The following is a 102,876-nucleotide window of genomic DNA, read 5'->3' on the forward strand; positions in this document are numbered from 1 at the left end:
TGCCGCGAACTCGCCCTATAGGTTCAGCAGTTCTCTGAGGAACACTGCATACTGTGAATTTTCTCAAGCAAAGCAGATGATAAAAGGGAATCACCTTAATCTGGAGTCCGGACTGTGGGAGAGCGAGCAGGGCCTGAGGATCCTGAACTGCACCAAGACAACTGCAGTGTCGCATGAGACGAGACCTAAACAAACAAGACGCAGAGGCGAGACAGAGGCAGAGGGGAAGAGTTTTATTGTTATACATCCCCGTGTGGAAAGTTTTCTTTCTCCGGCATGACTCAGATTATTTTTTGAGCAAAAAACGCACCAACTTTGAACCGCCGTGTTCCCAATCAGATAAGACTGGTGCAATTGATTGTTTCCTTTCGATCTGCACATGAAAACACGTGCTGCTTTTTTCCCCCCAGCCTGCGATACAGCCAAGGTCAGATTTCCATTAGCCTGCCTTTCACTATGCGCATAAATCATGGAGGTGTATCAGTAATAAGGAAGTTTACCTGTTAAGAGGTCTTTTAAAGGCACTTCAGAAGTCAGGTGGCTTTAGAGAAGTGCCGCCGGCGTATTCCTGTAATTCATGGTCTCGTATTAACTCTCATTTTCCTCACGAGTATGGCTGTTTCTTGTGTGCTACCGCCAACTTTGTGGCAAACAGAATCATTAGAGATAACATTTATCAGATTAGTTACCCAATAGCTTCATCACCAGAGGATGGATTTCCCTCGTTATCACACTACTTCTATTAATTATATCCTACTGCTTATGTGTGATATGAGATTGATATTATCTTAAGAATTTTCCACCACAGTCATATACATCATCAAGTGTCTGTAACCTTGAAACTTTTCCGTCTTGGTTAAATTAGTGTCCATGTGGATGTCTCCCGATGATTCATCCAAAAGGGCCTACTGGTCTGAGGAAATACCGTCTACAGCCCCATAAACTGCAGACACAGAACAACATGTGCTGTTACCCTGCACTTCACACAACAATATTAGTAATCAATTCTCCAGAACTCAGGCAATGAGCGCCTTTATCTCTCGTTCGGCATTTAAGACTTGGTTAATCGTTAAGCAATGCCTTTGTGTCCCCTGGGATGGAGCAAGGACATATCTGACAACCCTCTGTCAGTTTTGTGAGGGTTGATCCAAAGAGTTAGCCAATGACTGGCAGCCATGGTATAACCCCGGGACACTGGGTATAAAGGTAGGCCGTCTGAGACGAACCAAGCTTACATGCAAGGAGCTCAGAGCGGAGATCTCTATAAAGCTAATCCTATCCTAGTCTATATGTCACTAAACAAGGATCGCCCTGCCAGTTGATGCTCTGCTCTTTATTGTTGGATGACAGAAGACTTAAGAACTACATTGGGGTTTTATCCTTGAAAATCTGAGAGTCTCCTCCAGAATTCCTGATGGAGAGATCCAAATCTAACGGAGGGGAGCATGTTAACAATGCTTACGACTCCACTCTGGATGAACCTCCTCACTACGAGGAGACCAGCCGGGCGGTCCGGCCCTCGGTGGTCAGCGCCTTCGGTCATGACACGTTGGACCGAGTGCCCAACATCGACTTCTATCGCAACGCAGGCAGTGTGAGTGGACACCGGGCTGTGCGACCGTCCCTGCAGGAGCTCCACGAAGTGTTTCAGAAGGTGAGCGCATGTTGCTTATGTTCTCTTCGTCTGTTTCTGATTTCCCTTGAATAGTCTGCACACTTTCCTTCCTTCATTAGGCATGTGTGTCCTTCACCTCACCTTCACCACCAAAGTGGGGCTTTTTTTTGCCTGTTTTTGTCCTTGTGTCCCAAATTCAAGTCGCTGACTCTGTCACTGCCGTCTCCGTTCCACTCCTGTGCAACGCAGTCCATTCGCTCAGGTTCAAGACTCCAAAGAGTGCAAAATGAGATATTTTACAGTTGTTTAATCATTCTAACATCATAATGCTCAGCGTCCACAGTTCAGTCATAAATCTCTGCCTAAAAAGGACACTGAAAGTTATTTCTGGACCACAACAGCCATCATCAAACTTGACACACTTAACCGTTTTTAGTGCTTTTTACTAGGCCATTATATTGCCCTGTGTTGCAAAAGAGACTGGGTTATAGGTCATTAGAGTTTTATAGGTTGAACCTAGGTTAGCGCTTCTGAACTGACAAAAACGGGACAGACCTGTCGGAAGCCCTCCGCTGCGGGAAATGAAAGAAATTAGGTGTCGTTCCAGTGTAAGACCGAGTGCAAGACGAAGTGTGAAAGCGTAAGGTCATCTATCACCCAGTCATCAGCAGCTTGACAGAAAGATCTTGAAACATTTCACCAAGAAGCAGTGATCCACAAGAAACTCCAAATTAATCATGGAAGACTAAAAACCGCTGACTCACAGTTTGTTGCTGCGATCCTCACTTTTGTCCAAATCTCTGTCTCTAAGTAAATGACTATAAAACATATCCGAGTGCTCTCCTTAAATCAGATGTCAGGGTGTAGGGAGAGTCTTTCAACAGTCGATTTTCATCTTAATGGGAAAGTTAAAATGAGGTTTTAACATTTCTCTCTTCACTTTACAAGGACAGACACACAGCGGTGTAATGATTCTGCAGATGCTTTTCAAGCTTCACCCAAATCAAAACCGCCACGGCCTCCTCTCACTCTTGCAGGAGAAAGTCAAACACACATCTCTACATTAGAGGACAGAAAACACTTTGCACCGGAAGGCACAATGTTTTACTAATGGTGCTCTTTTGCATCAAATATGAATATATCCCAGTGCGTGATCATGTTTTCTTTCCATTGTATTAACATCTACATTTCCCACCAGAATGGAGAGATCTCTGTGCCAGACACTGTGGAGGATGATGGCGAGGGGAGTAGCGGGACGCCCTGTGACCCCGATCTGGAGTCTGCCGTTCCCAAAGAAGGAGGCGTAAAGTTTGGCTGGATAAGGGGCGTCCTGGTGAGTTATGTTGGGTCATGGCGGGCTCCCTCTGCTCTATAGAAACGGGGTCACTCTACATAGCTGTGGCCTGGGCAGGAGGAGGCTCCATGTGGTTCAATAACACAGCAGGGCCAAGTGGGACTTTTAAGATCAGGATCCAGGAGGGATTCTTATTGTTAGACTTAGATTTAAAAAAGACCCCTAATATTTTGTTAAACCCAGTCGCACATTTCAGTTTGACATCACTGCCTGTCTGTCGCCCACTTTACATTATGAGAACTCATCAGTGATTAAATGTAACTAAGTACATTATTCCATACATTTATTACTTATAACGTGAGGTACTTGTACTTTAATTGAGTATTTCGATTTTCTGCTACTACACACTTCCACTACACTACATTTTGGAGGTAAATATCATGCTGCCTTTACTTGATAACGTCAGTTACTAGTTACTTTGCAGATTGTATCAGAGCCAAATAACAGATTTTTTTTTAAATTGATTCATCTTATTGCCAATGAGATTTAAACAATATAAATAAATACAGAAATAAATAAATTATTTTTTTCCCAAAGCAATATTTTACACAATACTTTTACTCAAGTATGAGTTTGGGGTAGTTTTTACAACAGTGAAAGGTCCACTCTACGGACTTTTTACTCATACATTTAGATTAGAACTTTAGTTAATAGTTACTCTGCAGATTACATGCTGCATCGGAGCCATGTTATTGTATTGGCAATCAGATTAAAAAATACAAATTTCACTGAATCCCATTATCAGAAAAAAATGCTGAATATCAGATTAGATCATTAGTCGACCCATTAATACATGCATGTAAATAATTAGTATTTTACTTACTATTTTCCTTGCACTGAAGTATTTAGATAAATTAGACTTAAATAATTTCCCAGTCTGGGATCAATAAAGTAATTCTGTTCTATTAATATCAGGTAGTATCAGGAAGACTTTTACTCAAGTACTATTTGTATGTGTGACTTTCAAGTCATGTTTTTAACACAATATCTTTATGGTACTATGGTATGTTTTACAACAATGGAAATCATGTCTCAAGCTGAGGACTTTTAAATTGAAATTGTTCTTCTCGTCCACAGGTGAGATGCATGCTGAACATCTGGGGTGTCATGTTGTTCATCCGTCTGTCCTGGATCTTTGGCAACTCAGGCTGGGGTGAGTCGGGGTTGTATTTCCTTTTCTTCCCCTCCAGATTCTGTATGTGCTACAAACAAAGTGAACTTGATTGAGGCAACCCGGCCTGACACATCCTACATGTCTTTTGAGACAGATGAGGGTGCTGCTACCAGTGATTCTGGACAATTAAAGGATTATACAGTCCTCCAGTCATTAGGGAGAGATTGAATTGGGGCAGATTCCACTGAACGAGCCTTTTCTGAGGTCCTTTAATGATCTAAACTTGCTGAAGGACTTTTTTGAGAGCCAAATGAGCAGTGCGTGTGTGTGTGTGTGTGTGTGTGTGTGTGTGTGCGTGCGTGCGTGCGTGTGTATGTGTGTGTGGGTGAGAGAGAGGGGCAGGGAAAAAAGGGGAAATTGTGTAAATGGCTTCATGAGTGTGTTCATTGCTTAAGAACCTATCGATCGGCAGCAGCTTCTGTTCAGGCGGCGTAACTAAATGGTTTTGAGAAGCAGAAAAAGCTGCAGGGAGAGCAGGTAGAGCAGCCGGCTGTAGGTTACAGCCCACAGGCTCCTCTGGGAGTCTGACTCTCTGTCTGTGTTTAAAGGTGACTGTGAGGAGGAGGGTTTCATTTCACAGTCAGAATGCTTCATGACAGATTGCTTAAATATAATGCCTGAGTATGTCATCATTCAAAAACAGATATTTTGAGCTGTTCTGTGTGTGTGTGTGTGTGTGTGTGTGTGTGTGCACGTTGCAGGTCTGGGAATCGTGGTTATTATTCTCAGCTGTGTGGTCACCACCATCACTGGTCTCTCCATGTCTGCAATCTGCACTAACGGTGTGGTCAGAGGAGGTAAGACAAGATACTCATAAACACAGCCACTGCGGCCAGTTTAAACATTATTTATGAATGCATACAGCCTGAGATAACACACACTCGTCCTGACATAAAATCTTTCACCGAGAGAATGGATTGACCCAGAGGACACTCCGTGTAGATAAAGACACAGGGCTTAAATCTGCACCTGAATGTCACCTCTTGAAGCCTTTTCTCTGTTTTACAGCCAGGCTGCTGAACCTGTCCTGACATCAGATCAATGAATCAATGACGGGGTGATTAATCATCCACCATCTGTTCCTTCTGTCATTTTCAGGAGGAGCCTACTACCTGATATCTCGAAGTTTGGGACCAGAGTTTGGCGGGTCGATCGGTCTGATTTTTGCCTTCGCCAACGCGGTGGCTGTAGCCATGTACGTGGTGGGATTCGCTGAGACTGTGGTCGACCTGCTCAAGGTGTGTGATGTCATGATGATCAGGTGGCTGTAGCAGGAAGTGTGGAAATGTCTCAGTCCAGTATATCTAACCCTGATGTTTATCATGTATGCAATTATACAGTGTCATTACAATATTTCCACCTTGTATTGACACTGAAATCACTGTCATATGTATTAAAAACATTTATTTAATAATGTGCTTGCAATGTATTACTGAATAAATCAAATTATATACTCTCTCAATATTTACAAATATACCAGTTATTGACCTTCTTCATAGATTATAGAAATATTACCATCTGTTTTCCAAAAATATATTATCTAGTGAATTATGCTAAATATACTTTAAAGAAGCAGTTTATAAAAACACTGTATGTTTAAAACATTAAAAAAAAAGATCAACACACAGTGTCAGCAGGGTGTGAAGAAACTAAAGTTTTGACATTATGCCAAAGACCTCTACCTACTGTGTTGCAGAGATTTCTGCTTAAGTTAGCATGCTAACCAGCTAGCCTGTCCCGCAATACTACTTTGCACTACAAGAGGTGATAGTCCAATATAATACACACTGTATACGCCGCCAGCACTCTGCTATTTTTCACACAGTCTATTGATTTTTAGTCTAACAATAATAACATAAATTCACAAAATGTCATAAAGCAATAAGGCTTACATCTGTTTTTCCTTAACAAACAGAAAGATACAGCTGTACACCTTTTGAATTAAAGTGTCCGTCTTTTAGAAAAGGTAGGCGGCTGCCTGTAGACTTTCGATCCCCACTGATTGTTAGGTCATCGCAAAACACAGTTACTACTGGATATAAACTAAATTAAGGCAATCAACACAGTCTTGGTTTGACAGTAACCTTTGGTCTGGTTAAAGTAAATCCTCAATTCACAGAGTAAGATAAATATCTTCCAAAATATTCCAGCTCTGAATGCTAGTTACCAAACAGTAGCTAGCTACAGCCAGGTGTAGCGGGCCAGGAGCCGCAGCTGGCTGGGGTTGTGCTGCCTCGCATGCTTTTTAAAAAAAACCTTTTTTTTGAAAATACATTTCAGTAGATATTACCAATGTTTTATCAAAATATACATTCATTCCACTTTGTTATATTAAGCCAATATATTGACAAAATATTGACAAGCACTATCAAATATATGCTGCAATGTATTTTTAATATATTCCGTAAATATCAGTACTTGTTCTATAACTCACCTGTGCCTCTTCCTCTACACTCAGGATAACGCTGCCATCATGGTGGATGAAGTCAATGACATCAGAATCATTGGCTGTATCACAGTGGTGCTGCTGTTGGCCATATCAGTTGCAGGAATGGAATGGGAAGCCAAGGTGAGAACAGTATGCTGGTTGCTCGCCAATCTCTATCCTCGTTGTGGTCCAACCATAATTTTAATCCCTTTAATTCTTTTGTCCCCACAGGCACAGATCATTCTGCTCGTTATCCTGCTGGTGGCCATAGTGAACGTGATTGTGGGAACGTTCATTCCTGTGACAGACTCCAAGAAATCCAGAGGCATCTTCAATTATAACTGTAAGACATTTAAAAGGATCCTCAAAGGAACAGTTCACCCAAAAGTGAAAATTCAGTCATTATCTAGTTTTATTGATGACGAAACAGTTGTGGAAAAAAAGCGTTGCACTTGTTTTAAAACAATAAAATGACTCAAAAATTTAAAAAAAAAAGGCTCCAGAAGTCCTGAGATCCCAAATTGATTTGAAAAAATGTTATTTTACACCCTTTGTAGCCAAAATCTTCAATGTAGCCGCCTGTCTAAAAGCCCACTGAGCGTTGTAAAAAGCATCTTTTCAAAGCAATTTGGGAAACTTGGATAGTGCTGGAAAACATACATGGAGCCACTTTAAGTCCCCATCTACTTCAGTTGTTTAGGAGAATGTTGCGACACACTTTCCTCTTCAGTTTTCATTTTTGAGTGAACAGCTCCTTTAACTAAAAAAAAAAAAAAACTTGAAGATTTGAGTCGTTCACAACCTTACCGTTCACCTAAATTCTCTTTCTCCCCTTCATTTATCTTCCCTCTCTCACTCTCTTTTTCTCAGCGAAAATATTCTTAGAGAATTTTACTCCAGATTTTCGAGAAGGTGAGACCTTCTTTTCAGTGTTCGCCATCTTCTTCCCTGCTGCGACCGGCATCCTGGCTGGAGCCAACATCTCTGGAGACCTGCGGGTAACATTTCATACACTTTATTACTGAAAAGATAAACAAGTAAACCACTGTTGTCAAAACACTTATTCAATTATGGCATCATTTTTGGAAGCTGTTTTTACTAAAATGTATTCAGTGATTAACATTTTTGAATCTTTATCTTTACTACTTAAACTATTTTCTTCTAGAATGTGGTTTGTTTAATCACAGATGTTGTTTTACAGGACCCCCAGGCAGCTATCCCTAAAGGTACCCTGCTGGCCATCCTGATAACGGGTCTCACCTACCTGGGTATCGCCCTGTGTGTCTGTAAGTACAGTAATCCATGACATCTCTTCTGGGTACTTCACTGATTTTGCATTTGTGTTTTTCACAAGAAGACATTTCGTCATATTTCTGTAAGGTTAGACAAAGTGCATCCTCAGCAACGCATCTGTTTTTGTCTCTAACGAATCAGCTGCCACTGTTGTCCGTGATGCCACTGGAAACATTAATGACACTGTTACTCCTGGAGTACCATGCACCGGTCCATCAATAGCAGCTTGTGAGCTCGGCTATAATTTCTCCTCCTGTGCAGAGACAAAATGCAAATTTGGCCTGAGTAACAACGTTCAGGTACACAGCCTCACTCAGTCTCATCCACACGGAAGAAGAGTGTCTCTTTTTCCATCTTTAATGCTCCTCTCTACTCACCTCTGGTTCAGGTGATGACCATGGTGTCTGGCTTTGGTCCCCTGATTATTGCTGGAACCTTCTCAGCCACCCTTTCATCAGCCCTGGCTTCCCTCGTCAGTGCACCCAAAGTTTTCCAGGTCGGTAAGAAATGCACAGCTCTGAGATACAACTGCCGAAAACAAAAACAAAACTTTTTTTTTTTTTTTTAAATGCAAGCTCTGTCTCGCCTCAGGCTCTGTGTCAAGACAACATCTACAAGATCCTGCACTTCTTTGCCAAGGGATACGGCAAAAACAATGAGCCAATCCGTGGCTACGTCCTCACATTCCTTATATCTGTGGCCTTCATTCTCGTTGGTTAGTTCAGCTGTTTATCACGGCATGGCCGTAACATCTTAACAGTTGTACAACAACTAAAACCTTGTATTACCAACAAACAACTGGTGACTGTTTACTGGCTTTATTAGCAGAATATGAGTTTTATCAATTTGCCTGAGGCTTTATTTTTTCCTCCTTAGGTGACCTGGATACCATCGCTCCCATCATCTCAAACTTCTTCCTCGCATCGTATGCTCTCATCAACTTCTCCTGCTTCCATGCATCCTACGCCAAGTCTCCAGGTCGGTCTCTACTCACATGTGGAATTTGCTGTACACGTGAAAATCACAATTTCACAATGTGCAGCAGAGTCTTTCACAACTGATCTAAACTGATTAAAGACACAAATGTAAGATGTCAGCTGAACCTTTTGTAATTGGCTTTGTCTTATATGAATGTGAAATGAAATTTTTTCATTCTCATTTTCATGACATTTTACTTACATTTTCATTCTTATCATGTGAATTTAACATTTGCACTCATTTTCACATGTGAGCAATAAAGAAATGTCACATGTGAACTGAAGTGGCTTTTTTTGTTACCTATGAATGAATATTTCCTCATGTAAATTACATACAGTCATATGTAACTGGCTTTTTACCACATGTGGGAACATACGTAGCTGTCCCTTACAATTCATTTCCCATCACTTGTCCAACAGTGTGCAGTTATGAATGTGGTGTTTCCTCTGTGATGTTGTTTCCCAGGTTGGAGACCAGCGTATAAATACTACAACATGTGGCTGTCCCTGATGGGTGCATTGCTGTGCTGTGTCGTCATGTTTGTCATCAACTGGTGGGCCGCTCTCCTCACATACGGCATTGAAATCCTCCTCTACATCTATGTCACAGTCAAGAAGCCAGGTGAGCTGCGTGGACGTGTTTGGAAGTACGTTCATGATGCCTGAGCGGTTGAACTAACCTGTTAGACCTCTTCTCTTCTCTCCAGATGTCAACTGGGGTTCGTCCACGCAGGCGGTGACGTTTGTGAGTGCAGTCGGTAACGCTCTGTCTCTGTCTGGTGTCGATGATCACGTCAAGAACTTCAGGTAAAATTTCAAAACAAAACAAGTTTTACAAAAAAAAAAAAAAAAGGCCTTAAAGGGACAATTCACCCCAAAATCAAAGACGTATATGTTTCCTCTTAGCTGTTGTGCTATTTACCCATCGAGATTGTTTTAGTATTGGTTGCATCAGTTTGTGGCGCCTGAAGCACTACAAATGATACTTTTGAAAAACTCAACAACTATGTCTCTTTCCAGAAATCATGACCTGGTTACTCAATATAATCAACAGGCCTTTCTGTTTCATATAGGAACTATTTTCTTTCTGTACCTCTGCGCAGAAGGAAGTGAGCATCATTCCATCACTAATGGAAGAGGAGTGCACTCATGATAGTGTGTCAATATTTTTGCATCCTTCTCGGCTGAGCTGTAACATTTACTAGTGTGGTTAGCTCAGTTGACTAACAGACTGAGTGCCATTATAATAAAGAGAAGACACACAATTCTTCAGACGATATCTTCAAAACTCTACAACTCACAACAAAACAATCTAGATGTGTAAAGAGCTCTACAGAGAAGTTTTTGGTTCTTGGGGTGAACTGTCTCTCTAACAGTATGAAATATAAAAACCTGAGACATTTTAAATGTAACATATTCTTGTTTGTTCCTCAGGCCTCAGATCTTAGCACTGACAGGTGGAGCCCGGAACAGACCGGCTCTCCTCGACCTGGCTCACTCCTTCTGTAAGAACTATGGACTGTGTCTCACCTGTGAAGTCTTTGTGGTAAGGTTATATTGTAATTTGCAAATGCACAACGATGGCAATAAGCAAGGCAGGGCAGTTCGTCTTCCCCAAGTCTTTATTTAAAGATCAACCTTCTATTTAAGTCAAGATTTGCACATCAGGCAAATTTAAATCATGCAGAGTGCAGACCTCACGCGCTGTGGATATTTAGGTGAATATCAAGCAGGGATGAGCGAAATGCCAACTGTCTGGACACCTGAGACAAAAGTTTGGGTTCATTTGTGTCCCCTGAATATAAAAAAGGTGCATGTAAGATGTCTCTTACTCTCAAACACACACACACAAATACTCACACACAGCTGTTTGTTTGTGATGTCTTCAGGGCCCGAGATCAGAGGCCTTGGAAGAGATGAACTCCGGCATGGAGAGGAACCAGCTGTGGCTGAGGAAGAACAAACGCAAGGCATTTTACGCTGCTGTGGCCTGTGAGGAGTTCAGGCAAGGTGCAGAGTGCCTGCTGCAGGTCAGTGTGGTCACCATTCACCAAACAGTCCCTCAAAAACAAACCGGCTAACCCAGAAGCACTCGTGTTTAACCTGGGAGTTTTGATCAGAGGGAAACGGCAGTTTTCAACACTGCAGCGAGTATCTATTGCCGTGTTATGACTCTTGAACCTGATCTGGCTGGAACATTGGTGCAGGAGGAAGAAGAGGGGAGAGTTAATGAGGAGCAGGAAAACAGTGTTATGTCTCTGGCTATCGCACGTTGGAGATAAGGCCCCGGTTTATTGTCAGGATTGCTTACTTCAAACGGCACAGCAGATTAAAAGCTATAATTGATTAACACTGCACTGGATGAGTCCCCGCAGACACAGTGAGATCTGCTGAGTGATCCAGTCATAATTCCTGGCAGTAAAACAGCTTCACAGACTTCTGGTCTGAGGACGTTTCGAAACTTTAGGGACATTTTCTTTTTTTCTCTTTTTCAGTTAATGGGCACACCAGGTTTTACAACCGCAGGGTGACATGGTGCCTGTGTTGCTTCAATTATCTGATTTGGGTGAATTTGAATCTTTATGCAGTGCATGTCCTGCTTTTCCCCACAGGCTTCTGGTCTCGGCCGTATGAAGCCGAACACATTAATGATCGGCTTCAAGAGAAACTGGAGGACTGCAGGCACAGAGGGAGTGCAGACTTATGTGGGAATACTGCAGTAAGTCACAAATTAACACATATAAGCACACATGAAAATTATGCACTCATGCAATTAACATAAATTGGAGATCTGTATGTTGAACTGGTGTCCTGAGTCTCTTTTCCCTTTTGACAGCGATGCGTTTGACTTTGAGTACGGGACACTGATTCTGAGGATGGACCATGGACTCGATGTGTCGCACCTTGTCGAGGCAGAAGGTCAGTATGAAAACTTCTGTGTGCTATAAAATACTCCTGTATCAGTGTAGGTTAGGTAGGAGCACAACAACAGGAAGTATGTGGCCTTAAAACTGTAGCATGAAATGAATAAAGCAGCAAAGATTGATACAATGCAGCAAAAAAAATAAATAAATAAGATACAATAATAACAATAATAATGAATGCATTTAACACACATGTATATGAGAGAAATCATTTGTGCCATTTGTAAATGTGTTTTTAAGATATTCAGGTCAACCTGAACTGAACTACCGAGAGAACAGCAAAAGTAGTCGCCTTTTAAAGCTGCGCTGCTGCGGTCAACAAGCCACAGGAACTGATAAGAGAAAATAACGCCGATAAGACGAGATACTCTGTCCTGTAGATTACAGGAGTGTATTAAGGTCAGATAGTTAGGATGCTAAAACAACTACCAGTTTACTGCTGTGCCTCTGCAGAAATCCTCACGATAACAAAGATAATGGGCAGCTGTAGCTCAGGAGGTAGAGCGGGTCATACAGTAGTCGCTGGTTCAAACCTCCCGGCTGCATGACGAAGTACCCTTGAGCGAGATAGTGTCAGTGTCAATAATAGCACAATTAACACCTCTATTGTTAAATTGTAAGAGTCCTTGATATCCAGAACTGTGCTATCTTTCTTAAAGGCCAATAAAAATAATCTTAAAAATGAACAACGTTACTAAGAGCATTATAAAACCCGTATTAACATTCATAAAGTATTGTACTCGCTTTAAAGTCGCTCGTCTGGGGGTGCACTACACTACAAAATGAGTTTCAGAGATTTTGTTTCCTACTTTCTGGTGACTTCTAGAAAATGAAAATAGCAAAATGCTCTTAATTTTAATTCTCAGGAAACAACGCAGAATACTTTGCCCCTCTGGAATAAAGTGCTGTCCAGTCTTCATTCATACATCCGCGTTGCGGCACTGCCCTCAGAGAGTCTGTGCCCGTTTGCTTCTCAATAGTCATTGACGTTGGTGCGACCCCCGAGATCAACCTTCAGAAAATACGATGCAGCAGATTTGACAAAATGCCTGCCACTTCTCTGTAAAAGTTCCCATAGGAGCCTTGATTAGAGTATTAAATGCATGATAAATGACGTATTGTTCTTAATAAAGTAACAAAATGGTTTAGCAATGTCACAATAGTTAACTACTACCAGTAATTTTAAGAAATTTTTTTTATGAACTTCTTAAGCATCTACCAACTGTTACTGTTTAGGCTTCTTAAAAGTACTTATAAATGTTTTATAATCTTATAAACAGTAAGAGCTCATAAGGGCCCCATTACCTATTAACTGAGGCTTATTACAGGGACCTTAATTCAAAGTGTTACTGAGGATCATCATAATGCCACTCATATTCATAGTGATTACATGTTTAATAATAAAGTGGAAATCTGACTCTGTCTTTCAGTGGAGATGCTGAAAGCAGCAAGGGAGCAACAGGCGCTGGAGAGTGAGATGATGCCAAACGGAGGGAAGAAAGGAATGTTCAGGAAGTCCAGGAAATCCTCGACGCATGTGCTCGCCACCAGAGGTACGCTATTTCTCCAGAAGTTATTTCTGTCTGTTTTAATCTTACACGACAGTGTGAAAGCGTGATGAGCATATCCGTCTCCCGCTCCTCCGCACACTCATCTTTCCACTGAGATAACATACATTTAACGAATGAAGCCAATAACACACATCTCTTTTTGGAAACGTCTCCACACTCCCATTGAGATATAATTGAATCAAGCGCTCCCACTAAAGATGACTCTGAGGGTGTAATCCAATAATATGGTCCCTTTCGTTCCAGTTTGGAGAGCATCTCTTAAGAGCAGTCCTTTAACCCAGACAGCAGAGGGTGCTTGCAGCCTCTCACTCGATCTGTCCGTGTCTCTACACCACACACACACACACACACACACACACACACACACACACACACGACTGAGCTGTGTTTTGGCAGGACTGCGATGGTCGTTAGTATGCAATCTGAATCCCACTCACTGGAACATTAAACCTGAGAGATGGCTGTTCCTGCTGATGTAGAGCCAGCTCTTAATGTTGATTTGCGCTAGTTTTCCCATCCAACTTAAATCTCCACACTCGCTCAGTGAATTACATCCCCTCCTACTGTTCCTGTCGCACATCCAGTTCTCATTGCTTCTATCTTTTTCTCTCTTTTTCAGTATCAGTCTGCGCCCCGCCGACCCCGCAAGTTGCCAAGATGAATGAGAAGCTGTTGGAGGCCAGTGCTCAATTCAAGAAGAAACAGCCTAAAGGCACCATTGATGTGTGGTGGCTGTTTGACGATGGAGGTAGGTGTTGGTTCCCTCGGGCGGCCTGCTCCTGTGTACCGCTCTTATAGATTTTAACAGATACGTGCACGGAGACACATAATGTTCTCCTGGATGCTAATGCAGACAAATGAAGAAAACGATACCTGAACATTAAAAGAAACACAATAAAGGAGAAAAAAGATAGCAAACTACAAGTCGTTAATGCAAACAACACTGAACAGTTCCTCTAAATGAGGCCACACACAAAGATAACATTCTTATGAATACTTTTTTTAAGAACAACTTTTTAAAATAAAATCTTGACTTTTGAAATCATGTCTTGTTGAGTCAATGGCCACAAAAATCTTATTAATTGTATTCTGGCCAAAGCTTCATCTGTCCAATACTATGTAATGGAAGAGCTTTAAAGGGACAATACACCCCAAAATAAAAAAATAATAAAGGCTATATTTTTCTTTTACCTGTACTGCTGTTTATCCATCTGGATGTTTTTTTGGGAGATAGAGATGTCTGCCTTCTCTGGATAATAATGGAACTTTCAAATGGACAATTTTTGTAGCCCAAATAATTCACAATAACCATATGAATGCATTTTATATATTCAAATGAAAAAAAAAACATGCCCTCAGTCAAATTAATCTTAACTTTGTTTTTTGTGTGGTTTATCTGGTTTATGTCAAATGAATAACAGTCGCTACACGAGTGCAGGGAGGTGGAGAGAGAGTCTGTGTAACGATAAACGTTTCCACATGACTATTGTCAGTGGAAGTGAATAGTAGCAGCCACACAGCAGCTAGCTAACAGTTAACTGTTACTGCAGCTTTTCCTTCTTTTTATGCTGTGTGGCGTTTGGCAGCCGGTGTTAAGGCGCATTAATAAAGCGAGAACAAATGGAAACATAAAAGATTTAAGAGGCACAAGATTATTTATTATCATATGTCCATTGTTAAAACAATATCAATATTTGGCTTCATGAATATGGTGAGTATTGCCAATACCAGTTATCAGCGACACCCCTAAATGGAACTAGATAGATAACCCAAAGACATTGTTGTGAGCACTTTCATATGGGAACTATTTTCTTTCTGTATCGTCGTGTAGGAGGAAGCATGCGTCCAGCCACTCATCTACGAGACACTAGTAAACTAAACTAGCTTACATACTGAGCTTCCAAAACAGCCTGTCGGCTGTAGTTTGTTAGGAAGAAAAATACTTCCTACATGAAACTGTTCACAACAAGCTCTGTGGATTATCATAAGGAACTAGGTCATGATTTCTGGAGAGAGACACTGCTGCTGAGTTTTTCAAACGCGTTCTTTCTTCGCTTTGATCACCACATGCCACAGGAGATCTTCACAGCCGATATCTGCAAAATTAACACCAAAACAATCTAAATAGATAAAGAGGCACGACAGGTATGAGGAAAGATATGTAATTTGGTTTTGGGGTGAACTGTCCCTTTAATTTTAGACTCCCCAGGTGATGGAAAGATAAACTGACAGGTGCAAAGACAAATGTGAATATATAAATATACAGACTTTGTGTGATAAAAACAACTGGATTGATTGGTTTTTAAATAGAATTGCACCCCTCCTCTCTCAGGTCTTACCCTGCTGCTCCCCTACATCCTCACCACCAGGAAGAAGTGGAAAGACAGTAAATTAAGAATCTTCATCGCAGGACAGCCTGGACGCAGTGATCTGGATAAACAGGAGTGAGTAAAAAAAAAAACAAATTAATGCTTCCATATCAATTACAGCTTAATGGGAGGAAGTTAGATTGAGCAAATTAATTAAAATTCATGAGCCAACACTGAACATCACTTCACAGGAGATGATATTTAGCATTAACTGAAGATAATTACCAACATTTACATGAAAGTTAATCAGTGTGTGATGCGTTTTGCAGGATGAAGTCTCTGCTGCAGAAATTCAGGATTAACTGCACAGACATTAATGTCATTGACGACATCCATATCCCGCCCCGTGCCGACAGGTAACTACATTTTATTTCCAGTGACATTAGCGACAGCAGCCCGGAAGGTGCGACAGTAATAGTAAAATGTAATCACCTAATAGAATCTGCATATTATATGATTCTCAAAAGTGAATATTTTCCACATTCAGCTAATGTTCTTATCTGCTTCCTCCAGCTTGAGGAAGTTGGACGACATGATTGAGCCTTTCCGTCTGCATGAGGAGTCTAAAGACTCTGCTCCCTGGAAAATCACTGATGAAGAGCTGAGCACCTTCGAGGAGAAGGTAAGACCACCAAATTAAGACATTTTATATACAGCGTAGACATGACTACATAATAATTTGGTTTGAGGTCGGTGCATTAAACCAGGGGTCTTTAATGTTTTCCTGGTTAGAGAGGGTGTGTCAGTTTCTGTTTCTTGGTAAGTTAGAAAAAAAACCATTGTGGCTCACAGGAACGTCGGTCCCACTCATGTCATCACTGTTGTGTAAATTACTTTATAAAAGTACCTTTGCTAAGAATATATTAGAATTATCTTGATATGTATTCTCTTCTGGACATTTCACCTACTTGTGAAACTGACAGCTATTCAAAATCTTTTATGCCTCCTGCAATTTGTCTGTTAAATGAAATGCAAGTTGTTGTTGTTGATTTTAATTACTTTATCTATTCATAGATTTTAGATATAGATCATTTCGATGCCTCTCTGCGCTCCGTTTACAGAGATCAGCACAAACCTAAACTAACGTTCAGCTTCAAGCACAACACAGAAGATCCACAGAGCCCCTTTAAATTAAAATAATTACAAGTAAAACTTAAAAACGTGTTGACGACCAAACAGAGACGTGAAAATGAGGTTGAAATCCACCAACTATTGCTGTTTTACAGACCAACCTCCAGGTACGACTGAATGAGCTGCTTCAGGAGAAATCCAAATCTGCTAATCTGATCGTTGTGTAAGTATAAACTAACAACACTGAGCCGCAAAGTTTAATGCAGTGTGTTAAAGAAAAGTCCAACATAATAACATACTCCCTCCCCCCCGCAGGAGTATGCCCATTGCTCGTAAGGGCGTCTCTGACTTCCTCTACATGGCCTGGCTGGACATTCTGACAAAGGACCTTCCACCCACTCTGCTCATTAGAGGCAACCACAAGAGTGTGCTTACGTTCTACTCCTGAGCAGCTCGCAAGTCAAACATTTGAGCACAGGTAGCTAAAAAGGAAAGAAAAGCTGGACCGTGTTCATAAAAGCGTACCAGAACCTTGGATGATGTTATTGAGTCCTGCAGACGACCACCACAATGTAAAGCAAGCGTTTTTAGTTCTGTCTAAATGAGGACGTTCATACTCGAAGTGACAAGAAATTATAAGACAACAAACAGAAAAAAAACCAGAAGTGGTCAACTGGCAAAGTTGACAAAAGTATAAAAGAAAATTCATTTTTAGTTAAACCCTGTTTCTATCACATTGTCTGGTTTGTGCTGTTTCTTGATAGCTTGTGGCGCGTTGTGATCTGGCCAACAGTCATATTTTGTTTTGTTGTTTAAGTCGCTGCCAGCTCGCAAGCAAAGAAACATCACATTGCACGACACTGTGTGGCTGCCAGTGTGAACATTTAAGTACTGTGATACACTCTGTGAACGCACTGTGAATACGTCTACTCAAACTAAAGGGAATGCATTTCTGGTCTAAATGTGAAGTTGGGAGCAAAGCAAAGGTTAAGCTCTTTGCAACGATGGACAAGCAAGGAGAAGGTTTTTATACTCGTGTTATTTTAGCATAGAATTAAAACAAAATCAAATCAGTTGGAGTTCGAACAAAGTCAAATCACACGTCTTCCTAACTCAGTCAGATCAGTCAGAGCCCCGTTAGAGATACGAGGCTGCCTTCGGCGGTTACACTGAGTGACTGCGTTGGCTGCTGCTGTAAAATAAATGTATATAGTAGATGTCTGAATTCACTGGCTGATATTTTCTGAGCGAACGAACCCTTTCTTAAATGATTAACAGCATATGTATTTTAATGCACAATGGTTTGATTCTTTTTAAAAAACATTCTTTGAGTGTAAAATACACTTTTAAGCTGTTTACCTGTTCCACATTCCACTCTTTAAATATTTTTACTATCACAGAACACTTTGTGTCAAGAATAATTAAGAAAAATAAAAGACTGTAAAGTCAGTTCTTCTGTATATGTTAGCCTATATTCTGTCTTTCTATTTAAATACATAATTGTGATTACCTGAAATAAATATGAAATTCCATTTTGAGCAGCTCTTAATCGTCTCTGTCATTTGTTAGCTGATATCGTCAGATATTGTTTGTCGGGGCACACAAGCTTAGGTACTTTTTTTTTTTTTTTTACCTTCTTGCTCATTGAATTGAGTATTTAAATTTTGTGTAGCAATTCAATTACACACTTTTTCTAGTTTTCTGAGGTTATTTTTACAACCTAATACGTGGGGATCTGTGTGCTCTGAAAGGTTAAACATGCCAGCAGTTCATGAGACATTTTGACAAGAATGAACTAATTGCTACATTGAACTAAGATGATGATAAATGATAAAATGATAATATTTTTGCTCTGTTTTGAAAGGCAAACAGTCTGGAGAGATCAGGTTTGACCAAATAGTCATGTGGATACTTTGCCAGAAACAGTTAGATATTAATTTAGTAATAAATACTAAAATGTGTTTAGAGGTAGAGGTCATATGTATCTGCAGGTCTTGAATAGAGCACTGAATATGAATCCTAATAGTCAATGTCCTGCATGGCAATGTTCATTTTTCCCAGTGGGAGTTAGTAATGGGCTTGAAATATAAGACTTGGGATATAACTGTAGCAATTATCTCAAGTTTGAGGACAAAGCCATTAATAACTTGCTGCACACAGGGACTGATGGATTTCACGTCCCATTAGTTTATATTATTATTGGAATACAACCCTAATTACAGAATGAGCGAGATGAATTGTTTTTCAGGGACTTTCAGTTATTGATTTTGTTTTATTATCAGATAGATTAAGTGGCTGTAAGTACTTCAAATCTAATTTATGAGGAAGTAAATATGATGTCAGCCAAAAGACTGTGTGTTTTAGCTCGACATACACACATCCTGTAGGTCCATGTCCTGTGGAATTAGCTGTTAATACTGCCACACCACTGCATATGCATTTACATGTACTATATGCTTTAACATTCTCTATTCTAATGTTTAAACAACTGTCCATTAGACTGTATTTATCTGATGTATAGTGGATACATACACCATATTATTCATGGAGCTGTTTATTTTATAATGTAGATCTCAGTATTTCAGTTACCAGTATGTATTTATCCCCATAATGTATACACTTATTTGGAACTTTTTTTTAACCACAACATACACACACTCCATCATTTAATAAAACAGCTGCTCTATATTCTATTAGATAGAGCTATATGTGAATTTTGTAAATTACAGGTATGTGGATCAGAACCAAACACCAAAGAATCAACAACAAAATACAAAACAACCACTTTGAGAAATAAAAGAGACAGAAATTGTCCGTTTTCAGCTGTATTTTAGCTGTGACCTTTTTCACAATGAACACAAATCATTCACGCTTCGTTTCCACAGGATTGTAATAGGTTTTTGGTGGTTAACTTCATACAATGGTTAGATGCCTGACTGCACGTCTTTGTCTCAGGCCTACTCTGCAATTAGAATATGTTGAAACTAATCTAAAAACCAGACCACATAAAATCAAACCGGTTGTTTATGACATAAATACATGCATTTCTATGTTTTTGTTTTTTTTTTTTAAAAATCTATATTTCTATGCAAATACAGGCTGTATTTAACGTTGGAGTCTGCCACGCTCTGGTGAGGAGAGAGCAGCTGCATGACAGAGGAGGAAGTGCAGTGCAGTGCCGTCAGCTGGTAGGACGTTGGCTCCTGATTAGCCAGTTAGCCGTTAGCTGAAAATATGACACGAACGCTGCTCAGGCTCAGGCACCTTCGGCTACAATGCTCTTCGATTGTTGACGCTGCTCCACGTTTCTTAGGAAGGGACGTTCATATTCAGACGCTCGCTCAAAACAAAGGCAAGCAAGAAAATCGGATGGCTAACGTTACATTTAGCAATATGTCAAGCGCGTATTGACATTAGCTTTGCTAGCCTGACTAGCATTTTGTAACAGACCGCTTTGGTCTTAGTATGTGGGATTCTAATTTGTCGTGTGCTGAACGCGTAAACGACACCAACACTACGTCTGCTTTATAACTGGTGCCATGCGTAAGTAAAATGAGGCTTTATTGTCTCGTGTTTTCTCAATTGTATTTCCTTTTGCTTTTATTAGCTATATTTTTCTTTCGAATGCTGCACTTGTTTATATCAGTGACTCTCGCGAGAACTCTTGTATGACGGCGCTTGGCCTCTCGCGACAATTTGGTTTTCAGAGCTACTTTGTGACGAAAGGGTCGCCATAGTTACAGAGCAGACTTACTTTCTGCCGATTCTTCCATGACAGCGTTTTTCTTCTTGTGCATTAATGTAAGGACAGTTCTGTAGCAACTTGTTTAAACTATTCTAGTAAAATTCGCCGCATTTTGCGGTGTATGATAACTCCCTTTTTAAAAGGACGTGTTTTAGAGGCGGGGCTAATTTGGCGCAACTTCCAGCGCGGGAAATTCATTCAAATAGTCAGACCGCCAAGAAACTGCAGCAGAAGCTTCGGGGATTCAAGCTTGTAGTAGTCAGCTGTGGCTCTGTGTCCTTCTTAGTAAACTTTAAGTTTTTCAGTCCGGTTAATAACTTGTTCAACCTTTGCCAACATGCCCGTCCTAGAAGTTTCAGATGCTTCAGCAGTTTCTCCATCGAAGAGGCCAAGGACAGAAGCGAAGCCTGCAGAGGAGAGAGCTGTCCTCAGGTTTGCTAAACTGTCTGAGCATGCCACGACACCGACCAGAGGCTCAGCTAAAGCAGCAGGATATGACCTGTACAGGTTGGTTATACTTTTAAATTAAAATTATGCGTGGGTTCAGAGACTTAATGAGCAGCTTGCATGAGGCGTACATACTGTGACAGTAAACAAAGTTGTAATGACACTCTGAATAAGTACGTCTGCAAAATGCATTTGTAAATTCACCCGCAAATGTTTTGCCTTTGTTCTAAAACTCATTGCCTTGAATACAATGCTACATAAACCCGCTAACTTGAATCATCTGTGAATCATCTTGAATCTCATCAACAGTGCATATGACTATTCCATTGGTCCTCTGGATAAGGCCATTGTGAAGACAGACATCCAGATAGCAGTTCCTCATGGCTGCTATGGGAGAGTAGGTGAGTGTTTGTTTGACTTGATGCAACTCTGGTAGTGCAGGTTTTTCCTCCTGTGTCTCTGTGAATTCAGGTCAGGGCTTTATGTTACACCAGGAAGAACAGGCCGTAACCGTCTCTCTCTCTCTCTATTTTTTTTCCCCCTCCTCAGCACCAAGATCTGGGCTTGCAGCAAAAAACTTTATCGATGTTGGTGGTGAGTGTTTGCCTACTTATGCGAATCCATGTGAGCAGGTAATTATTTAACCCCTCTCATGTCAGCCATTTTAATTTCTCTATTGTCTCGGTATGCTCTCCTCAGCTGGAGTTGTAGATGAAGACTATAGAGGAAATGTGGGAGTTGTGCTCTTCAACTTCGGCAAGGAAACATTCAATGGTGAGTGACTGAAATATATTACCACCTTTAGTACCATCAATCCTTAACCCACAGACCTGAACATTTCCCCTTGGAGGGCCAGAAACTGACACCTAATGGTGGGCCACTGCCAAAAGCAAACACCAATTGTAATGTTGTTTTCTTTCTGCTAGAAACATATTTTGGGCCAAATCAAACCTCCATCTTGAGCAGCTCTGCTGTACAGCCATTTTGTTCAGGCTTCTTGGGAGCTCCTCTAAATGAGTGTGATTATTAAAAGTTAACTGAAACTTTGACCCTAGTTTAGTGTTTTTCATTTTCCCACAGTGAATAACCGTTGTTCACAGTATGCAAAACATGTGGAGTTTAAATCTGCTCCATGGCCCTTTGGGTTGTTACCAGATTCAACTGTTTGCTGTAAACATTGATGAGAAGTTACATATGTGTGTATATATAGCAGAATGAATGAGGTCGATGCATCTCTGATACTCAAACTACACACATAATGAAACTATCTACCGTGAAAACTGTTTTCTTAGTTTAGGAAAACACAAAGCTAACTTAAATTAATCTTACCTGGGAAAATAAAGAACAGTAAATAACACTTCCAATATTATGTTCTCCACATTTGTTTAGAGCTTGACATCCTGTGCAGATGTCTGGAAGTGCCTCACACAGACTGTATATAAAGACCTTAAATATGTGAAGAACCTTTACAAACAGTCTATGGTACAGATATACAGTGTACAAATTGTTTCATCTCCTTCTCTTCCTCCTTCCAGTGAAAAAGGGCGACAGAGTGGCTCAGCTGGTGTGTGAGAGGATCTGCTACCCAGATCTGGTGGAGCAAGAGGTAAACTGACAAACATAAAGGCAGCATACACACACATACACTCAGTGTCAGATTATTAGGCAAACTTAGCTAAAATGAATGCAAGTTGATAAACAGTACTGCAATAATTACTACCCTCGAATTAAACTGCACAAATATGTACAGTTTGTCCTGCTGTTTAAATTGTATTCTGTTGCACTGCTAGGTGTTTTATTACTTTGTTCACCGCATTTCGCATCGGCAAAATAGTTTATATAGCAAGGTGTACCCTAGAACAAGCAACTGCTTATCCACTGAACATGTGGCTTTACAGCAGTATAAACAGTTGATATGTATGTCAACATATTAGTTTTGAAAGTTAAATTAAAGAAAATGCTTGGTTCTGTGTTCTTTCAGACACTTGACGAGACGGAGCGTGGCGCTGGGGGTTTCGGATCAACCGGGTCCAACTGAACGCTTCAAGCATTAATATTTAGAGTGGCAGCATGTATATGTTGAAAATGTAAAGATTTTGTTCTAATAAAGTTATTTGTTTTGTACTTTGCAGAGTCTGGTGTCTTTTACTGAGACAGTCATCCACATGTTCTTAATGATAGTTTTGAAGGTAACACTAAGTGCACTATAAATCATATACTTATATAATGCTTTACTAATGCATCACTCGTGATGACATAATGCACCGCTAACAAATGATCAGGTTACTATGACTTTGGTTTTCACTCAGTAGATCATCAGTGTTGGTTCACAGTTACCTCATACTTGAATTCAAGTCAGCTAGACATAAGTGATTAAAGTTTATTTATGTAACTGCATTGATGATTAATATGAAACTTTGCATTAGATGACTGGCTTGATTACAACAGTAGCGTTATGTTTCTATGAGACCAAATAAATACAAAGTTAAACACAAACCTAAAGATTAATACAAAGGTAAATACTGGTAAATTAAAGCAGAACTATCGATTTGTCCCACTATATATTGATTTATGCTGACGCTTTTCAAGATATTTGGTGTATTTAATTTCATATTAATTTATTGAGCCGTTTATAATGTGGCAGTCTCAGTCTTTATTCTTTCAGAAAAGTTTTCTCAGCCGTGTGCAAAGTTTTACGTAGCTGGTAGCATATTAATGTGTGAAGTATAATGGAATGGAACTGATCACATAAAGTCATTAAGTTCATCCTTTGTTGATGATGTGCTGCAGGAAAAATACAAGACCAATCCTGTATTAAATAGTAATTGCATTAGTTAAGCATTACATAAGTACAGGATTTGTGGCATATTTACAAAGTTTTACCCATTTGAGTTCTGACTGATAAAGTAAAAAAAAGTCTTCCCCATCTCCACATGGGGGCAGTGCAGGACAAGTGTTGCATCTCAGCCTGGTGAGTAAGCTGAGAAACATTGTGCTCAGCTCATAGCTCATTCCATTGGGGTAATGTGAGTTTCACTCACTCAAACATTGAGATCACGTTGCACTCTGCTTAAGGTAAACACAACTAGCCGCCTGTTTGATATGTCTTTGTTACATTCATAATACAGTCTGGATTAATGGGAAAGCACAGCAGTGAATACATATACACCAAAAAATATGTTTTATTGTGAATTTACAACTAAACCCTCACTGATGTGAACAGAGAACACAGACTGGTGTCAGACTGGTCCGTGGCAATGCAGCACTGATTGTACTTGTGAGAGATTTGTGTGGCCACGAAGACCTCAGTGCATAATCATGAAGGCCCAGGTTTGGCATCATCGATGTGTGTCGTGTGTGTGTGTGTATGTATACACAGTTTACAAAGGAAGTAGTTGGTCATTATAAGCACCATTACAAACCCCTCTATTCCAGGGGCTTCCTCTAGTTTACAAATGCTTCATAGATTAAAAGTGGCATCGATTATTACAGTATAAACACAATTTACATGTAGTATAGAGGAGAGCAGACAGGCTTTGAAGCTAGCTGTTACTGTTGCAAAGACATGGAATCTTCAGAATGGCCGATGGGATTGTATCTTGTTGACTACAGAGTTTTGTATAGTAGTACAGTGCATTCAGAAGTCTATGTGGTCGTGTTGCTAGCACCAGTAAATATGAATTATTCTAGTCAGTAGGAAAGATGGAAAAGCATAGTTTAAATATGCAGTAGGAGTCATTCAAGCTCAGACATGGCTACATCTCAATAGTCCATTGTGGGTTCCTTTCCTCTCCTAACTATTCTCATAATCTTTTACTTTCATCTTCACTCCATTAAATTAATATCTGGGGAAGGAGAAATATGTTTACTTCCATGCATCCAGGTCGGTTCAGTCGTGTACCTGAGGGGAGGAAATGAATTTATTTCAGACTATTGGGACTCACCCTTTTCTTCCATCTAAGCTGAGTTCTAAAAAACTCAACTTTTTGAGCTTTCTGCAGTCCACATGCCCTTCAAAGTGGCACCTGATTCCACATATCATCATACAACATTAAAACCCTACAATTAAAACCCATTCACACTCTCAATAGTGCTTCACACACAGCTGAAGTTGTGTGTCAGGTGCTCTTCATTTGACTGAAATCTTTCATATTGCCTCATTCAGCTGGCGTTTTCCACAGAAATTGTATCTATGATATGTAGAATCATCTTTGGCAATCAAATGATGCAGTCCCCCCCACCCCACCCCCTTCATGTCTCTTTGGTGGCGAGCCCTTCTCCCTGTCAGTACCAGTAGAAGTTGCCCCTAACCACTGATCCAGCGTCAGAGATGTTTGGCCTTTAGGGAAGAGTGAGCCTGACACTGGATTAGCAGCTGCTGGCAACATCTGCCTGTCTCAGTCTTGTGACGGTTAATGGAGGATGATCTGCACCCTCATCTTCAGTACGTCTCCCAGCTGTCCTGTGAGGTAGTCTTTATCGTGTCGGTCCTCCAGCTCAGCCAGCTCCTTCTTCCTGTAGAGGGGCATGCTGCTGATCTGAAGGGAATAAGCCCCTGGCGAGAGGGCCTTCTTCTTGCTCAGATGCAGGTAGCTGACGCCCTCCCTCTGGTTGATCTTGAAGTAGCCTTCATCGTTTCCATAGTCGATGCTGTAGCGCACATGGTCGCTAAGGGTGGACAAGGCCGGGGTGAACTCAAGGATGTGGTCACGGTTGCTCAGGTCGCTGATGTTCAGGTGGATCTGCAGGGTGTCCTCAATGTCCACACTGGCCAGGCTGACCTCCTCAGTCAGCTGCAGAAGGAAGACAACGGAATTTAGAGGCTGTGAGACGTGAGCTACAGGAGAGTTTGTTTCTGTCATTAATCAAGAGAGGCAAAGGGACAAAGTGTGATAAAAGAAAGAGAAAGAGTTACTGTTCTCAGAGTTATAACAACCAACACAAGACAAAATATGAGTTTATTCATTAATTTAGTCTATAATGGAAACAGGAAAGCAGAGAGAAATGGTGCCAGGCCACCAGCCTGCCTGGACGGTCTTCGTCAGCCTTCGCTTTCCCAGGAGAGTTCTTGCCCAGTGGAGGACGAAATTACATGGTGAAAGTGAGTTTTATATGGAACCAGTCTAAATGCAGATGATGTCATGTTCTTCATAATGATGCGTTTAAACAAAAAACGTGTCTATTGCCAGTTTAAGTACAAAAGTATCAGCATCAAATTATACTTATGAGTACCAGAGAAGAAACTCATTATGCATGATGGCATGATTCAGATTAATGTATATCATATATAGTATCACTATGTATAGCATTATCATCATCATGAACATATATCATTATAGCAATATGTCTAGTGAGTGAGTATTATAATTATCAATGCATTAATGTGTTTATCACTTTAATGTTGAAGCTGGTAAAGCTGTATATAGTTTGTCTTCGAGGTAGCTTGTGAATGTCCCCTCGTGGATCAATAAAGTTTTATCTTAATCTATAATATTAAATTATATATACCATATTTGGTCATTTATATATTTGTATTATTAGACAGAATCTGAAAAGTAACAAGTAACTAAAGATATTAAGTAATTGTTGTGGGGTAAAAGTTCAATACTTGCCTTGAATTGTACTTAAGTAAAGTACTTGATTGAAGTGTACTTCAATGAACAAAAAAGAAAAAAAAAGAAGAAAGTACAATACAGGGCTGTTTCCATGATTTTAGCAACAGCGAGGCCCTGATTCCATCAATGGACCCCTGCCATTGTTTAAAAAAATGATTAGAAACTATTTGGACTTCTTGATCAACTGTTCAATTATATTTTCGGTCCTTTCAGGACTTTCACCACATATCTAAAAAACACTGTAGAGGGTAAATGCTGAATGCTTTATTTTCTTGGCCTAAAAGTTGTAAAACAAATACATATTGAGTCAAAAACTATATAAACAAATTATTATATATTACCCAATTCCTCTAAATATTACAGAGGATATGACCTTGGTGTCCTCAGTGACAGACAGACAGTGACAGACAGATTACCTGCATGTCCTCCATAGTGTCGTCCTGTGTTGAGTTGGTGCTGCGACGTTTGCGTCCCTTCTTGGGATAGCCGTTGATCTTACATTCATAGCAGGCCTCAGGAGACAGAGAATTATCGTCCACCTCACCTCCCTGTCCAGCACTGGAGCCACCACTAAAGCCAAGACCTGTGACACAGTGCCTGAAACAACAGCAAACTGTCAGTCAACTAGAAACATCTACAGACAGCTTCCCACACAGTCAGTCATTCAGTCACGTACCCTTGTCCTGCACGGAAGTATCCAGGTGGGCATCCGCAAAGGTAGCCCCCATCTGTGTTAGAGCAGCCAAACTTGCAGGGGTTCTGGCTGGTGGAGCACTCGTTGACATCCGCACAGCCTCCACCCCCCTGCTCATAGTTGAAGCCGGTGGGGCAGAGGCAGCGGAAGCTCCCCAGGGTGTTGTGGCATGACGCTCCCCCGCAGATCTGGCTGTTCAGGCACTCGTTCTCATCTGGGTCACAGGAAGTGGACGGGAAGTAAACAAACAAAGCGGTCATTCCAGTTAAAGGACACAAACAATACTGGAGAGATCTGCCATGTTTTAAATGTGTGAAGAGACTGAAAGTATAAATAGAGTTTAAACTAACAAAAGCTAGTTATTTTGGGGTATACATGGAGGCAGCCACACAATGACTTTGCCTGTAACTGAGCTATTTCTAAATGTATTTATTTTGCTGTGCACCCTCCTCCCTCTTAACTGCAACAGGTCACTTTGTCCCTTCAGTGACTCTGTCCTCTTTGTCATAGTTTGTATTTCTGTATCTTTTATATTGATTAAACTACTTAAACCCTGAGGAGCAAGGGATTTGTTTTTTTTGTGTGATCCATTTTCTAAGTTCTGAAAAAAAAAGAAATTCCTAATTCTTTACATTATAGTACCAAGTCTAAAAGTAATGCTTTCACATTCATTTTTTTTTTTCATTTGTGGAACTGAGTGAAAGAAAATGTAAATTCTCATGAAAAAAAACAGACTACAAGGAACTTTTAACTACCGATGCTTCTATTTGACCTACTTAAACGAATGAGACCATTAGCAAGAAGTTGAACTATTTCTAAATAGTCATTCTTAATCTCTGCCACTGGGTCAAATAAAAAAAAAAAAAAGATTAAACTATTCGCTATGGTAGAGAGCTGAGGAGGAATTTATGAGTCTCAACCTGAGGAAAGAATCTGCTCTGTAGTCTGTAAGCTTATATCATGAAGACATAACATAACCAGGGGAATGTTCATAGATTTAGCTATTAAGTAACTACTTTTAATAGCTGTAGATGTCACCCACAATAGGTGTAAATGGTAAACAAAGTTTTATTAAAGCTCGGGACTGGAGTCCAGCTCAGAACATCTGGGCTGCATGGTACATACTTTGGCAACGAGCAATCAGGATGCACCAAACGGAAGGAATTTTTATATTTGCTGATAAAAAGAGCGGTGGTATAACTCACCCACGCACTGGTTCCACTGGTAGTGCTGCAGGTAGCCTTGAGGACAGCTGCACCGGTATCCACCCACTAGGTTCTGACAGCCGTGCTGACACCTGTGGTTACCATCACACTCATCCATATCTGTCAGGGACACACACACAACAACATGACCATGAGAGACTGTTTCCTGCAGTGGATCAGCTGATATTGAGGCTGGTATCAATTGTCTTCAGACCTTCACAGGTTTGGGCGTTTGGATCTAATGAGAATCCCCGCTGGCAATCGCAATTGAAGCTTCCCGGAGTGTTCTGGCAGACGCCGTTGGAGCCGCACAGATTGGGGTCTGATGAACATTCATTGTTGTCTACACAGAGAGGAGGAAAGGTTCAGGCAAGGTAAAACTGGAAACATGATATAAAGGCTGATTATAAACCTGATTTGGACTGCTGAGTCATTTTAAAATTTGTCGAGAGCTGAGATGGGTCTCCAATAATGAGGCAGGTCACCGTGAAATGTTAGTACAAATGTTCTCAGTCTACAGGGGATTAGGAATAAAATCTCTCAACTACTGATTTAATCTCAGACCAGAAGAGGCTATCATAAACATCTGAGTGAGTCAGACACTCATTTGAGTCACAGCGAAATAATCAGAAGTGCATGTCCACCCACAAGCCTTCTTTAGAAAAAAGGTAGTAGAGTGAGCTATGAGTCAAGATTACATTCGCTGTTCACCCCAAATCAAAAATACAGAAGATAATGATCCTGTCTGTGGTGCTATTCATACATCTAGATATTTTCTGAGTGCGAGTGTTGTTGTTGTTGAGTTTTGGAGATATGAGCCGTAGAGATGTCTGACTTCTATCCAATATAATGGAACTTGATGGCTTGTGGTGCTCAAAGCGCCCCAAAAATATATTTCGAAAATTCAGCAGCCATGTCTCTATCCAGAATTCATGACCCGGTTACTCAAAATAATCCACAGACCTTGTTGTGCCCATGTAGGAACTATGTTTCATTCTACCTAACTACATCTGCCAGTTGTGTCACTACACACAAGGAAGCAGGCAGTGTTAGTTAACCACTACTCCTTTCAGTCTGGAAACAACCCACTAACACCTGTTAACATCTAGCTTTCGTGTTCAGTGGGAGACGACACAATCGGCATTCATTTCTGCATCAAATGACTGCAGTAGCTACAGTTGTTTATTGGTTCTAGCTCCGATTAGCAGTGATGAACACACAACACCATTTATGGACACACTTAATTTTGCCCCATGTCAGGCATGATGCTATGACGCACGTTGGAGTTAAGGACGCTGACCTGTTGGTACTTTTTCACACGTCGTTCAGTCGGCGCTGAGTTTGAAAGAGAGACTGAAGTAAGATTTATTCAAAAAGTCACAACTGTTACTGTCAGTGGCTTCCATGTCATCAGTAAAGTACACGTGCAACTCACAACAGGGATGAGAAAGAAGCCAGATGTCTAAAACTGTGTCTAATCCAGAACATTACTGAGATGTTTTTAAAAACAAGTTAATGGTCTGAGGTAAGAAATAAAAAACAGAAGGGCAAACTCATCCACTGGCAACGGGAAAGGAGTCAATCACCTATTTTTAATGGGTTTATCCACAGTTAAGAAACCTGTGTGTACACGCTAACTGTGTTGTAAATAGTATAACTTAGCTAACATTCAGCTCAGCGCAGCAGGACATATCAAGGTTTTCATCCCGCACTGTCATGAGCATGAGCCTCTTATTCATGAGCACATGCACACTTCCATCTGCATGGCGATACAGAAAGAAAATAGTTCTTACTTGAAACTTGCTCACCACAATCTGTGGATCTTGAGTAACAGGGTCATGATTTCTGGAGAGAGACACTGCAGTTGAGTTTTCATTGTGTATTTTTTGGCAATATGTGCACACAAATCCAAGCTCCATCTAGTTTCTATTATATTTGGGAGAGGACAGACATCTCTACGGCATACACTCACACCAAAACAATATAGAAGGAAAAACATGGTTTTTGATTTTGGGGTTAACTGTCCCTTTAAGCTATTTAGCGACTAACATCAAAGCAGAGAAGGCCATAATCTCTAAATATCAGTTGTTTCATGTTTGATCCTGAGTCTCTCCACAGTCCAAGTCTTCTAATGTGTTCCCAGCTTTACAGCTTTGTTTTCTGAACAGTCAACATGTGGGATGTACTGCTGAAACGCGGGAAGAGGGAAGGTCTGCTCTCCCTAAGCACTACCTGGCAGTTGCTTTAAAGGAGGATTACTGTCAGTCAGTGTGACTGACAAACATTAATACTGGATAAGGACGTGTACGTCTTTACAGCAGCAGCTTGAAGGAAAAGATATACTGGAAGGAATGACAAGCTCTGTACAGTCCAGTATGTCTGGAAAAGTGTTCAGGAGTGACTATACATCAGCTATAGTTCCTGAGGTTTGCTTTAAATAAGTGTTTTGTGTCACACCCATGTTTCTCCAGTGTCCTCACTCCTAAAATTAATAACACATCCACACCTACTGTATGGCATTCTTCTGGGGGTAATTCCTATAGTTAAAATTGAGGGTTCCCTGTCTCTGACTCGATGTGAGGTCATGGGAGCTGCTTTATGGTCTGGAAAAAAAAGCTTGTGGTAGTCATGACAATCCAGTGAAAAGTTCCATAACAAAGCACTGCTAAGCTGCCATGACTCCAAACCAGTCCAGCCTAATAAGATCAGTGTGATATCAGCCGGAGTCCATTAACTCTGAATGAGAGTCAGTAAAGGTTAAACAAGAGGGAGCTTCAGGGGTCTTTTGTGAGCTGCACTGGAAGATACAAAGAGAAGTTACACTGTGAGAAAACAAACTGAGTCCCCATACTTGACTATATATACATCTAAGTGTTACGACACCTTGCATCTCGTCCCTTTACACAGACGATTGTATGAAAAGAAGAGATGGAATGTAACTAAGTATGTTTACATAAGTACTGTACTGTACAGTTTTGATCAGTTGCCGCCGGTTATGTCCCTCGGTGGCTAAGTTGCATTGTGGGTAATGTAGGCACCAGATTTTAATGGCATGGAATAAAAAAAGGGTTATCTCTGGTTCTGCTGTTCAAAACCTGGTGCTTACATTACCCACAGAGCAATTAAGCCACTGAGTGACATCACTCAACATAATTCATCAGATTACATGCATCTTCTTCTGGGGCCACAAAAGATTTCATACAATTTTTTTTGCCACATACACAGTATTACTCCCCCAAGACCTGTAAACACTTTAATGTGCAAGATTGGTGGAGTTAGCTTGAGCAAAAGGTACTTTTGATGCTTATGTACATTCAGTAAACGATACTAAGACTTTTACTCAAGTAATTGTCATTTGGTTGATATTCCCTTATATCTAAGTATTAATACACCCACATAGAGTATGTCTAATTACAACATACATATATATTATATTCTGTATGTGTTTATTTACCGATGCAGGCAGTGTGATGCTGGGTGAAGCCAGGAGGACACTTGCAGGTGAACCCACCGATGGTGTTTACACATAAGAACTGACAGTTATGTTGTTTGGTCGAACACTCATCCAGATCTGAAAAACATGAGAAATGTACAACATAAAGTGAGTTATAAACTTCACAGAAAAACTGTTTGGTAGTTTATATAGAGTGTTGAGGATGCGTAAGCTGGTTCAGATCACTGTGTGTACTTCTGTATGGGCACTGCTCCTTTCTGTGAGTCAAATTCCAGTCCTTCTACAGTCACTGACCTACAAATGAACTGCAAATGAACCAGACACCGGAAACACGGAGGGGGACTGTAGAGGGGGGAAACTAAAGCTATGGTAAATAAAGATGAAAGAGGCCCTGAAAAACTGAACACCATGTGTGAGCACTTGTTTGGACTCACAAACAAGCCTGATAAACAGAGACACTGCCAGATGCGCTATGTCACAGGCTCTGGATGTAGGCTACACGTTCATGAACAAACACGTGAGCACACCGGTCCAAGTGGAGCATCTTGCGCCGCTGAGCAGAACGCTGGCGGAGCTCTGGGCCCACTCAGCAGTACAGCGACTCTCACCTGGAAACTGAGTCAAGCAAGAGCTTCAACCTCAACTTTTATGTCCCCAGAGGGAAATCTGTCTCGCAGCCAAATACCTGCTGCTGGTCTCTACAAGAGTAGCACCCTCAATCCAAGAGCATGCAACTGGGCTTAATGTGTGCTAGTCTTAAATATTTAGAGGCTCTGTTTTGCTGTGTGTGTGTGTGTGTGTGTGTGTGTGTGTGTGTGTGTGTGTGTGTGTGTGTGTGTGTGTGTGTGTGTGTGTGTGTGTGTGTGTGTGTGTGTGTGTTTGTCACCTCTGCAGCTCTTTCCATCTTCTTGCAGGATGTATCCGCGGGGGCAGGAACAGAGGTAGCCTCCCTCTGTGTTCTTACAGATGAAGTTACAAGGTTTTGGTGCCTGTATGCACTCATCCACATCTAAAGGGAGAGTGTGAGACAGAAAGAGTGAGACACAGAGAAAGAGTTTGATGCTGCAGCCAGAAATTCCAGAAAGTGGAGATGATGAGACAGACAGACTCGGGCTGCATTTTTCAGAGGAGTGTGTGGGCAGTCCACCCACGTAGTTTGGGCTGTTTACTAGACAGCAGGAATGAGAACGGGAGGTGGGCATGGCAGGAAGAGTGTCCATAAAGTGTAAGTGCTGGAGGGGGAATCGAGCCTTACCCACACACTGAGTGCTGCTGATGTCATTAGTGTAGCCAGGTTTGCAGGTGCAGCTGAAGGAGCCCAGAGTGTTGATGCACTGACCATTCTTGCACAAGTTCCCCATCACACGACACTCATCAATATCTGGATGGAAACAAGAAACGTTAGCTCCAGATAAACTCATCACAAATCAAGTTCCAGTCAGCCGCCTGAGATGGAATAACACTGTACATTCTAATTCCCTGGTCCTGTCAAGGAACAATCGGCCAAGAGCTGGATTTTAATAGTGAATAACAGCTGTGTGCCCCTGAGGGAAATATCGCTCTACGCATTTAGTCATGCATCAGTGTTGTGTCAAGTATAAAAGTATTGATTTTTTACTGGCAAAGTAAAAATCAATACTTTGCAAGTGACTGCATCAGCCAACAACAACCATCTGTTAATTCAGAACCATATCATTGGTTTCATCTGGACAAATTACTGCTGACAAATTCAAACAGCACAACAGTTGATGTCCTACTTTTCATCTGGATGCATTCCAGTCACTTCAGTACACCTACAATATTAACTTGCAGAGACTTGAAACTTGTTATGCTATTCCATCACCTTGAACACTTCACTTATTTTCATTCATTTAAGGTACGTTACGAGGGTAATAGAAGCATTTGGATCATTTACAAGTTTACTTATTTTCTTCTGGGCAGTGACGGAGGAAGTGTTTAGATCCTTTGAATTAAAATCCTGCAATCAAAATCTTATACAAGTATTATCAGCGAAACAGACCTCACTTTTACTCCTTTATACAGTGTTTGCTAATTTTATCCACGGCTATGCATCGTATTCTGTAAGATCATCATATGTTCATAGTCTTTCTGTCCTGTGAGAAACAAATCTCTAAAATCTCTCTTGGTGTCAGAGAAACAGCCTGTTTTCAGCTTCGTGATTATGTTAATCCAAGAAGGTTTTTAAGGACATTATTTGGCTCAAGGAGTAGTAGGAGTCCCTCAACACATTAGGGAACAATCAATCCTTCCTTTGATCACAAATATTAAAATTTAAAATCACCAAATGTGGAGATTTGCGGTTTTGAAAAAAGGGTAGGAAAAATAAGTAACTTGTGACTATAGCCACATAAAAGAGTAAAAGATTGGAAGATTTAGCAGAGTAGATGTAAAACGGTAGTATGGAAATAAAAGACTCAAGACTCATTTTTATTAGAGTACTTGAGTAAATGTATTTAGTTACATTCCACCATTGCCTCTGGGTTTGATTTGCTGATATAATGGCTCATAAATGCATTGGTATTTTGCAGGTAAGTTTTAAATCTTGGATGTTGAAGCCACAGTGAAAATGAAAAAGGGTTTTCAAATTGAATTGAGCTTTTTACTAGTAGCTGAGATGATTAAACTAGTGGCTGCCTGGCAGGTTGGAGGAAATCTGTCAGATAGATAAACCCTTTGGAGTTCTGACTTTGGCCTTAATCATGCAAAACTACCAGTTTGGTTATCTTAACAGTTTTAGAAATAATGTTTTGTTTTGAAAACCCTTCTTATGTTTATTCAAAATCAAGTGTCTTCAGCAGTAGGTTACCTCTGCCATCAGTGGTGTACCCAGGTCCCAGAGGACACATCTTCTTGTACTGTGTGGTGCCGGGCAGGGGGCAGAGCTCACAGTTGCTGCCCCAGCCTCTGCCTCCATCACAGCAACACTCTGACTTGGTCACCATGTTTCTGTTACTAGACGTCATCTGACACAGAGTGGTCAGAACTTCGGTGAAGCAGAAGCCCTCACGGTTATCTGGAGGGTGGGAGAAAAACATGAGAGGAGAGACACACATGAGAAAGAGAGGTCCTGAGAGAAGTAGACAAACCACCCAGACAGGACCTGGCCTCAGAGAGCCAGACGTAAAACAGATAACCCACGCGGTCTTTATCACTGCTGTCTGTATGGAGGAAGATAGCCATGAAAACCACAGAGTTACAAAGTCTCCCTGGAGTTTTTCTCACTGACTTCGGCACATCAAGTCTATCCAGACGTATATATTTAGATTAGGGAGGAAGGCTGTCAGAGGATTTCCTCGCCCCTATCTAGACAGTAACAGACACACGTTTTTAAAGAAACAGTGGATTACTTTCATTCCCATCAATCAATCAATCTTTTTCACTTAGATTCTATAGCAGGAAACATTTCTATTTAAATATAACTTCCAGATTAAAGTGCAATATTTTATGTGCTTGGAAAACCTTTGGCTATTAAACTCTATGTTATCAATATTTTATCAATTTGCTGCTAACTGCTAGGTCACACCGGTGACTGGGTGAGAGGGGTATCTTCTTGGTGTCTTAAAAGCCACATCCCTATCCAACTTGGTCGATCTTGTTTCATTAATTTACCAATTTGTTACACCTGTAGATTCGATACAAACAGATTTTAATTTCTTGACTAAACTGTCCATCCAAGAACTAAATCTAATACCAACACTCAATTTCAATCGAAGATGCTGAAGATATGGAGACCAGATGCCACTAAATAAATTTACTTCCTATATGCCTAATTTAGACAATAAGACCTCTCTGAACAAACAACACATTTACATTTATGTGTAACGAAACTCTTTTGTCCAAAGCGACTTACACTGAGTGCATTTGTCAAAAGAAAAAAAACTACAACATACTACCATCAATTTAAGAATACAACTGAAGATGCAGTGAAGACACAACAGATACTGATGAAAACTGACACTGAACTCGAATAAGTGATGTAAGAGAACAGTGGGGAAGAAAACAGTAAGAGCACACTATATAAGTCAATAAAAGCATACTTACCGATACATTCAGTCTGTGTGGGGTTAGCGTTGAATCCTTGGTCACATCTGCAGCGGTAGCTTCCAACTGTGTTTTCACAACGGCCATTCTTACAGATACCTGGTTTGGCTGTGCACTCATTCAGATCTAACACACACACACACACACACACACACACACACACACGCGCGCGATAAACCATAAATAGTTGACACAGGACTTTTCTATTATATATCAAACTTGGTTAAATGAAGCTTCTTTTAGTAAATAATAGTGAGCTCCTTGAGTGAGTCCTGATATTTCTGACCAATTACCATTTTTTTTCTTAAAAATATTCAGAAATTAATGTTTGATTTTCATGTCAAAAATAAAAAATTGAGTGTCCCCAAGAATTTTAGACTTGTGAAACTGTGAATTTGTCCCTGATGGCTTATTGTTTATTGTCAGACCAGTCATGGAATGGAATCCATTGTAATACATTGTAATGAGTACCATAATATATTTATTTCATGCAAGTAAAGCCAAGATTTGAGGCCATTAAACAGAATGAGTCAATTATCTATTAGTATGATGATCTTACCCATGCAGCCGTCTCCGCTGGGCTGGCGTGTGTATCCAGGGGAACAGATGCACATGTATGTACCAATCAGGTTCTTGCAGGTCATGCCTCTGCTGGCACAGTCATCTATGCCATCTTCACACTCATTCTGGTCTGGAAAACAAGCAGTATATCAAGTGTAAGAGGGTGCACTGGCATGAAGACATCTATGTGTATGCGTTCATATGCAGCAATTACATCAGTGATGTAACACAGACACTCAGACGCACGCTACAGCACTCAATAGTTTAATGTACCTGCCAAAACCCAACACTGAGCTCTGTAGTGCTAACAGCCGTGTGGTGGGAGGGCTGGTGGTCTGTTTGGAGCTCTAATGTAAACAGTGACGCTACAGACAGTGAGAGGTTCCTCCTGTCTCTGCACTTCCCTCCAAATACAACCGTTGCCATAGTGCCCGAGCTATCTGACAGAGCGGAGGTGTAAACAGTGACTCGGCCGCTTACAGTTTCCAGTGAGTGTTTTAAGTTCGTCCGAGACAGAGAACTCTTAGGATCTCACAGAGATAGCATGTTACGTAACCTTATGGACGGGGCCAACATGTCTCTGTGAGTTAGTTTATTTCCAACCAACACTCTCCAGTCAAAGGACCATGACTGAGAAAGTTGAGTAAATGAGGAAGTCATTTAGCTGTAGTACCTTTACACATCCTCCTGTCCTCACGCAGCACGTAGCCTGTGGGACATTTGCACTCGTACGAGCCCACAACGTTCACACAGCGGAAGGCACAAAGAAGAGGATTCTGTGCACACTCGTTGATGTCTGGACAAAGAACAGAAGGAAACAGGTTACAGTGGAAGTACAGCATTACAAACGCTGCATGGTGGATGTGAGAGTGCTTTTATAATTTCACATACCTTCACAGGTCATCATTGGCCCGGGCTCAAAGCCATCATCACATGCACACTCAAAGCCACCGATGACATTAGTGCATGTGCCGTTGCCGCAGGGATTGCCAATGTCACACTCATTAGTGTCTGTATCAAAGAAAGTTAAATAAAACCCATTAAACAACTTGGTGTTAGAGTCACATATAGCAGGGGCCTCGTCACAGAAAATGTTTTTACTAATCCAATCTTATCGCAAACATAGGTAAAATACTACCTCCTATTACAGAAGCAACTCCTAAACTTGCTCTGCCCAATGAGCTATAGCACCCAAACCTAGGGTTCATAACTTCTGAAATACTTCAAGTTCAGTTCTGTAAAAGCATTATTCCTGTCCAAGGATAAGAAATGATTTTTTTCCTAAATGCACCTGGGAAACACCAAAAAGACAACTATCATCCTAAACTGAGTCGAGGGAGGATTTCAGACTTTAAAAGTCTCCGTAATGAGGCCCCAGGTAGATAAATCAGTAACAAAGTACGACAGAAACAAAGCGAATGAAGATGAGGATGATAAACTGACCTTCACATCTGACTCCACTGATGTCCAGGCTGTATCCCATGGGACATTCACATCGGAAAGCGCCGTCTGTGTTGATGCACTGGCCATTGATGCAAGGGTCATTAAGGCATTCATCAATATCTGTGGGTAAAAAAACATCAGCATCAAGTAAATTTAATGCCACAACAATGTTGCAGAACAGGGATGATCAAGTGTTAATGACACACATACCTTTTGGATTGTCATCTTCTCCCTGTTGATATCCCGTATTCGGACAGAGAAGAGGATACGCCTCTGCAATCACAAGAAGTAAATGTAATGAATACCATTAAATAATACACATAATTTAATCAATGAACAGTGTTTCCATGCATTTGTCTTGTGTGTACACACCCTCTCCCTTGCTGGGGCAGATTTCACAGGGGTCTCCCCAGCCTTGACCTGGCATCGGAGAACAGCAGCATTCACCTTTGGAGGTGTTCTGAGGCTTTGGAGCCTGGCAGCGCCCATTCTCAAACTTGGTATAGCAGTAGTTCACACGGATATCTGAGGGTTAGCACACAGACACAGAGGAGAAAAGTTGTGAACAATCAGGGAGAGACTGAGCGAAACAATGAGGAAGACTGGCAAAGGCAGAGTGTGAGATTAAAGAAGCAAGGAAAATTACCTTATTTGTTTTTTCTTGGGGAAAGTTAAATGAGAAGGTCCACACTACTGTCATGTCTGTCCATTAAATGTGAGGCTACAACTAGAGGCTGACTGATGCAGAATTATTTTGGTGCACATGTGGAAACATATAGGCCAATAGCGATATATCTATGATACACTGAAGTTATATTTAATGTTAGTTAAATGATGACCAAAATGACAGTAGGGGTTGAGGTTTTTTCATCGAACAATCTTAAAAAAGTACATATTGTACTTAAAGTTTTCATGGACATTTATTGTTATTTAACCGACATTAAATAATATATCTATATCTATCTTTATTTAGGGACATTGTTACAATTTCATTAAATTCTCTGTAAAGTAATGCTAGAACAACATCTCCTCTGAGCATTCAGAAAATTCTGTAATCTTTGCATCTGTGTCTTCAGGCCATTGTTTCCATGGTCAGTGTGACATTAAGTGTAATAACCACCATCATAGTTGTTTTGAAGTCCAATTTATACAAACAACCAATGACAAACCAATTGGATCATGTTTCTATGGACAAATAAGACTCTAAAATGACCCAAACACCAAAATAGTTAAAATATATTTTAAACCAAATTATATATCAAACCAAACGTTATAAAACATTTTGGTGAAGTTTTGTTGTGAGGACAGAGGTTCAGAGGTTTGCTAAATATCTGCAGTAATGTTTGCCAGTCTCTCTTCCTCTCTCGCACTGCCTCTGAAGGCTCTTGTTCTTCCTCGACTAGGCAGGCACTCACTTGTAATGAGAAGCATATGGTCGTGCTCTCCTGCTAGCACTGGCCTTCACTGAACTCAACACAAATAAGCTTTCTGTCCACCATAGATCACACACACACGCGTATGCACACACACACACGCACACACACACACACACACACCTGGCTCAAAGGCAAGGATCACATACATGAACACCTGGTGCTTTGAGGAGAATGTCAAAGAGTGTCATGTTACTTTCCTCCATGAAACTGATTTGTCAGCCTTCCGCAAAAGAGATTTATGGTACTCTGTGCACAGCTGTTGTGCAAGTGTGTGTGAGTGCATGCATATGTGCATCTGCACGTGCATATGTCACTCTTATTTTGTAGCTGTGCTGAAACATATGAATCAGTTTGTCATCACATTTGTCACCTACAATGTTCTTTTAAGGCATCTTTTTACATCAGAGACAGAATATAATAAGGAAAAAACATTAAGTTTATTACACATTTGAATTAATTATAAAATAAAATCAAACTCTGAAATAAATCAACACTCAAACAAAAGTCTGATACTATTAACGCAAATCTGCTGTTGGTGATAGTGGTGACAGACTTTTAATAGTCATGTTTATGGAAATTTGCAAAACCACTATGACATTATGATTTAAAACATATCATTAATTGGGGAGTCCTGTGGCCTTGTGGTTCTGAAAACATGCCATTTATCCCAAGTATGAATCTGGCCAGAGACTGATGGTACATGTTATCGCCCAATGTCTCTCCACATGTTTCCCTAATAAACATCATCATCATTAATTGGATTTGTCTGTAGCATCTGACAAACTAAGCTTTTGTTCAGCTAAACTGCAGGAAAGCAGGGTGTCAGAGCTACTCAACACAGGTGTGTCAGAAGATCTAAACATCATGTGGTCCACTGGCAGCCAGCATGTCTGATGATTTCCCATCACGCATTGGGGCAATGGAATTTTTATCATCCCTCAGGAGTTGGGTGGTGACCAAAAGCTCCAGAGGTTTAAGCTATTAGGGTTTAAAGGTCTAACATGTATGATGTAGTGGCATCTGGTGGTGAGGTTTCATACTGCAACCAACTGAATACCTCTCGCCTCGCCCTCCCCTTACAGCTCATACTTGTCTTTTGTGTCTTCCTTTATGTGTTTTGTTATCAAAGGATGTTATCAGGACAAAATGTGACACCTCTCTCAAGGGAAATTGTGGGTGTGAAAGATTTACAGTATGTGTGAGGCGTTAAGTTTCCCCCTCAGGTGCTCTTCTAGAATCTTAACTTGAGAGTCATACGGTACATTTATTTTATGATGCCTACAACATACTAAAAGAGAAATGACACATTATTACTGTCACAAAGGAAAACCTGAATTCATAAGCAATAAAAGACACCATGGCTCAGTTGAACACACTCAGGGGTTTTGCAGCTACAGCTTTGCTTGATGCAACCTGTAGCTCATGGTGGCTAATGTTATATGCTGCTGGAATGAGTTTGGAGCTGAGTAATCTTACTTTGATGGAGCATAAATGTAAAATTGCAAAATATATTCTGACACACTGAGGTATGAGACAATGGCTGATAAGTGCTCATAAAGGTTTAACTGGCTTTTGGGGAAAATATAATAGGATGAGCTGAAAATCTTTCACATTGTGTGGAACTATAAAAAAATGTAGCGTTTAAATTTCACCCTATTGTGTTCACTGCTCAAGGCTCTCTGTCACCTAATACCTAAGATAACAATTTATAATATCGTCTTTCTCTTCTGGGGGAAGGGTTATTATAGGTTTTAAGGGGATACAGATGATATAAAAACAGATTAAATCACAAAAATGTTAAATATCAGTGGAATGAGTGCACAGAGAGAAGCGCAAATGGTTTTCATCACGGCATGACTTTCTTCATTGTCTTCGTGTCTGTCATCATTTTTAACAAAAACAATGGTTTTCTCAGTGGGAAAGGGTTTATCCTTGTCAAGAAATCTCCTTCACTGCCCGTGTAGCTCACTCTCCACCCAGCTCCTCCTGTTTATCCCCCGACCCTCACTTCTGACACTGGAGAGAAAAGTGTAATACAAACTGTAAACTGCCTCACTGAACTCATGATGTCATCACTTCAGTGTTTGGAGGGGGAACTCCCTAACAGAGGACTCAACGCACCCCCGCCCAGCCTAAAGACACACATATGTACATAAACACACACACACTCATACACACACACACACACACTAGTGAGGAAATGGAAAAGTGATCTGTTCAGAGCCACCCTTGGCCTTGTAGAGGCTGCAGAACCAGCTGGAACACAGTGTGCTATCATGAAACTGCACCACTGCTGCTTAGTCTCCACTAGCACTCAGAGACAGACTATACAGATACACTGGCATTTACACTTTGCACTTAAAACTTGATGCATAAGATCCAGAGGTCCAGACCCAATGCATCCTCCCTCTGTTTGGAGGCCTACATGGCCCTTTAAACCGAGGGTTATGAGAACTCTTTGTCAGTTAATGTCCCATAATCCTTTTCTTTCTAACAAGCATAAAACAGTCGCTAACAGTTTGCGGTACATATTTCCCACATTTCAATGTTGCATTCCCCCATTTACAGAAGATGATTAGAATTTTTTTTAGTTCTGACTTTGAAAAAAGGTTCCGAGTTTAAAGTCAGAATTCTAAGAAAAAGTCAGAATTGGTTTCATTAATGTTAATCTATAAAGCACTGCTAGTGACCAGGTAACGAAGTGGCGTTCTTTTTAATTGGATTTATAGTGGGATGTTATGAACAAATTGCGAGCATTCATGCTTTTCTGTCACTATCAAATAAATGGCAAATGTCATTGTGATAAAACCAGGATTGCCACAGCAATGCAAGAGAAATCCCCATGGTTGAAGACGGCATATTATAAATGTCTGGCCACTTCTGTTTACATTAACGCCATCGTATGAAGGTCTTGAAGGGTTGTTCCATTTCATAGTGGGAGACCTCAACCACTATCCCTTGTAGCTCTGTTTTGAGGGGCAAGGAAGGACTCAAAAAACAATGTATAGGGGTAAAAAATGGAAATGGGACTTCGCCATGGATGCCTCTTTTCCTGTCTCTCGCTCTCTCTCTCTCTCTCACACACACACACACACACACACACACACACACACACACAATTACCTAAGCATCTGCGTCCGGAGGCAGAGATCACGAAGCCTTCGGGACACAAGCAGGTGAAGCTTCCCTCAGTGTTGGAGCAGGTTCCAAATGTACAGATCTCAGGCGACTGGGAGCACTCATCAATATCTGACATACAGAGAAAAAAAGGCATCAAATTTACAAATGTCATCCATTAAAATCCAGTTTGTACAATCAGAATTCCAGCTTGCCGTGCTGCCTCGGATGAAGTCACAGCAGCATGTCACGGTCTATCCACTTGATAAGACAGAATGTAATCTCACTAACGGATAGTTGATACAGGCGTTTTGTCTGAAGTAGTGTCACATGTTCCCTCATCACAGTGACCAGCTGCTGCTGTTACTGATGCTGAGAATTTAGCACCGTTCCTCCCTGCTTCCAGGAACAGAGCGCAAAGCAGGAATGTGTTGAAGTCTGCCGAATATCTCTTCATCAGCCCCACTATATAAACAATCCAAGTGTTCTGGCTCGAGCCCACTCCCACGTGTGAAAGGGGGAAGAGGGGCGGTTTGCGGCAGCAAGGCAATTGATGAGAAGAAGGAGGTGAAGACAGAGCAGAGCTGGGCTGAACTGGTGTTTTGTGCTTGCATAAACGTCCGTGTGTATGTGTGTGTGTGCGTGCGTGTGTGTGTTGGAGTGTTGCATGTACGTAGCTGTTTTCGGCACTACCTGAAGTGCAGATATTCTATTACATCAAAAATTCCTGTTTTCATTTGTCACTTTTTATGTTTATTGATAATGACGCAGAAAGGACTGACTCCAGGCCGCCGTACCTTCACAGGTTTCCTCATGGAGATAGTAGCCAGCTGGGCAGATACACCTGTAGGAGCCATCCAGATTCAGACAAGTTCCTGCGCCACATGTTCCTGGATTCACTGCGCATTCATTAATATCTGAGAAAAAAAGAAATATACAAAGGATATACAGTGAAAGTTATATATTACGTTAAAATTGGGGTGGGTGGTATGTTGAATTAAAGATACCTTATGCTATACCGCAATACACAACATATATGCCAATACTGGTATTGAGAAAATATTGTTTGGATGACTCTTGTTAGTATCACAAAATGAGATGTTTGATAGATAATCATCACTAATGTGGACATAAGTGGGTAAAGACAAGTACTAGGACAAGTAGAACAGTGTGGTAAGTGTGGTCAGAACATCACTTAACTGTAACTTCACTGTAAAGCAGCGAAGATTAAACTCAAGCTATATCATGATACGTCAAAAATCTTAAAGGATATATAGTTACATACCATGATATCGATTTAATATCAGATAAATATAAAAACTAATAAATGCCAGTTCCTTACCTGCACACAGTCTGCCGTCTAAAGTTAGCTCGTAGCCGTCATGGCACACACAGAGGAAGGCGCCCACGGTGTTCACACACTGCCCATTTCGACACAATCCCCTCTGCGTCGAACACTCATCCACATCTGCTCACCACACAAACAACACAAGATATCACATAAACACTATGGCTTTCTTGCTTTCCTCTGTTACCGACTCATAACCACAGATGAACGCACCAATGCAGTCACTGTTGTGGGAGTTCTGGAAGCCAGGGTAACACAGACAGTTGTAGGAGCCCACTGTGTTCTTACAGGTGCCGTTGCCACACGGTTGTCTCTCACACTCGTCCACATCTGAAAACCGGAGAGCAGAAAAGTGGTCACTAAGCTGGGTAACACTGATGAGACCAAAAACAAGCAGGGACTGATAGGAACCAAAGCAGCTTACCAACACACATCGACTGGTCCCGTGTAGTTTTGTAGCCGTTGGGGCAGATGCAGCGGTAGCTCCCCAGCGTGTCAATGCACTGACCAGGATTGCAAACACCAGCGTTCTCAATGCATTCATTACGGTCTGGAAAGAAAACAATTGTCCCAAAGTTGTAAAATATACAAACCCACTTAAAATCAAAATTATAACCACTTCTGAACATACAAAAATATCTTACATATGTGGTTACACATTGCCAATTAAGAATTTTGCTTCTCTCACTTTCTGTTAAGGCTCTTGCTTGAGACAGTTGAAGAACAGATGACTGACAGTTCATTTCTTGACTCAGACATCAGTGTGAAAATCAGCAGTCATTAGTATTTGGGCTTATTATAAAACATGAAGAACTAGGTGACTATAAGCTACGGAAATCATATTAGATATTGTAAAAATCCCCTGGAAATGTCCAGTTAGAGTTTCACATTAACATGTATTAATTAGTCATACTAAATTTGTCAAGCTAATCAAATCTGGGGAGATCCAGACCAATGTTTCAAGTAAATGTAATCTTTAAAACACTTTAAAAAGCAAACAGGTGTTTCAGAGAGACAAACTTACCCACATTCAAGTGTAAAGACATACATGTGCATACCAAACATGTAAATAAAACAAGATTACCATAGAGACAGCTTTAAACCCCATGGGATGGTATAAAATAAGAATTTGTTGAACACAATTAAAAACCAGAGAATGAAAATGGGTTTTAATGTGCGTCACACACAGTTTATCCGGTGGCCTGTGGCAGGCTGTTCCAGCGCCTCCAGTTAAACCTGAGATGAACTGAGAATTTTATTATGCTACTCTACATATTAAAAAAAGTCACCTTATAAAATTATTCTGATTTCATTAAGTTTATTAGTACTTTAATGACCATTTAGATATTTGTCACTAGCCACAAACAATCACTGATATGAATGCATATTTATTGCTTCATAGGACAGGAAACAGCTCATTATCTCTGTGTGGGACGTTGACACAATAACGATGATGCTGATTTAGTAGTTTGGAATAAAACTGTTATTAAATTAAATTTAAAAATATGTCCATTTAAAATACTCCATTTAATGTCCTGCCCTGCAGCAATGCATATTTTTTAAATCAGTGTAAATCACTGCTAATCACTATATTTAATTGTCTCCAGCCACAGTTTCATTTCTCCCTCACTGGAGTCTGACCATACCACATTTTGTTTAAAGTCGCATGAAAAGCTGGAAGCTCCTTAATAACAAGCCCACCATGAAGAACTTGCCCTCGGCTCGACTGTCGTTGTGCTGCCGCCGGTGCTTTATCTTAGGCATATATCAGTGCAGTTCAAAGAGTTTCATGCGACTGGGTTTGATACAACAGCTTGAGGAGGTAAGACAGCGTAAGTCCACGAAGAGACTCAAAGAAGTTAGTGCCATCAGCATGGAGGACAGTGGATTTCAGGCTGCCTCATCTAATCTTTTCTCTAATCCTGTTTCGACTGATTTTAATCTCCACTGAGGTCATCAGGAGTTGACTAAGCTGCTGTTGGTCGAGTGAACAGTCACAACACTAGTAACATTCCATGTAATCTGACTGCTGCTGACACCTTTTATCTCTCTGAAGGCCATATCTGATCAGAGCCTCAACCTTACCTAAACACTGTCCAGTGGGGGTGAAGCGATATCCAGGTTTACACTCGCAGCGGTAGCTTCCCGGCAGGTTCAGACAGGCTGCGTTCTGCTGGCACACGGGTCCATTCTGACACTCATCAATATCTGTCAGAGACAGAAGTGTTAGAAGACAGTCATCTCCGGGTGAAACCCTTACTCCTGATAACAGGTTCATTTATCTTGTTATCTTGATATATTAGACTTCAGAGGATTCTTACATTCACTGCTCTGTGCGGTGGGTTTGAGGGTTTCACAGCAAAGTGTATGAACATTTTATGACCTTTTTGCCAATTGTTGTGAGAATGTTTATCCTAACGTGATTTACATTATGGCTTACACATGGTCAACCTATAGCAGATGTGTTACTGTCCAGAAGGCTGCTAATAATTCTGGTTGGCATGAGGAAAAAGTCAAATTGCCAGAGAATGGTTTTAAGCAGTAAAGCACATCATCTGCTTATAAAGCCAATCAGCACCTTGTAGCAAAATCAGCCAGTTATAAACTTTCAGCTGGTTGAGATGGTAGCTCTGGAGGAAGGAAAGAGGGCACCACCTCATCGATCTGTTTGAGTAACGTTAAAATTGAAATGTACTGCACACTGACGACTACATTGCTTTTTCTTGGCTCCACCGTCAACATGCAGCATTCAACCACACAGTCACTTCACACACCCCTGTTGTTTTACTGGATACTAGAATTGCAACTGCAGCAAAAAACTCATCTCTATACTCCTTCATATTTTGAGGCACTACAGTATATATATCCAGCTATAGAAAAAGCCTTGAAGGAGCAGATGTAGAGAGTCATTGCTATGGAGATGATACGCCACCTCGTCTGCTCACATTGGTGCAAACTGGCAGGCTTTCAGAATGCCGCAGACTGGCACATTGCAAGTAGCTGCAAGTTTTAACTCGTCATGTTGCAAATCCTCGGTCTGAATAGAGCCTATGGATGCAGGCATGGTACATCTGACCACATCATAAGTAATAAGAGGGAATAAAAACTCATTCTTGATGATAGAATCGTGTTATGCCAAGATAACAGAGCTCTTTCTCTTGAAATTACAGTATCAATAAAATGCAAGCATGGCAATTCTTGGTTTCTGTAAAAAAAAAAAAAAAAATGGAAAGAATTCACAGAATTTATGTTCTGGCATCACCTTCAATAGAACTTCCATAGCTTGCAGGACTTACCCTCGCAGATCAGCAGCTTGTCGTTGTAAATGAAGCCGATGGGGCACTCACACCTGAAGCTTCCGATCATGTTGATACACACTCCATTCTCACACACTCCAGGGATTTCCCTGCACTCATCAATATCTAGCACATGAGGAAGAGACAAGGGGATAAAATGAGAACAAAATAAACTTGACGTTTCCTAAAATGAACCTTTAAGTGTGAAAATCTTACCGATGACCCGTCCCGTGGTGATGTCGATGTAATAACCTGGTCTCTCACTGCCACACAGGATCGCAAACTCATCTGAAGGTACATCAGACATGACTTTTAAAAACGCTCGCTTTTAGTTGCTCACGCTCTCACTTGTACTTATGTGTGTACGAGACCTCACCGGTGCTGGGGACAGGACACTGTTCACAGGGTTTATTCCATGCACGGCCGATGTTGTAGGAGCAGCAGCACATCTTCTTGGTCATGTTGAATGTCAGCTCTCCATCACAAGTCCTGTTGTCGGAGTAAAAGTTCCTGAAGCAGTAGCTCTTCCTCATGTCTGTGTGTTTTAAGAAGAAAGTGAGAGAAAGTTGAGTCCATTACTACCATTCTGCTGATTGATACAAGCTAGAGTGTGCAGACCTACCCATGCAGTTGTTCCCTCCATTGACCTGCATGTAGTCCACAGGGCATATACATGTGTAGTTCCCGATGGTGTTGTAGCACTGGCCGGGGCCACAGATGCCTGGTCGTTCACACTCATTGACATCTGAATGTAGAGAAGGATAGACCGAATTATTCCACTGTTTTGATGAATACAGTGTCAGATTTCCATGCTTTTAGTTGAGGCATCACATAACTTATTGTACTTGAAAATGTTCATTTTAAAAGATTGTGATCTAAATAAATGCAGAATGAATTCTCCCACACACTGACTTTTCCTTGAGCAAGGTATATTATCAGCCATCCAAGTATATCAGACAACATATTTTAGCATGAACTTCTTATCCGTCTGAGAGAACAAATGCACCCATGACTGATTAACTAGGGACAATCCGCCTTCGCTCAACATCTCCCGCCTACTGGTGGACTCTGCCGCAAAAGTGCCCTCTTGGAGGCCCCTGTGGTTGATAAACCATCATAAAGTGCCCTGCAGGGTGTCCCATTCACCATCTCTATTTTGTACAGCATACATGTATGGTTCTTTAGGACAGGAGAAAGACAACTGCAAAAACAGGAGTTTAGGAAATCCTACATCAGAGACGGCTCTGTTTGTCCTGATTGGTAGAATCAGTGGTGCAAAGTGTTTCAACTCATCATGTCAGTATGGGATCAGTGCGCTAGTTAACTCAGCAGTAACAAGAAAAAAAAACAAAAAACCAGGATGGCATGAAGTGGCTCTATTGGGATCGTCCAGAAATTTTGATAATGGAAGCGCAAAAATAACCGCTCTAATATGTAATGAACAGGACTGAACTGAACACTGGTTGGTGAAAACAAGGCTACAGTGAATGTGCAGTCCTGGTCTTCATAGAGCAGACAACCGCTTTTGTTCTGCTGGCCAACAAACACACGTTAATTAAAATGCCGCCAGCCACATGTCATTGTCTAACCCTTCGCCTCCTCCTCGTCTCTCTGTCCCTATTTCTCTTTTCTAAACACCCTTCTCATGTATCTCTTTTCCCCCCCTATCTTTCATTCCTCTGTCTCTCCCTTCCTTCTTCATCTCTGGCCTGTCTACAGGGGACTCGGCGTACTTCCCCGAGGAGTGGGCTGACCACATCAGAGCCGTCCTCCTCTGGACACAGTTAGGCGTTCAGCTGTCTCATCATCCTGACTGAGCTTTGCTGGGTTAGCAACAGACGGGAACTAGAGCAGAGATATATTGAGCCACAATGAGCTGCAGTGTTGTCTACGGGACAAATAGGTCCAATATTTCTTTGTCGTTTCGCCCTCCTCCTCTCTCTCCATGTGTCCTTGCTGAACGAAGGCCTCGATAGCTGGACTCAATTTCCTTCCTGCGGAAATGTCCCAGGGCAAGAGCGAGAGAGGAATAGGTCACCTGTGTTTGTGTAATACCTTCACAGACTCTGGTTTCTGTGTTGAGGGCGTATCCTCTGGGACATTCACACTGGAAGCTGCCAAAAGTGTTGATGCACTGTCCTCCCTGGCACAAGCCTGGCAGCTCCTGGCACTCGTTGATGTCTGCCAGAGAGAGAAAGGAAACACTCAGTGGCACTGTGGGTGGGTGTGTGTTAGCTGTGTGTCTGATGGCATGTTGCCGTCTGACCTTCCAAGATGACGGTGATGGGATTTGGTCTGAAGCCCTCTCCTCCAGGACACAGTGTCTTGTACTCAGCTGGAACGCAGAACACAGCACCAAGTGAGACGCACAAATCACAATCAAGGTGGTTTTATTGCAGGATTTGGCAGTAACAGTAATGTTCAGACACTGAGTTAAGTCACGTGTCCAGTTGGTCAGGTGCCCAAAAAAAGACGTTTCCTGACGCTCTCTGCTATGCTTTTTTCCCGATCAGCCATCTCAGATCTCAAGAGTTATCCACAGGGCCCAGTGGACCGGACATGACTGCAGCGACTCAGAATTACAAAGCGAAAAAGAAAAAGTTTTTGTTCTCGTCATAGAAGCAAGCATTTCCTTGAGCTGCAGAAGGGTGAGTCATTGCCTGTAATGTTCTGAACCATCTGTTGGCAATTTCAAGTTGAAGTTGCATAGAGCTGTCTCATCTTTACCAGCAACAACAATTACAGCAAACACACATTCATTGCATGACAAGCGCAAGCAGTGTGTAGCCTGTATCTTGGTCGAGCAGCTATATCAGGCCTGATTTACATTGCGGTACATGTCTGTGGTTTGTTTATTTCACATGTTAAAGCTAGTTGTAACAGTGAGATGAAAACCTTAACCACTTCAAGGGACTTAAAGGTAACAGGTGCCAACTGACTGACTGATTGTCTCTGACATGCGGTACAAAGCAACTAATAAAAGGATCTGACATCATTGTTGATCAAAGCTAGCGACCCCCAGGTAAGTTTACCAGAAGGAGACATTTCATTTAAAATGTATCTTTTATCCCCTTTTCAGAAACAGACATTCGCACCTAACGTTTAAGACAGTCCAAAGCATTTGACTCTGTTTATCACAACCACACTCCTTCAGTTATGGATGAGAGTGACATGAGTAACTGAGAAACTTTCCAGGTTTCGAGGCAAGAAAGTACCTGACAAGGTAGCAGACATTTCATCAAATTACTCAAGTATTGGACTTTTTTGAGTTACTTGCACTTTACATGAGTATTTACATTTTCTGCTACTTCATACTCCTATTCCACTACAGTTCGGAGTCATATAAAACAGCTAACTATGGGAAACTTGACGACATATATAATTAAGTAATGATAACATTTAAATACAACCAATCCTGTTTTTTTGTGTCTTATCACTTAACACTGAGAGATGATGAGAGCTGATAAACAAATGCTTGTGACATGAGGTGGGTGTCACTTGCAATTCATTGTCCTGAATTCTAGATCGCTGATGATGTTGTTGAAGTGCAAGTTGTTGTTAAATGTCTTAAACTGCAATGTGTTTCTGCTGTGGTTGCGTTTGCCAGACGGTTGCAACAGACCCAAAGGGAATTTCCAAAAGGAGAATAAACAAAGTTAAAACATCAGTACACAGGAAACACAGCACTGAATTCACTATGTGTTGACTCCATACATTTAGAATATCCATCGGCAATTGATCAGGAGGTGTATCATCCCGTTTTCAAAAGTCTTTTCCACAGAAATGAAAATGCATTATGACACAGAGTATAAAAAAAACGACTGGGCTGACTCACTTGAGTTGACAGAGGGGCATGATTCACATGGATTTCCCCATCCCTGGCCCAGGGAACAGCAGCAGGACGCTTTGGAAACACCAACTCCGATCTCATTGGAGCAGTCCAAGCTCTCTGATGCATCTCCTCGGGAGCGAACATCGAGGTAGCAGCTTCCAGAGCGAGTGTCTGCATTCACACACACACAGGGTTCAGGTACACAGACGTGTCTTGCCTTTGCTTCAGAATGTGTTCTATGATTAGCATATATCATATGAGAAGGTGTTGATTCTCACCCACACAGCCCACCCGAGTGGGGTTGAGCTCAAAGTCTGGCGGGCAGTTACAGTGGTAGCTTCCAGGGATGTTGACACACATCCCATTAATGCAGATGGTTGGGTCTGCACATTCATTGACATCTGAGGAAGAAAGACAAAGCAACAGTCTTTGAAATGGCTTCACCTCAACAGGCCCATATGAGAGTTTTTCATTTCTTGTTAATTAGTCATTAATTGCCACAACAGGAGACAGTGGCTTCTCCTCTGTGAGGACGAGAGCTGTTCATCTCTTAACGGCTGTTGCTCGACTCTTTTTACACCCTTTCAAGTTTGCTTAGCTCACTGGGGCATAAAGAGAGCATCACTGGGGCTGGCAGCTCAACTGGTGTGTCCACAAGTCTTACCTGTGCAGTTGCCTCCACTCCTGTCCAGTTCATAGCCAATGTTACATTCACATCTAAAAAGTCCCGGAATATTCTGGCAGCGTCCATTGACACAGATGTCAGCAAAGGTACATTCGTCTATGTCTGTAGAAGAGACAGAGGGAGAGAGGTAGAATGATAAAGAGGGGGAGAGAAGGGAGAGGGAGAGAGGCCCAGCTGTGAGGGATTAGTGGATCATGGGATCATGGTGGAAAATTGGCAGCCAGCAATAGGAAGTGAAGGCCGCTCACCTCTGCTAAAGAATGACAGTTCTGGGGCAAAAAAATGCCCAGACAGATCCAGACAGACACACACATACACTAAGAGAGCAGCAGCCAAGGTTATGAAATTGTGCTCTTCCACATCATTAGACTCTGCGCAAGTCATTACTGTCCAGTCCCGCCTGAGTTGATACGGCGAGGACTGGACAGGTTATTTCAGGATGTTTGACACATCAGCAAAATGAGGTCAGCCTGCTCATTCAATTGAATCCAGCAATGTCTTATCACTAGAAGCATGAGTCACATTCGTCTGCTACCAGTCGTACATGTGTTCAGATGTCGACTGTACAGTAGCTCAGCTAAGGATATCATACAAGAGCCCTCAGACACAAATTTTTCAATCTGACATCACCTTAAAATTGTATTTCTACCCATGTAAACTGTACATCCCAATCAAAATGTGTCTAAAAAGATCTAATGTTTACCTTGATAAGGCAAACCTGGACAACATGTACACATATCCTCAAGGTTATGAATGCAAGTGCATGAGGCTTTGTCTTTATCAAGAAATGGAATGCAATAAAAGACAGTTTCCGGAGCAGTATATGTCATTTCAGTCAGTGGGATGTCGAGCACTAACCCACAATGATTTCAACAACTCTTTGCACTTAAGGCAAGCAATATTATGTGACTGTGTGTTTCTAGGGCTGAAAATAAGTGTTCCTTCCAACTAGCCCATCGTTTTTCTGCATCAGAAAAGCTAAGACCTCAACCTTGTTTCTGAGGTTTAAGAAAGCTAGCTGGCTAACGAACGCAAGACAATGGTATCTAATGTTAGACCTTAAGCTTTTTTCATGTTGCTTTAGTTTTCAGTTCTACACTGTGTGAGATTAGCATAGTGCAAATGTTTGCATACAGTCCATGGTTGGGACAGAAGCAGAATTGTACTGGCAGTTAACAAACTAGCTGCTTTTGTTTTCAACACTAGACTGTGACATGACTCAGAACAGCTGGAAAAAACAAAAGCTGAAAACTAATATTTACAAGAGAAATTGTACTGGCGGCTAATACTTTAGCTAAAATAAAATTAGCTAACCAGCATAAACAAACAGTCTTGACTCACCTACTGTTGTGGCACTCCTTTCTTTTCCTAAAAATCTGAAGCTACTTTTAATAAAGACACATTATTGCGCAACTATTTCTCACAACGAAATGTGATGTTTAGCAAAGAAAAACGACATCTTTAACTAAATTGAAGTTGTTGTCAGTCCCTTAGCAATGGCCTCCCAGTTAAACCACTTAGATGCTACTTCCCATTTCCAGAATACTATCTCACGAGTTCCAGTTGGAGGCAGCATCTGTTTGAAGCGCTTGTTTCTCCAAACAGGAAAACAAACAACCTTTCACAGGAGTAACACCAGACCTTTCTGAATCACTCAGCATAATTTAGGGCGTGGACACCAGTTCAAAGGGTCTGGAACCACGATAAGCAGGAATGGCAGTGTTGCAGTGCCTTACCCTCGCAGGCCTTGCCGTCAGGAGTGGGGATGAAGCCCATGTCACATTCGCAGCGGAAGCCTCCGGGCAGGTTCAGACAGTGGCCACTCTCACACAGGTTGCCGTTCTCTGCACATTCATCGCTGTCTGTAATGTTGATCACACACAGACGGTAAACCCAAAATGCTTTCATGAACCTTTTAAAAAGCAGAAATGATGGGTTTTGTGTGTGTGACCTGAGCAGTAGAACCCGTCTCCAGAGAATCCCTCCTTGCACGCACAGCGATATGAGCCCATGGTGTTGTGACAGTCAGCATTGTTGCTGCACATGTGTGTCCCATTGGAGCACTCATCCAGGTCTGAAACACAGCAAAGTACAAAAGTAATCACATGCATGCAGAAAATGAGGCTAGTGGTTTCCGATATGTTTCTCATTGTTAAAGGTACACCATGAAGAATTTGTTTCCAACACCTTGCCAACTCAGAGTGGGACTCTGATCTGACTGATCTGATATCTGATGCTTCACAGTATGCAGATTATACTGTGTATACTACAGATCATGTCCACTATTTCACTGGACCCACTGAGTGGCGGCACTCCCCTATGCATTTGAAGTCATCAGCCTTACCTGTGCATTTGAGGCCATTGCCAATCCAACCTGGAGCGCAGTTGCATTTGAAGCTGCCGGCCGTGTTGGTGCAGGTGGCGTGTCTGTCACAGTTATGAGCTCCGATCTCACACTCATTGATATCTGGCCAAGAGGAAAACAAATAAAGACGCCATGTAAATACAGAAAAATAGACACTGCTCTGATGGTCTAATGATTTGGGTCTGCATTCTCATTCCAGTGGGGTTCTTGGCATTGTGGACTGAGTTGATGCTTGGTTTGAATTGTATAAAGACAGCAGCAGGAGACGACAGAACTAAGTCTTTCTGGGTCACTGTCTTGATCCATCGCGGGCTGTATTTCAGAGCAGAAGGCAAAGAGACATTCTCATGATCTCTGATACTAATAGCCTTCCTGCAGAGGTTTAATGAGCAGACCCAGTCTCTGGATTTTCATGGTGCAAATCTGTCCAGGGAACTATAAAAAAAGACTGAGAAGGAGAATGATATCCTAATGCTGAGGCCTTGTTCTGTCTGCTCCGTCTGAACGAGTATTTCTGAGGTTATTTTAGGCAAAGCTCTCCCTCTTCACCCACAGACCCACAGACGCTGCACCTCTCACATGAGGCTTTTGTAACAGCCCTCTTTTTAATGCTCGTGTTTGCTTTTCTCACCACCCCAGATGTCAGGTTTGGAAATTTAATCTTTCCAAAATATAATTTCTATAAAAATGTGGTAATGTGCCAACTCGTCAAATAAACATTCCTTCACGGCAAAACCATTATAATTACATCTGAACCCTGCCAATGGATGAAATATTGAGGTACTTAGTAGATACCATGTGGTTGTAAAAATACCTCTGTATATGGGCTAACCTATTGTATGTGGTCCTAGATTCTAATAAATGAACAACAACAATTAATGAGAATAATTAAATTTGCTACTATAAAAATCGGCCCTGCCAATAAAGCTGTTTACATCCTGCAGGGTGTAACCAATAAGGATCTCCATGACGCAGCGGGTTCGTGGCGAGATGCTACGAACGTGACTCTCGTTCCTCAGGCAGCTCTGACACGATTGACAACATGGCACCATGGAAAAAGCCTGTGCGGGCCTACGAAAATGATGAATGCTAATATGAGCCCAAACTACTCAGTGTGACTCTGACCAACACCGTACCTGGCCCGAGCCTGACGACTGTTTCAGCTTTGATAGCTTCCTCTGCATGTGTGTTTGCATGTGCGTGTGTCCTCAACATCAAGGGAAGCCGTGTCATGAACTCGATCAAGATGTTAGGACTTATCAGCCAATGAGACACACTCCTGTCTGTGTGTGTCTGTCTTTGTGAGGGTAGTAATTCAAAACACTGTCAATTAGAGATTAGTGCTGCTGGTTTATAGTCTTCCTGAGGAGAGGGTACGGTATATTTACGCTACATTTGATGACGGGGTTAATATGAGGGCTGAGAGCAAACGAATCTCCCTGGATTACAGACGGAATTGAAGACAATTTCCCACAAGCCTTTGATGACAGAGCGAGCACAACACACACACACACACACACACACACACATACACACATCCATCAACACACTCATGTGGAAATGTAAAATGCAAACATGGGTTGTTGCATGCAAGAAGCGTGTCAGCAGTCACAGCTGGTGTCAAAGAAGAGGCTTGATTTAACGAGAGCTAATGTTTGAGAGATGAAGGGCAAAAAAGGATAAAAGGGACAGGAGAGAATTATACATCTGCCTACCTGACTGTGTAGCTGTCTAACAGTTTGTATGTCTGCCTGATTGCCCATTTGTCAGCAGTCGCTATATCTCTAAATGTCTTCAAATGTTGATTGAGTCAACAGCAATGACAGAAACTGGTACATAACACCATGAGTTTGATAACATTAGCTATGAGACAGCACAAACTGTTGGTCCCACCAGACTAAGCAGCTAACCAGCTAAAATGACATGATGTGACTAAATGCTAAGTGTCAATATTGTGAGATGATGATGAATAGAAACATATAGGCTAGACTTAGTGAAACATGAGTGGAGAAGATCCAGTGAACCAGCGCAGTAAAGTCAGTTAGGCTACACTAAACATCCACCTAAAGTTTGCTAACAATAGCTAATAGCCACCATGAGCTAATGGTCAGACTATTGGCCACAAATATCAATGGCAGGATAACATTAACCATATGAGATGTAGTGTAATATTAGCCCATGCATAGAAAAGTCATCATGGTAACAAACTTGCTAAGTAATGTCAGTTACACAAAAATATCTATCTAAAGTTTGTTAGCATCTGCCAACATTAGCTCAAAGCAGAACCCTGACAGAAACAGTTAAAGAGAGATTATGTGGCCATAAACTAATTGTCAATACTTAAGGGTTGATGGCAAATGCTAGCCAACATTAGCCAACATAAGCGACCAGCCATATGAGATCTAATAAGACTATGGAGGTGAAACCCCTGAGTCCACTGGACTGGACAAGGGTGTGTTGTATTGCTTTGGAATTTTTCTTATTCGTTGTATTCATTTTTAAGGGGACGACTGTGTAATTTCTTGTTTTTTCAGTTACTGTCTTTATCACAAATTCTTTGCCTATTTTTCCACGTAGATTAAAAATCATCACACTCAATCCTTCTCCCTGATCCTCTCTTTAAAGCTGACCCTCTCCCAGCCTCGTAACATCCACCAGTACATCTCCACCCAGTCCTAACTTTCCAATACACACGCAAAGACACAAGAGCGTTAAAATGTACATACACAATACTTACACCGTGCCCCTGAGTTGTTGTGGAATAAAAAAGGGAAGTAATTCTTGTGGGAGCCTCATCAACAGCTGGATCAGATCTGGGCTTGAGAGCACCACTATCTCATTAAAGCACACACGCAAGCAGATTTAGTCCACGCATACCAATGCGGTCGCGTAAGGCAATTCAACAATGACAACCAATTTCGTATGCATTTTTCGTATGAATATATCGGAAAGGGCTCCGTTCCAAAAAGAGTAGCGGGTTTTGTTCACTTGTCCATAACAAGACATCCTGCCTGCCTGCCTGAGAGGAATTAGTGCCTTGATTCCTTGGTATTCAAGGGCTGAAATTCCAAGCCTGTGAATCAGACCCGGCTGCTTTACTGCAACTCCAGCTTTCTCAAAACAAGGAAAATGGACATTTTAATTGGATTAGAATGAACAGGAGTGTGTATGAGTAAGTTAGTGAGCTTGACTCATACTTCAGACCGACCTGTTTATTTGCGTCTGAAGAGAGACGTGCTGCTGCTGACTGTGTGTCTGATTCATTTCGATCACTGATATGAGGTCAGATAAGATCACTGGCCAAACGCAATCCTGAACTTTTAAGTGGCCATATAAATCAGACTTAACTATGGCTGGACTAGGAGTGAGCCTAAACTTGCAAAAGGAGTCTACCGGCCGGATGGGCTTTGTATTTATGTGTTCTGGAGCTGTTTCAGGTGATTACGTGCTGCAGAACCAGTCCAACCATCACGTAATGTTTAAGTGACCTTAATGAAAGAGTAACAAAGGAATAAACAAAGGTACAATGTGATGCATGCATCTGACAGAAGATAGTGATCTCACTGCTCCCGCTGCTGTTGCCATTTGTGCATGTTGAGTGTGTGTTTGTAAGCGTGTTTCTCATCAAGTCAGACAGGAGCTCTTGAATGAGGGTGAGTAATGTCAGAGCAGCTCCTGGTTAGCCAAGGCAGCCTCTCATTTCTCACCTCTCTCTTCGACTTTGCTTTCGCTCCTGACACGTTCAGCTAAACCACTCGCTCACACACACGTGTCTCCTTCACCACTTAATCAGCAGCAGCAGCAGCAGCAGCCCGCCACTGACTCACCATCCTTTCACTCCCATCCACGCTCCTCCGCTGACAGGACATTTTGTTGTGGGCTCACGTGTGTGTTTGTCTCGCTCACCTGTGCAGCCTGTGGTTCCCTTGCGTACAGAGTATCCCAGGTCACAGTGACAGATGAAGGATCCCTTGGTGTTCTCACAGTTCCCGCTCAGACAGATGTTTGGGTTCAGCTCACACTCATCCACATCTAGACGTGGAGGGAAAAGAGGGTGAAACAGTGACAGAGCAAGAATGTTAATTTGCTAAACACAACCACAATAAATGAAAAGTTTATGACAATAAATGAAACTGAATGAGCTGCTGTTGATTCTGCCTGCCAAGCAGGTTTTTATACGCTGTGATATATGCAAGTAAGTCACAAAAGAATGACATCATGAGCTATACTGAGGCTTTAAAATGTGTTTACTTTTAATAAATACAGCAGTAACAGAGTATGTGTTTGTGCAGACGCATTTAGAAAGTCTGTACATCACTGATGTCAGGTTTTTGTTTTCTCACTTAGTGGAACCAGACATCTAAATGTCACGCATTCCTCGCTGCTCAACCCAACTACCACAATGTTCACTGTCTAATAAATCAACAACGACAACATCGCCCTCTGTTCTCTCACACACAGACTCATAGATCTGAGTCATTAAAGTCTGATTCTCATGACTCACATGTTGGATGAGCCTGAAGTTGATCATTACGTTGTTTTTAGTAATTCTCTGACAACTGGAACTAATTAGCGCCGAGCTGCAGAGGGTGTAGCTGTAGTGTTTTTATTTTGAGCATACAAAGTGAATCCATTACCCAGACAGGTCTTCATATCTTCAGATGACATGAAACCATCAAAGCAAAGGCACTGGTACGTCCCAGGGGTGTTGGTACACTGGCCTCCATCGCAGATATCTGGGCTTTCCTCACACTCATCAATATCTGAGGATTGAAAACAGGGAGGCAAATCAAAAATGAAATGGGAGCAGACAAATTGGAGAGAACATCAAGATGCTTCTGGGACGTATTTATCTCTCCTATACAAGGTGGAACACAGTCGAAACAAAAGTATCTGGTGTACATTTACTTCTTCACTCATAAATCAGCAAGGTCAACTGAGGACAGACTTTGTGCAAAGAGCAGAATTTATGCTTAGAAATGACAGAGTAATTTTCAGCTCTTCTTCTTCATAAATTACACTGAAATTACCCTCATTCTGCCTTGATCGCTGTCTGTATATCTGTGTTTGGTTACCAGAGGAATATAGGTCACCAGAGTCAACATGACAGTGGGCTTCACAACCCATGAAGCCTACGGTCATGGTAAAAAACCCTCAACAAGAAAAGTGCCAGAAAACTTTACCAGATGAATGAATAAGAGCCATCATTATTTGGTAACATCATGAAAACAAGTTAGAAATGAACAGTCTTTAAATGGGAGTCTTTTCCCTACAGGCCAGGGATGCCTTCTTTGAACACATTCTTTTTTGCTTTTAAAGGGACAATTTACCCCCAAATCTTCCCTGTAGAGCGAGTCTGCCTTCTCTTGAATATAACTGCACTGGCCATCAAAATAATGATCTGGTTACTCCACACAGGATAATCCATACTTTTTTCCTTACCATGCACTGCACTGAAATAAATTAGCATTCGCTCATGGCCGACTAGCACTGAGCCAACTAAGCAAGTCAACACTGCAGCTCTGTCATGAGGACGCCATGAATGTTTACATCATGTACTGTCATAAAACATGGGCTCATCATCCTTTAGTAGATGCACACTTTCTTCTGCATGGCTACTTGAAACTACTCACAACAAGGCTATGCATCATTTTGAGTAACCAGGTCATGATTTCTGGAAAGAGACATTGCTGTTAAGCCTTTCAAAGGTATTTTTTCTGCTGCTTTGAGCACCTGAAGCTGACTGTCATTGACCTTCATATTGGAGAGAAGACAGCCAATATCTCTTATCTAGATAGATACAGCACGACAGGAACGACGGGAAATGTGTTTTTGATGATGTGGTGAACTGTCCCTATAAATAAGGTTTCTCTAAAAAGCAATATTTGAATAGATTCTGTATTACAGTTTTTTAAACATCTATAGAAAATGTTATGACCAGCTATTATATTGACATCTTGCCTACTGTGTAAAACATAATAAGAGACACAGGAGAAGATATTCATTAACACAGAATGACAGACAGGGAGAGAGAATATAAAGCTTCTTACCGGTGCAGCTTCTTAGATCGGGCATCAGGGCGTATCCACTGTGGCAGCTGCACTCATAGCTTCCCTCTGAGTTGGTGCAGAAAGTCTCACAGCCACCGTTCTCAATGGTACACTCGTCAATGTCTGAGAGGCGTAAAAACACACGGCTCAGTGCCTAAATACTTCTTCCGCTTAACCTTCAGGTTGCTTCAATAGGAAAAAAAAAAACCAATACATCTGAAAGGAAACAGTCTGAAAGGTGTTCAGCGCTCACCAACACACTCGAGTCTGTTCTCCGTGGATTTGTATCCCGTGTCACAGGTACACTGGTAGCGGCCGATCATGTTGACACATTGGCCGTTCCTGCACAGCCTGTCGCTCAAGTCACATTCATTGATGTCTGTCAAAGAGAAAGCAATGATCAAATTCCAAATTCGCACCATAAACAAAAACAAAATGTAAAGCCAAATCCGTGTGGAAAAAAGTGCCATGAGCAAGGCAACACTAATTCATGTATTTTCATCACAACTTAAGGTGATCGTTGTTTTCTTTGTTCATTGATTTACGTTTTGGTCAATGAAATGAAAATAAGTTTAAAAAGGGACATATTCAAATTCCTTGCTTTGTCTGACTAACAGTCCAAAACCGAATGATTTTCAGTTCAACATTACAGAAAAATGACAAAAAAACACAAAGAAACTCCAAAAACTATTAACATTGAGAAATCAGAACAAGTTCAACTCCACACGAACGCTTAACTGCACGATTAGAGCTCTAACAAAGCATCAATCACTGTTCAACTGACAGATGTTTCATGATGGATTCAAGGCCCACTGGTGATAAAAGGCCATTTTTCATTGATGAATCTGACACCTCTAAACACACTTGAACACCCATCCACATGATTAAGTTTATTATCATTTCAGCAATTGGTGTTACTTCACCAGAGATAATGAAGGGAAGAGCTCTCAGAGGGGACGAGGTGGGCAGCTTTCAGTTCTGCTTTCATTGTTTTTAATTCCTCTGGGTGGTAAAAAGGAAAATAAATAAGGGCAGAAATTGAGCATTAGGTCATGGACTAAAACCTTCACACTCTACATGAGGTCATCAGAATTACACCCAGTGAATAATGCACAATCAGCTCAAGTATTTTAACCACACATGGGACTGAGATTAAAGACAGCAGCGGAGAAGTCATCCTCCTCTGTTGTTCTTGGAGAAAGAATGCGCCGTTGCTACTTGAGCCAACATATTTCATAAAGGGCATTTTACAGAATAAGTAACAAAACCACCGATATACAATACAAGATGGCTGAGTCTGTGTCATTTATCCAATGAGAACTAGGCAAATATAAACCTCTAAAAGAGGCTGCATCTAGCAAAGAGAAATTTCAGAATCAAAGCACTTGACAGAGTGTTACGCAAGCAGCAAAAACAAAACAAACAATTTTCTTTTTTGGTGTGCCTGGAACAGTCATGTGTTCAGCCTCGCTCCACCCTTTGCTTGTGAATGACTGAGCCTTTGTGGGGATGCTCCTTTCATACCCAATAATGATCCTATCACCTGTTACCTGTGAACCTGCTTACCTGTGGACTGATCCACACTGGTGTTTTTGGATCATTCCACAACCTTTCCAATTTTTTTGTTTCTCCTGTCTCAAATTGTTTCAAGCATGTTGTTGGCATCACATTTAGAATAATCATATATCTACACAATGAAGCTGATGAGGTTAACATTAAACATAATGTCTTTGCACTGTTTTAAACTGAGTAAACGTGCAACACATTCTGTTCAATCCATGTGTGACACAGCCTCAGAGCTTTTTTGAAATCATGCTTTACATTTTAAAGCACAAAAATGTAAAAACTCTTTTGCTACATAACTGCAAAAACTCTCTAATACTAAAAATCTTCTTTCATTTCCCGAGGATTTTCTCTCCAAGTGGACCCTTCTTAGCGCACACATGTCAACAATCACACTCGTCTAAAGTTCATATCAGCTCATCTGTCTATCAAAGAACATTCATCCCACATATACACAGACCTGACTGGCTCACTCCCACAGAGCGCCAGTGAGCCCACACACGGAGGCAGATGGAGGTATGACCCTCACCCTGTCCTTCAAACTGTCTGCTCTGTGACAGCATCTCCTATTACTTTACTAACTTTCACTCTTTTTGTCCTTCTGTCATCTCTCAGGAGTACTAACTACATTGGGACACACAGATTTGTCCAAAAGAAGGAAAAAGCGACCTCATCACTCACCTAAACAGGCCGACCCATCGGGTGCGATCTCGTGTCCTTCGGGGCAAATGCACTGGAAGCTGCCCTCAGTGTTGGCACATTCACCTCCACGGCAGAGCAGAGGGTTTCTCTCACACTCATCGATGTCTGATGGACGAAGAACACACACATGTACATTACACATAGAGATATTTAGTGTCAGGGTTTAGCCACAGCCTCTTCCAATGAAGCCCACTGGATTGATTTATCCAAAAGTCTGCTAAACACTGACCTGCACACTCGTGTCAGTCCAGTTTAACACAGAGTGAATGAAAAGTCATTCAGGAAGCTCACAAACATTTTAAATGAAATATTGGCATGGCTCCAAAATAAAAACATTTGCATTTAATAAAGAGAAGCTTCATGTGCACAGAACACAAACTATTGAATAAGTAGTTTTCTTAGTTTTGCCCATTGAATGCTTACATTTTTTAAAGCATTGTACAATTTATGATGATGATAAAAGGACGGACAACCACTCCAGGAGAGACTTAACGCAAAAGCAAATATCAATATTGACATCAGCCAAAATGAGTTGGAAAATATCAGCATATCATATATAGGCAATAATCCAGTGTCACGTGTCCCTAGTTTGTATCCACATTTATGTATCTGTGCGAGGAAAGAATACAAGCTGCAGCTGGTAATGATGGAAAGCATCCAGACTGACGGTAACAAAGATGAAAATCTAAATAAAAATGTGATTTTTACTTGTTATTTATTTTTGTTAGCCTGCTAGCCCAGTCAGTACAGCCTATGATTGCATGTGGGCAGGGTTGCAATCATTTCCATTTCCAGCCCCAGCTGCATTTTTTTGCCACAGCGTGCAAGTTAATTTTGTCTCGCCAATTTTGGTCTAATGGCGGCTTTAAGCCAACAAAAGTATTGAGACTCTCCATTTTTCTGTGTACGATTTTCCCAAGAATAAAAAAAGGAATCAAACGGCGTCAAAGGCAGACCAGAACAGAAATAGAGCATTAAGTATTTTCACAGATGGGAGAACATTAGGACTCGTAGCTGCATATAAAAATCATTTTGCTGGGCAGCTGATTGCGTGTTGCTCACATGCAGGTCAAGTATGTAATAAAGAACAATTATCTTTAAGACTTTGTGGGGCAGTTTTGCGACGTGATTGTGACGACAGTTGGGCAGAAAACTCTAGACTCTTTCAACACCCCGCTGGGGTTTAAATAAAGTCAGTTAAATTCTCCTTCTCTCTAACAAATACACATATATGCACACAGCCTGGAAATTTCACATTACATCAGTCGTCTAAACAGAGAGGTCCAAGTCTGGCATGTTAGCCTAAGCACCTCATCCAGAGCTTATGGCCCAAGAGGGAGCATGGAGGAGATGGCTGGGTTGTGATTGGGACTGGGGTTATGTGGCAGGCCTCCTCTATACTTCATAGATTGGCAAAGCTCTCTGCTCTCAGATGCTACCACTATAACAGGGTGTGCAATAGAGTTGTTACGGAGATCAAGTTTCTCGCTCGTGTCCATGCAGACTAAACGATTTCATATGAAAGAGTTCTGTCTCTGCATGTAACTCTGCAAAATCATCCCAAGCTGAAGAGGTGAGTGTGTATTTGTAGTGTCTGCAGGTGTTGCTGTGTGAGGATTCGTCACTCACCCATGCAGTTCTTCATCATCATGAAGCCGCTCTCGTAACCTTCGAAGCACTCGCATTCAAAATCTCCTGGCGTGTTGACACACCTGCCCTGTCCACACAGGTCCGGAGAAATGCGGCACTCATCGATGTCTAAAGGAAGGGAATGCAACAGAAGTCTCTTTTAAACTGCACTTCAAGAACATAATTTTTAAGAACTACCTGTACTTATCATAACCATAATACAGAGCTGTAAAAAAAGAAGAACATAGTAAAACATTTGTTTTCATCAAGATTTTCAATTCAGCAACAGTGATTCAACACAGGAGGTTTAAACTGATAAGATCAGGAGTACAAAGCACTGATGCCAAGTAATGCAATATAAGTGCAAGGCAAACAAAGCATAAAAGCACAAAATATTTAACGAGAGGTTACTACATGAAAGAAAGACCATAAAATAAGATTAGGAGGTGAATTTAAGCATGATTTAGGCAGCCTTGGCCTGTCTTACAAAGTCTGATGCTACAGGCCTGATCCCTTTTGAATTTAATCCACATTTCGAAGTACTTAACAAAAAGACTTTGGGCTAAGATTGAACTCATACAGGGTTAAAAGGTTCCTGATATCATTCACTTAAGTAAGAGCCTCTAAATCATTGCAGAGAAAAGCCATAGCACTGGCATTTAAACCAAAAACGGCGTGTTCACATTTCAACAAAGCAGTAATGTAGCTAACCAGACAACAGGGACCAGCTCCAACAGGTCCAGAGCAGCCAGACTGCCATTAGACTGAATGAGCTGAATGTAGGCACCGGCTTCACACCACTTTACTGTAATTAGTGTTGGCACAGGGATCCAGAATGGGGGACTGATGAAGAACGGTTCAACTGAGATATTGTCGTAGCTGATGTTGAGCAAACATTCCAGCCAAAGAAAGCAGCTCCACGTGAATCAGCTCTTACATCAGTGCCAACATGTTATCAGCTAATTCCTGAAGCGCTTCTAATTAAAAATCAATCTTTGTAGTCACTGAAAGGTAGGTGAAATGTTAGAACTAAAATGGTCAACGTGATAAAACAACAGTTTTGATAAAATTGCATAGATATCTACTGAAGTTAGCATGCTAACCAACACGCTCTGGCCCATCTCGGCCTGCAGCTCCTGTACCTGTCCTTGGCTCAAATTCCATACAGCTAGCTACACGGCTAACTGAGCTAACTGGCTAATGGCAATCAGAAAATAGTGAAATATATCACAAGTTTCCAGAGCCATAAGTGGCATCTTTCAACTTAACAAGAAATGCCTGAAAGCCTTTTATTGATCTTATCTTGGGCTGCAAATCAGAAAAAAATTGACAAAATTGCAAAAATCCACAGTCCAGACAGTATTTTTGCTAATATTACAGTATATGGCATGGAATAGATCTGAATTGGTTGGTTTTCACAGTTTTTGTTTATAATCTGTCACAAATCTCAAAACTAGGCATTTCAGACAAACATAAATGGATGATGTAGACAGTAACAGTAAGTTTGAAAGTTTAAAAAGAGAAAAAAATGAGAGGCTGGACCAGCAGGTGTTTCTTGCTTGATATGTGACTACTAAAATAAATCACTGAATCTGATTCATCTGAATGATTGACTGTTTCAGTGCTACTCACCAGTGCAGTTCCTCTCATCAGAGTCCAGAGCGTAGCCGTTATCACAGCGACAGCGGAAGCTGCCGATGGTGTTTCTGCACCTTCCATTGGTGCACAGGGAGTTTATCATCCTGCATTCATTTATATCTATGGTAATAAGCAGAGGGATGATGACCGGTGAGGGGCATTAATGAAACAACACAGGCAGTCTATGCAGTCTGTGGACGGTACAGTACCTTTGAGGAAGGGTCTGCCATTGATGAAGTCACCCCTGTGCGAAAAGCCTTGACCCCGGGGACACAGCTGGATGTATTCTGGAGAGCCCTTTTCTGGACATTCGTCACATTCAGGGCCCCAGGCGACACCCACTGAGCAGCAGCAGGCGTCCACGCGGTGCTTTCCTGGGACGGGAGTCCCACAACGCTCGTCCTCATGGGTGAGGTAACACTGCTCCGTACGCAGGTCTGGAAGTCACCAACAAAGTAGAATAGTGGTATATAGAGTGGTTTGAATTGTTGAATCTAATGCAAGAGATTATCAGGCTGAAAAAAAAACATGAAGATGACATCAATACCACACTGCACATTCACAGTACCCACCAATGCACGTCCTGCCGCTGACGTCAACAGTCATTCCTGGAGGGCACTGGCAGAAAAAGGAGCCTGGTGTGTTGATGCACTTGCCATTGATACACACTCCCGGAAACACTTGACATTCATCCACATCTGACAGTCGGTAGAGAAAATAACGACATCAACAACAGGTCCAGAGTCTCATATCATTCTGATGAACGGAATATTTTAATTTGTGGGTCTATGTGGCTTCAGACGGCGCCTCACCTTCACAGTTATTTCCTCTGACTCTAGCAAAGCCTTTCCCACAGATCGGATCTGAAATAGCAGAATGCAACATCAGTCAATGTAGTTTCATGAATTAAGATGTGGTTCACTAAAATGGTGCGTAAAGATCGTCCCACCTTTTTCACATTTGGCACAGGGGCTGTTCCAGGCTTCTCCCAGTGTGGCGCAGCAGTGGGACTTCAGTGTCGCCCCGTTGATGTTGACCTCACAGCGATTATTGACTATCTTCAGCCAGCAGGTGCTCTTAGTAGTCTCTGTGTTTGAAACAAGCCTTGTAGTTAACCAGCATTCAGTTGAGTGAAAAAGATGTGTCAACGTGTTCTTTGATCCAAAACATGCATTTAATGAGATATCATGATGCTCATTTTCAGGTTAATACTTTTAGTTTGGGTGTCGACTAATCTTCAAAAAATAGTCTCAAAATTCTCATACTGTCCAATGTTGCAGCACCTCTATTCACATTGGTTTAGCCCAGAACGCTCTGATTGGTCACCTCTCACAGGCCTGAGCAGGCACCACCCATCATGTTTCCACCTAAGCTCTGCCATTGCTTTTGCAACCGCAGCCGTGCCTGAGGCGTGGCTGAGGGCAGTGACTGCACTGTTGTGACAGCTCGTATGAAGGCACAGTTTCTGAATACAGGCTCTCCATGGCCTGAGAGTTTTGATACTTATCTAAAGTATCTAAACAGCTGCTGAAATCTGACTTTCTGCAATATTGGACCTTTAATGAATTTTCATAGGTGCTCTAAGATAAAAGGGATCTATTGATACTATTAAATATGATTGGATTTAAGGAGGTTTTGAAGTTATGTTTCATATATTTTTCAAACTATTACCTCAGGTATGCACTCAAGTTTTAGCCATTCTAGTTTCCATATTGAATAATTTTAGCCAGTTAAATCAAATCCAAACAACACAGTGCTCACTTACCTATACACTCCAGCCCAGTGCTGTCCAACGAACTGCCCGATGAACACAAGCACACGAAGGACCCTAGGCTGTTCCGACAGTCTCCATTAATACAAGGGCTGGACTTACACTCATCCACATCTGTGGGAGACAAAAACAAACGCCAGGTTTTCCATCTTGTATCAATCTGATATAGCGGATGGAACATGCAGTGCTGAGGTGACAATGTACTCTTGGACAGGATGAACCAGTCTCTGACCTTGGCAGATATCAGCCTCGGGATCAAAGACGTATCCTTTGGGACACTGACAGGTGAAGCTGCCTGGTGTGTTCCTGCACAGACCGTTATCACACAGCAGCCTGTTCATCAGACACTCATCGATATCTGAGGAAAAACACACACAGAGAGGCGTGATGACTCTCTTAACACTGGCTTTTGAAAAGAGGGCTAGCTTAGTTTAATTCATCCAAGTGAGCCGTTTACCTACCGATACAGTTTTTGCCTGTCAGGTCGACCTCAAAGCCTTCATTGCAGGTGCATTTGTATGTTCTCAACATGTTCTCACACACCCCATTCTGGCAGATGTCAGGGTCAAGGGCGCACTCGTTAATATCTGAGAAGGCAAACAACAACCTGTTGAGCATCACAGCAGGAACAAAACCAAAGTAATAACCACAGTTTTAAAGTTCACTCCGGTCAAAAATGCGTTTTAATTCTTGAGAAAGATTCACATGTAGAGTTTGGTCTTTGAAGTCAGTTTTCACATGAATTGCTGAAAGTGTTCATTTTCTCTGAGCTCATTGAAAATCAGATTTTAAGAGGCTTACAAGCGTGATTTGTGACATCACAAAAAGTTTGAAAGTGTGATGTGGGAACTTGAAGTTTCCAGTGCACAAACACTAACTTTGACTGTAGCGTGAAGTAGAAGATGTCTTGTGTCCAGCAGTTAAACTTATATCAAATAAAATAAATAGAATATTACCATTTTCATATATTCTGGAAACAGGATTTTAATGTAATTTTTTTTTTCAGCAAAACCATGTCAGACACACAGAGATTGTTTTGTATGCCTTCATACAATATATGTGTGGAGGGGACCTTAATATCAGTGAAACACACACGATGCTCTTGCGTTCGTTACCTCTTCCGTCGCCCGTTATGCCGACACCGTTGGGGCACAGTGCCAGGAACTCAGCTGCAACAAAACACACAAGCAGCCGAGTTGAAGGAAGAAATAACAGAGAAAATGTCACATTTGCCAAAATCCCAGACATCTCCAAGCAAAACATTTAATACCATGCAATTATCCATTTCCATGCTTTGTCATTTGGCCCTGATGTATATAAAAGCGCCTCCTTAATGTGGTGCAGCTCTGGCGTCTTTTGATATAGAAACTTTAATTGGCAGGACTAATGAGAAGTGACTTTATGGCGTGTGTGTGTGTATGTGTTTGCTCATGCGCGTGTGTGTGTCAATGTATCCTAGCTTTGGTCTTTTGTCAAACAACTTCTTTACAATTATTCTGCCATTTATGAAATCAGAGAAGTTATTTCAGAGAAAACAAAACATTCCGTCAGGTCATCCTGACTTTGACAGGTGTGTTTTGAATTAAACTCAAGCTGTGTGTGTATGTGTGTGTGTGTGTCAGGCAGCAGGAGGTGGCTCCATCTGTGTAAAGGGTGGAGTGATTTGAATATCCGTACCAGAGCTTTGTGGTGGGCAGGGTTGGCAGGGCTCTCCATAGGCGTACTCATTGCTGGCACAGCAGCACTCTGACTTGGTCACAGCTCCAAATAAAGGCCTAACACACTGCCCTCGCTTGTAGCCACCATAACACGAACTGCGCATATGTGTGTCTGTTTGGGACAAAACAAGGCAGTGTATGAGAAATGGAGATGAGAGACCTGGTAAGAGGCAGGAAGAGAGAGAGAGAAGGGGAGGCGAGAGTCCATGGCTCCAATAAACAACAACACTGGCAAAACAAATGGTTGTTCTCCCTCCATAATATCCAGGGATTTGAGGCATTCTCCTGCGCTGATATCATCCTGACGAAAACTCACCCAGACCGAACAACAGCATTTCAACACTTCTCCCGCACAATGCACAAAGAAAGCTCATTTGGGAGAATGTAGGAATGTTGAAAATAAAGGCATAAACAGATCTGCTCTGCGTGTGCCGATCCAGGGGGACGAGGGCAGGAAAACATTTATCAGTACTGATCACCACATGCTCATTAATGGGAGAGAACATGTGGTTGCAACAGGTTAACAGGATAAGCTGTTGGTAAAGTTTATTACATCGTGAGTCAGTTTCTCACTGAACTGGAACATATTTGTGTTGTGGTTACTCTGGTTTAACTGTGTGGACAGTTGTGAGAATAATCCTTAAAAGTATGCTCGCTCTTCAGTTGCTTAGAAAAGTGAGCCAAACATTTTGACAAAAGCATCATGCAATCACAGTTGAATACAAATAGGCAAGCCTTCAACAGAAACCTAAGCCTAAAGAACAAAACTGAAAAACTTCAGCCGGATTCAAACACATCCTGGATGCCTTCAGTCATCCCTGGAACCAAAAATGCTTGACTGACAGCTACCTTCACCTTAAATGTACTACAAGGAACTTTTAACACCTTGTGAAGCAGCCTTAATGTAATACTAATGTGTCTGTATGACCTACATGAGGAAAAAGAACTACAGCGAGAAGATTGGCGATTCTATGAATTCATTCTAAATGCCTGTCACCAGGTCGGATTTTGAAAATAAAAACTATTGTTAATGACAGAGTGCTGAGGATGAGCTGAGGATGTCTTACAGCCTGAGGAGAGACGCTGCTCTGTAGTCTGGTGGTACGGCAGCAGATACTCCTGTATTGCCAAATGGCAGCAGAGCAACTAGCTGATAAGTCAAAATTTTATGTTAGCTTTGTACCGAACTCTATTTTGCACTTGGCTTATCATTATGAAGATATAAATCTATTCACTGTATGTTTCCTTGGGAGTTTTAACTGGTTATCAAACAATCTAACACACATGCTTCCATATAACCTACATAAAGAAGCATCTATATTCTGATTTGTCTGGGTTTGATAAGTCCATAAATTAAAACTATTTCTCACAGCCTGAGGAAAGAAGCTGTTCTGCAGTCTTGTGGTATTGCACTAAAACAAAGTTTACTCTCTTTCAACCTCATATTTGCCTCACATTTTGTTTATAGGGACCTCCAGAATCAACAAAAAATAAAAAAGTTCATTGTAGTAGCTTCAAACGAAAAATAGTATTGAAGATAATTTCAGATCGAGACCTTTTCAACAGGAGATGGTGGTGCTCACATCAATTTTGTCCACGGGGGCGCCAGAATCAACAGAAAACAAAAGTTCCTTGTAGCTGCTTTAAGGGCATATTGATTTTCAACTGAAACTGGTGCGAGATTACAATTTGCCATAAAACCAAAATGAGCACACAAACCATTCCTGGAAACAAAACACTGACTCACCAACACAGACGCGTCCATCCAGGCCCACTGCCATCCCGGCCATACACTCGCAGCGGAAGGACCCCTCCGTGTTGACGCAGTGGCCGTTCATACACATGCCTGGAGTCTCACACTCATCGATATCTGGAAACAGACACAGACACATATTTTCTTTAATCACTTCTCTTCACATAATGACTGGTAAAAGGCTATTAAAATAAACCAATTTCCTGCTGAAGCTGCGGTTAGTAAAGTCCTCTGGTACTTGATTCATTAAAAAATGCAGCCGGAGCTTCAGCACAGTTTCAACCAAGGAAACATTCTTTTCCTTCCCCTTGATCCCATCAGCGTATTACAATAATTATCATAATGAGCGTAAACAATGATATGGCATGCAAACGTACGTGTGTGTTTATGTGTGTCTGGCTGTGTTGGGGGACAGACAGAGAGATGATGAGGCCCCGGGGCCCCTTCAGACTACACATCTCATTAACGACTGCATACATCAGCACACTTCACCCACACCCTGCTCTCCTGTTTATTTATCCTGCTCCGACTTAACCAGGTCAGTGTCTCTGAGATCAGACGTCTGTATTCGAAGCCATGTGGAGAGAGATGGCTGCAGGTTACACTCTGAAAAGACGGCTCTGTACTCATTGGTTTTGGGTTTAACCCTCAGAGCCCCTTTCAGTTTGTGGCCGTTTATTAATCTTGCCACATTTTTACACTCTGTAGACTCGTTTTCTCAGAGTCTGAAAACGGCACAATTGTGGTTAAAAGTAGGAAGTCTTCTATAGAGTGTTACTCAGTTACAATGCCATAACGTATGAAAAAGAAAAACACAAGTTAAATAATTTAAATGAATTAAAATCATGATTGATCTTGCATGAAGTTCCATGCAGCATCTCTCACGGTGGTTGATCTCTTTTGTCTTTGCACTGTGCAAGTTTAGGGAAGGCCGTCTGCTAGAATTTCAAAACAGGCGGGCCCCAAATATGTCCAGCTGGCCTGCCAGGATGCTGAGGGATTTTTCCAAGGTTTTTAGGGGGATTTTTGGCTTGTGAGACTCACATAATAGAACTACTAACATGACAGGGAGGTAGCCACCTTCATTTGAAACCCAAAAACCAAAAGAACAATCGGCTTGAAACATATGGTTGTGGTGTGTGGGCTCTCTGACAAACACACCTACACACATGCGTCCACTGGTGTCCAGCAGGTATCCAGGTTTACAGATGCATTTGAAGCTGCCATCTTCATTGATACACAGTCCGTTGAGGCACATATTCCTGATCAGACACTCGTCCTGGTCTGTGGAGGAACAGAGAGAAATTGATAGACTCTCAGCAGTGCATATAGACATAAAGATAAGATGAACTGGTGAATTCACTTGGATTAGCCCATTAACAATGCCATATATGTCATAGAACCACAAAATAGAGATAAACACCATTTCACTTCACATTCTGCCTTGACACTCAGATTGAGAACACGAGATTAAACAATGCAGTGTCAAGCAAAGAATATTTTCAAAACTGTCCTTGGTGCACTCAAGGGCACTCAAACATTGGAGAATTGATAATTCACACTGGCGAGCTACATATGCTGTCAGAAAATCAAGTCCAGAAGACAAACAAGAAGCAAACACAGGAGTCAGGATATTTTGGACTGGAAGTGTTGCTTCTCAGCAGCCAACTCTTTCATTTTGGTTCTCGGAGCATTCCTGAGCAGAACAACAAGGAGAAATTTCAATACAGTCCTCACCTAGAACATCAATAATGTAATTTGAGGAGAGAAAATATAAGGGAATGCTTGATCAGAACTAGCGTTTAAAGCTGTTCCGAGCTGTCACACTGAAAGACGGGGGGAAAAGACGGTCCTGATAGATGTGGTGCCACGTTTTCAGAAAATCTGTCCTGGAAGATATTAGTGTTGCAGACAGTTTTTCACATGCAAAATGACAAAAAGAGAGCAAAGACAGAGGAGTTCAAACCGTGGCTCCCTTTTTTTTTTCAATCTCTGCACTGTGTGAATGTCATATTGTCATTTTCAGAACGTTTTAGACTACAGGCCACTTAATACTGGCAAATCCCTGTGATAGATTACCTTTCTAAAGCAAGTTTTAAGACTTTAGCAAACTTAAACTAATGAAAAGAAATGGGCGCCCGCAAGGTAAGAAGAAATATTAAGAACATGGAGTGTTTTGGAAAAAAAAAAAGGCTGGTTGTAATATAAAATGTACATTTTTGTTCGTTAATAGGCTGAAACACGCAAAACCACCAGAATGATCATTTAAAATGTGTTCTGTTACTGCATATGCTTCCAACAGGCACTGGTATTAAATCACCACCTCCAAAAGATCCACGGTCCATTAAACATAAACATTACACGTACTGTGGTTATTACAGAAAACTACACTTGAAAAACGTCTCTACTCCATAAATGCAGATGTCAGAACTTGACAGACCTTGACAGTTTTTGCCGTCGGTTGAAATCTCAAATCCAGCGTTGCAGACACAGTGGAAGCTTCCTTCAGTGTTCACACAGCGCCCGTTGTTGCAGATACGACCGTTGGCAACACACTCATCCAAATCTGGCTCAGACAGACAGCACAGTAAACACATACGTCCTCTTAAAATATGCGTGTACATGCAGTATGTGTGTCCGCTGTGTGTTTATGTGTAACCTCGGCACTCTGTCCTGGTTGCAGTAGTCTGGAATCCAGGAGGACACTGACAGATGTACGATCCAGGGGTGTTCACACATTCTCCATGTGCACACGGGTTTCTCTCACACTCATCATCATCTAGAGTACAAACATAAAGCTCATGAACCTTCTTCACCTTCATGTACCTCCAGCTAAGTGCTTAAGAAACTCGTAAGAAACGTACCAATGCACTCTCCTCTTCCGTCCAACCTGAAGCCCATGTTGCACTCACAGCGGTATCCAATCCCCGGCATGGGGATACATCTGCCGTTCAGGCAGAGGTTGCGGTAGGCCTGGCACATGTTGGTGATGTTCCGGGTTTGGATAACAAAGGGACCTGAAGGAAACGTTCACACAAACATATCATCAATGGATCATAATATGGCGAATAAATGATCAATATCCTCTGTTTAATTTTTTTGTCTTTTTGTCGTCTTAATTTACCAGACGCATGGTCAACAGAAATTTTACATACAGCATGACCCAAGAAAGCAGCACTGCCAGACAGTGTACACATCACATTGACACTGTACACAGGTCTGGCAGGACACAGTGTCATTCTCATGAAGTAAAGAAAAACGAATGCTGTTTCCTGAACTCTGCCACGCTACCTTGAAAAAAGCTCCAGAGGAAAATGTTACAGCAGAAAAGCTAATCAAAGTCTTGACATGTTGAATGTTTTCTTTCAGATTGGACATTTTCTGCACTAAGACTTTGGATATGTCTACAGAGAAACAAGCAGCTGTGCGTCAGTGCACAATTAAGGTCTTAGTCAAAGTTTTCCATCAATGACATGTAGCTCATTAGTGGCAGGGTGTGGGTTGTGATTGCTCAAAACAGGGATTTTGAAGATGGCAACACAAGACGAGTATGAGGTTGATCACCCAACATCCTGTGAGTAAAACAAGAAAATATGAGTTTTATGCTGTATATGCACGTCAGGCCTGAAGATGTGTCATTTTATGAGCATGCACTGCCGTGACGTCACCCTTTGGTTTATTACTACCACACTGTAGCCTTGACTTTGGAGTTGAGGTTGACTATATTGGTTTTAGAGCCACAGATGACCATATTTACACAGAAGCTGGATCTGGGGAGGACATCCTGATGGATCCTGGATCTGACTGAAAACCCAAGGACTGTATATTTTGTATATTTTACTCAAAAATGGGATCATAATTTACAAAATGAACATCATGCTGTACTGAAGAAGACTTGACACTAGACATTTACACCATAAACTCATTAGGAAACTGTTTACTGATGTTTTAAATCAAGTGAGAAATAGGGTAATTTTCTCATAAGCTTACATACAATCACAGGTCTTTTTGAAACTAGTGGAGCTGCCCCCTGATGAATATTGCAAAAGAATGAACTTACATACTGATTTTACTTTTCAGACCCACAAACTCGTTTCATATTCTATAGTTCATTGTGTAAAACACAAGCAGGAAGCAGGAGTGTACCTGGTGGAGGAGGCTGTATAGGTAGTTGTCCTGGAATTTGCCCTGGAATTTGTCCTGGAATTATGGGGATCTGTACTGGGACTTGACCTGGAATTTGTCCTGGACCCTGACCGGGTATTTGGCCAGGGCCCTGGCCTGGAACCTGGATGGGAATTTGACCAGGGATCACTCCAGGACCTTGCCCAGGAGTATGACCAGGATATGGAAGCGGGTAGATGCCAGGTAAGTCTGGGGTCCCTGGGATACGGCCGCCGTTCGCATCAGGCAACTGGATGCACAGTTTCTGGTACTCTTCTAAAATGAGCACATGTGAAAAAAACAGCAGGTCGTTAGCTGCATGTTGAGATACATTGATGTGTGCAAGAAATTTTAAGCCATGAGATGATGAGTGACCCCACCTGTTCCACGAATGGGACACATTTCAGGAGTGGACCCATCAGACCAGCAGCGTCCGCTATCACAGCAGCATTGTATTTTGGTCAACGTCTGCGAGTTTTGGTTGGCGCAGCGCCCGTTCAGCAGGCTAGCGTAACAGTACCCACCACGACCATCTGTGGGAAACAACACAGTATGAAGAGTGTTAAACTAACCACGGTGTATGAAATATGGTATCTGTTGTCTGCATGTTGAGCTAATTGGCAGGAGTACAATCAGAAAGTAGTCGACGTTGCTTCAGATTTTCCATAATTTGGAAGAAGGAAGCCACTTCTAATAGTCATCACTTCCTACTCATGAGAACCTTTCCTGCATCCTGCAGGTTTTTGGCACTTTGCATCAGCATGACTAACCTCTTAACATAAATATATCATGTCTAGTTTCACACCCAGCCCATCCAGCGTAATCACATGGAGAGACTGACAGGCTACATTACTGATTGGCTGGTTTAGCTCGACAAGATCTCAGGCAAGCGTAGAGTTGGTCAGGGGCCCTTAAGGGGCCTGAGTTGATGTTAGTACTCAAGTGTTGCTGCATGGGAAACAGACCAAAATGTTTGGCGCAAACGTTTTCTGGAGCAAGAAACTCAGACATTCCTTCCTCACAAACATCCTCTCCTCGGGGGGTAAAGTGAGCGTGTGTTTGCATGTTTGTGTGTATGCATGTGCGTTTGCATGCACGTTTGAGTGTGTGCGTGTACATCTGATGGACTCTTCCGACCCGAATCCCCCCCCCCCGTCTGTTTTGGGTCAAATTGAGCTGAACTTGTGAGCTTTACCAGCTTTACTGGTGCTGGTGCGTATGTGAGTAGGCAAACTGTTATCAGCTTCCCAGGATGTCGACTGTTCAGTGACACACATGCACACACTTAAACACACACGCTTAACTTCTTGCAGCAATGATGTCAGAAAACCAACTCTCCTGAGTACAAGGAGGAGTTCACTTCACTTCTCTCATCATGGTCCCTCCTCAGTTTAAAGAGAATATAGCTCATTGTTGTGGAACTAGAAACAAGCAAGTGACTACTGACCTAAATTCTACCAGCTGGAACGTTGGACGGATCTCAATTCTTTCCGCTCTCAGTGGAAAAAGGAAAGAGAATGAGGCGGCACCTTCTTCGCTCAGCTGCTTTGTCTCATATTTTATCTATCCTAGTACCAATGAACCTGAGCAAATACAATAAAGTCAATTGTCTTGTCTTTTGGGGAAGTGTGTGTGCGACAGCCTTACCCACCTATACACCTGGATCCGTCCACAGTGGTGTAATATCCCTGGGGACACTTGCAGAAGTAGCTGCCAGCTGTATTAGAGCATTCACCTACACCGCAGAGACCTGCTATGTTCGAACACTCGTCCAGATCTATGGAGAGGAGAGGAGAGGAGGGGAGAGGAGAGGAGAGGAGAGGAGAGGAGACGAGACGAGAGGAGGGGAGAGGAGAGGAGAGGAGAGGAGAGGAGGGGAGAGGAGAGGCGAGGAGAGGAGAGGAGAGGAGGGGAGAGGAGAGGAGGGGAGAGGAGAGGAGAGGAGACGAGGGGAGGGGAGAGGAGAGGAGAGGAGAGGAGAGGAGAGGAGAGGAGAGGAGAGGAGGGGAGAGGAGAGGAGAGGAGAGGAGAGGAGAGGAGAGGAGAGGAGAGGAGAGGAGGAAACAACAAAAAGTATTAAGTATGTAAGATTTCTGAGTGCTTGTGTTTCTTCTATGTCACTTAAAACTGCATAGTCAATGAAAGGAATTAAACTGAACTTGAAATGCCTTCAAGAGTGACTGGAGCACATGTTGGCAGTGACAATGGAAATAAGACATTGTCACAGGATATTAAATCCAGGGGTCTCTGTTGCTGCTCTTTTGTTTGCACCGTTAACCACCAAGTGCATATCACCATGCACAAAGACATACACTGTAACCCGTTTGAAATGTCTCTTTTACACAGTCCAGAACTTTTCCGGCAATTATTTCTGGGCACAAAATAGCACATTTTTTACTCTGCAAATGAGAGCCACGAAATGCTGCTCAGAGTCTGGAAATTGTCACATTTGTGTCTTAATGAGCCAATATTTTCTCACAGGCCACAGAACAGAAGTGATGCAGAGAGAAAGAAAGATTTTGTTCAAGATTAGTCAGCCAGAAACATAAAAAAAATTATATATTGGGAGTCTCTCAGTAGCAACAACTGTGACAAAAGACAAGCCTGTGATCAAACACCTCTGTAAGCCAGTCAGAAGATGATAATTAGGATACCCAGCTATGATAAAAATGTCTTTTTAAAAACAACACATGGACAAAATCTTTACTGACTGTCTTTCGATTCATATCATGCACTGACATACTGGGTCGAGAAGCTGTTTGGAAGGTCCAGCGTGCAGGATTTGGAAGGATTCAGGGAATATAATGAAGTGTGATATTCATCATTATTCTTTCACGAGTGTATAATCACATAAAACTATGAATCATTGAGTTTTTGTGACCTTTTACATCTACAGAGTCGGTCTCCTCTCACAGAGGACCCAAAGAACCATGTTGTACTGCCATGTTTCTACAGTAGCCCAGAATGGACAAATCAAACACTGGCTCCACACAGGGACCTTCACATCTTTTAGGATTTGGGCAGAAAAAATGGGCGTTCAGTTGGTCGTGATCTGGAACTGCATTGCTAGATAGCATTAAATCCTAATCCTTTTTACATTTTAAATATGTCACGAGATGAAGACAGATGAATTTGACTAATCTGAATTTGTCCAAAAACAGACTTTGTTGTGGGCACGCAATGACTCATGGACAAGACGCTCATGTTCACAATAGCGTGAGATGTAAAGGTTAGTGTTGTCCTGCTAAGTTGAGCTGTAACGGTAGCTTGGCTCAGTCAGCTCAGCTGGCTCAGTTAGCTAGCCTTTCAACCATGAGTAGATGTCATCTGTCCTCTGTCTGGTGATATGGTTGTTGAGTAGGTTGGTAGAAGGAAACTGCTCACAACAAGGTCTGTGGATTATCCAGGTCATGTTTTCAGGAAAGAGACATTCCTGATGAGTTTTTCAAATGAATTTTTTGGAGGGCAACTTTAGTGTTCTAAAGTGGCTCGAAGCTATAAATAAACTCTATTTACTTTCGTCAAGTTAAAATGAGCCATTTCTTCTTTGAAAGCCACAGAGTCTCACTTTAACAGCGCCAGAAAAACTACAAGACGCAGCATTTATTTCAAGACTCGCAATGAAGTGTTAAACAGGATTACTGAGAGAAAGCAGAGCGTCACTTCGGTTTAATTAAACATATTTCAGGGGAAGGGCAAAGTGTCTTATGTGTGGTCTTTCCCCACAGAGTAATAATCAGAATACCACAACTGAGGTGAAGTTAACCACAACTAGACGGATGTGGCTCTTAGCTCTACTTTCACATTGTTAATTAGGAACTTTGGAAATAATCTTTTGAGCCTACTCTGTCATTCAGGCTGACACTGAAAGTCAGACACTTCACAGGTTTAATGTGACGGCTGCTAGCGCGATTCTTACCTTCACATTTCTGTGAAACTTCGTTGAACTTGTGCCCAGCGGGGCATTTACATTCAAATGATCCCACTGTGTTGATACAGTTTCCTCCTTGACAGATGCCAGGGATGGCCTGGCACTCATCCACATCTGTACATACACAGCATACAATTAATACACACGAATAAACACACATGAATACACACACAGGCACGTTGATTCATTTAATCTACAAAACAAGAGAAAATGGTCAAATAAACCCACTATATGGGCAGTTTACACACACACACACACACACACACACACACACACACACACAGACAGACTAGTATAACACACAAATCTGCACACGCGTAGATGTGCATGGATTGAGAGTGGGTCTGTTTTAATAGTCTGGCTCTGACTTTCCTGCGATTAACAGAGTGACAAGGGAGAAGAGAAAGAGAGAGAGGAATGTCTCCTGCAGTAGGAACAGAAATCGAGGCCAAGTCAACTACGAATGAGATAGAGAGAGAGAGGAAAATACAGAAAGGTCTGCAGTCAAACTGACGGCTACAGTTAAAAACTGTGACTTTGAGAGTCACACTGGTGATTACATTCAATTCATTTAATGGATCTGACAGATTAAAACGTAGGTCTCAGGCTGAAAACCTCCAGGAGGCTGTGACCTGATGCAGTCCCAGAGTACTCCATGTTCCTCTGGGCCCTGGCTCAGGTCCGCCTCCCCTGCAGAGGTTCTGATGTTGTTGGGTCTGGAGCAGGCGGGCAGAGGGCCGTCTTACCAGAAATGAGCTCTCCCACGTGGCACCGCCACTGACCCGTGTTACTGACTCTGACAGTCCCGCCACAGCGGGTGTCTGCGGGCATTCCATACACATGTGGGAGGCACTGCCACCCGACCCAATTTAACCCAATTAGAACTAATCCCCTGGAGAGGGGCTGATGGGTAGAGATGAGGGGATGACAGAGGGAGAGAGGTGAAGCCAGACGAGGAGGGAGAAGGAGTTAAAATGGGCAGGGAGGATAGAGGAAGAGGTTTAATTGAAGACGAAGAGGGGAGGGACAGTGGCAGAAAAAAACAGAGACAAAAACAGAAAAAGAGACAGAGACGCTGGGGAACAGACTTTACCTTGGCACGCCCCGGTGCGGTGGTTTGGTATGAACCCTCTCCGGCAGGGGTGAGGCTGGGCTGGGCACATCTCGCAGGGGTGACCCCACGCCCGTCCCACTGTGGCACAGCACAAAGTCTTTGTGCACACAATGCCTGTGAGCTGGCCTTGACACATCTGGTTATTCACCGAGGCGAAACACGGCCCAGTGCGGTAGTCTGCGGAGGCAAAGCAGGAGCTCGATTTAGTGAAAACTCCATTTTGTCTCTTTGTTTTCAGTAACAACGAGGGCTGAGCGATATGCAAAAAAATGTGATTATTTTAGCAGGCATTAAGATATCGGTCCTGATTTTAGAAGGAATGGTACGATGATGTGATTCTTGCTTGGACTGGTAGCAAACAAGCAATTTCCTTTACATCTTTAGAATATCATTTGTTGGCTGGAGCGTCTCTGTGGCACTAATATTCTTGACTTACTTAAGATTGCAGCTTTTGGAGTCTGAATATTGGAATGTTGATAATATTTCAACGAATCGTGCAGCCTGAGTGCAAACACAGTGAAAAACAAGTAAAGTTTGGTAGCCAGTCGAAAACATAAACAGACAGAAGAAATTCGAATACAACCTCTATTGGTTGAGGCATGTGAGATGGAAAACTGTTAATTTGCGAAACCTTTCGACCAAAGCTGGGATAGAGGAAATCATAGCCAGCGCTGAGGAGCCTCGAAGCTGAACTGGATTCTGTGAGTGAATAACTGTCTGGCATAGACAAACAGAAACGCTCAAACTGAATGTGATCTTGCATGACATCTACAACTCACTCACATTATAAGTGATGAAAGTGCTGCAGAGCGGACAGTAACACACTCCATAAAGAATGCATTGTCTGGTCCTGGCATTTTAATCGGCCTGGCTCTCAGGTGCATTGTACGTGTCTGTGTGTGTGTTGGAGAAAAGCAGAGATAGGGAAGAGGTCTGGAAAACTTTTTAAAGTTGTGTGGGCGGCTGTGGAGAGTAATAGGCACGAGCTAGAAAGTGAGGACACCCAGACGAAGAAAAATCAATCTGGTGAACGTATCATACGATCGTCAGTTTAGTATAATGGCACATTTACCATGTAGTGTGCTGCTTTTTATTATTTTTCTAGTAATGCACAATCTAGGGAATAGGTCATCATCCCAAAGACCGGCGCAGTCTGACTGACAGGGTGTGTCTATGGAACACAGTGGGTGATTTCCACGCTAGCTTCAGCAGCTTAGAATAAAAACTAAAAAAGCTTATGATAAATATGAGCGTCAAGAGTGTGAAGAGAGTCTCTCCATCGAGATTCTTCATCTCTCCTCGCCTTCAAACTGGTTTAAACCTAATTCCCTTGATCCCAGTGCTTGCATGCATCTATCCCCACGGTTCATCCTCTCTCCAAACACCACTCCTTAGTTGCAAACTCCACGCAGATTTAATAGAATCTCAGAATCTTATCAGGTGAATGATTGGAAGATGGTGAAACAGTGATAGGGACAGAGGGAAAGAGAGAGGGGAAAACTCATCCCTCCCAAAAGAATCTGGCCGAGGTCCAATGGCAAAAATCATTTCCACATTTCACGGCAGACAACAGACAGCGAGAGGAAAGAGAGAGACCAGTTCCAACAGCGCAGTCGTTTAAAACAAACGAGACATTGTGCGTTTCCCGTGTGGACCGGGGCCCAGCCCAGACCCGTCACGTGCACCGCAGCCTCCACGGTCTCTCTGCCTCTGGCACCAGTGCTGTGTGAAACAGAACTGGGTCATCTCTCCTTCTCTTTCTCACTCCCTCCTGCTCGGGCTCTACTGGAGACCAAATGCTTTTGATTCTTAGTCTTCTTCTCCGTAACCCTAGAGTTGGAAAGTTACTAAGTACATTATCTTGAGTACAGATTTCAGTTACTTGTACTAAATGTGATTATTTCTGTTATTTCTGGGCAACTTACTTACAGACTGTATAAAAGAATAGACAAAAAAAAAGAATCGCCTCAAGGTCTGACAAGTGAAGACAATGTGGAAGTACCTTTAACCTGCTGTCTTCCTAATGGCCAGGCAAGGGGCAACTCCACTTTTTATAGATGCTTATGAGAAAATGGCTCTACTTCCCAACTGATTTATTACTTCAGTTAAGAGTTTCCAAATAAGTTCATGGTTTCAATGGATAGTTTCAAGTCTTCTTCAACACAGTACGGTTTTCATGACCATATTCCCAGAGCTGCCATTTTCCCCTGATGTCACATTCAGGGTGGGAAGCTCAAATGCTGGGAAAAATGTCATGCTGATGTGATCAAGGTTGCAAATCGACTAAACCTTGAAAATCTGACAAATTCTTATCATTTCGCAACTTCCTGATTGATAAGCTGATGATGGAGTGTGAAGATTTGGACGAACATCGGGCCATATTTCAAGTCAGAACAACATTTTTAATTTGCCATTTGCTTATGCTAGCATTCAACAATTTCCTAGCTAACATTACTGTTTGATCACATCCAGTGCATTTCACTTCCCCGCTGAAATAAATGTGTCCAAGATGTGTTTAGACAGTTTAGAATTCATTTAGGTCATGCCTATTGTAATGTGTAACACTAACAATAGACAATTTAATAGACTTTTATTTGTACTACTGTGACGTGAGCTTCAGTTAGCTTTGCCCAGAAATGGCTGATAGAAATGTCTTCAGAGGGAAACTTTTTCTTTGATACTCTGAGTACATTTCAGAGCCTGTTACTTTATTACTTTTACTTAAGAAAAATATGTTTAAGTCTTTATTAACACAAGTATCTACATGAGTAAACAATGCGTGTACTTTTACCACCTCTGCCAACCATTCCTTTAAAAGTGAATGTGTCCTTATCGTCTATTATTCTCATCACTTCCCTTGTGATACTTAAGTTAAACTTTCTGCTTTACTTCTGCACTTTTACTTTCAATCTTTAAACACAGGACTTCTATTTGGAGTCGAATATTAACAGTGTTGTATTTTTACTTAAGTCTCTCACTAATGCTTTCATCAATGTTCAGCTTTAAGACAACAAACTCAGCCAGTTGCCAGGTATCTTCTCTATCTTAAAGCCTAGGCGACATTATATGCACCTTCCCTACAACAACAAAGGATAGAGGAAAGGTAATCACAGGAGCTATGGAAAGTTTTTATGTGGCGCCGATATAAGCTGAGTGTAGAAGCCTTTGTGAGGAACTCAGGTTCTCTTTTCATTATATTAAGGTTTATGTGTTATTACCATAGGGCTGCTACACACAATCCATCTGACATTATACCTGCTCATTACGACCAGCGCATGAAATACAGCAAACACAAGTGCAGCAGTGAAATAGTCAGCTGAGGTAAACAGGGAGAGGCGGACAGCTGTAGGGTGAAAGTGGTGTCATTTCATCTGTCATCTTACTGTCTCTCTGTGAACTGCATACAGCTGGGGGATCCACCCATGTCCTCTACATCTGGGAGCAATCGCACGTGTTCACACACAAACACACTCAAACACACACACACGCACACACACACACACAAACACACACACAGAATCTCAGCCAGCGTCCCAGCCCCTCATCCACAGTCTAGCCAGAGATGATCTCAAAACAGACCCAAACTCCCAAAAATGTTGCCCTTGTTTTTGCTTTTACTGCTCTACTTTTGGAAGCATGTTGAATTATTATCATAGCGGCTTCAGTGAGTCTTCTTGACACGGGAGACTGTTTTGACCTTCATTAGCGAGAGACTTCACGTCGTTGCAGAGGTGAAGTCACTTTGGGAACACAATAGAAACGTCGGCTCCCTCAGAGACCGGTGAGTTTGTGCACAACAACAACCTCGGTGTGAACAGGAGGGAAGCCCGTCGGGAAGTGGGTCAAAAGAGTTTCCTGGATAAACTCCAAAATGTTTGTACACACACACACACACACACACACACACACACACACACACATACACACACACAAATCCACCTTTTTCGCATCCGCCCTTCCTCAATCTACATTCTTGCAGATGGTGCTCACAGCATCCATGCATGCCTTAACATATGTTTTAGATGTGCACATGCAACTGTGTACGCGCATGTTTGTGTGTGTTTCCCTGCATGTGTTATGGGGTCTTATATCTGGGTGGGGTCTTCCCTAATGACCCGTCAGCAGATTTCTCCATCCTCCCAGGACTAACAAGTTGAGCACACAGGGAAACACACACACACATACACACACACACACACACATACAAACACACTTGGTTATCTTTCTACTGAGGTTTGTGTTGGGCTAGAACAGAGCCTGATAGGGGAAAGTCAGTGAAGCATTAAGAGACAAAAGAGGCCCTGAGCTGACTGACCGACTTCCCTGTTGTGCTCTGGCTGCTGACTTATTGACTGTGTAACTCACGTGTTGCCACGTCTCAGTCCAGACTTTCACCATCATCCCAAGTGAGCTCGATGGCGTCACAGCGAAAGCTCGACTTTATTGCTCCGTAGCTAAACGACTCTGCAGCGGGAGCAAAGAGCCCTGCTTGCAATCAGCTGCACTGAGGCTGGATCTCACCAATCCCACATTCCAGCCTAAATCACATTTGTAACCAACAAAGAAGACGTTGATGTACCAGGCTGCATTTTCACAGCAGTCAGCTGTGCCTGGTGGTGGGACCACTGGTCAGCAGATTACCAGCCACTTTGGCAGCATACGACTCAATGTCACACAGCTCTGCAGTAGTGATGTGCTCATGTTCAGCCTCCTGACTCCACCGGGATCTTTCCCCATCTAAGAAGAGTCCTGAATGCAACTACCTCTCCCCTGGTCAGATCACGTGTTTGTGGAAAATCCCGTGTTCTTGCTAATGTGATAAGATCAAGTTGTAATAGGGCACAGTTCTGTAAATTGCATTAAAAACAGTGTGGGGTCGTGCATGTGAACATGGATGTGTGCACACATGTACTTTACGCATGTGCTTGTGTTTGTGTGAGAGCACAATGGCTTTTCCCTTGGGAGGTGATGGATCTTAGCCAAGGAAATTCCAGTGAAAGTAACTTAACCCAAAACACGGCCGTATCCATTGGCCTACTTTCTCGACCTCTCTTGGTGTAACTAAATGCAAGATGGAGGACAAAAAACTGATGAATTCACAGGGCTGCAAATACTGATGCTTTTCATTATCAATCTGTCGCTAATTATTTTAATGAATAATTCAATAAAGCCCTGTAGCCTAACGTAACATCTTCAACTAGCTTGTTTACACAAACCGACAGTCTGAAACCTGAAGATTTGCAAAAAAGAACAGTCAGCACATCCCCACCTTTCAGAGGACCTAAATGACCTAAATGGCCAATCAATAATCAATACTGTTCTTGACTTATTATTATGACTTAGCACTCTATATAGTATTATACTTTACGATACAACAACATTAAACGGATCAACAAATGAATAAAATAACACTGACAATTTTGTTACATGTAATGTTTTGCTTGGAAACCTCAGGTCACCACCCACCCCTTACAGAAGTACGACACCTTTTGGAAATGCCACTCCTCAACTGCAGTGGTTCTCCAGCAGGGCAATGCTGCCTACTGCACCACAAAAACTGCTCAGTAATGACCTGTGAATTGTGACAAAGAGCTCAATGCATCAACCTGGATCTCAATTCAACTGAAGATCCGTCGGAGATGCCAGAACAAGTCTGATCCACAGTGGCGCCACTGTGCATCGGATTTGGCTCCGACTCATCGAGGCATCGGAAACAGGAGTTCTGGGGGTGTCTTTTGGTGTCTGGCACCAGGGAGTTGGCAGTGGTACCTTTGAATCCTGTGGGCTGTGAGGTGGCACCTCCAAGGATCTGACATATCCCACAGATGCTCGATCTGATCGGAAATATGGGAATTTGGAGGCCAGATCGGCAGCTTGAGCTCTTTGTCATGTTCCTTGGGCTACAAAGTGGTGTAGTTTGTGGTCGTAGAACCCTTGTCTCAAAGTCAGTGAGTTTTTTGAATTGGTTTTCGGTCAAATGCCTGAAATAGGGTCTGCGGTTACCACAGGCTTAAGATATTTACACGTTTTATTCTACAACATAAAAAAAACATGATTAAATGTCCCACAATTTAATTATAAAGTGCTTACATGTAAACAACGGCGGTTGCTAAAAAAGTGTCTAAATGACACTACAGAGACTGTCACAGACATTAAATGTCATCAGAAACTTGTGTGTTTAACTTCCTGGTTAAACTACAAAAATACATCATCCCCACACCACTCTATTCCTGAGCAGATTTTTTAGTGTGTTAGGGTGAATTGTCCTGGAAAGACCACTGAACACTGCCATCAGGGAGTGCTGTTGCTGGTTTGGGTGGGTGGTAGGTGTCAAGGCGCATCCATATGAATGCCAGGAACTTTGCATTGTAACACAATGAATCAATGTTACTCACTCATTTGAATTTGAGTCACTTTTATAACAGAAAATTCAGCACAACATGCTGCGTCAAGATGAGAGACTGAAGATTGAAGCTGGTCTCCAAGCAGCTGTTCCCAGGCACACACCAAAACACAAACAGACAACAGTGAAGATCTGCCTGTTTCCACTCATAGAAAGACACTTTCACTAAAGCAGACAAGACTCTACCATTCATGAAGCTGTAGACAGCGAGTGGCCGGATTAAATGCTTGTCACCTCACATAGAAATTTACATCGTTTCCTCACCAGAAACTTTTACCCAAAACACAACAACAGAGGATTTATGACAATCCTTGTCTTGCCTGAAAAATATGAATATCTAGAAGATATTACGAGCTTAATCTGACTTTTTCAACAGTCTCACAAACGCTTTGGCCGAGCTGCCGCAGGATAGAGTGGAAACCAACGTTACAACATGTAGAAGTGTGCCTCAGCAGATAAGACCTGGCGCTTACCCACCAGGCAACCAGACAGTATCTTATTACTTTCACGGTTGAAGAAAACACTGATGTAGACCAAAGGACAAATCCTCAGCCTGACCCAACTGACAGGCCTCTGAAAAATGGCCTTGTTAAACGGACGTTACTAATTAGGAGCTCTGCTGCCAATCCAAATATTAGCTTTACAAGGTCACCTCTTTGACCTCTTTAGGTCATCACTGCCACAGACCCCCAGCATATATCCGAAACATTACACGCACGGCCGCATGTGTGCACGTTTCAGTCACAAACACAGGGCAGGCCGCCCTCGGTTTGCATGTGCTTGTATACTTTGGAGCCACATGTGCCAGAGAGCAACCACAGGAGGTTGGGAGGTCTTCGGTTAACAAACAGCACACATTTAGAGAGACGTTACACTCCCCAGAGCATCGTTGCAGAGCAGATGTGGAAAATAATGGTCACTTCTGAGCTCAAGCTTGACATGCAAATGTTCCACAACAAACCACATTCCTGGAGCGGACAGCATGACGAAGCAGGAATCATCCACAGTCACAAAAAACAACCGCCATTCAGCATCAAGTTTTCTTCAAAGTAGCACGAGTGGCTTCGAGGACTAGTGCTGTACAGACAGTGTGATGTAAGGTGAGTGGCATTGCTGCGTTCTTTACCTCTCTCACACTGAGCTCCAGTGAAGCCATAGGTACACACACATCTGTTGGGAGCCACACACCGTCCTCCGTTCAGACAGCCATTTTCACAAACCGCTGGGGAAGAAGAAAAGAAAGACAAACAATGGCACTGACGTGAGGACACTGCTGTGATTTACAAAAAATTCAAAGGATATTTCTGGCGTAAACAACTTGGGTCGGGTGTTTGCAGTTTCGTCCGTCACTTTTATTGGTTATGACAACATCGCAGTCCCTAGATTGACTGCAGAGATCTGGGAACACGATGACATTGCTAAATCGATGGGGCAAGTTGTTCTGTACACTGTGATACGTACAAGTTTAATAGGAGTTCTTTCCAGTTCATATTTGTTTTCTCTTCCACATTTGGGGGGATTCGACCAACTGACTGCTAATGTTTCTGGCCCCATTGTACTTCGTTTTAGAAATGTTGCCATGCACACGACACAGCAAATAGCTTGGCAAGTGCAGAGTTATTACCAATAGCAAGGTTGACCAAAGTGTGACAAGTGTCTATAACAGGGACCGACTGATATGTTTTTGTGAGTGCCAACAACAATACAGATAAAAGGTAATGAAGGAGAGCATAAAACAAATAACTGGAACCGATATACATTTGCAGTAAACATGAAAATCATCATGTCAAAATTGATTTTAAACAGTAATCAAACGTAACTTAAATACAGCTTTACTTGAGTATTTCTATTTCTTGAGCCGATCACTAGTGTACAGCTGTGCTACTGGCTGTACTTGGGCACAGCAAAGCTATGAGCTGAGCGCTAACGCTAGCATGCCATATGTTTCACCATTCTCACCATCTTAGTTTAGTCAGCTGGCATGCAAGCTTAAATAGAGAAACGTTGGGAATTGTAGCATATCTTTGTCTTCAATAAATCAAACATTATGTTTTTGGTCCAGTATGCAGGATTCAGTGTCATCAGGCGCAATGTTTTAGACAGCCTGCTGAACAACCGACTCCCTCTGCACTTACAAGACATTCATTCTCAGGCAACGGAAAGACTTTTAAACATAATTATACATTGTAAATCTACCATCTTTGCCCCTAAATCCTACACACTGAACCTTTAAAATATGCTGATAGTGTTGAAGTGTGTCACAGTGTGTTCAGGGTGATCCTTACGTTGCCCGCAGTGGTTTCCCACGTAGCCTTTCTGACACAGGCAGTTATCTTCTGCACACGATCCCCCGTTCATACAGCGAATATTACAGTTCTGGACTGTGGGCAGAAAAACACAAACACACACAGACAGAGACAGACACACAAAGCAACACTGGGGTTAAAAATCAGAAACATGCACGGCATATTAGATTTACAACATAAAAAAATGCACTATGAACCATGCTCTTCAAAGCTGTGCTCACATATATTTTCTTAGAAATTTATGGTCTGCAAACAAATGAGCGCATTGGGCTGAAGCGCTGCGAGCTGCAAGGGAGCAACATGGAAGAGATGTTGACCGTGGACATCTTCCAAAAACACACACACCCGGTCGACTCACACACACATGCAACAACTCACGAGATCGACCGCTTTTTGCAAGAAAGTGATTGCAACATATGTCAATTGCTTGGGGCAGTTTCAGGGATGTTTTCAGGAGGTTCTTATTTTTGTACCAGGCTAGTCAGAGCTCATTACTCATGATGGGGAGAAGAAAACTTAAAAAAACAGATGCACAGCGTGGTCTGAAGTCAAAACTCTGAGCCAATTATAAGCTCTTTAATTTTCATCCTAGAAGCTGCATATTTTCTGTCATCTACCTTCTGTCATTATTGTTTATGCATGGTGGAATTATTTTTCTTTAGACTACAGCTCCTTTATTCAAAAAATGCAAAGACTGGGGTGCGGTCTGAGCCGTGCATTCCAAAAACTGTTTCAACATACACTCCTATTAGAATAAATCACACCATTAGCATGTTTGTATCTTGGCAAACAGTAATTCCCAATCCATGCATACTATATAAAATAATCCATCAAGCTGATGACGGCGGGTTCACTGCTCAGGAAATGAGGAGGTGCTGTTTAACAACCTGACTTGGATCCACAGGATGGGGCGATCTGTCCGTTGGGGCAGGTGCACATGTTTGGTCTGGAGCAGAAACCATCTCCACATGAACTCCGGCAGATCGCTGCAAAGAGGAACATGACACTCGGTCAAACAACATAAAAATGTCCTCTGTCAGGTGCAAGATAAAATAACAGTCCAGTGCTCGCTTCAAGGCGCCAGGCTTTGTCTTGATTGTGCGTGAGAGAAAATCCATGTTATGTATCTAGTGCTTGTCAGCCTGTCTGTGGCAGGGTTTAGATTTCATGTTTGAATTTCACTTGGTGCAGCGTAGGCCACGGTCTAAACCTCATTCTGAACTCTCATCTATAATATTTCAAAACTCAAATAGACCGCAGCCCAAATATGGCCAAATCCTCCTCTTAACCATCATCATGGTTAAGTTATAGAAGCCCTCTTGGCAACAGCTCCGAGCTATTTTCTTCTTTGAGTTCTGTTGCCATAAATGTGTGTGTTTTCAGTTGGCGCAGGCTGTTTTCGCTCAGTTGTTCTCTTTCCCACAGACTGTTGCTGGCATGGTCTCCTGCCCCCTGCTCCCATCAGGTAGAGTCCAGCCGCTGACCCCTACTCCCTGAACCCCACTGCTAAACAATGTCATTAGAGCCACGACAGGCATCCGGCCAGCCGAACAGCCAGACTGCAATCACACAAGTCTACAGCCTCTCAGGCCTTCCTGTCTACTGAGGGGTGAGTGAGGGTGAGGGAGGGAAGGAGAGCGAGAGGGGAGGGGATACACAGAACCAGAAAACCAGAAACCCACTGCTGTAAAATATTATTGGCTAATCAACACCTTTAAACAATTCAAAAGCCATATTCTGGTTTATACTGGATAACATCTTATAAATGAGCCCAATTTATTTGGCAAAGTGACAAAGCTGAACCATGAAAACAGTTTTAGCATCCCTGTATGGGACACACCGGTGCATCAGAGAATAAAGAGATGAGTCAAGAAAACATATTTCATGCCATCTGGGTTGGGGTGTAATAATTTGTCATAAATATTTTGCATATATAGAAATATTCAAAATGATTTATCATAATAATTCATGTAGCTTTGAAAAAGTGGACCGTATTAGTATGAACTTTCTTCTTCGCCTGTTCAAACGATTATCACCACAATGGTCTTAAATAGACAATGTCTCTGCCCATTCATTGTGCACAGATGGGGGTCACTCCTCCTACACCTGCAATTGAGTTAGTCAGATGTGCGAGAATCTTCTGTGATTAAAACTCTGGAACCATCTGAATGCAACAAAGCTCCTGAAAGTGTTAGCTGTTTTTTTCTATCATGAGAAGTGGACAGCAGACAGAGAACTGTACTGAAGTGCTTTCCTGAGTGTCTGTGTATGCAGCTCCACCAAGTTTGGTTCTTGGTTCTTTAGTTCTTTACAGGTCTTGGGGAGTACTAACAGTTTTAAAAGCAGTCCACTGGTGGAGCATTGCACTCCTATAACACTGTTGGACTCATTATGGAAAGTTTTTTTTAAAAGATCATAATGGATACAGCACAACCAGAGATTCACCTTTTTTATTCCACATATTTTTCTTCCCTTTCTTGACCTGGTGCCTACTTTACCCACAATGCAACTAACCGACTGAGTGACATCACTGGTGACAATTTGTCAGATTACATGCAGCTTCCTCTGGAGCCACATAATGCTTTATTGTACTTAAAGGGATATTCCAGCGCACGTTTAATGCGTGGGCTAACACACCGTGACACCAAGTAAGACCCCCCCTTGAGAGATCAAGTTTTCCGACCACTAGCTTACGTAGATTTAGCAACCTCAGAAAAGACCACACGATAACAATACATTGCAGTATATGCCTCCAGCAAGAAACCACCATCAAAAAGCCACAAATAATGCTCAGAACAGCACCAAACTTCAGCAACAGTACAAATAAGGTCACAGCACATAGTTCGAGGATTCATACGTCTGCTAGCTTAGCCAGATTTCTATTGTTAAGTGAACACAACTCACCACTCTCCTGCCGCAGCTTCCTGTTGTGGGGAAGCCCCTGCGAGTTGATTACCGAGTGCAGTTAGACATGCTCAATTCAATTTACCTGTCCGCTCTCGATAATTACTGTTATAAACTGGTAGGTAAGACACATATGAACTTTGACTGCATTTCCATGGAGTAATGATCTTACATTTTCATCCTTGAGCTGTGGAACTACACTGCACTCGGTAATCGACTCGCAGGGCTTCCCCACAACAGGGAGCTGCGGCAGGAGAGTGGTGAGTTGTGTTCACTTTACAATAGCAATCCGGCTAAGCCAGCAGAGGTTTGATGCCTCAAACTATGTGCTGCAACTCCGTTTGTACTGTTGCTGAAGTTTGGTGGTGTTCTGAGCATCATTAGTGGCTTTTTGATGGTGGTTTCTTGTTGGAGGCATATACTGCAATGTATTGTTATTGTGCAGTCATTTCTGAGGTTGCTAAAACTACGTAAGCTAGCGGTCTGCAAACTTGATTTCTCGAGGGGGGGTCTTACTAGGTGTCACAGTGTGTTAGACCATGGATTAAACTTACACCAGAATATCCCTTTAAACCACATGTATAGTTTTACTCCACAAAACCTGAAAACACACTTTGATGTGTACTGAATCCACTGCTGACTCATATTCACTGCTAGTTAGCAAACACGTTGAGGGTGTGAAGTTTTGAAGATAAGAAAATCCAACTCAGAACATTTAAATTTACAATATTAATGCTGTTATAATACAAAGTATTTAAGGTAATAAAGGTCTACAGTATAAGTATAAGTATACAGTGTGTAGAAAGAAAGATGGGGTCCAGAATGGAACTGTGTTGTTTGTTTGTTCAGTTTATTACTATTGCAGATAATGAATGAAGGTTTTTCTCTTCTGATCAATTTTTTTTTAAAACTACACTAATGTTAATGACTAAAGTCTTTTCAGAAATGTGTTTTAATCTGGTCAAAGACACAAAGCACCATCATCAAATCTCAACATTAGGCAGGCGTCAGGGTTAAAAACAACACTGTGTCAACTTTACCGAAAAAAATGTGCTTTTGAGTGCTTAAACATTCATATATAAGTGAGTAATGCAGTACCTTCACTCACATAAATATTTGACTGTACAACTTTGCATGCTGGAATGATACTTGACCAGGGTGTCTATACTTTAACTTCAGTAATGTAGTTGTGTACTTTACCTGCCACTGAGTATTATTAATACATATATTTACTTTATTATATACTCTTTAATACCTGAAAACTACAGTCTGTGTCAATGTGACCAATTGATTTCATCTGACAGACAAATACATTTACATATTCACAATAACAGCGCATTTTATTCCTAATTTGATACTGACCAAGAAGGAGTTTGAATTCATTTTTATCTGCTGCAAATGACTGGATATTTATTTCTCTTCTGCATTTTCAAAAAGTGTAGAAACATTTCCAGTGGTGTAACATGCATTCATTTTGAATCCTGTGTGGTGTGAAATGCTCCAGTATAACAATAATGGAGGTGATACTCACGAACAATGCACTGGTTCCCTCCTGTCAGAGTCTTCCAGCCTGGGCAGCAGTAGGCGTTGTTCCTTGATCCACACACGTTCGGTCTGTGGAGGAAGCAGAAGTTCAGATCACTGTCCAGTCAGGTCCATTATATTTATGAAGACCATATTCAGAGATTTTAGAGGGATTTACAATCTGCACACTACTGATGAAAGCTGTGATCACTGATCCACAAACTACAGGAACACATCTCCCATTTGTTGACCCCTCTGCTGAACACCTCATCAGACACAGCAGGAATAAAAAAATAAATAAAAATCATGGATGCTTCAGCAGGGGTGACAATTTGCATGCTGACCCAGTTTTCTGGGGCAAAGGATCAAGATCCAGTCATCACATGCTCACCTCCATGTCATTCAAAACTCCAGTGACATTTGTGGGATTAGCAAACTCACAGCCCCTCCCAAGAAGTATTATTTTACAAGCCCCCCTCTCATCATGAATAAACTTTCCAAAAACATCTTGAGCAACAACACTACAGTATAAATTGCCAGAGGTCGTGTCCCCATACTCTGAAGCAAAGCCAAGCAGAGCTCCAACAATAAGTTGATTAATCAAACTAAAGAAAATGAATCGCCAACTATTTTGATAATCAATACAGTTATGAGTTGGTTTTCAAGCAAAACTGTCAAACATGTGCAGGTTCCAGCTTGTGTAAAGATCTGCTGCTGTTCTTTGTCACTTATGACAGTAAATGAGTCTTTGGGTTTTGGACTGTTGGTTGGACAAAACAAGCAGTTTAAAGATGTCACTTTTAAAACCTTTTACTTTTTTTTTTGTCTTTCATTATTTGTCACAATTAATCTGAAATTGGGAGTTGCAGCCCTGAAGCAAACTTATAGCTCCACATCATGGGTGGCAGTTCAGTCGAAGAGAGATTTCAGTTTTGTAGTCGTAATCCATCAAACTATAAAGTATTTCACAAGTATAAAGTGTAACGACATGTTTTAAGGTATTAGTTCTTACCCCAGCAATAGATTCATCTTGTTACCCAAAGGGCAGTGGGGTCCCAGACACAAGCTAAGTTTGCGATGATTCAGGAGGCTCCCTGAACCCCCCAGTGGCTGTAGCTAGAAATGCACTGAGGGCGATGCCCCAAAAACGTACTGTATCGCTCAGCTCAGGTTTATCTACAGCTGTGATTGCAAATTATTTGCTGCTGGCAGTGATAGCAAAGGTATGTCTTTGTGAATCTTTAATGTTTCATGCAACTAAATAGTAATCACAAGTTTGGCCAAAGGAGCTTTTGCATTTTATAGTGTAATCAGGCATGACATTACAGCTAGCAGCAACTACATACTTATGTATGGGTTAAAATGAAGAAAGGATCTCTTTTGCAATTTTCTGTGCTTTGGATTACAACCAATCCAGCACTTTATACCGTTCTAAATATCTCTAAAGCAGATACCAAGAGGATTTGGTGGACGATCAATTTTTCTCTAGACAAAGAGAAATGCTGGACAAACGATTTGTCACGCTTTGTGGTTTGTGCGAGGATAATTCTCGCAATAGTCACTCTTCTATATCACTCTTCAGGCATATTAGTCAGGATAAGAAAATGCACCTGCTGTTATCCTAATTATTTCCTCCGCCAAGTAGGTTATGTTTTCACTGTGGTCCAGTTGTTGGTTGGTTTGGTTTGTCTACTACTGAACCAGTTTCCATGAATAGACCCCGTTAACCTGGATCCAGATGAAATGCAGGATCCAGAATTTTTCCCTCTCACTTTCTTGACCATTGCAAAGTAGGATGAGGTGTTTTTGGACATTTTTGTCAATTTCTCAGAGAACATCTCATGGATATTGAGGTTAAAAAAAAAAATCAGGCATATTCAGGTGGCATTTATGAGTGAGTACAATTTGCAGATCCTAATAAAGTCTGGATCTGGCAGCTTTAAATGATTTCATAGAGGGTAGTCTTTTTTCAGCTACCTCACAGTAAAAAACGGGGGCTGAAACCTGCAGCTAACACCAGTGTGCAGCTGAGATAATGAGGAAACACTCAGACACATACCAGCATTTGGATGAATTTAAGGGGACTGTTGCTTCTTGGCAGAGGTATGTACTCTTCTGAGAGCCATATCATTTTTTTATCTAATGGAAGTTTCTGTTGGACACATTACATTTCCAGTCTTAAAGGACTCTATCCACTAGACTATGCTGACAAGTATGGTGTGTGCCATTGCAGTGACTGAGATATTGCGAGTATGCAGCATTTGATACAAAATGTTGTTTCTGAGGAAAATTATTTGCAGTAAAAGGTGTTTGAAGACATCTGATGCACCTGTAAAAGCCATTTTATCTGACATGGAGGTTAGCCTCTGGGCCATCCTGCCACCTGCGGGTCTCTGACAGGCCTACATACTTTACTGTATATGAATTTGTAATCACTATGTATTATCTCGGGGCTCGATGTATACACTGTACAAAGTAACTTTAAACAGATCCACGGGATGAATAATGAAGCCTGTTGGATCTCTGCAACATTCTTATAGTAGTAAGTCAGCGTGACACAGTAAGCAGCCTGTATGCACTTCCTGCCTCTGGACCCAGATGTTCTGATAAATTAACTTAAAGCATGTCAAATAAAAATGCCAGCGGAGGAACTCTCATTGAGCCGTCGACTGTGTGACCCCTCATCAGCTGTTTGCTGTCATCGCTGGACACAGAAACTTCTTTCTCCTCTTTTCTTTTTTTCTGTCTTGATTTCCTTCTGTCTGTCTTTCTCTTTCTTTCTCTCTCTCCTTCTCACACACACACACACACACACAACCTCTCCAGCAGTGACCCACTGTGTACAGCTGCAGATGTGATTTATCCACAACTGGGGTGTGGTGTTTTTGGCCAGAAGGAGGATTAGGCTGTAAGTCTCCCTCTCTCTCTCTTTCTCTCTCTCCCTTTCTCTCCCCCCCCCCTTTCTCTCTCTCTCTCTCTCTCTCTCTCTCTCTCTCTCTCCCCCCCCCCTCCCTCTCCCCCTCTCTCTCTCACTCTCCCTCTCGCTCTGCCACAGCCACACACGACCAATGGCCTCCTTTGTTTGGATGTAATTTATTATTGCAGTCAGCAGGAATGTGATATTCTTGCCAGTATTTAATTACTAAACTTTGCTCCAAACTTCCCATCACAGACAATGTCACTCATGGGTCTCAGTCTGCCTTATTAAAACACACACACACACACACACACACACACACACACACACACACACACACACACACACACACACACACTTTCTCTCTCTGGCACACACACAAAAGTGTCTTCTGACCTTCAGGTTTTATGTGAGAAGAGCAGACACCTGCTCCGAGCTAACACATTAAACACACTCACAGATGCTTATTTCAAATTGAAAGTTGGGAATTATACTTGCATGCGGTGGAAGAGGAAAAGAAACGAAACTGTTCCCAAATTGGACTCAGCAGGATTATCATAGTCACATTACCCTCTGAGGACGTCCGTCCCTCCCCTCCTCTTGGCCCTGCTGGCTCTAGAGTCGGTCGGCTTGGTCATCAGCTCGCTGTCCCCGATGTCCACCACCTCTGCAGCGTCTCTCAGCTCGGGGCAGAGCGACAGCAAGGCCACCAGAGCCACGGCCAGCTGCGGCAGCCGTCCTCCACACCTACTGTCCGGCATATCCACTTTCATGTGTAGAAGTCCAGTGCTCGGTAGAATAAAAGTCTCCCTGACTAGTTTCCCAGTCCCGTCGACCTCTGCAGTCTGGAGTCAAAGCTGCAAAACAATGCAAAAGGCATTACTGAGGGCGCAGAGGAGCGTGCAGGAGATGCTGCGCACATAAGGAAAAAACAACTCTGGAAAGAAGTTGGTGTGATGAGACACTTATTAAGTTATTAAGGATCATCCATCCGCAAAAAAGTTGCAGCGTAAAAATAACAGCGTGCACAATTACGCACGAGAGAGCGGTTACTTTACCTTGTCTCCCGGACAGGAGCTTCGCCTCAGACCCGACAGAGGACTACTTCACTTTGACTTGCAGGTATTGCTGAATAAACGTTTAGAAAGCAAACTGCGGAGAAGAGGGAAAGTCACTGAAACGCTTCGCTGAGCTGCTATAAATAGATGCGCATGGTAACTTTTGGAGTCTGCTCGTGCGCATCCAGTCGCGTGTTGACTCTGCACAGATAAGTTAGAGGAGCTGATGCATTCCAGAGGATGAGAAGGGCAACACTCACTGCGTCTCTCCCTCACTGCACAGCTCTTTCCTCATCTCTCCCTCTGCTCAACTTTCCCCAAAACTGTTTTTTTTTTTTTCTTTTCTCCTCCTGGTCTCGCGATACAAAAGCCTGAGTGCAAAAAGTTAACTGTGGCCCTTCAGCCGGGACTGTTAACTGTTCCAGTCATCTGACAGCCGACACAGAGGAGACTGGAAGTAGAGGAGGACAGAGCCTCTGACACAATCGTTGACCTGTGTGTCGAAGTTTGATCATTAATAATCAACTTTGAGATATATAAATTTTTTTGTATTTAAGAATAAATACACCTGTTCATTCTTTACTGTAAAATGGTGGTAACGCCTAACAAGGCACAGAACATTTGCTCAAGTACTGTTGTACAATCTTGAGGTACTTGTACCTTCCTTGAGTTTTTCCATTTTCTGCTTCTCTCATGCTTCATCAGAGGCAAAGAAGCTCAATTTTGAAGGAATTCAATGTATCTGTAATCCAATTTAAAAACACACACTGACGCTGATAATCAGATAAATGCTGAGTATTAAATACTGAATACTGCATGTATGTATTATTTACTCTTACATGTGCTTTTGATAATTACCCTAACCCTACTCATGTCAGTCTTTGGGGTACTGTAAAACCAAAGTGTTAACTGGTTTATGAATGACAATGAAATATGTACTATTGCTTTATATATCAGTTATAAGCTCTTAAAAAGAATAACTGACAGGTTACCAAGTTTTAACAATCTCTCTCTCTCTACAAACACACACACACACACACACACACACACAAACACACATATAAGTGTATGTATTTATTCTTCATATTTAGAAATGACACAGAAATGTCATTAACCTTATTAATGGGATTCTCCCTTCCTAATGCTTCTTTAAGTCTGCAGATATGAATATGAATAAGACATGAAAGATCTCCTCCAAACATTTATGAAGGCACAACAAGCATCTCTGTGTGTTTCTGACATGGCTTATGTTGGGGTAAAAAGTTAAATTACTGCCTTTAAATGGCACCTAATCCTCCTCCCTCATCAAAAGTTACAGAATATATAACTTTCAATAATATTTTACATTTCACAAGTCTACACATACACATACAAGATGTCTCATACTCCACTGTGAAGCCCGTTCTCAGTGTTTGTGCACTGGAGGCTAACACGTTCAGCAGTGATTGTGAAAACAGCCTCTTGGTGTCGAACTCTGCACATACATCATTCTACAAAGTGGAGCCCTAATTCAAATGTAGGAGCGAGAAGAAGAAAAACACATTTTTGACGGGAGGGAGACAGCTTTTTTTGCAAGAGCAACCGTTTGAATCTGCTGCTGGAAACATTAATACGTTTCTAATAAACTGTTTTAGGTGCAGATTCCCCGCTGCCTGCCTGTTTCCTCCTGATGAACTAAAAAGAACAAGAAGATAAAGCAAGTATTTTGCCTTTTGTTGCAGGAGAATTAATACTAGAAACAGGATTTTTCATCTTCTGAGAATCCAAAAAGTTGTTGATTTAGTATCTGATTGAGCCTCTTGGTGTCGTGGCTTTATGGATAACATGATGTCAGTGGTGGAAAGTCATTTGTAAAGTCATTTTTGCTTCAGCTCATTTGCTCAAGTACTTTACAGTTTTGAGGTACTTTTAGCTACCGGAATAACTCAGTTCTCTACTGCTTTATATGTCTACCACTCCAAAGTGCAGAGGAAATGCACAACAGAAATGATCCAGTTGCTGCAGCGACAACAATAACACCACTTGAAAACACTGGCGGGGAAAAGTTGTCTGTTGCCTCAAGTTCTGGGTGCTTCGTCTGCCAATGGGGGACGGTTGAAATATTTGTAATTTTCTACAACCGTATGGAATGAGACATGATAGAGACACATTCATTCTAGTGTCTTTTACACTAACAATGAGAAAGATATTAGAGGAGAGATTTGTAGAAAGCACCTTTTCATGTGAACATTTTCAGTGTTTGTTTCCTCCATTATGCAGCTAACAGAGAGATGAGTTGAGACTTGGCGAAGCATCGAGCAGGAGAGCTGCACAGCCAACAACAAAAAAATAAAAGTCGTGATGTGGAGGTATGGAAGCAGATCCCTTCAAAGCCCTTTATGAATGCGTCAGCATTTCAAATTGCATACAAAAGGTCAGGCAGACAAGAAAGGGAGTTTACAAAGGGAGTGAGATGGAGAAACTTATGAAACTGAAGATGGGGCCGCCTCCATTACTTCGGTGGAGAGGTTGGGGGCTTCCAGGGCGGTGGTTATGGGTGGCTGCAGTAGTCGAAAAAAGGAGCTTTGCAGGGAGACTGATTAGAAAAGTCAAATCAGATGGAGGTTATTGAGAGCAAACCTGCAGGACTGCACCGAGTCTGCACTCTGCTGCCTGACAGTTGGTTGTCTTGAGGCATACAAAGACTCTTGGCAGTGTGTTCAGGAGCAAACGTGGTCTTGTCAGCGGTGATGGAGAGGCCTTGCAGAGGGCAGGACTTTCCAGGGGAAAAAAAGCAGCGCGGTATTGTTGAGACTAAGTTTGAGGTGGTGGGCAGGCATCCAACTGGAGATGTCAGCAGGGCTAGTGGAGATGCGTGCCTCAACCTGAGTGTCAGAGGATGGAAAAGGAAAGATGTGGAAGTTGGGTTAATGATATATATACTATCCTGAACACCACATGAAACACTGACAACGGAGAGATGCCTGTTGGAGCAGCTCAGGCAGGTCACAACTATTTTCTTTGGAGAGGAGGTGAAAAAATGGGCTGTGGTGCGGGTCTCAACCTACTTCACTGAGGATATTTTATATGACTGTTATCTTGATCAAAATGTGCAAAATCAACTCATAATCGTGAATAAAAGGCAGGTGGAGGCCTTGTTCAGACATGTGTGAGAAAAGCTGACAGTGGGAACAAATGTTGTGGAATATACAGCGAGGAGGTTTCTGTTGGTTTTAGAGTGATAGCACAGTCGAGAGGGGAGCCAGGAGGACTCTATATTTGCTGGGTGTGGCTGCAGGCATGAATCAGTGTGTGTGAAAACTATCACTGCGCTGGACAAAATTCCTCAAAACATAGAGTGTATGCAAAGTGTAAATATTTATCGGACATAATTCCACAATAAATGAGGGGGAATAAAACAGTTTTCATATTATATCCACTGGGACAAAATGAGGATTTTGGGAACTAAAGTTGAGTTCGAAGTCACTGAAAAAAAAAAACAAACAGCTTAATGCAAATCAGCCATCATCCCTCTCTGGCTGAGGTCACACTCTGATCAAGGTTAACCGCTATAAACCACATTTTAGTACCATTTAAACAGTTGTATATACTCAACATGTCAAACATTAATTCAAGATTCATGTCAGACCTCAGCTCTGGATTTAATGTATTGCTCTGTCATGGGCAATTGCCTCGACCTTCCATCATTATACAAAGCAGCTGGCCAACAGGATTTACTTTCAACTTGAAAACGCTTCACTTTATGACCTATAACCAAGGCAAGACAGAGACTCACTGACTGAGCTCTTGCAAGCAATTTTTAAACCTAGCTAACATGATTTTGAGTAGCTGAAGCAACATTATGTAAGTTTTTAACCTTATAATAACAGCCTCTAATTCAGTTTGATGGTCTTGTCGCAGGGTGAATGGAGTCTCTGTCACTTGTTTCTGCCCGCTGTAACTTCAGTGAGAGTGTCGGATCACAGCGTTACACACATTTACTTCAACAGACAAGATTCCAACACACAACATTGTTATGTACTGAGCTCTGTTAGTAGTTGGCAGCTACGTCACATCTGACAGATTGTCACAGACCTCAGGTTTGTATTTACAACAGCGGTGTTCCCATCAGGAACTGTGGGGGGCGCCAAATCGCACAAAATGCCAATTTCTACATGATGTTGCTTTAACAAGCACAGTTACACGCAGATCACCTCTCTTCTTCTGGTCATATTTCTCCTCTCTGCTACTGAACAAGTAAATCTCTCTCTTTTGCTCTGTAACATTATTATTATTATCTTGGGACTCTATATCCCTGTGCTCCATCACAATAAGTGATGAGAAGCTAAGTGTGTTTGGTTTGAGAAGGAACTATTCCATACTGTACTATATACTATTGGGCTTGTTGAATGATAAGAACATTGATGACTGTAAATGGAATGTACAGTATGAGTAGTGAGGGATAACGGCAGGAGAGACAAAGGTCGTGAGGACAGGACTGAAGTTAGTGGAGGAATGAGAGAGTCTGGGGGAGAGGCTGAGGGCAGAAGTGGCCACTGTTGATTGGAGTGGATTGTTTTGACAGTAAGACAGCCTCTCCCCGGTCGTCCTGGAGCCTCGACTCTCTCTCTCTCTCTCTCTCTCTGAGCTGAGATCAGCCTCTGACACATAAGTGACCTGGGTGTGAGGAGTGTAAAGTGGTTTGGGGTGTGTTGGTGGGAGGCAGAGACATCACCCTGGCTTTGACACTATGAGACTTTTGACGTCGGGTTTTCCTTATCTCACTAAGCAAGTACACTCACCCAAGTATTGTACTTAAACAGTTTGACATTGTAAAAATAATTTGCATCCAACTAATCTGTCTGTATATAGACTCAGTGGTGGATGAAATAACACAAACATGATAATGTAATGAAATTCACAAAAACAGTCACTAAAATGACAATAAAGATGAATCCACACCAATGTGCAACAAAAGTGTGATATCTTAATGTACAAAACATAGTATTTATGCATAGAGAGAGATTATTTTTAGACTTTTGGGATTAAAAAGTGGATTTATCCTCACGTCAATTTATCAACCCAACTGTGGCAGCGGTTTGCAGACCTGGCCTGCATTGTCGAGCGTTTATGTTCTATAGTGTTGACTTCTGGCTGGAGCAGGAGGAGAGGAGATAAAGAAGAGAGAGAACCAGAATCTCTGGTGAGTGCTGAGGTCAGAGTTTGACCTGAATTCAGACACACCCTAGACATGCGCCACCTCTCGTTAAGCCTACGACTAATGTTCAGTAAAGTAATCAGGCAGTTTCAGCCAGATAAACACCAAAAGTCCAAATGTAAAACAAAAACAAAATCACTTTGTTGGTGGTGAAAACACACTTAAAAATCTACAGTTGCTATTTAAAATCGAAGACTGAGACAGAAATGTTAATGGACAACATCATTTTTAAAAAGGTTTACTTACATTATTTTCATCCTTTGTCTTGTTCCGCAACATCCTTCCTCACTCTCTGACTCTTTCCTGGAAGTTATAGCAACAAGTGACCGAATGAAACGTAATGTTACTCTCAGTAAACTTGTGGATTTCTCTGGTTTGAACATAATTTTGGATAATGTAGGTCCACAACTCGACAAAATACATCACAAAGGTCAAGTTGTTTTTTAGGGCTTT

The 102,876-nt window shown here is 41.8% G+C and overlaps 3 protein-coding genes across 5 annotated transcripts; 2 read left to right on the plus strand and 1 right to left on the minus strand.

Moving 5' to 3' along the window:
- Positions 1–1,249: 1,249 nt before the first annotated feature.
- Positions 1,250–18,317, plus strand: slc12a1 (solute carrier family 12 member 1). Its single transcript, XM_037094245.1, has 26 exons — positions 1,250–1,654; positions 2,814–2,948; positions 4,047–4,122; positions 4,845–4,940; positions 5,242–5,381; positions 6,602–6,712; positions 6,803–6,914; positions 7,442–7,569; positions 7,773–7,857; positions 8,006–8,163; positions 8,253–8,360; positions 8,456–8,579; positions 8,741–8,842; positions 9,308–9,463; positions 9,549–9,648; positions 10,276–10,387; positions 10,731–10,871; positions 11,454–11,560; positions 11,678–11,760; positions 13,196–13,318; positions 13,956–14,084; positions 15,669–15,780; positions 15,975–16,061; positions 16,219–16,327; positions 16,932–16,999; positions 17,092–18,317. Exons 1-26 carry the CDS (start codon positions 1,415–1,417, stop codon positions 17,222–17,224), a joined length of 3,075 nt encoding a protein of 1,024 aa, XP_036950140.1. The 5' UTR covers positions 1,250–1,414; the 3' UTR covers positions 17,225–18,317.
- A 1,653-nt stretch (positions 18,318–19,970) lies between these two features.
- dut (deoxyuridine triphosphatase) lies at positions 19,971–23,092 on the plus strand. Of its 3 annotated transcripts, none has more exons than XM_037094246.1 (7): positions 19,971–20,128; positions 20,872–21,028; positions 21,278–21,369; positions 21,518–21,562; positions 21,668–21,742; positions 22,504–22,574; positions 22,950–23,092. In XM_037094246.1, exons 1-7 carry the CDS (start codon positions 20,011–20,013, stop codon positions 23,004–23,006), a joined length of 615 nt encoding a protein of 204 aa, XP_036950141.1. In that variant the 5' UTR covers positions 19,971–20,010; the 3' UTR covers positions 23,007–23,092. The 3 variants fall into 3 exon arrangements, with proteins under 3 accessions (XP_036950141.1, XP_036950143.1, XP_036950142.1); XM_037094248.1 differs by lacking the exon at positions 19,971–20,128 and adding an exon at positions 20,149–20,319; XM_037094247.1 differs by lacking the exon at positions 19,971–20,128 and having other exon boundaries at positions 20,603–21,028.
- Positions 23,093–23,780: 688 nt separating this feature from the next.
- On the minus strand, positions 23,781–97,775 carry fbn1 (fibrillin 1). The gene is made up of 66 exons (XM_037094244.1): positions 97,227–97,775; positions 96,739–97,025; positions 93,259–93,341; positions 89,711–89,809; positions 88,803–88,898; positions 87,644–87,739; positions 80,094–80,291; positions 78,989–79,114; positions 76,721–76,846; positions 75,450–75,602; positions 75,052–75,345; positions 73,770–73,922; positions 73,565–73,684; positions 73,346–73,471; positions 72,067–72,189; positions 70,900–71,022; positions 69,112–69,264; positions 68,550–68,603; positions 67,896–68,021; positions 67,667–67,792; positions 67,429–67,548; positions 66,613–66,750; positions 66,476–66,526; positions 66,236–66,361; positions 65,873–66,100; positions 65,658–65,783; positions 64,026–64,154; positions 62,376–62,501; positions 60,385–60,510; positions 60,132–60,254; positions 58,719–58,844; positions 57,988–58,113; positions 54,061–54,183; positions 53,668–53,790; positions 53,453–53,578; positions 51,696–51,818; positions 51,310–51,432; positions 51,035–51,202; positions 49,466–49,534; positions 49,255–49,380; positions 47,822–47,944; positions 47,576–47,734; positions 47,416–47,487; positions 47,200–47,325; positions 45,989–46,111; positions 44,328–44,453; positions 44,117–44,233; positions 43,898–44,023; positions 43,353–43,472; positions 42,562–42,687; positions 38,375–38,527; positions 38,213–38,275; positions 38,003–38,122; positions 37,451–37,570; positions 37,233–37,355; positions 36,558–36,689; positions 35,999–36,124; positions 34,764–34,970; positions 33,192–33,317; positions 32,823–32,945; positions 31,937–32,053; positions 28,697–28,825; positions 28,483–28,602; positions 27,260–27,491; positions 27,000–27,180; positions 23,781–25,761 (listed from the first exon to the last, which is right to left on the minus strand). Exons 2-66 carry the CDS (start codon positions 96,939–96,941, stop codon positions 25,381–25,383), a joined length of 8,775 nt encoding a protein of 2,924 aa, XP_036950139.1. The 5' UTR covers positions 96,942–97,025; positions 97,227–97,775; the 3' UTR covers positions 23,781–25,380.
- Between the last annotated feature and the right edge of the window lie 5,101 nt (positions 97,776–102,876).

Source organism: Acanthopagrus latus, chromosome 4 (assembly GCF_904848185.1).
Source record: "Acanthopagrus latus isolate v.2019 chromosome 4, fAcaLat1.1, whole genome shotgun sequence".
Lineage (NCBI taxonomy): Eukaryota > Metazoa > Chordata > Actinopteri > Spariformes > Sparidae > Acanthopagrus > Acanthopagrus latus.

Bases quoted from the DNA above. Each gene is read 5' to 3' on its own strand.
- dut (XM_037094246.1), top strand. From the start codon at position 20,011: ATGACACGAACGCTGCTCAGGCTCAGGCACCTTCGGCTACAATGCTCT. The intron at 20,129-20,871 runs GCAAGCAAGAAA...TGCCCGTCCTAG, and splicing joins GACGCTCGCTCAAAACAAAG to AAGTTTCAGATGCTTCAGCA. The intron at 22,575-22,949 runs GTAAACTGACAA...GTGTTCTTTCAG, and splicing joins CAGATCTGGTGGAGCAAGAG to ACACTTGACGAGACGGAGCG.
- fbn1 (XM_037094244.1), bottom strand. From the start codon at position 96,941: ATGAAAGTGGATATGCCGGACAGTAGGTGTGGAGGACGGCTGCCGCAG. The intron at 51,433-51,695 runs GTAAGACTTGTG...TTTCTTCCTCAG, and splicing joins GAGTGGAGGCAACTGCACAG to ATGTCAATGAATGTGCAGAC. The intron at 28,603-28,696 runs GTCTGAAGACAA...TGTCCCTGACAG, and splicing joins AAACGCCCAAACCTGTGAAG to ATATGGATGAGTGTGATGGT.
- slc12a1 (XM_037094245.1), top strand. From the start codon at position 1,415: ATGGAGAGATCCAAATCTAACGGAGGGGAGCATGTTAACAATGCTTAC. The intron at 1,655-2,813 runs GTGAGCGCATGT...ATTTCCCACCAG, and splicing joins TCCACGAAGTGTTTCAGAAG to AATGGAGAGATCTCTGTGCC. The intron at 15,781-15,974 runs GTGAGTAAAAAA...TGCGTTTTGCAG, and splicing joins AGTGATCTGGATAAACAGGA to GATGAAGTCTCTGCTGCAGA.